Here is a 144,179-nt window from a genome sequence, read left to right on the forward strand (position 1 = left end):
CTGCTGCGGTGTGGCCTCAGCTTATTGTTGACCCTGAGGTGGAGGTATAAGGGGACCACATCCCCCTCCTTCACCCTCCTAGCTGAGAGCATGAGACAGAAACAATGAGTAAGGGTGACGAAAGTGTACATCGAGAAAAAAATCGCGTTATTACATTTTATGCCTGGACAATGGACCAACCCTTCAAAAGACAGAATGTAATTGCAAATGAGGGGTGAAAAAAAAAAACTTGAATTCCACTTTCCGTGGTCCGATGTGTCAGGTTCAAGTTACTTACCAGACAAAGACCGGGGGTGAATAGAGTGACTCGAGAGACCAGGGGATTGAGGGGAGTTGCTTGGCACACAAACAATTAGCACTCGTCCCTGCATAGCTCGCCGTGGCCCCAAATCCCCACATTTGTCCAGACAAATTGACTGGACCCCGGGTCTTGTTTGTCTAGCTCTGCTGGCCTGCTGGAGAGGGTTTGAGGGCAGCGGGGAATGCCCCCTCCAAAGAGCACAACCCATGGGAACAGAACAAATAATGTGTTCTGATCAGAAAATGAGACCCTCCAACACTTTTTAAGACACATTGGTAAAAAGAATATTATTTCATTCTGTGCTGTGTCAAGCATCTGACCACTGGTCACACTGAGGTTTGGCTGTGCAATAACACCAGAAACTTACTTATTGTTTCTAAGAGAAGAGTCTCTGTTTAACCCTACATCATTTCTTCCCTCCTATGCTGGAATCTTATATGACACCAGGTGGGATGTGTGTGTGTAATTTCATTAAACACAAAATAAATTCATTTGAAAAGTATTTTGTAGTATTAGTATTATATATAATTTGTGTATCATCCATCCATGTTCATCAGCTCATCCGGGGCCGGGTCGTAGGAGCAGCAGGCTGAGCAAAGCACCCCAGACATCCCTCTCCTCCAGTGTGTTCTGGGTCTGCCCCGGGGCCTCCTACCAGTGGGACGTGCTCCGAACACCTCTAACAGGAGGCGCTCAGGACGCATCCTGATCAGATGCCCGAATCACCTCAACTGACCCATTTCAACACGAAGGAGCAGCAGCTCTACTCCGAGCTCCCTCCGGATGTTCGAGCTCCTTACCCTATCTCTAAGGCTGAGCCCAGACACCCCACAGAGGAAACTCATTTGTGGCCGCTTGTATCTGCAACCTCATTCTTTTGATCACTACCCAGAGCTCATGACTATAGGTGAGGGTTGGGATATAGATGGACCAGCTTTGCCTTCCGACTCAGCTCCCTCTTCACCACGATGGTCCGACACAGTGCCCACATCACTGCAGAAGCCGCACCAAAATGGCAATCCATCTCAGCTCCATTTTACCCTCACATGAACAAGACCCTGAGATAGTTTAACTCCCTCGCATGGGGCTGTAACTCTCTCCTAACCCAGAGGGCGCAATCCATTGGTTTCCAGCAGAGAACCACGGCCTCAGACACACGGCTGCAAACTGCTCCTCTATGCTGGAGGGCACAGTGTGATGAAGCCAGTAGAACCACATCACCTTCCAAGAGCAGAGATGCAATTATGAGGACCACAAACTGGACCCCTTTTTCCCACCGACTGCGCCTTGAGATCCTGTCCATGAATATCACAAATTTATGTATCAGCAGCTTTTAAATAACCAGATTTTAACTGGCTGTTGGGAGTGATGTCCCCTAAGAGCAGGTTTCACAAAGATCTTTTAGACTGGTCTGTAGTGTTAGGCCACTCTTAATTTTGCTCTTAGATTAGTCTAATGTAGTAGATCCCAAAGTAGGTTCCATGGCACAGTGGGGTGCCTTGAGGGTGGGCCAAGCATGCTGCAAGATTCATAGTATCATCAGGTTTTGGCTGCTTATGGAACATGGATGTCCATTCACTGTGGTAGTCTATTAAAGTTGTCATCAGTAACTTTAATAAAAAAAAAAATACCCTTTGTCATATTTGCTGAAACTGTCACCTTATCTGCACAACATGTACATGTTTACATGTCCAGATACAACATGAAAGGTACCCTGTGTGTGTTGGTTGTTAGTGTTCTGTGGCGCCATATCAAGTTCTGCCTGTTACATGCATTGTCTTCTATCAAAATACACTTCTGTTTTCACAGGAAATTCCCCGTTTACATACTGTTTCTTTCAAAATAAAAGCACTACATCAGTACAACAACGCAAATTGATGTCTTTTTTTTCTCTCCAACAACAAATGCACATGGTTGTCTTTAAGCAATAAAAAAAAAAGCTAGGTTTATGAAAAAAGAACAGGGTTTGGCTTTATAATCTTACAGGACACAAACACCTCTATCTCAGGTGAAAGTCGGGTTTTTTTGGACCCATCCACCACCCCTCCCACCTGCCCTACTTGGACTTTTGCCACCTTAACTTGTGTTCTTGTCCTGCTGTGTTTCCCCCCTGACGCTGCTGAGCCATGCCGACGTTAAAGGAAGGCTTCAGAGTGATACTAGGTTGATCCAGATCCTGTTACTGTGTTGCCTGTCTCTGGCTTCAAATATTTTCAGCATCATATTTCAGTGTACTGTTTAGCTGTAAAATGAGAAAGTTTGAGACCTGGCAGCCATGTTGGAAACAGTCGAGCCAAAACAAAGCACTCCCTATCAGCCAGAGCAAAACTCAGTGAATACAGGTAAAAACCTAGCTGGTAATAACCTAAAAAAAAAAGAGGGTTTACTAGTTTCCATTCTGAAGGTTCTGTCATGCTGGAGTCTTTTTCTGCTGTTGCCCCTACGTGGGAGAATAGAATAGTAAAGGGACACTTATCTTGCTTTGACCAAGGGATTACACTTGCAAAATGACAGGGGGCAATTAATAAACAAACATTAATTAGCCCAGAGTTCTGTCGGGGGGTCTGTGGGATCCTCCACTGGGCCTTGTTTAGATAGACAAGCTCTATTTTGATGCTCTGGTACTTTAATTGTATTCAAAGTACCAAAAATTCCCATTGTAAATCAATATATTGTTACTGTGACTTAGAAAATGGTTGGCAGCAGGGGTGCAAATATAGACAGTACAGGCAGTGTGGTTGCACAGGGGCCCATGGGATGGTTTGGCCCATAGAGAGAGCAGGCTCTTGTAATTCATTCATTCATTCATTCATTCATTCATTCAGATTGCCAGCTCAGAAATACATCCATTACATCCAAAGATGAACTCATGTTCAGTTAAAAAAGAGGGGCCAACTGCCAGATATGCCGTCATGGAGGCAAACCCATCTCCACCATGGTTTCTTTTTTTTTTTTTTTTTGTAAAATTCTATGTGTGCTTTGCATAAACTATAAAAAAACAAATGAACTATAAAAAAATTACAGATTTGCGCTGATGATTGCTGGGTAATATCAATGTTGATGTCCAGTGTCAAGTCGTAGATAGCATAGATGCAAAATCTTGCACCAGGGCCCGTCTTGATAATGTACACTGGGGCCCGTCCTAATAACCATACACCACTGGTTGGTGGACCGCTTGACACCCTGCCACAGACCAGATTTGGCTCGAGAGACGTGAGTTGAGTATCACTGGTATCTGGATGGGGTCACATATTAAAAGGAGTAACATGATGCTGATGAACTGGAGCTTGTTGATGCCTTTGCCATGAGACGAGGAGCAGGGCATTGGACTCTTCCTGTGAGAGGAGACGATGCAGACGTACTGTGCTTTTGATCACAAAATTGTCAGTGATGTGCACTTTCCCCACACCGCCCGGTGCATTTCTTATTTTAAAGCACTGAGTGCAATTCAAGTACATCAGAATTAAACAGCTCTTCACATGACACTTCAGTGTTTTCATAGTTTCCAGTTGCTTTATATCCATTAATCAGCCACATGACTTGAGGCAACTGTTGCAATACCACAACAATTCTTTTAAATATTCAATATTAGATATTACCCAATGCAAAGGATGTATTGATGGAATTATTAATTCATAAGGACAAATTAAATTCAACATTTTTTGTGTGTAAATATTCGAGAAACTCAGGTACTCCACAATAATCCCAGCATGTGCCTCCAGCTACTCTTGTTAAACGCCAGGCCTTGAAAAACAGGTGCATTCACTGTCTAGTGTCCCTGGATGGCTCCTTTCAAACGTTATCAGTCAGTGCTTATATTAGACTGCCATCTAGTGGGCACTGTGGGGACTGTTTCATTTGGAAAATAGACCTGGTGAGCGCAGTATCCTCTGGCAGGCCTTTAAAGCTTCAAGAGCAACAAAGACACAATCGTCTCGTCCTCATTGTCCACTGTGGGACAACAAAGAGATCCCTGCTGGACAGTGTCAGGCTGCCATTTATCTCAAGAAGTGTCTGTAGTTCAGAAATACAGAGGCCATGCCTGGAAACTCCTCATGTCGAATTCACTGAGACACACAGGTGACAGGTGCAGAGATGCTTAAACCTGGAATCCATCCCTATTTGAGGGCCATATAAAATTAAGTTGCAACTTTATTAGAAGACTCAGCGGGTTACCACCAGCAACTACAATATGGCCAACAGGTCTTACAGGTACTATGAGCTCAGGTCAGGTACAGTCCAACAATGTAAACCTCGACTCAATAAGTGATTCATGTCTTGATACTTAAACCAAACGAAGCAGCAGCGCCCTCTGCTGATGAGACATGGGAATAAAAAGCTCACAGCACCAGGTATTCTCGGGAGGTCTCCCATCCAAATACTGACTGGGCCGTCTCCACTATGCTTACAGGAGATCGCTTTGTTTTTTTATCTTTTATTATCAAAAATACAAAAAAAAAAAAAAATTGTACAGTAAATAACAAACCTATCAGAAGATCACAAACAAAGATATAGAAAATACAAAAATGATCAACATATTAGAGGGTCACAAACAAGAATACAGAGAAAACATAAAATAAATATATAAAAAGAGAACCCCAGGAAAAAAAAATCAAAGTACAGCACAGATTTTTTTTTTACAATTAACAAATTGGAAATTGAGAACTAAAACAACACACCCGACGCTGCATAGTCTGGTTTTGTCTACAAATTCTGTCAGACAAAATTCTTTATCTGTGTTAAATAACAGTCTTATAGTACTGAATGGATGTCTAAACAAAGTCTGTACTTTAATATTTTTTCATTCAAAAAAAGCAAAGTTCCTGGATAAGAAAAGTGCATGTCTTGCAAAGGCAGGAATTAAGTTTAAGACAAAACCAACACTGATTACTGTTGAAAGTTTTGTTGCATTAATTGCTCATCAAGTGTTTAATTTTTGAATGAAATAACTGTGCATTAGCTCAAAACAAAAACAAGTGTTCCATGGTTTCATCATTTACAGACAGTGCAGGGTTATTGAATGAACATTTATTCTAATCTGATGCAAGATGACACCAGTGAAACCCCCCTGTGCCTAATTTTGAAAACACTTGTGAAGATTGATGGTGGTAATGTTGGAATGTCAGTGTTATGCCTGATTGTGCTTATGCTGTGGCCTGGAAGGAGTTTTTTCCCAGGCCTTCTCAGATGCTGGAGATAGAAAATAGTCAATGCAAAGAGCTTATACCAGGTGACAGTTCTGGTGTCTGAGAATGAAACCGATTTAGTGGGAAGGCAGAGGAGGAAATTCAGGCTCGTCATGCCCAAAGAAGAGATTTTTCTGCAGACAGTAGCATGATTTATAAAGGAAGTCTCCCTGAGTTATTCAGGGTGGCATGGCCATAAGTAATCACAGCATACTGTTTCTTTACATGTTGTGACACTGACTGTAGATAAGACCTCCAACTGCTGTGTGATGTCTATCTCATTTGTCTTCTGAAGTGCCTGGCTGACTCTATTCTATAGCCTGTTTAAACTTATTAGAGAGCCATAGAGTTGCACTGGGTGACACAAGCATGGACCTTCCCACCGCCTGAAATCACTTCCACGTGACAACGCACCTGTGCAGCTTTTGAATTGATTTAACGGTGCAGGTGTGCAGGGCCGTACACAGGATTTTTGAAATACCGAGGTCATTTAGTCGTGGTGCACGTGGGGGGGTCAGGAATTTTTGTCAATTATATATCAAAAGCCTTCAATCTGGTGTACTTTGACAGCCAAATTAAGAGGCTACATCTATAAAGAACTACACACATCATATTAGATTAATCCCGTTTTATCATGTTTCTCTTTCCACTTCATACTATAGCGTAATTGCCTTTCACCAAACTTTGGTTGTGGGTATTTATAATTATGTTTGAACCACTTATTCTTTAGCAGGAAGTACTTCTCTTCATCTGTCAGTTGTCAGTTATATTAATTTTTATGTCAGTGAAAAAACAAATCTGTGTTACTAAATTCTTACATTTTTACATGTATCTCACCATAGCAGGTTGGAAGTTGACATATTCTGCCATATATGAAGAGGGGAGACTCTCTGGAATCTGGCAATATAAGAACCATGATGGTGGGACATTCTGTCACTTCACAGCTGTCCAAAACATGTGGTTTGTGCCAGGTGGACATGATTGCCAGTATTTTTTCATTATTGGAAGAAATTCCATTGACTCAGTCACAAGTCAAAAATGTGTTTCATTTGAAATAAACATGCAATATTTACATCTAAGATCATAGAAAAATAGTCAACCAAGTGCGATGATCTCCTCCAAGATAATATTTGCCACTTTGCAGTAAAAAAACAATTCTGGACGTTTTCTTGTCGACATGATCTTGACTTACTTCTCTGTGCTCTGTGCTGCTCTTTGGCCTGACCTGAACGTTTTTTGTTGTCGTTTTCAATTTCAGTTATATATTGGGGAGACATTTTGGGCATTGGTGGGGGGGGGGGCCTCAATGTATATGGTGACTACGGCCCTGTCATGCATGCATAATTAGGCTGCAGTTGTCTGGGTGTGCAAAGGTAAAGTGGCTGGTCTTGTCATACAAAGTTTGATGGAGTGACAACTGGACAATATGGAGATATTTGCATCTTGAAAGCCGGACTACAAATGTGGATAGACAGGAAGAAACACACGCAAGCCTAAGACATGGTAAGATACGATATTCCTCACTATATGAAGTGACTGATAACAAGATCTGTATAATGGATTGTAAAGAAATTCGTCAGGTTTTTATTTGGTAGACAATTGATCTGGATTTATAGCATGATGGGATGACAGCACAGTGATGTGTGTGGTATCACTGGAAAGCTCTGCTCCTGCACTTTCATATGATATGTGTGGCATTTCTGTGCGACCCTGCATTCGTGAGTAATCCATCTAAGAATAATGTGTGTGCAAAGCTGTATGAAAGCTGCGTCGATCAAACAAGAGTACCAGAATTTTCTTTTTTAAATAATTGTTATTATAGAGAAGAGAGAGCCACTCAATCACCTTCCATCGGTCCTCCCATGTACTTTCACTGCACAAATGAAATGGTTTATTTTTATTTTCATTTTATTCATTCATTTAGGTCGGGAAAAGGTCATGACCTCGGTGTCCTCAATGGTAGTTACGGCCTTGCAGGTGTGCCATGGCTCCAGTTGAGCATTCGGCACCTTTGGTGTGGTGAAGTGTGGAGTGGTGAGTTGTGATTGCAGAGAGAGGCTTCGGTCCCGGGTGCTACCATGGCATCTGCACTGATGGCTTGGGTTTGGATCTGTTTGACACTAGCCCAGCTCAACAACGCAGAAAGACAGCGGTACACACACGGGCGTTTGGCCGGCCAGGACGCGCAGCAGTTTGAGGCTGCTCCAGAAGACAGGACCGAGCGCAGTTTCCTAGCGACGGTTTGGCACTCTCTCCAAGGTGAAAACCTGCTGCTCACACGTGTTGTCTTTGTCTAACTGGTCCAAAAAAAGGTCTTCAAAAAGTTTTAATCAGTGAGCCTATAGCTTACCACAGCTTAAAGGTCCAGGGTGAGGATTTATGGGGCATTATTGGCACAAGTGGTTTTTAATAATCATGAGTATAAATTACAAACACCTGAAATTAGAATAGTTTTGTTTTTGTTCCCTTACAGTGAGCAGTAGGCTAATGGTACGGCAGCTTATTACATTCACTTGACAAATAAAAAAAGCCCCGTTTTTCTGAGTCATTTTTTCTGTTTTTCAGAGTAATTTATTTAGTTTTCTGTTTTTTGGTGTAATTTTTTCGGTTTTTCTGAGCTGAACTGCTGCTCACTGGATATTTTCTCTTTTTCGGACCATCCTCTGTAAACCCTAGAGATGGCTATGTGTGAAAATCCCAGTAGATCAGCAGTTTCTGAAATACTCAGACCAGTTTGTCTGGCACCAACAACCATACCACGTTCAAAGTTACTTAAAGGGATAGTGCACCCAAAAATTATAATTCAGCCATTATTTACTCACCCATATGGAGGCCCTGGTGAAGTTTTAGAGTCCTCACATCCCTTGCAGAGATCGGCGGGGGGAGCGGCTAGCACACCTAATGGCAGACGGCGCCCCAGACGAACATCCAAGAACACAAAATTGAAACCACAGATTATCTCCAACATGCTCATCCGTAGTGATCCAAGTGTGCTGAAGCCGCGACATAAAAAGTTGTTTCAAAAAACTTCATTTGAGCTCTGTTTTTAGCCTCACTGTAGCCTGTAGCTCTGACTGCTTCTCTGTGCTCCGCGCTCACGTGTGCACGCTCAGGGTGATCGGTGATGCACGGTCTCTGAAGAGCAGCAGTGTCGTCAGTGCTGATGTCCAGATTCTCAAGTGCAGGCATCGCCAATTCCCAGTCTGAGCAGCAAAGACTTTCCTCACCCGTTGGCATTGCTTTGCATTTGAAAGAACTACACCACCAGGTTTCCAGTGCTCGACTCTGGTATTCTGTGGCTGGCTGAGGGTTAGGCTCATGAGCTGCGGCAGCTGCTTCGTCCAGTAGCCTGAGTTCCTCGTCCGTATACTCGGGCTCAGACAAATCCGGCTCAACAAAGAAATGCTGTTCCTCCTCAGTTTCAAAGTCTTCAGACATGTTGGGCTGTCCTTTGCTAAAAGTCCGTAGTGCAAATTATGTTTTAGCTATTGTGGTTACTGTTGTCTCTCCCTGCGGTGCACGTGTCACGTGATGTAAACATGGGTAAGCAAAGCTCATGCTTTCGCTGGTCTCGCGCGGAGCACAGAGAAGCAGTCAGAGCTACAGGCTACAGTGAGCCTAAAAGCAGAGTTCATATAACGTTTTTCAAAACTTTTTATGTCGGGGCTTCAGCACACTTGGATCACTACGGATGAGCATGTTGGAGATATTTTGTGGATTCAATTTTGTGTTCTTGGACGTTAGTCTGGGGCGCTGTCAGCCATGTGCTAGCTGCTCCCCCTGCCGATCTCCGCAAGGGATGTGAGGATAATGGCTGAATTTTCATTTTTGGGTGCACTATCCCTTTAAGTTACTTACTCTGATGCTTGGGTTGAACTTCAGCAGGTTGTCGTCACCATGTCTACATGCCTAAATGTGTTGAGTTGCTGCCATGTGATTGGCTGATCAGCTATTTGTGTTAACAAGCAGTAGAACAGATGTACCTAATAAAGTGGCCAGTGAGTGTATAGTAGAGATTATCAATCATCAGTCAATTTTATGTATAAAGCCCAATATCACAAATCAGAATTTGCCTCACAGGGCTTTACAGCATACGACATCCCTCTGTCCCTCGCATCGGATAAGAGAAAAAACATTACCCAAAAAAACCCTTTAACGGGGGAAAAATGATAGAAACCTCAGGAAGAGCAGCTGGGGAGGGATCCCTCTTCCAGGATGGACAGACGTGCAATAGATGATGTACGGAACAGATCAACATAATAAATTAACAGTAATCCGTATGACACAATGAGACAGAGAAAGAGAGAAAGAGAGAGAGAGAGAGAGAGAGAGAGAGAGAGAGATGCAGGACAGACAATAATGTTATACAACAACATTAATGAAAGTTATAATATTATAAGTATAATTCTGGCTACTGTGGTACAATGTTGGAAGTATATATTAATATTTGATAGTGTACATATGTGACAATAACCATATGTGTATAATAACAGTAGAAGTATGACTGATGACTAATGATGGCAGCAGCACAACCACGTACGTCACGCTGTCCAGGCACCGCTGCGATATGAGTTAATCTGAGAGACAGTGGAGCACAAAGGCTCCGGAGAAGAAGCCGAGTTAGTGACATCCAGAATGGCCGAGTTAGCAAGATGCAGTAATAGGATACGAGAGAGAGAAGGAGAGAAGGTGCCCGGTGTATTATAGGGGGGTCCTCCTGCAGACTAGGCCTAAGTCAGCCTAACTAGGGGCTGGTACAGGGCAAGCCTGAGCCAGCCCTAACTATAAGCTTTATCAAAGAGGAAAGTCTTAAGTCTAGTCTTAAATGTGGAGACGGTGTCTGCCTCCTGGACCGTAACAGGAAGATGATTCCACAGGAGAGGAGCCTGATAGCTGAAGGCTCTGGCTCCTGATCTACTTTTGGAGACTTTAGGGACCACGAGTAACCCTGCGTTCTCAGAGCGCAGTGTTCTGGTGGCATAATATGGCACTATGAGCTCTCTAAGATATGACAGAGCTTGACCATTTAGAGCTTTATAAGTTAACAGTAGGATTTTAAATTCAATTCTGGATTTTACAGGGAGCCAGTGCAGAGAAGCTAAAACAGGAGAAATATGATCTTGTTTCTTAGTTCCTGTTAGTACACGTGCTGCTGCATTCTGAATTAGCTGGAGAGTTTTTAAAGACTTATTAGAACTACCTGATAACAGAGAGTTACAGTAATCCAGCCTAGAGGTAACAAAAGCGTGGACCGATTTTTCTGCATCTTTTCGGGTCAGGATAGGCCTAATTTTCGCAATGTTACGCAGATGAAAAATTGCAGTCCAATTAATAACAAGTTCTTAAGAATTTCAGGTGGTTTTCTTGGGAACTTACCAAAACGTGTCCCAAATTACCTGACTCTTCCCAAACACCAACTATTAGGCCTACGTGTTGTGCAAGGTGTCTTTTATTTCTTTCCCTAAAAGGACCGTGCTGACTGTTCCTACATCCAAAGGTATCAAGGAGTCATACAGTTACACTGGGTGACACAACATTCCTTGATTATGAAAAACATGGACTGTCCCCGTCACTTCCACGTGAACGCGCACCTGTGTCGATTTTGCATTAATTAAGGCGATTTAACGGCGCAGGTGTGCGGCGGCTCCAGGCTCCCGGTCGGCGTCTCTGGTGTGGTGTGGTGTGGTGGCAGAAGGAAGCAGATCGGTCCCGGGCGCTACCATGGTGTCTGCACTGATGGCTTGGGTTTGGATCTTTCTGACACTAGCCCAGCACAACAACGCAGAAAGCCACCGGTGCGCACGCGGATGCTGGGCCGGCCAGGACGAGGTTTATCACGGCAACCAGCAGCAAGTTGTGGCGGCTGCAGCGGACGGGACCGAGCGCAGTTTCCTGGCACCGGTTTGGCACTTTCTCCAAGGTAAAAACCTGCAGTTAGGCCAAGACTGCAACAAAGACAATACTTTACTTGTATTTTTCAGCACCACATTGCCTACTTCAATTGAAAACTGACAAGTTTGAAGTCATCTAATTATAGTTTGGAAACCTAATTGTTCAAAAATGGGCCATATCGGGTTTTTTTTAACTGCCATGTCAGTTGCAATTCATAGCATATTGTCCTAAAACTCTTAATTTATTAGTGCCCCTTTCTAAAGCTGAATATTTATGCGCCATTTTTAAATTAAGTGTACTCCAATTTGCTTTTTACATCACAAATTAAAATCTAATCTTTTGCATTTAATTCTTAAATTTCAGCATTTATTCTCTGCTGCTGTCCATGTTCATGTTTTTTAATGTTCCCTGAGATTTTTAAAGGACCATTGCACAATGCCAGTGTCACTTCATGTGTTACTCAGGTTTATTTTACTGAACATTTTTGTTTTGGCCTCAACAAAAAGTGCAGGATACTGTATTTAAGAAGAGTCTCTTCATGTTCTGTTTTTCCTTTTTAATTTGGCCTCTGGGTAGATTTAAATTGAAATAATTTTAATTTAAGTTTAGATAAGGTAGATTTATTCTGTCTTAATGTTCCTCAGTTACTTAACCTCTCTTTCACAACCAGTTAATGGGTTAATGAGCTTCCATTTGAGAGGTGGTGGATCATTTCAGTCAAGAATCATTGCATCATGAACCAAAACACAAATTTTATATATATACTTATTTATTTTTGTAACATAACCATGTCATTTTTTTGATGACTGTGTAAAGCAGATGTGTGGTGCAATGGGCAGCATGCAGTTTGTTGGCTGATGGCAGTCTGTGCATGTGCTGTAGGTCCAAGACCAATTTCCTTCAGGACAAAAAGTCTATCTTATCTTTTCTCAAAGTAAATGATTTAAAAAGAAACACCAAACATGTAAGAAAAAGAATACAGCACTGACTGTCTACCCGCTGCAAGAAAGCTAATCAATGCATTTCCAAAAAGGCCAAACTTGTCTTTTGAACCTCTGGCATCATTTCCCATTTAAAATTAATTTTCTTACTTCATTCCAGGAAGTGAAAAAACTCCAGAGACGAAAGATTTCAACCAGCCACTGTATCGCTGCAGTGATGGAACACTTTACCTGCGCTTTTCACTCATCCGATACTCAAATCTGCGTCTGGAAGGTGTTGATTCTTACATTTATTCCCATGTTTTTGCCTTTTTATAAGAAAAGTCAATGATGGCTGTCCTCAGAAATCTAATGTTTTATCTTTGTCCACAGATGGGGTGCAGTTGGTGTCTCTGCCTGACGGGTGTCACAGCTCCGTTCATATTTACAAGTGGTGGCTGCTGGTGAAGCTTCCATATGCTGGCTGCTACACAGCAACACAGGTAAAACGACTAACTCTCAGGCTCCATCACTGATGAACTGGTTGCGCTGCATCCACTTTCATAATGTCTGTGATTTGTAGCCCTTTTTCTGATAAAGTGAGATCAAATTAGATTGTAGCAAATTTAACCACATTACCCACAGCCTTATCTGAAATTCTCTGCTGAAAATAGTGCTCAATAAAACCAGAATTTATTTTCTTTAACGAAACATTTGCTCAAAATAAAGTGCTGAGGTGTTTTTAAGAAATTATCCAGCTTTTTTAAAAGTTGAAACTGCACATTTGTGAATTTAAAAAAAAAAAAAAAAAAGATTTACAGCCCCAAATTCCCCAAAAGTTGGCATGATATGTAAAACGTAAAACAAACGGAATGCAATGATTTGATCAATGATCTTTTTTTTTTTAACCCATAAGGAATTGAATACAGTTCAAGGACAAGATTTTATTTTGATGCCTGCAACCTATTTCAGAAACATTGGGACAGGGGCACGTATAGCACTGTTACATCACCTTTTTAACAACACTCAGTAAGAGAGCTGCGGACCCTAATTAAAGTTCTGAAAGTTTAAAGAAAGGTATTTGCATCTCCAGCTGTCTGGTGCACAGGCTGTCAATTATGAGAAATGCACCCACAGCTGATTAATTGCTTCACACCTGTGAAATGGGTGGGGCAGTTTTTATTTAAGCTCAGTGCTGGAAATAATGGTGTTGAACACTCTTGGTGAAGATCCAGGAGGACCTAAACGTTGGTGTTACTGATAAATCATGAAGCTGAGCGAGAGCAGTGTGCAGGATTTTCTTTTCAAAGACTCAAGTGAAGTTTTGAAAGTGAAATTCGTGACTGTCCTTGCTTGTTATATGACTTAAGTTCCTCAACAGTCCATTGCTGTATTTTGTGTGTCATAATGTGCCACACATTTTCAGTGGGAGAGGATGTGCACTGCAGGCAAGCCAGTCTAGTACACACACTTTTACTATCAGTTTGAACATTAAATATCTTGTCTTTGTAGTGTGATAAAGGAGGAAATACAGTAAGTGGTGGACGGAGCAGTGAGTGACAACAACCTTGCCCACATTTAAGAGCACTGTTTGTAGTGGAAACACTGGTCTAGGTACCATGTCTGAAGGGTTACTTTTTCAGGTACCATAAGTTTTTGGTGGAAGCGGGGCTATAGATATTTCCAAGTCTGCCCGAGTGAGAGTGCCCTTGTTACTTTAAGTAAAAGTGACTTTGGCACTCATTCTGGCATGAAACTAATGTAAAATTACAGACAGAATTTTTTAATAAGGTGTGTCTGAAAGGGGGTTATGTGACAGGATAGGTCACCTCATTTGGAGCTGAAGGCGCTTCTGCTCCTGACCAGTCATGTTCAAGTAAAACTAAAATTTGCACCACATATTGTTGGTTTTTTTCTGCCCAATACACTGACCACAAAGAAAATCATTGCTCTGAAAGTAAATACTGTATGAATTAAAATGCTGCTTTTGCTGCCTCTTACAATTAATGACTGTTGTGTCTTTCCCCAGACTGGAGATGGAAATGACCTCCGTCCGGTGAAACTGCATTACTTCGACCATCTGCTTCAGGAGAACATGATGGGCATGGCTGTCTGCGAGGATCCAGCGATGTCACCACTGGTGACTTGTAGAGCAACACATGTCACTGTGAAGCTGCCTCGTGAAACAAAACTGAAGAAGGTGAAAGGGCTTGGTAAGGACCACATGGCTGTGAGCATGCACGCTTATTTTAATCCACCTTTAATTTCACTGATTCAATTGATTAATCAGTTTCCAGACAGGTTGCCAGACACACAGCCTGGATACGTTGTTGCCTCATTGAAATTATGATGGATAATATAGTAGCAAATAATTGCATCCTTGTACAGCCGGCGGTCATGGACCAACATTTTCCAGTTGGTTTTCATTCAGCACATGAATTTAAGTAAATATCAAACCTGTGAAAGCTCAAAACTATTGAAACCATGCTGACTTCAGTAGACCAGGCAGATGAAATTTTGATTGCAAGAATTCTAAAGTTGACCAGCAGAAGCTTTTAATTGCTTGAATCACAAACTTCTGTGTGACAGATCTGAGTTTGTTTTTTGGCAGATTTTGAAGGATACCCAGTGAGACAATGGGAGACCCCCAATGCTTTGTTTGTACAGATATCAAAGTTACCGGACAAGGTAAGTCAGATGCAAAATATCTTAAAACGTATTATTAAAACACATTGTTAATGTTTATTTCTACACTAAAATATTTAACAATGTTCACAGGATTCTGGCGTTGAACTGGTTTATGTTGACTCTACTGGGAAACTGTGCATGATGTTGGCAGCTTGTTCTCCTACGATGCCAAAAGTTGGAAGGCATCATGTGAGGAGGTCTCTGGAGGAACCAGATCCATTCGACCTGTGGGGCTTCCCTGACATTCCTGATGATATATTTGATCCAGAATCAATACAGATGACAACACAGACAACGGCACAGACAACAACACAGTCGATGGCCAGTTCAGCAACTGATGAGGTCACAGCAGAAACAGAGGAATCTGAATCAGAGTTTGAGCTGTGGGGATTTGCAGAAATTCCTGACGGGCCGTTCAATGGAGTAGATGTCGAGATTCCAGCACCTGTTCCTTCTACAACAACAGCAGCCTCAGCTGCTATTCCAACTACAGCCACAAGGATGACTGCGAGCACCGGCTCAACAACCACCACTGAAACTTCCTCCACAACGAGCGCTGTCTCATCGACCACAACAGGAGCCTCCTCAACAACGAGCGCCGGCTCGACAACCACAACTGGAGCCTCCTCAACAACGAGCGCTGGCTCGACAACCACAACCGGAGCCTCTTCAACAACGAGCGCTGGCTCAACAACCACAACCGGAGCCTCCTCAACAACGAGCGCTGGCTCGACAACCACAACCGGAGCCTCCTCAACAACGAGCGCTGGCTCGACAACCACAACCGGAGCCTCCTCTACAACAACTGCCGGCTCAACAACCACCACTGGTGCCTCCTCTACTACAACTGCTGGCTCAACGACCACAACTGGAGCCTCCTCTACTACAACTGCTGGCTCAACAACCACAACCGGAGCCTCCTCTACAACAACTGCCGGCTCAACAACCACCACTGGTGCCTCCTCTACTACAACTGCTGGCTCAACGACCACAACTGGAGCCTCCTCTACTACAACTGCTGGCTCAACGACCACAACTGGAGCCTCCTCTACTACAACTGCTGGCTCAACGACCACCACTGGTGCCTCCTCTACTACAACTGCTGGCTCAACGACCACAACTGGAGCCTCCTCTACTACAACTGCTGGCTCAACGACCACAACTGGAGCCTCCTCTACTACAACTGCTGGCTCAACGACCACAACTGGAGCCTCCTCTACAACAACTGCTGGCTCAACGACCACAACTGGAGCCTCCTCTACTACAACTGCTGGCTCAACAACCACCACTGGAGCCTCCTCTACTACAACTGCTGGCTCAACGACCACAACTGGAGCCTCCTCTACAACAACTGCCGGCTCAACAACCACCACTGGTGCCTCCTCTACTACAACTGCTGGCTCAACGACCACAACTGGAGCCTCCTCAACAACGAGCGCTGGCTCGACAACCACCACAGGAGCCTCCTCAACAACGAGTGCTGGCTCGACAACCACCACAGGAGCCTCCTCTACAACAACTGCTGGCTCAACAACCACCACAGGAGCCTCCTCTACAACGAGTGCCGGCTCAACAACCACCACAGGAGCCTCCTCTACTACAACTGCTGGCTCAACAACCACCACTGGAGCCTCCTCTACTACAACTGCTGGCTCAACGACCACAACTGGAGCCTCCTCTACTACAACTGCTGGCTCAACAACCACCACTGGAGCCTCCTCTACTACAACTGCTGGCTCAACGACCACAACTGGAGCCTCCTCTACAACAACTGCTGGCTCAACAACCACAACCGGAGCCTCCTCAACAACGAGCGCTGGCTCGACAACCACAACTGGAGCCTCCTCTACAACAACTGCTGGCTCAACAACCACCACTGGAGCCTCCTCTACTACAACTGCTGGCTCAACAACCACCACAGGAGCCTCCTCTACTACAACTGCTGGCTCAACAACCACCACAGGAGCCTCCTCTACTACAACTGCTGGCTCAACAACCACCACAGGAGCCTCCTCTACAACGAGTGCCGGCTCAACAACCACCACAGGAGCCTCCTCTACAACGAGTGCCGGCTCAACAACCACCACAGGAGCCTCCTCTACTACAACTGCTGGCTCAACAACCACCACTGGTGCCTCCTCAACAACTGCTGGCTCAACAACCACCACGCCTCCTCTACTGCAACTGCTGGCTCAACAACCACCACAGGAGCCTCCTCTACTACAACTGCTGGCTCAACAACCACCACAGGAGCCTCCTATACAACGAGTGCCGGCTCAACAACCACAACTGGTGCCTCCTCAACAACGAGCGCTGGCTCGACAACCACCACCACAGGAGCCTCCTCAACAACGAGCGCTGGCTCGACAACCACAACTGGTGCCTCCTCAACAACGAGCGCCGGCTCGACAACCACAACTGGAGCCTCCTCTACAACGAGCGCTGGCTCAACAACCACCACTGGAGCCTCCTCAACGAGCGCTGGCTCGACAACCACCACAGGAGCCTCCTCAACAACGAGTGCCGGCTCAACAACCACAACTGGTGCCTCCTCAACAACGAGCGCTGGCTCGACAACCACAACCGGAGCCTCCTCTACTACAACTGCTGGCTCAACAACCACAACCGGAGCCTCCTCTACAACGAGCGCTGGCTCGACAACCACAACCGGAGCCTCCTCTACAACAACTGCTGGCTCGACAACCACCACTGGTGCCTCCTCAACAACGAGCGCCGGCTCGACAACCACAACTGGAGCCTCCTCTACAACGAGCGCTGGCTCAACAACCACCACTGGTGCCTCCTCAACAACGAGCGCTGGCTCGGCAACCACCACAGGAGCCTCCTCTACAACGAGTGCCGGCTCAACAACCACAACTGGTGCCTCCTCAACAACGAGCGCTGGCTCAACAACCACAACTGGAGCCTCCTCTACTACAACTGCTGGCTCAACAACCACCACAGGAGCCTCCTCTACAACGAGTGCCGGCTCAACAACCACAACTGGTGCCTCCTCAACAACGAGCGCTGGCTCGACAACCACAACTGGAGCCTCCTCTACAACAACTGCTGGCTCGACGACCACAACCGGAGCCTCCTCTACAACAACTGCTGGCTCGACGACCACAACCGGAGCCTCCTCTACAACAACTGCTGGCTCGACAACCACCACAGGAGCCTCCTCTACAACGAGCGCTGGCTCGACAACCACCACAGGAGCCTCCTCTACAACGAGCGCTGGCTCGACAACCACAACCGGAGCCTCCTCTACAACGAGCGCCGGCTCGACAACCACAACCGGAGCCTCCTCTACAACGAGCGCCGGCTCGACAACCACAACCGGAGCCTCCTCTACAACGAGCGCCGGCTCAACAACCACAACTGGTGCCTCCTCAACAACGAGCGCTGGCTCGACAACCACAACTGGAGCCTCCTCTACAACAACTGCTGGCTCGACGACCACAACCGGAGCCTCCTCTACAACGAGTGCCGGCTCAACAACCACAACTGGTGCCTCCTCAACAACGAGCGCTGGCTCGACAACCACAACTGGAGCCTCCTCTACAACAACTGCTGGCTCGACGACCACAACCGGAGCCTCCTCTACAACAACTGCTGGCTCGACGACCACAACCGGAGCCTCCTCTACAACAACTGCTGGCTCGACAACCACCACTGGTGCCTCCTCAACAACGAGCGCCGGCTCGACAACCACAACTGGAGCCTCCTCTACAACGAGCGCCGGCTCGACAACCACAACCGGAGCCTCCTCTACAACGAGCGCCGGCTCGACAACCACAACCGGAGCCTCCTCTACAACGAGCGCCGGCTCGACAACCACAACCGGAGCCTCCTCTACAACGAGCGCCGGCTCGACAACCACAACCGGAGCCTCCTCTACAACGAGCGCCGGCTCGACAACCACAACTGGAGCCTCCTCTACTACAACTGCTGGCTCAACAACCACCACTGGAGCTTCCTCAACAACGAGCGCTGGCTCAACAACCACAACCGGAGCCTCCTCTACTACAACTGCTGGCTAAACAACCACCACTGCAGCTTCCTCAACGAGCGCTGGCTCGACAACCACAACTGGTGCCTCCTCTACAACGAGTGCCGTCTCAACAACCACAACCGGAGCCTCCTCTACAACAACTGCTGGCTCAACAACCACCACAGGAGCCTCCTACAACGAGCGCTGGCTCGACAACCACAACTGGAGCCTCCTCAACAACGGGCGTCAGCTGAACGACCACCACTGTCCAACACCCCCCCACCCCCACCCCCCCTTAAAAATGACAGGATTGTTAATGTGCAGCTGCAGAATGGAAGACAAGTAATGCCCTAATGTGTGTATTTAAAAAAAATAAATAAAAAATTTACTGAATGCATATTAAAGTTATATTTCTATTATTTGAAATTGATTTCTTGTATCCATAAATCTGTTACATTTCTGCTTTGCAATATACACTTAAACAATGTCCCTTTTTTTTTTTTTTTTTTTTTTTTTAAGCTCAGTCAGCTGCCTTTGCCAGAAACTTGATTGCTACCAGAGTTCTGTTTTGGATATTTGATCACTCCTCTTCGCACTATCTTGGAGTACAATTTCCACTGGTAGAAAATTAGGCACCAAAACAATATTTTTAGTCTTAGGCTTGGATTCTTTACCATTTTTATCTTCCAAACCACCTCGTAATTTTAGCCAAATAACTCTGTTGCATCATACTGCAAAACCTACCTCCAGAGGGTTTGTTTTTCTTTCATTTGTCAATTCGTTCTTTAACCATTGAACCTATTAAGAGTCATGAGGGTCCATGGGCTATTTAAAAATGGCGGGTTGAGCCCTTCTCAGGCAAGCTCAGGTGTTTAGTGTTGCTGTAGCTCACAAGAACAGTGCATCACGGCACTTTTTTTCTTCTGAGTAAGGATTAGAATATATAGTTAACATAAGCAGGTTGAAATTAATATAAATGCTTGAAGATCCACTCATTACTAAAAGTGTCATAAAAACTAAAGTAATGGTCAAAGTTTAAGGTGTGTTTGATTCACGTCAGCTCACACATTGAGTAACATTACAAGTTAATGTTCCACCTAAAAGTTACCAGCAGTCGGCCCAGTGAATTAAGTTATTTTTTCTCAGACTCCAGCTGCTGTGAGAGGCAGCAAAACATCCTTTCATTTTATAGTTACAGTTTACTAATAAAACTCTCCACAGTATGAACAGTGGTTACATGAGCCTCAAAACCAGACACAACTCAGCCCTGAGCAGAGTGACTGTCCTCTATTGACCAATCAGACTGCAGTGTTCACAGCTCCACCTTTTAGTACCAGATCTGTGTGCTGGGGACCAAAAATGGGGACGGTACGGAACGGTTCCATTGGTACCATCCACAACTTTTCACAGTATACGTGGGAAAACCGCAACTGAACTGAACCGTACTGCTCGGTTGAAACAGGGCTTTACTGATGTTTGTAAATCTACTGTGCACGCTCTCAAATCTGAGCTCACTGGACTTTTCCCATTGTGATGTTTGTAGCTCAATCTGATATGTGCAATAAAGCAAGCTCTACAGTATTTACACAGACACAAAGTCACCTTGCTGAATCATAACCACTGACAGAAAGATAAGGGACAATCTCACGAAGTTAAATGACATATTAGAACTTTCCGTGCCACCAATATTTATGATATACAGTACTGTTAGATGTATGTATTTTTGACCTGTCAGATTTTCACATATTTTCAGAGGAGGTTCTTGTGCACATTCCCAATAATCAGGTCACAGCAGTTGCAGAAATAAACGCTTTGTTAACAACTCAGAACACTTGACTCATATAGATATTTTATTTTTTATTGTATTATTTAATGTCGGTCATTGGTGCTTTTTGTATTTGTTTATATATTAGTTGTGTACATAAGAGTTTTGTCTATTTATGTGACAGTACAGGGGAAATATGCAAAAGGAAAAACAAACTCAAATTCCTTGTTTGTCTGTACATACAGTTGAAACCAGAAGTTTACATACACTATATAAAAAGGCACATAACCTTTTTTTTCTCACCGTCTAACATTAAATCAGACTAAACTTTTCCTGTTTTTGGTCAATTAGGATTACCAAAATTATTTCTATTTGCTAAATACCAGAATAATGAGACAGATCATTTTTTAGACAATTTTTTATTACTTTCTTGAGAGTCAGAAGTTTACATACACTAAGATTAGTATGCCTTTAAACAATTTGGGAAAGCCCACATGATGATGTCATGTCTTTGGAAGCCTCTGATAGGTTTATTGACAACATGTGGGTTAATTAGAGGCACACCTGTGGATGTATTTTAAGGCACACCTGAAACACACTGCTTCTTTGTGTAACATCATGGGAAAATCAAAAGAAATCAGCCAAGACATCAGGAAGAGAATTGTGGACTTGCACAAGTCTGGTTCATCCTTGGGTGCAATTTCCAGATGCCTGAAGGTGCCACGTTCATCTGTTCAAACAATTATACGCAAGTATAAACACCATGGGAATGTCCAGCCATCATACCGCTCAGGAAGGAGACGGGTTCTGTGTCCCAGAGATGAACGTGCTTTGGTCCGAAATGTGCACATCAACCCAAGAACAAAAGCAAAAGACCTTGTGAAGATGCTGGCTGAAGCTGGTAAGAGTGTGTCATTATCAACAGTGAAACGAGTCCTGTACCGACATGGGCTGAAAGGCCACTCTCCCAGGAAGAAGCCATTACTCCAAAAGAAACATAAAAAAGCCAGATTACAGTTTGCAAATGCACACAGGGACAAAGACCTTAATTTTTGGAGACATGTCCTGTGGTCTGACGAAACTAAAATTGAACTTTTGGCCATAATGACAATCGTTACATTTGGAGGAAGAAGGGGAAGCTTGCAAGCCTAAGAACACCATCCCAACTGTGAAACATGGGGTGGCAGCATCATGTTGTGGGGTTGTTTTGCTGCAGGAGGGACTGGTGCACTTCACAAAATAGATGGCATCATGAGGAAAGAACATTATGTGGACATACTGAAGCAACATCTCAAGACATCAGCCAGGAAGTTAAAGCTTGGGCGCAAATGGGTTTTCCAAATGGACAATGACCCTAAGCATACTACCAAACTGGTTAGAAAGTGGCTTAAGGATAGCAAAGTCAATGTTTTGGAGTGGCCATCACAAAGCCCTGATCTCAATCCTATTGAAAATTTATGGGCAGAGCTGAAAAGGCATGTGCGAGCAAGGCGGCCTACAAACTCGGTTCAGTTACACCAGTTCTGCCAGGAGGAATGGGCCAAAATTCCTGCAAACTATTGTGAGAAGCTTGTGAAAGCATATCCAGAACGTTTGACCCAAGTCATACAGTTTAAAGGCAATGCTACCAAATACTAATGAAATGTATGTAAACTTCTGACTCTCAAGAAAGTAATAAAAAATTGTCTAAAAAATGATCTGTCTCATTATTCTGGTATTTAGCAAATAGAAATAATTTTGGTAATCCTAATTGACCAAAAAACAGGAAAAGTTTAATCTGATTTAATGTTAGATGGTGAGGAAAAAAAGGTTATGTGCCTTTTTATATGGTGTATGTAAACTTCTGGTTTCAACTGTATATGTAGCTCAATAAATTTTGATTCTGCTCCCAGGACTGGCCAATTCTTGATACCCTGTGACTTAATACTGAACATGAGAAAACTTTCAAGTCCACCGCATTAAATTATGAATGAACTTAAAAATGCATTAAAACTTGATGGATGAGACTACCTAAATAAAGTTATGATAATAATAACAAATATAAAACCACATATTGGGTCACGTTTGAGCAACAGGGTATTTTAAATAATACTTTATTGTACATTGATTTGAATATTTTGCCAATCAATCATGCTTTACAGTAAAGTTAGAACCTTACCCTACATAGATAGATAACAACCATAAATGAATAACTAGTAAAGGCGTATTTATGTGCTAATATATTTATTCATTTATGTATCCATGCATGCGCAACCTGAGATCCTCAGGCGGGAACCTGCTGCCTGTTCCCACCTCTTTAGAGAATAAAGGGCGCGAGCGTTTGCTGTTCGGGCCTATCGGGTGTGGAATGACCTGCCTGAGGAACTCCTGCTCCTGCTGATCAGTATCTCATTTTAAATCACCTTTGAAGACTTATATTTACTAAAAGGCTTTTCTATAATTTTGCTTTCAAGAATAAAATATAATTTTAAAAAAGGTAAAATTTTATAATAATAACATTTTTTTAATTTATAGTTTGTACCCTACTCCTGACATTGCACTTAAATCTTGCACTGCTCTTATTTAGTCTTAAATTCACCCATTGCTTTTAAATTTGGTGTGTTATGTAATAACAGTTTTTCTAATTATCCATTTTTCATATAAGCGTATACCTGCGTGTGTGTTTTGATGTGATTTTATATGTAAAGCACTTTGTAATGTTGGTTTTGATCAGTGCTGTACATATAAATGTTATTATTATTATTATTATTATGACTACTATGCCTTATTAAATGCATACGTGCATCACATTTTTTATGTGTTATTTTTTTATTTTTTTATTCAACATTTATTTAGGCTATTTATGTGTTGATTTGCAGATCTTTAATTTAATTCAATTCAATTCAATTTAATTTAATTTGATTTGATTTAAATGTATTCTATTCTATTTTATTTTGTTTATTTTAATTTTATTCTTTTTTTGTTTTGTTTTGTTTTGTTACTAGGTCATTTTGCAGCCTCCATATTCTACTGCGTCTCGTCAGCTCTTGTCTGCACTAAAAAAGGGAAGAGCACTCTCTGGTGGTGAAAGATGAGAATTCAAAAAGCTTACAGCACCGGGTATTCCCAGGCGGTCTCCCATCCAAGTACTGACCCGGCCCGACCCTGCTTAGCTTCCGAAATCGGACGAGATCGGGCGTATTCAGGGTGGTATGGCCGTAAGCGAGAACTTCACGTTTATTGAAGCCTTTTATAGTTACTGTGATACAGATGTCAAAACCGTGAGCTCGGTGATCATACACAGTCTTTATTTTCATTTAAATTGTTAACAAATCCCATTATAAGACTGAATCCAACCTGTTACGTCATGACTGTAACCAAGAGCTTTTTAGACGTCTTGTTGGGCTCGTAGTGAAACTCCACGGTGACAGTCTGCTTCAGTTAAAGTGACACATCTGACATCATGTTAAACCACATGAGCGCTTTTACTAAACTGACACCTTCAGCAGCGGTCTGACATCATGCGGCGCTAATTCACATGAGCTCAAAAAGCTGAGAGACTTTTTACCTCCGTGTTTATGTGACAGTAAACACGACTGAGCAGCAGTCAAACAGGCTACTTACCGCCGACAGAGCACAATTGTCAGGATGGCCGAGCGGTCTAAGGCGCCAGACTCAAGGTGTGAAACCTTCCTAGCTGATGGGACTTCTGGTCTCCGAATGGAGGCGTGGGTTCGAATCCCACTTCTGACAATACTTTTTTCTTTGCCTTACAGGTGACACAACGAGAGTCTGAATGACAGCTTTGGATCAAATGAAAAGAGCCAATCACAATCCACTTCGTCCTGAGTTATACTGTTTTAATTTTGTATTTTTCCACACTGAACCACACTGGATCAAACAAGATTTTTCTTAATTCCTAAAGTAAACACAGGGCAAGAAGGGTGAAGATACCCCCTTAAGAACAAAGTCAATTTACTATAAAGCTAAAAATATCCTCCTGGGACCCAGATGAAAAAAGTTTTGATATCAAGATTTGTTTTATGTAATTTAAGTATTAGACTTGAAAGAAACATTTTGCATAAAAAAAAAAAAAATCAAAAATATTATTTATTTATTTTTTATCACATGTCCTCTGTAGAGGACATCGGGACTTAGTCGGGTCTTAAATTTCCAGAGTTAGTCAATGAGTTTCAATTGAGTTACAATGGGGTATTTTATGCTTTATCTCTAAATAAATGAGCTACAAAGGACTTTTACTCCCCTGGAATTATTATGTGTCCATCTTCAATGCTTAACACTATGATGGATAGCTGTGGCAAGGTAGAGTGTATTCTTAATAGCTATACCAATGGGCCTGACGTTGCAGTCAGGGTGCAGGATTGGTGCCCTGTACCACTGGGTTTAAGGGCCTAATGGTCCAACTGCACTCACCCCTCACTATCTATGATTTGATGAGGTGTAATGCTTGCTATGTAGTCATTTAACACTCGCCCAGGCAGTAAGAAGTAATGGGGAGCCCCATAGTTTGACCCATGACCCCTATGTGACAGACCCCAAAGACCAGGTAAACTTTATTGTGTGTGGTGGCCTAGGAAGGGTAAAGAACAGTGGAGTGAAGCTTTATAGATACTATTGTATGTATGAATACACTCTCAGCAAGAATTGTCATTGTTTAAAGGAAATAGAACAAGAAGTTTCTCGAAATCCTCCTTTTAGGTAGTATCCTACCATAGATGCACGGGAATGTACGTTCACCTAAGGTGTTCTTATTTTCCAATAAACCTCCAAATTCTTGCATGCATATTACTTCAGAGTCTCACTCCAAGCCAAATTTCTGCTTTCACACTGACTAACCTTTAAAATGTATTAGAAATTATGAGAAAAAAAACATCATTCCCCTTAATGGCCTTCTGCCTGCTGAATCATGGAAACTGGTTAAAAGACAGGGGGTACTAAGTCCTGATGTCCTCTACAAAGGACACTGAATAAAAGGTGTATTTTGAAAAGGTTAAAATTACTCTGGATTTCTGAAATCTCTCTAAATTAAAGTTAAGACCCTTATATTCAGGAAACAAATTAAATATTAACAAAATAATCATAACTTTTGCCAGAAAATGATCAATTACCACTCTGGCAGCAAAAAACGAGAAAAACGTAATGGCAGCCATTTTGAAAAGGGTGTGTGTTTGCCCTGTTAACCCCACCCACATAATGTCTACATCATTAGAAAGCCCTGGATGTCCTCTTCAGAACACAATTTGACCCAGATGGATAGCATAAAGAATACTTGAGTTACACTAGTTAGACCAATGTCCTCCACAGAGGACAAAGATGAAAGGTCAGGACCCAGGAGGATGGCTCCAGCATGTGCAGGATGATGATGCACAACCCAGCACATTGTTGGGAGAGATAAAATTGGTAGAGTAGCCAGTTTTGTTGTAATGACACAAAAATGACAATCTTGTAAAGATTCAACTGACTCAACCGAACCATCCAAAGTGTACACTCAGTGGCAAGGTAACAACACAAGAATAGATCCACCGAGGGCTGAAACTGAACAATACTGGAGGAGCATATGGGAGAAGGAGGCATCACATAACACCGATGTGGATCAAAGACAGCAATCTCCCACAGCGAGAGCCAGTTACCATTACAACAGGAGACATCCAAGAGTATCAGGTATGAAGAGGTGGACAGCACTGGGCCCTGACACGATCCACACCTACTGGCTAAAGAAGCTATCGGCACTCCATGAACGCCTGGCAGCACATATGAACCAGCTGCTGATGGATGGGACCCATCCAGGGTGGATGACCAAGGGACGGACAGTCTAGATCATGAAGGATCCCCAGACAGGCGCGGCCCCATCCAACTGCCAGCTAATAGCCTGCCTCTGTACAACATGGAAGCTCCTGTCAGGCATCATAGCGGCGAAGGTGAATCGTCACATGGCCCAATATTGCAGTCCTTGGAACAGCTAAGGTACCACGCAGAACCCTCAACCTCCCAGGCCTGAGGTGGGGGACTTGAGCTTGAGCTTATACATACACAATTCAGATGAAATCTCACAATTCACTAAAGAAAAAACAATCAATACCTGTGTTGAGAGTAGACTAAGTCTGAAGAAAGGTATTCGCACATCCAACTGTCTTGAGTCTTTGAACAGGACATTCGTCAAGAGTGTTCAACACCATTGTTTGCTACACTGAGCTTAAATAGAAAGGGCTTCACCCATTTCACAGGTGTGCACAGGTATGAGGGATTTTATCAGCTGCGGGTGTTTCACTCAATAACTAGAGCCTGTGCACCATATGTCACATACCCCACTAATGAAAGAACAAGGGAACATGAAAAACACTGGAAAACCCAGGAAACTCAAGTCCCCCTCACACCTGTGCACAAGTGTCGGAGTTGTCAGAGACACATCAGAGTTAAACCACATCCCTACAACTTGACATAAATTGACTGATAAATTAATTACCAATAAATGTAACTATATAATGTAAATTATTTAATACTGTATCAAATTAAAATAACACCTACATTAAAACTTAATCAACCCAAGGATGACAATATTAATGTAATATCTAATTAATACATCGGTTCATAAAGTTGAGATGACAGGAGACAACAGAATACAGTAAAATATTAAAATGGCTGCCATGAACCAGAGAGGAGTTTATATCCCAGAGGAGGCCTATGATAGTTGCAATTCACTTGCTGTGCCTATAAAAGTATTTCACTGCATTTCATGTCTGCCAAAGAAAAGAACAAGCTTTTATTTCAGAACACTTTTCAAATATTAATAGTGTGTTACCGTCTATAAAAGGCTTGTGTGCAAGGTGTTTGTTCGCTTACGGCCATACCACCCTGAATACGCCCGATCTCGTCCGATCTCGGAAGCTAAGCAGGGTCGGGCCGGGTCAGTACTTGGATGGGAGACCGCCTGGGAATACCCGGTGCTGTAAGCTTTTTGAATTCTCATCTTTCACCACCAGAGAGTGCTCTTCCCTTTTTTAGTGCAGACAAGAGCTGACGAGACGCAGTAGAATATGAAAAATGACCTATTGATAAAAATAAATACCTTAAATTCACTTAAATATCTACAAATAAACATATAAATAGCCTAAATAATTATTTTTGATAATTTTATAAATGTTAATGTTAAATGAATAAATAAATGTTTAAGCATAACACATTTTAAAACATGAAACAAATACATATATACACATTATACATGTATGCATTTAATACAGGCATAATAATGATAATAATAACAATAATATTACACATTTATACGTACAACACTTATCAAAACCAACATTGCAAAGTGCTTTACAAATAAAATCACATCAATAAAACACACACACACACACACACACACACACATGAATAGACTTATAAGAACAATGGCTAGTTAAAAACTGTAATTACAATACACACAAAAATTAAAAAGCAATGTGTGAATTTAAAACTAAGTGCAATATCAGGAGTGGGGTGATGTAACTCACTGATTAAGAATAAAAATAAAACTCCAAATAAAAATTAAATTATAGGAAAGCCTTTTGATAAAGATAAGTCGTCAAAAGTGATATAAAGTAAGAGTCTGATGTCGCAAGCAGGAGTTCCTCGGGCAGGTCATTCCACAGCCGAGGGCCGGAACAGCAAACACTCGTGCCCTTTAGTCTCTGTGTGAGAGGTGGGAACAGTCAGCAGGTTCCAGAGCTTTCACCAGTGGAGGGTGCTGCTGCGTTTTTGAGTGGAGACAGAGCTGACAGGAAGCAGGAGGGTATGTGGGATGCAAAATGACAAAAAATTATTAATTTAATTTAATTTAATTTAATTTAATTAAAAAAAAAAAAACAAAATCAACATTGCAAAGTATTCACAAAGCTTCGTAGTACCAAGAGTTGCTCCTAGTGACAAAATTCTAAGAAAATTCTTAAAATTGTGACTTGTTTTAGAATTTAGTTTGTAAAGATAGTGATTTATGGTTTTTTTTTTATTTATTAAACATTAGAAGAACATACACAAGCATAAACGTACAACATCTCATAGAGGATGTGCTCAAAATAAAAAATAAAAAAATAACAAAATGGAGCAAATATCATCAAGATCCAAAACAAGGGCCGTCATTCAAAATAACCAAAATTTTAAGATCTTTTTTTCAGTGACAAGAAAAACAGTTTTAAGTCATTTATAACCCAGTAAAGGAGGGAAAGATAAAAGTTATTCAGAGTATCATTGATCTTAAAAGAGCTCCTAAGGTGAAAAGCTGTTAGAAGCAGGGAGGAGGACTTTTATGAGGCTCAAGAGTTTCTTAAGCAGAGGAGAAAATGGCAGAAACACAAAGAGGCCAAAGAAATATTCTCCCATAAATGGTGTAATTTTTGCAATTAAAAAAATGTAATAAAATTGAACAACTGGCAGTAAAATAAATGCAAAATACAAACATTTCATTGTGTAAGCACGTAAGTAAGTAAGTAAATAAAAAAAAAATAAGTTGAGTGCTTACATGCTTCCTCGTTTTCGCACTATCCCCTCACCCCTCATAAGTAATGAACAGTCCCTAAATTAGGTTGACCATAAAGTGCAACTGTGCATCTACCTTACTCTTCTGATACCAAGTATAAATCGACATTTATTTACTTACCAGGTAACAACAACTCTTCCCAGGGTCCACACTAGCAAACACTACATCATAGAGTAAAACAAATCTATAATTTAAACATCCTAGGCAAAAAGGAAACAAAATACAATCAAAAAGCAGGAAAACTACAAAACAATAATCAAAAACAAGCAACCACAAAACAGAACATTCAGAGTGTTGACTGTTTTAAACATGGTTGACTCACCATAAGGTCACCCAGTTCTTTGTGTTGTCACAGCTGTTACTGAAACCACGGAAATACGGAGTTCAGTTTATTTCTTAAGGTTATTTATTGCACGCTGGTGACAAATGAAGCTTTATGATGGCACCAAAAGTTATTGTCAGAAGTGGGATTCGAACCCACGCCTCCATTCGGAGACCAGAAGTCCCGCTCACAGGAAGGTACTACCTTGAGTCTGGCGCCTTAGACCACTCGGCCATCCTGACAACATGTCTAGCCTCATCGGAACAAAGAGTTATATATTTATCATCTGATATGTAACATTCAAACTGTCAGATATTGATCTGTATGTCATGTCTTCCATTTCTCCCTTTGATATATTTCTATTTGAGCTCATATTCGTCTGTTGAACTCCAGACCGCCCCGTGTACTGCTGTGAATCAGTGCTGACGCTCACAGGTCATGGCTGCAGATGTCCACCAGGGGCGCTACAAAGCCGTTTCAAATCTACTTCCGGTGGTCACCCACGTGACTCCCCTCCTCTCAGACTACATAACCAGCGCCAGTCACTCTTACGAAACGTAAACATTGGACTGTGTTCACAAAGAGCAGCCTGTGGACAGATTTAGACTCATTTGTGTTAAAGGAAATAAAATGTCGATTTACAGGAACGCCGTGTGGTTTGTGAAAGGACTGCAGGAGTACACAAAGTAAGTGTTTATTATTATTTCTACTGAGACTTTACTCAGGGTGAAGTTACTCAGGTGTGTTGCAGTTTTTATGTAACATGTTTCTAATCCTCCTGAGGTGGTACTCACCTTGAAGTGTCTCCAGGTAGGATAGTCATGCTTGAAGCACATAGTTATAATACTCAGGTATTTATGGTTGTGCAGGGTGACATGTTAACTGCAGTGGTTGCACAGTGCTGCAGTTTATTTAGACTAGTCTGTAAACTGTCAAAAAATAGTCCGCAGTGGAAAAAGTACGTAGGAGTGAAACCACAGTGTGAAAATGCTTTGTAATAAGTAAATGTCCTGCATTCACCATCGTGCTGAGGTGAAAATAGAAGCATAAAATAAACCTGAAATATACTCACGCTGAAAATCAGAATCAGAAATACTTTATCGATCACCAAGGGGAAATTATGTGCGCTACAGGTGTTCCTAGCAAGAGTGGAAAGATAAGTGAAAATATAAGAAATTTAACAAGAGTAATTAAAAATATATAGTTCAAATAAACAGGATTATTAACAAAAAATAAAAGTAAGTCCATATCAGATAGCAGGGATGGGCAGTATTTCTATTACTTGTATTTAAAATACAGTTACATTTGAGTACTTTGTCATTTGTATTTGTACCAAATGTAATTTGTAACAAAATTCTTTTGAGTGGACTAATTTTGTATTTAAAATACTCAAAAAACTTTCTCCACGAATCAAAAAAACAAAAATAATAGGCTACACATTCCTATAATACTGGATGTAACAATATTTTTTACTTATCTCTGTGTTTTTTAAACTTGGGCCATTCTTCAGTGACCTAGTGGTCAGTTTTACTGGACTGTGCATAACATAGGACATTGTATGTTGTTGTGGTTGATGCTTGGGATGAGTACGCTACAAATGAATTGCCTTACGTAGGATCAATAAAGTTGTCTGAATCTTAATCTGAATCAATAAATAATATTTTATGGTAGCCTACATGTCCCTAGCTTTTTTATATCTCTTTTTCATTTGAAAAAAGTTGAAATTCATTCATATGTTATTATCACAGTGTCTGTGAATATTTTATTTGTTGATACAAAAAGTGTATGGGCTGTTAAGCCTGGTTTATACATATATATATATATATATATATATATATATATATATATATATATATATATATATATATATATATATATACATAATCAAGTTGTTGTCTTTTAATGGCATTGCTCAATTACACTTAGTTCTGTGACTGTTCTGCCTTTCTGTGGGGTTCACAGAGCTTTGTGTATATCCTACAGCCCAAACCTGAATACTCCGCTATACCAAATTGTGAGAAAACAAGCGCAAATTTGCTACTATCACGACATTAATGGATGAATCATGGTTGTTCTTTGTGGCATAGTTACTCATGGTCTCAGGTTGCAGCATGTAAATTTTTAGCATTTTTGGTCAAAGACTTTTTGAGTTATTAACAAAAAGATTTAAATCGGTTAGTATAGCTCCACCTATGGATGAATCGTGGGCATTCTTTCTGGTATAGTCACTCATGGTCTCTAGTTGCAGTGTGCAAATTTTGAGCATTTTTGGTCAAGGACTTTTTGAGTTATTCACGAAAAGCTTTGTGGACCGACCAACCAACAGAGTGACCTATAGAGCTGCGGGTCACTGCTGAAAAGAAAAAGAAAAAGAAAAAAGTATTTTCTGTATTTGAAAATACAAAATACATGTATTTTATTTTGTTACATTTATTTGAGGGGTATTTTGTATTTTGTATCAAAATACATTTTGATGTATTTTTGCCCATCTCTGTCAGATAGGACCTCAAACATTTCATTCAGTCATACAATAGGTCAGGGGTGTCAAACATACGGCCTGGGGGCCAGAACCGGCTCACCACAGGGTCCAGTCTGGCCCACTGGATGAATTTGCACACCTGATATTGATGCCCATGTGAAGGCTGAGAGGTTTCAGGTATTTCAGATATTTAAATACTGCCTTAGAGGCTTTTTACTATGTGCTTGCTATGGTCATATTTAAGATATTGAACATTGTGTAAAATTTTGTCAACAAGCAGCTTCAGCACAAAAGAATCTGTATCAGACTTATAGCTTAAATCAATATTAGTGGAACCCTGCTGCTGAGACACTGGCATAACTTCAGATTTGAAAGTGGTTTGCAAGGCAGGGGACGACTTGAGCTGCTTCTTCAATAGCTTCTACTTCAGTGGGAAATTAGGAAAAAAGTCACATGTAATGCAAGTGAGTAGCAGACCGACTGAATTTGGAAAAACTGAGACATACTTTTGAAATTGCACTTATTTGTTTTAGGATATCGCGGGGTGTTCATCATCTGTTTTGTAAATAGATGCATGTTGTCAGAATGTACTTCTTAAAAGTAAAAAAGGGAAAAATCTGAAGGGGTTGTTATTTCTAGGTTATTATGTAATGGTTTCACTGGTCTGGTCCACTGGAGATCAAACTGGGCTGTGTGTGGCCCCTGGCACAAATATGTATTGTAGCTCCAGACACATTTTTAACAATAAATTTGGCCTAAAATGTCTCTTTTGATAGCAAAGGTTGCCGACCCCTGGCTTGAATAATTACTCAGTTAGAAAAAAATATTGTCCCTTTTGTTTCTGTGGATGATTAATTGATTATTAGAACTAACTGTTCCAGCACTGTCCATTTGTCCTTCAGTGGTGCAGCCTTCAGGAGGAAATAGCAGGCAGCACACCAGAGTGTCTCCACCTCAGTATTACATCAGATGTGTGTGTGTGGTAATATCGGCGTCAGTGTTTGTGTCAGTGTATTAACACGCTCCTCTTTTAACAGGAACGGTTACGAAGCTGCAGCGAAGCATTTTGCTCCAGCAGACCTGGATGTGAACCTGAATGGGAGGTCCTTCATGGTAACAGGGGCCAACAGTGGGATAGGGAAAGCCACAGCGCAGGAAATAGCCAACAGAGGTGAGTGTTTAGCAACGTACTTGTCTTAAATGCCCTTAGTGTGTGAGCCAGGAAGCCCCACCACCACCTCTGTCACAACCCCTAAAGTCACGGGTGTCAAAACTCATTTCAGTGCAAGGGCCACACACAGCCCAGTTGGATCTCCAGTGGGCCAGACCAGTAAAACCATTACATAATAACCTTTAAATAACAACCCCTTAAAAGGTTTCCTGTTTTAAGTGTAAAGAAGTCTATTCTGAAAACATTTATCCATTTGCAAAACAAATGACAAACAGCCCGCAATATCCTGAGACAAGTGTGTGCAAATTCAACAGTATGTCTCAGTTTTTCTACGACTCACTTTCATTACATTGGCATTTTTTTTCAGCTGATGTGTTAAAAGGGTTGGACATAATCACAAGGGGAGGGCAAATCTTTAAAGGGACAGTTCACCCTAAAATCACACATTTTTCCTCTTACCTGTAGTGCTATTTATCAGTCTAGATTGTTTTGGTGTGAGTTGCAGAGTATTGGAGATATCAGCTGTAGAGATGTCTGCCTTCTCTCCAATATAATGGAACTAGATGGCACTCAGCTTGCAATCTGGAAATTCATCGGTGAAAACAAAACAAAAACAAATTTTTTTTTTTCTCTTTCCTTTACCTCTGGAGGCACAGCCCGGAGTTTTTCGACTAATGGAAGTGCAGGGGCCTCGGCGATTGCTCACACCCTTCACTTCCGGCGGTGCCCCCAGGGAATTGCTGTGTTGTTTACAAATACTTCGGGTAGAAAACCAGCAGAGTTTAGCTATATATCACATTTTTCATGTCACTATATCACCGTGTAGACTAATCTGATGTTTGTTAAGTCTATAAACACAATGATTGAACAAACGTTACTATTTCTGTGTGCACGTTTTGTAATTAACATGGTTATCGTAGATTAGCTGGGCTAACCGTTAGCTGTTAACATTAGCCGTTAGCAGTGTCTGTAATAACCATAGACTGTATAAAAATAAGGTAATAACTCTTAGTTACAACATGATTGAGCTAGCAAAGCAGTTTTGTGTTGCTATGTGTGGTATTTATTCAGTTTTGGGAAATCACGATGTCTAGAAAGCATCAGTGGCTGCAGCTGACAGGGACAGTTAGCAAAGCTAACATCAGGACGTCATCTGTTAAAAGCCTCCCGTTGTCGGATACGACATGAAACTACTCCAGTTAGCTCAATCATGTTGGAACTAAGACATCCGCTGGGAAAAAAATATATATATATATATTCACTTTGACGAGACGGCGTTTTGTGTGGAGCGGTCGCTATGGACACGGAGCTTGCAGTTTCTGTAGGTACACATTTCCTGGAGACACCTGCACGTCTTGGCCACACCCCCTCTATTGTGATTGGCTAAAGTGCAGCATGTTCAAACTCAAAGTTTGCTGGCGTATTCCCTGACATGTGTTTACTTCTGTTTCTGCAGGAGGAACCGTTCACATGGTGTGTCGAAACAAGGGGCGAGCCGACGCAGCCAAAGATGAAATAGTGGAAAAAAGTAAAAATCAGGTAAGAAACATGTCCCAGAGGAGGGAAGGAGGGGAAACTTTCTATGTCAAAATCAAAGGTCAAACGATAGAGGGTTTCATATGTTGGAAAATTTGTGATTTTGGGTTAAATGAATAAACTTCATTGAGCTGTAACACATTACGTTACATCCAGTTGCAGCTTTTTTGATGCTTTTGTCAGCAGTGTGACGGTAGCAAAAGTTCTACAAGTGTGTATATTACATATGGAAAAATCATCTTCTTATATCCCTTCTTTTTAACATAAAGTTAAATTATTAAATGATTACGTTTCCTGTTTGTTCCCAGAACATTCACGTCCACATTGTTGACATGTCCAGTGCAAAACAAGTGTGGGAGTTCGCCCAGACCTTCTCACAAAGCAACATCCTACATGTACTGGTAGGTGCTCTGTAGATCCCTGTTGGTTCACCTGTTACACACACTGGTTTGTGAGGTAGTTTAAGCTCTTGTTGTGTTCACAGATTAACAATGCTGGCTGTATGGTGAACCAGAGGGAGCCGACTGAGGAGGGCTTGGAGAAGAACTTTGCCACAAATACGCTCGGTAGGAAAAGTATTTCTAAATTCTAGTTTCAACGTAATATCTGAGTCTAAGCACCGAATCAAAAGCAATACTTTATGGATACTTGTCTATTGCAGACAAGTGTTTCTGAACTCCCCTCCGTGCTTGTCTTTATTTTCAGGTACGTACATCCTCACTACAGCGCTGATACCCGCACTGAAGAAGGCTGAAGACCCCAGAGTGGTGGGTTGAATGTCAATCATCATGTCAAAAATTATGACGCACAAACACGTTTAAAAAAGTCAAAGATGCTCTTATTGTCAGACCTCATCATAGACAGGCACACTGTGTAAATCTCCTGCTTTATTAAAAGTAGACATTAATATCTGCAACTCTCCTCGCAGGTCACCGTGTCGTCAGGCGGCATGCTCACACAGAAGCTGAACGTGGACGACCTCCAGTTTGAGAAGGGGGCGTTTGACGGCACCATGGCCTACGCTCAGAATAAAGTAAAGCAGACTGATTTACAACAGCATAGTGTGATTGAAGCCTGCGTCGGTGTTTTGCTGACGTGTTTTTGTGTTGTCGTTTGAACAGAGACAGCAGGTGATTCTGACAGAGAGGTGGGCGACGCAGCACAAAGAGATCCATTTCTCCTCCATGCACCCTGGCTGGGCTGACACACCAGGTACACAGAAGAGAAGTCATTATATCATATGTAACTGTCAGAAAAATAGTGAAAAAATGGCCACTGTAAGAGTCCAGAGATTGAGGTGGAATCTTCAGATTGCTTGTTTTGTCTGAGCGGTTGCAGTTTAGCCGTAGTAGGGCCCCTCACTAAGGTTTTTCCTAGTCGACCAATAGACGTCATTTAGGGCCATTAGTCGACTAGTCGTCTGCATGTTTACGATATTAATGTAATGATTAAATGATATATTTTGGTGGTTTGAGTTGAAGGTGTGAGAAAGAATAGTATCAGTAACATTGTTAACACTGTGCTACATTACAGAGAAACACAAAACCGTACTAATGAACCTTCATTAATATAGGCCTATATTTTATCTACAAGTGCACGTCACACACTGAGCGAGCCGCCTGTTAATGACGCTGTGGGCTAATGGGCATGTAGCCACTTCCATGTTTCAGATGATACGTCATGTTTGTAGTCGACCAATGAAGATGAGTTTACATATCACCTTGGGTTCGTCCTTCACCTTCTCAAAATGATCCCACACTTTGGATTTCCTGCCCGACATGTTATTAACTAGCCTGTGGAGGTCAGGCTCTGAGTGCTACTGTTGTGCCTTTTTTGTGCCACCTATCAAGAGTGCGACGGCAGGTTGCATCTGAGATTGCTAAGCAACCTTAGCCAGCAGCGTATAACCACTACCTTATCTGTAGTGCTCACAGTATTGAAAGGTTATCTTAAGAATAAAACCACAGCATCTCCCCGCAGAAACAGTGTTGTAGTTAATCCGTGGGCAGTTTTCGTTTTAACTCTATACTTGCTTGGATGAGCCTGTTCTAAACACATCTGCATACACTTTAATATTACTGATAATAACCTGTCAGACTAAGCAGAGCCTCTTTGTTTTCATTTGACACTAAATAATGTAAATAGCACCTACATGTGACAGAAAACGACGCCTCTTTGATGTTTTTCTTCCTGCAGCCGTCCAGACGTCCATGCCTTCTTTCCACGCTAAGATGCAGTCCAAACTGAGGACCGAGGCCATGGGGGCCGACACCGTGGTGTGGCTCGCTGTGTCTGCAGCCGCCACAAAGCAACCCAGCGGACTCTTCTTCCAGGGTCAGAAATCACACTCACTCTCTCTGGAACTTGAATAATAATAGACGAGGGGGAGGTCAAAGCAAATTGTGTTTTAGATAGCGTTTTGTTGGAGACTTCAGAAGCAGACTCTAACTGATATTAAACCAAATGAAGGCCTCTTGTAAAGGAAGGAGAGTGACTGTGACATTATTATGATAAGTGATTCACTAATCAAGGCCGTTCCTCATCAACGTTCATGTTTTTATGACACTGCAACAGTTTTAAATGTTAATTGATCCTGATGTCTGTCATCAGCTCCTCACATATTAGTATCATGTGCAGCACTTTTGTGTAGTTCAGCATCTCTCCTGCTGCTGTCTCATTTTTCCATAAAATATCTTCTAGATCGCAAAGCCGTGGCGACACACCTGCCGCTGGCCTTCTCCCGGCCCACGCTGCAGGAGGAAGAGAAGCTTCTGGCTGCGCTGGAGGAATTCGCCCTCAAGTTCAAACCTTAATACCTCTGGAAGATGCACTTAAAGCCAAACACTCCTAGATAATTATTACAAATGTTTACATGATTACCAACCATGTACAGGATGCTTTTTTACAAAGAACAAACTCTCACAGTGTGCTGAGGCCATCTTAAGAAAAGAAGAGTTTTGTGCAGTTGTTGTGGGTTTTATCTGATGAAAAATTACGCTGAAGGAAAATCAAAATTAGCTTTTTCAAACGCACTTAATAGAAAATACTGTGTACCTCATTCATCAAGCTTACTGTGGGAAATATATCGATCAGGGCCTAAATACACTGATCAGCCAAAACATTAAAGCCAGTGACAGATGATGTGAATAACGTTGATCATCTCCCACTCCACAGAAACTGCTCAGGAATGACCGGAGGAACGTCACAAAGAGCTATGGGTGTTAATCTGGCCTCCAAATTCCAAATTTGTAAGAAAATGATGTAGTTATTCACTTCACCTGTCACAGGTTTTAATGTTTTGGCTGATGGGTGTAAATGTAACACAGTTATGCATGTTTGTATATTAATTTCTGTAAAATATATTGTTTAATTGCAGGCCATTATGTTTGGTAACACATTGTCTAATTCATGTTCATTATTGTCAAATAAAATGTATTTATACACTTTTCTTTATTGTCTGCGTCCATGTGTGTCCTGACTTCTAAGTCGTAGGCCTGCTGTGAAACTGCGCCTACTTAGGGCAACAAAAAAGTTTATCTTGGGTGCATGAGTTCAACGGACAACCAAGAAAGGACGGCTGAGAGGATACAACACACTATAGTGGGGCGGCATAGCTAAACTATCGTTCATTTTGTGATGAAAGCACCAAATTTGGTACACTCATTGCTGAATATTGAATGAAATGTGGATATTGGGGCATTGCAAATTTTAATTCTGAGGACTGTGGCAGCCATTTTCAAAAAATGGCTGCCATCAAAATCCATGTCAGTGAGCAATTTTTCTTTTCTTTTCTAAGAATCCATCCATCTGACAGGTGTGGCATATCAACATGCTGATTAAGCTGCATCATTACATTACATTATCGGCACTTCAATCCTGAGGGAAAAGAATGTTTATGTACATGCAAACAGAATTTTGAGAAATGTGAAAAAGTGCTCCCTAACTTATTTTGACACACGCGTGACCAAACCTTGAAAAAATGAATCTATTAAGTGCATAAAAAGTCTCAGATCTCTAACTCAAACCTGTGAAATGTGGGGGGAAAATATTGTATTTTTGTTCAGTGTAGATTTGCAGTAGAGTTCTCCAAGGATGATGTTTTTAAAGGGCCAGTGTGTAATATTTGGCATGGTTTATTGTCAATCTGAATCTGAATATTCTACCCATTAATATGTTTATACAAGTGTAAAATCGCTATAAAATAAAATTGCTTATTTTAATAATTATATATATATATATATATATATATATATATATATATATATATATATATATATATATATATATATATATAGCTTTGCTTTAGAGAGGTCACCATCTTGCGCCGCCATGTATGTACGGCAGACCGAGTGGACAATCCAGCCAGCCAGAGAACGTGTTTCGCGTGTATAAATGAACCAACGAAGACAGCGGAAGGAAGGAAGGAAGGAGGAGGAGGAAACAGCAGAGTGTTAGTAGCTCGTCGATAGAGAGTAGTGAAAAGTTTTTTAGTTATAAAGTTTGCGAATGGACCACACTTACCACGCAACAGGAGAGAATGAACCCAAACCGTCATCTGCGAGGAAAAGAAGACGCAGCTTCACTCCTTGTGATGCACTCTCTGCGGCGCTTTCCCTCCTGGTGATATATCTCCCCAGCGATGGCAGCAGTAGCACCGAATCCCATTCTGTGCATTCAGCCTCTCTTCTCGCCCGCTCAGCATCAAACACATGGAGTTCCTCATCTGTGTGCTCCGGCTCAAACAGGTATGGCTCTGGGTCTGTGTCCGCTACAAGAAATTCTTCAAAATTGCGTTCAAAGTCGTCCATTGCAGCTACTATAGTCTGGAGATATTGCTAGGCTAAATAAACAGCTGAGCTCTGTTTACCGGCTACGCTGTCAGTCAGTGTGCGGGCTGGAGTTTGGTGGAGCAGAGAGGGGAGGGGGGGTCCCCACTCGGTATGGTAAACGAGTATGTGTGCATGAAGTGTGTCTGTTACGCCAGAAGAGTCAGAGTTTGGGACAGAGTCTTTTACCCCCTGGAGTGTTACCAGAGTTTTTGGAGTGCTCAAATAAACGGGCCTTTTTCCCGAACGCTCCTCTGGTCTCCTGCTCGTGAGGGATTCATTACAATATCGTAACATGGTTTAGATTTCTAAATAAATATTCACCTCGTCACTAGATAGACCTACTCCTGAAAAACTCTTGTCTGCGCAAGGCTTTTTGTCCCTATGAGGCCACCGTCATTTACCCGACGGGAGGGGTGAGCGAGTGAGCCCTGCAATCTAGAATTTGACCACTGATTCACTGTTTTCAACCCATTTTACACACTGGCCCTTTAAGTACACCAACACAAAAGTTAGCTTCTCTCTGGTGCCCTCTTCAAGAAGCCAATGGGATTTTTCCATTGGGTTTTGGATTACTGCAGAAAAAAAGCTCTGTGGCGAACAAGTGTTTATAATACTTAAAAGTTTTGCTCAGCAAGATAATCTTCACAAACCGTGTTCGGCGTGACGTTCTGTTGTCTCACTTGGCCTGTTGTTAGTAATTGCCTTTTTAAAGACACATAAAAGATTAAAAAATCATTAACAGGGTCATGTTTTATGTGGTGGAACAAAATGTGAAAGTCGCCTAAGCAGAATTTATTTCAGGCATCTAACTAAAATCCCATTCCAAAAACCCACTGACTTCGAGACGAGAGAACCAGGAGGCGAATTTGCAAATCCTAGGATAGCAATGAAATGGCCACCTTATTCTGCCTCTGATTGGCTTACTAGATATTCTTACCCTAACTGGTAGCTAATCCCACTCCTCTTGCCTAAATCTAACCAACCAACAAAGAAAACAAGTAGTAGTCAGTCAGGGAGCGAAGGGCGGGTCATTCCTTCGCTAACTTATGATTTGCAAAATGTTAACTCATTTCCTTGGCCCTGCGCTGGAGTCATCTGTACCCTGTTTCTGACAGTTCACTGAGAAAACCACAAGTTAAATGATGTAAATGATACATAATAATACAATAATACAAAATAATTATTAGTTACTGACTGTTCTTAATGTATTGTGCCACAGACTGTGACTCAAAAGATTAATTTGTATTTTAGGTGGAAAAACACACACTCAGTGCATTCTGATCCTTCCTCAACTCAAGGTAGACCACGTCAGCAAATATTGGCAACCAGAAACTCAACTTAAGGCCCCTTTGACACATTTTTGCTGTGCTGTTTGAGGGTGATTTTGTGCACTCCTAAACCTACATGTAGGGAACATAAAAGAACCTTTCCACCAGGTTACCTGCATCAGGGCAGGTCTTTGTGGTTTTTGGGCAAGAGTTTTGCTCGCCTAACGGTCACCATATACCTGCAGGCATTTTGTTTTGTTTACTTAATAATTTTCATTGAAACCAAATGTAATCGCCAATTCCCTTAAGGGCCCCCTCATCTCATGGGCCCCAGTGCAACCACACTGCCTGCACTATCTACTGTATATTTACGTCTCTAATTAAATTTAATCCTCAAGGCAGTGTATGTTTTGAAAATTACCTCTCTGGCAGACAGCAGAGTGTAAAAGTGGGTAATGTTAGATCAGAGTTTTTACAAATAATAAACGGTGTCCCACAAGGTTCAATCTTAGGACCAGTCTTGTTCACTATTTATATAAATAATTGAGTCTTTACAACGCTGTAGTGTCCACTTTTATGCAGATGGCATTATTTTACACAGTTGACCTGAACAACCTGCAGCTTTCTTTCAGTGTTTTGCAAGACGCTCTTATAGATCTCAAACTTGTGTTAGATGCAGATAAAATAAAAATGTAAGCTGTTCTTCAGAGCCAAAAACATTGACTACAGTACTATAGTACAAATATGCATTTTAAATGGTTGTAAGATTTGTTTCTCCAAGTAAATATCGTTTATACTGTGGCTGGGAATTGGTTCTCAGGCTTCTTCCCAACCAGCTGAAATCTGGGGAATCAGTACGGCCAAAGAATCACGTGTAAGCTCTTTGGATGCCAATTCGAGCAATCTTGAATAAATTCACAGTTACCTACTTGCAGCTGAAGGAGGCTGCAGTCCAAACAATCAGTAACATCACTTAGATTTAATTTTAGAGTGTGAATTCTGACTGTGATTGAACATTTTACTAAATGAGCCTTGGGAAATGTGGGATTTGTGGCACAAAGACGCACAGCGGGAAACTGACTGCAGAGCTGCAGAGGAAGATGAACAGAACAGAAGTAAAACAGGGAAAAATTACCTATACTTCAGTTTTGTTTCTGTAAAAATCTACTGTATGTTCACAAGTACAATCTGATTAAACACACACACACACACACACACACACACACACACACAAAATAGGTGGAGAAGGTGAACCTGCTCTTTTAATAAGTCATTTATACATACATGGTTACAGTAATGGACACACTGAGACACACAACAATGTCTGTTATCTTTCCTGCAACAGAAAAATAGACCACTGGCCTCAGATGAATTGACGTTGACTGCAATTGAAGTTAGGGTACTGTGATATATCAAATCAAATTTTTGCTCATTTAAAGCTCATATACTTTACAAGATCACGGGCACTTATTTTGCAGAGCTGTGTTTTAGGGGGAGTTTAGGTGTTTTTAGTATTATTCCAAGCAGCCGCCGTTTCACATGAATTTCAGCAGTGACGATCAATGAGCTGGAAACAGACAGCGTATTTGAAAGATTTGCAAAACACATCCTCAAAACCTGAAACTGTACACCATGCAGTTAAAACTGGTCTAAAAAACCATTAAATATACCGCACATGATTTGTACTGTAGCTAAGAAGCTAAAAAACTGAGGAAAACACTGGCAGGGTCCTATAAAGAGACAGTCCAGATCTTTTCAAGTGGGTTGTATGAGGTACTGATGCATAGTTAGTGTAATATGGACAGTAGATCAGTTTGTGCACCCTCAGTTTGGAGAAACAGGCAGACGTACTGTCATGGAAGCTAAGCAATGTGCTGCCGTGGACAGGGGCAGCAGCAGAATATATTTTAGAGAGAGTTAGGTAGTTTGTTATTGTGTGACTTCAGCGTTTAAAGTGGTTGGTTCGGATTCACCGAAGTCACACAATGACACAAACGAACTAAGTAATCGAGGCAGCAGTAGACGAGCAGCTCCCACTTTGAGCGAGCCTAAATTACTGGTTTTGTTAAAGAAGTTTGGTGGTTTCGATGAGAGCATACATGGCGAACTGAAAGAGTTGATCGCTCCTCCAGCGGAACGGGTTCTCAGTGTCAAGATAAAGCTGTGAAAATATTCTCAATAAAGCGAACATTTAGACAGATACAGATTTTTTTCTGTGGCTATAACGTTTTGTTACTCCCCCCGCTTCCACAGCAGTACATTGCTTAGTTTCCATGGCAGCACTCCTGCATACTTCTGCAAAGTGGGAGTGTGCCGACCGCTATCTACTGCAGGTACACCAACTACCTCATACGACATCACTTAAAAAAATCAGAACTGTCCCTTTAAGATCTACGTACCCACAGGCTCACATTCATGAGTAAACAGCTGCTATAAATGTACCTTTATGGGCAGATGTGAAAGTGCAGACAATTTTTTTTCATGAACAGTCAAGCCTACAAGTTTTAAAAAAACCTTGTTTTCAATCTAAATATCAAACATCTTTGGGAAATATTCAGTGGGCTTTGAACATGAGAAGATCAACCATCTGATCATTAAAGCAAAATCTTGATAATCACAAAAAACAAAATCATATTCTCTCTTCACAGCAGCGATTTGTGACGTATTTTTGCTTTTTGATTCCAGTGCATTGACATAAACGTCCGTATACAGTATTGTGACAGTAACAATGACGACAAAATCAAATGTTCATTAGTTTCCTTTCAGTCCCGATACACGATATGTGAACGTGCTGCCACTGATTAACTCGAAGACATGTGCGTTTGCATGTCAGAAACATTAAGACCACACTTAGAATAATAAATAATCTCATAAAACAGCCGACAGTAGAAAACATACAAGGATCAGCAAGCAGTCTGATTGGTTAATTAACAGATTACAAAATCCGACAGGTGTACTTAGCACTTGAGTGGATTTAGGCAAAAACTGTGCGTTCTTACGGTATCATGACAAGAGTTTAAAATAAAACCAGTGTCCTCTGTATTAACCTAACCTCTGGAAATTTAAGCCAAACATCCACACATATTTAAACTGCAAAAAACTATGTGGATATTCAGATACTGTGCAGTTTGGAGGCCTCTCTGAGCACATATCCAGCCCACTGAGTAGAAACAAAAGTCAGAATCGCATGACCTGTACTCCTTTTTGTTTTTACCTCTGATACAAATTCAGATAATCAGATTGGAGTAGATTGACTTGTCTCAACTCTCCCCCTACTGTAATGGTTGATGTGACGAACAGCTGCCTCAACAGAAACTTATGATACTGATACCAGTTTGCTGCGTTCAGAGAGTAGCGCATGATTTCTTTCCTCTCTTGAACATGATACCAAGAACACGCAGTGACGGTGATGTGAAGCACCTGAAACCAGGATCAGCCGGTGTACTACAACAGTTTCAGTCCGACCTGTGCCACCGTTGGCAGGGAAAGAAACAGCATTAGAGCAGCAGATAGACTAGGTATGCTCATGAGCACCATCTGAATCAAAAAATTCTAGTGTTGACACAAGTGCAGGAAATGAGTTACAGCTCCAGTTTTTTAGCTGCTGTTGTTCATAACAGGTTTTATACATATTACATTTTAAAGGAATGCTTCCCATCCTAAAGATCCTTTGTGTATCAGTTACTCACCACATTATGTTTTATGTTATGAATTTGTGAAGGTAACTGATCTCAAATGCCTCCACAGTGAACGAAGAATCCAAAAACGGAAAATTTCTGATGGCGTCCAAGGTGACCACGTTTATTAACAACAAAACTATATCCTCTGTTTGGTTTGCATTTTTAGTTTCTCCTAGCTATTTAGGAACAGTAGGACTTGGTAAGTATAAAGAACTAAGAAGTCCCACTGTCCTCAAACTAGATGATAAAAACTTTCAGTTCAGTTTTAAATAGTAAGATTTTAATGAAAATGCATGTGTTTAGGAAGTAAACAGATGATTTGATATAGTTTTGCTGTTGTTATATCATAAATGAGGTCCCTGATGACTTTAATTCATCAAGAACTTCATCTGTTTTTGGATTCTTCGTTTACCGTGGAGGCTTGTGAGAAGAACAAAACACTTCCTCACAAATTCAACATGACACAGGGTAAATAACTGATATATAAATGATCATTTGGGGGGTGAAGTATTCCTTTAAACATGTCCAAAATGTAACACTCCTCTCTTCTAAGTGTCCTCTGGTAGAAAGAGGAGGTCCTGACCAGATTTGTTGAGTCTGAAACTTAATTTCTGACCTTAAACAGCAGCTGACGAATCCTCTTTGTGAGATGTAGAGTACAAAAAATAAAGACAAGCAAAAACTGCTGCTGCTGCTGTTACTTTGTGCTCCTGCAGGTGGTGCAGGTTGGCAGGTGCAGAACTGGTCAAACAGCCTCCTCTTGTGGAGAATCTGCAACCTGCTGAATAAATGTGAGTGAGCGTTACTCTGTGAATGAGTGTTCCAGTTTCATGTTGTGCTTCACATCTAAAGAAAAGTACCAAGTTTGGGTTTGGTGGTACCCTCTGCCAGCGCAGAAATGTTTCTCTCACTGTTTCCAGTATGAAATCGGCAGGAATGCATGAACGTTAAGTAAATAAGGTGTTTCAATTCCTTATAAAGTCAAAGTCCTCAAACCCTCCCACACACACACACACACACACACACAGATCCGCCACCCTTCACACAAACAAACACCCACAACTGTCTGTAACCTTGTGTCATCCAGGGCCTGTCCTGTTCCCAGGCTTCACCGGCCTGCAGTGTGTCTCACTGTGAACGTGCAACAGCCACCGCTACTTGTTGAATAACTGTCAAATATTATCCAGATGACATCTATAGTGTTGGATATGCTTCTGTCTTTCTCTTCCAAGTGCGACTGCCGCCGTGAAATCACCACAGTTTGGAGAACAGAGCCTCCTGCTGACTGCTGGACGCCCACAGATCTCAGGACACCACAGGAGTCATGTCCCATAGCTGTGGACAAAATCAGTTTGTCAGTTTGAAGCAGCTTCCACAGAGACTGCAGACTGTTTCTAAAAGTTCAGAGATTAAAAATTAATCCATCATGATCTATGTCTGCAAAAATGAAGACATATTTATACGTTTCCGAATCTGTGACTCACAACTTTTCATTTAATATAAAATTCATTTTTACCTATTATTTGCAGTCTTGTACACTGTCAAAATTTTGTGTCAATGCAATTAATTTTTAGTAGATATATTGCTGGGATATACTCTTATATTAATTTATATTTCAGCAAAATACCACAAACTGCTGGACACACTGTAAACCAGGAGCAAGTGGTGATCCAGCTGATTAGACAGGACCTTAAAAGGGACCTACTATGCTCAATTCAGGTTCATACTTGCATTTAAACCCCAGTTCAGACCAAAGATTCGCGACAAGATGAGCTGAAGCTTGCAACTACGTACAAATGTGCCGTTGTGCAACGTTTTAAAAACCTGCTGGTTCACACCAAAACAACTAGATGAGCTGGTGTATCATCTCTATGCAACAACTCTCTGTACTTCTGTTCTGATTTGACAAACTGAGATGCAGGTGACACCATCAGCCGGCTTGAGTCAAGCTCAGACTGGCCAGTTCACACTGCTGCAACTGCAAGTTTTGTCTTGTTACAAATCATTGGTCTGAACTGGGCTAAAGGTTTCTACTAGAACATGTTTTCATGTTGAAAGAACACTTTGTTTTCCTCATACTGTCTGTGCTGAAACACCTGTATTCATCCTCCCCCTGAGAAGCCTCTTTTTTAGCGCCTGTCTCTTTAAGCTCCCCTCATTGGAAAAAGTCCAGTCTGCTCTGATTGGTCAGCGTTTGTAGGTCCTCTGCACTGTTAGTATGTACATGCAGTAGTGTGTACTGTCAACACTAGCAGTAGCTGATGTCAGCGTGTTTTGAAAGTAGCCTGACGTTTTTGTTCACAGTTTATCTTATCATTTGAAACTTTGGCCACGTTTAATATCAACATCCAATGTTGTTATATTAAATATATGACCGATTAAAAAGGAAAAGCATAACAAGTCCCCTTTAAACAGAACAGGATACATGCATAATGCACATATGGGGGTAGTAGGGGTCCCTTAGCAGCTTAATCTGGCTTTAATCGAGCTGCACAAAACCTAACCTTCTCAGCACAGTTAAAACTCACCCTGCTCAGGACTGACCCTGCTACATGTTACTGTGTGTGCTTACATGTCTTATCTGAGACTCATGAATACAACAGATACTGTTCGTTCCCATGCAGACCTTGATAACCTTGTCGGTGCCAGAGGTGAGCAGATTCCCAGTGGTGGGCTCATAGTGCATGTAAACAATGCTGTGCTTGCTGTCGTGGAAGGTGGCTGTGGGCGCTCGACTGCAAGACACAAAGGGAAACCGTTACTTTTTCTGTGGGAGCGCTCAGAACGCCGAGAGCACAAAGGTTCAGTATGTGCCAGCAACAGAGGCTAATTGTTACTCACTCCTCGTCAGTGATGGACTCGTGGCAGCTGTCACACACGCGCACCTCGAACTCGAAGCCCATGAGGGGGATGGTGGAGCGCTTGGACGAACATTTGCCGCACACTGCCTGGCCGCACTTCCTGCAGTGGTGCTGAGGAACACAGGGGGACATGAACATGACAGCTTTATCAGCAACAGTCTGTTTTCTTACTAGGAGTTTTTAAAACAAAAAATAAAAGGTAGTATCCTAACTACCAGAGGTGGGCAAACATCATTGTTACGCACGTCAAAAGTAAGTCTTCAGTCTTGGCTGAAGTCCTGAGTCAAGACCAACAAGTATAAATCGATCAAGTCCAAGTCCTGAACTTTGTATTTCGAGTCCTAAGTTGTTATGCACTCTCAAACAAATGTTTAAAAAAAAAAAAATTAAAACTGTAATAGCAGAGTAAATCTTTTGAGCAAAGTTTAAAACTTTGATGTACTGAATGTCATTTTTTACATTTGAAATCTGTTTTGAGGTTTTTGAATGAAGCTTCAAATGTCTGTTAAGTTTTTTTTAACTTTTCTTAAGATATAATACAAACCACTGTTTAAAGATATGTTACATGGATAAATGCCTTAGCTCTAATTATCTAGTTTGTGAGCATTATGCTGTATTTCAAAAATGAATGTCTGTCATCACAAAAAAAAAAGAAAAGAAAATTAAAATCAATATTCTTTAATGAATAAATGTAATTTACGGAGTTGTTAGACTGCTGCTAGTCTGCCCCATTAATACAGGTGCATGCCTCCCTTTGTGTGCTGCAAGTAGGGGAGCAAAATGTTTTTTGACTGCAGTGAAAGTTATATTTTTGAAAGCCTGAACACCAACAAATATGGACTGAATCAGAATATTTTGTGGGATAAAAACATGGTTTGAATTTTGGAAATGATTACATCTGTCTTTTTTCAAAAATAAGGTTTGACTTTTGGACTTTACAACGCTATCGAGTTATTGGAAATGTTTGGATCACAATCAGAAACAATCCTGTGAAGCCACCACTGGAATTCTACACATAGTTCATTTGTTCATTTATTTTTCGTAAATAAAATAATCAATTCATCTAATTCAAATCGATCTTTGTTTGAATGACCCAATATCGATTCGAAATCGATGTTTTGATATAGGTTTTTCCCCCGGATGTGTGACGCTTTAATCCTGTCGATATAGTCGGTAATAACAGGCTGCCAGCACTAAATTATTAACGACCATAGTATTGAGAAGCTCTGATGTTAGCACTCTTTTATCTGTAGCTGTTAGCTTACTGCTTTTCTGTTTTGGTGTCATTTATCATCACGGTGCAGCAGCCTCTCCTCCTGCTGTCTGTGCGTCCTGGCTGCTGCGCCACTTTTACTCATGCACACAGACACACACACACAAACACCAAGCAGAGATGCTGCGGTGGAGACAGAGAAGTGAAGATAACTTGAGCTGACGACAGCTACGCTTGTTACTGTCAGTGCAATGAAACCTCCACAAGGAGAAAGTCAGTATTTTTTTAATACACCCATTCAGCAACAGTTCTCTGAGAAACAGTTTCACATGCTAGCAAAAATTGGTATTATAACCGAAATATCCCTGATTAAATCAATATCGAATCAAACTCAATTGAATCAGGACCTTGTGAATTGAAACTGAATTGATTCAGGATCAGTGGCGAAACCCAGCCCTGGAAAACATACCTGTTTAATCAGAATGTACATGCAAAAAAGGCGCACAGCATTCAAATGTTGATTTAGAATTTGAATGTCAACATTATGAGTGAAGCTTCGAAGCTCCAAACTATTTGGTACAGACACAGATCAGGGTCACCTTCAGGTGTGTTATTCATGTGATACATGAATGAATGTTTTGCACGTTGCCATCTGTTTTCTGCTGACCACAGTGTAGTGTTTACATATAAATGTGAACGTCTGAAGTGTCAGCTGTTACCTGTGTCACTGTGATCCAACAAATAGCTCTGGTTTGTGCAACATCAGTCGGTTGTCAAGAGTTGATTCGTTGCACAATCGTGTTGCCCCCCTCATGAAGTCACTCTAAGTCAAAAAACTGAAGTCTGTGTGGAGTCACGACTCATTTTGGATTCTGTTAAGTGTTAAACAGCACTGCAACAAAACACCGGACTGATCTTAACACTTGTATTTTTATGATTATGTTTGTTTCTGTTTCTTTTCATATTTTCAGCTTTAAAAAAGACGTTCTCACCCTCCTCCACCTTCACAGCTTCTCTGTCGACTGTACGCTGTTGTATACTGCTCACAGTGCTGCTTTATTGGTCCCACATTCGGTTGTATTTGGCTTTTTTGTGCCTTTGAGATTGCTTTTTAGAGCATATGAAACAGAAACGTCATCCCCCCAAAACACCAACACCAACATCACAGTGAGTTGTGTTTGGTTCTTGCTAAAGAATGTCCCTGAAGACTGCTGGGCTGTCGAAAAATGGCTATTACTGTATTCATGAACTCACACAAACACACACACACACACACACACACACACACTTGAAATGGGTGAAGCTGTTTGTGAGATTGAGACAATAAAACAGTCACAGTGTAGGAAGAGTTGTGTGTGTTGTTGGAAAAGTCGTGAGGGTGGAATTCAGGGTTTAGTAGAGCTACTGATGACTGAGTTAGTTTGTATCTGATGATTTATAATATGGAACTTTTCATACAAAAGTGAAATGAACAAAAGAACATTAAGAATAGGACTGAACAGTACCTGTCGCAGGCCAATCTTCTTACTGTCCCACATTTGTTTGAAGTTCCAGAAGAAAGGCTGCTCACACTTCTGACAGGAGTCGCTGTCCAGCCACTCTGGGGTCTGTGCAAACACACAGTTGTTTCATGTGATCAAATCATCATCAAAAATGCAATTAAAGCACAAATAAAAATAAGTTATTTTTCATTTTTAAAGATCCGGACAAATGTAAAATAATTTTGATCTAAACTACTGTAGAGCAAACTTTCGTAGAACACAGACGTTGATATTTTTATTAGTTTGGGGGCTACAAATAACGTTTATCTTCATTATCGATCAATCTGCCCGGTATTTTCTTGATTGATCGATTAATTGTTTTGCAAATAAATTTTAAAACCCTGAACCCAAGGTGACGTCTTCAATTCATATGTTTTATCCAATCAACCTTGGTTTGGTTCACATTCTTGTAGTACCTGGAGTTTGGTACTGGCACCCAACAGTTTCTTTTGTCGATACATTCGTTGTAATGAGAAAAATGTGAAATTTGAATAAGCTGCAGCAGTGACGTAGTCGACTAGACTAAAGAGAATAGTGCTTCTCTGTTCACAGACTCAGGTTTTGAGAGAGAGAAGAAAAATGTTTTGAGAGAAACAATTTTTTTTTTTAGAGAAAATGTTTTCACACTGATAGCAAAAAAATAATATTTGAGAAATTCGGAAATCATTTTTTAAATCTCAAATTATTTTTTTATATTCTATGACAAAATACTTTCTCTCAAAACTTTAGTCTCAAATATTATTATTTTTTGCAGTGTGAAAACTTTTTCTCTCAAATATTTTTTTTCCTCTCATATCATTTATTTTCTCGAATGTAATAAAGACACAAATCTAACTCCATACCTGTCCTGTCTTGGCCAGGACACGCTTGACATTTTTAATCTAGAGGTTTTTCTGGTACCAACATGTGGCACTGATGGATTTAACATGAATTGTTGTACTTGGTAATACTGACGTATTTCAGTTGGTATCCTTAAAAATACAAAGTTCGGTACGCAACAGTCCAAAAATCCAAAGCTACTCATTTTATTATCATGAATGACAAAGATAAGCATCACATTGTCACATTTAAGAAGCATGAAACCAGCTAATATTTGGCTTTTTTGCTTAAAAAATTACTTTGACAATTATTTGATTAGTAGAATAGTTCCTGAAGAATTTTCTGGTAATCAATTAATCAACTAACTGTTGCAGCTTGCCTTTGTTTCACAGCTTCTTTGGGGGGAAAACGCAATTTAAGGAATACTTCAACATTTTGGGAAACATGCTTTTTGAGCGGGAGATTAATATTAATCTCATGTCCATGTGTTCAGTTCGCAGGCCTAGCTTTAGCTGTCTTATTTATACAGTGTATCTTATTTGTTTAATTCCTACACAAAGAGAAATGACTAATCCTAGTTAAAGGGGGAGTATGTGCTGGAACTATTTCTTGACAAACAGTTTCTTCATCCTTCCAGTCCCTCTGTGTCTCCTGTAAATTAGGGCCTAACAACAGAGACTGAGGCTCATCAGAGTGACGCTGAGGCAGAATAAAAGTGACTCTGTGTAAATGAAGAAGCAACAAAGTCCTAACTAACAGTGTGGACACTGGCAGAGCACAGAGTACAGAGGAGAGGACAGATGGCTGGAACCACACTGTGTGTGTTTTGTAAGAGAGAAAATCAAAGATCATTCTGCTGCTCAGGTGACTTTTCGTGGATCTCTTAAGAGAGTTTATTCTAGAGTAGGAGGGAGAGCAAACATCTGCACTTAATCTGACACACTCCTGTCCCACTCTTTCTCTCTCTCACCTCTTGTCGTGTTACGTCCATGTTCCAGATAACTATGCCTCCATCTGAGCTGCAGGAGATGAGCTGACGAGTGTGTGAGGCGTAGCACAAGCCCTGAACCTTGTCACTGTAGACACACAAACACACAGAAACACACAAACGTTGGATAACAAATGAAGCAAATGGCTGCACTAAAAAATAAGTGGCGAATGTCCCAGTGTGAACATTAGTAGTTTATGAGACATGCTTCTTAAAACTTTACACTCACATCTCACACTGCAACAAAACAGCTGAAAATACAACTTCATCTTTTTTCTATTGAGACAATCTGAAAGACAGGCCCTTTTCAGTCATAGTTACAAAACCGTACTAATGAACCTTCATTAATATAGGCCTATATTTTATCTCCAAGTGCACGTCACACACTGAGCGAGCCGCCTGTTAATGACGCTGTGGGCTAATGGGCATGTAGCTACTTCCATGTTTCAGATGATACGTCATGTTTGTAGTCGACCAATGAAGATGAGTTTACATATCACCTTGGGTTCGTCCTTCACCTTCTCAAAATGATCCCACACTTTGGATTTCCTGCCCGACATGTTATTAACTAGCCTGGGGAATAACTGCAGGTACCAGCCCTGGAGATTAACCTGACTCCTGTCTGACTGCTGAGCGTGGACACTTCCTGTGTCTGTCCTTTCAAATTAAATTCCCACATGGTCCAGTTATATAGGTTTTGATTTATTTTGACATGGTGCAGCTCCGAATAGAGTTTCAGGTTGTTTTTTGCCCCTGTGACTAAGCAACCAATGAAATCTTGCCAACTAATGACCTCTCTGGTCGACTAATGTTTGGTCAACTATATAAAATGTCGTAAATCAGAAGTGCAGAAAATAAAATAACATTTAAAAAGTTGGAGCAACTCTTTAGCAATGTTGCTTAAAGAAGACTTAAACAATAAATCAATTATCAGTGTTGTTGCCAAATATTTGTTTGTTGATCGACGACCCATTTCAGCACTTATCAGATAAACATAAAGGTTAAATGTGCAGATGGAGATCTTAAATACATGTCTTGTTTGTTTTCTTCAGATTATTAATTCTCCACACCACCTGCATGAATAAAAATATGACTATCCATATAAATATATCATATTTGTTTGTGCACTGTCTGACTTATTAAAGGATTCACTTTGTGCTGCTGTAGCATTTCCATAAATCTGACAGCATTCAGTTCAGAAGTGTGTCCTGTGGCAAATGTTTAAGAAATGCTGCTAGGTAGGTCTGACCTAGTAAGAGTGTCTTAGCAACTTTTACAGAAAGTTACTCTGCAGGTTCTTCAAACATAGTTATACGTGATATATTTACATAACATGGTGCAGGTCTAGAAGAGGTTATAGTTTACTGGATAGATACTTTAATATTCCTTTAGAGGCACTTTGGTTTGCAACAAAACAAGCATGACCTCCATACCAAATTTCCGCCTCCAAGTGCAAAAACTGTGGCTGCTAAAGGGCGGGGGAAATTTGTGTGGAAGGACTGACAGAGCAGGCTGTGGAGCCACTGGTTGCAGCTAAAGCACTAATTTAATACAGTATATCCAGTATAAATAGCTCAGTAATAACAGAGAAAAAGAACTCGAAGAGCATCTGTTTGTGATTCTTACTTGTGTCCTTGCAGTTCGATGGCGGTGCCTTTGCGCCCTCCGATGTCCCACATGATGATGGAGTGGTCTGAGCTGCCGGAGAACAACACCCTCTGGACCGGGTCCCAACACAGCGCCGTCACATTACCTGGAGCAAAGTACAGCACATCAGTGAAACACATCAGCAGCACAAAGTCACTCTGCCTCACAAAGGTCAGTCGACAAGGACAAACATCAGGCCAAGTCCGGCGCAGAGAATATAACCACAGCTCTGAGGATGAGGCAGAATTATTCATGATGCACTGATCAACAAACAGATAAACCTAAGAACCAGGTTGGTGTTCCAGGGCTGTCATGTCAGTTTAACCACTGTGTTTCCTCTGTGTTTGACTTTATGTGTTGAGCTTGAAGGCTAATTTATTGAGCTGAAACTGTTAACATACACAACTCCACGGAAATATCATCTGTTTGCATGTCGTCTCTTTTCTGATATTTCAAACAACCGTGAGTGTGACGAAAATCCTTTCACTAAATCTGTTCCCGGCCTTGAACTCATCTTTAAACTAATTAAAATGTCTCTTCATCCTTTTATCCTTGTTTCTACAGACTTTTAAGCTCAGTTAAGACACTTGAAAATACATTTTCACTGTCTCCTTTGTTAAAGCAGAATCCACAGTGACAGTTACAAAAGACTTTCTTGAACAGTCAAGACCATTCTGGCTCTTAAAATCACTTCTCAACTCGCTCAATAAATCTGCAATCTGCCTGAGAACAGAAGAAGCTGACGGAGTATTGTGTGATTTTAATGCAGCGACTGCATGAACCTGGTGGTTTATGTGAGGTTCATTAAAATGTAAGATATTAAATTTATGCATAAAGATTTAATTTCCCTCTTCCTTTATCCCTTTTCCCTCCTGACAAAAGCTGTTGTCCCCCGCTGATAGACTTCTGCACAAACCTGTAATTGTTTCATTAACATGTTCCAGTGATGAAGAGACAATTATATAGATATAAGCAATTATCAATAGTATTAGAAAAGTCATTTCTGTGATTTGCATTCAGGAGCAGCTTCCCTCATTTATATCAGCAGAGGAAACAAGCAGCCCACGAGGCAAACAAGGAAAAGATACTTGTTTGTTCTTGCTGTGAGTGTGTGAAAGCAAAGCAGGAGAAATTATCTGAGATGTAGCTGCGAGGCAGTTTAGGTAACCAATTATTTTTTTTTGTGCCAACAACATCTGGAAAAAAAGCCAAAACTGATGCCAGTTGTATTTACCATGTTGTAGCTCATTTACAGTTGTACAGGCTGCAAGAGTTCAAAGCTTCATTAATGCGTGTGCTGGGGCTGACACTGACGATAACCTTCATTGTGGACTGGATAAATCTGGTGATTATACTATTGATTAATAGGATGATTGATTAGTCTATGACATGCCAGGACTCAATATAACTCAACATCCATCCATTTTCATCCGCTTATCCGGGGCCGGGTCACAGGGGCAGCAGGCTGAACAAAGCACCCCAGACGTCCCTCTCCTCAGCAACACTTTCCAGCTCCTCCTAGGGGACCCCAGGGCCAGATGAAATATATAATCCCTCCAGTGTGTTCTGGGTCTGCCCCGGGTCCTCCTACCAGTGGGACGTGCTCCCAACACCTCTAACTGGAGGTGCCCAGGAGGATCCTGATCAGATGCCTGAACCACCTCAACTGACCCCTTTGGACATGAAGGAGCAGCCGCTCTACTCCGAGCTCCCTCCAAATGTCTGAGCTCCTCACCCTATCTTAACGGCTGAGCCCAGCCACCCCACGGAGGAAACTCATTTCTCCTCCAAGAATTGCCACCTTAACGTGGTGGTGGGGCTTGCGTGTCCCCGTGAACCTGGGAGCAGTGTTGTCCAGGATTAATAGCCCCTGGTACGGTGTACCAAGACAAAGTGATTCCAGGGGAGGGGCCAAACTAAAAACGATTCAAAAACACCTTGATGAAACGGACTATTTGGACTTCGAGTACCTCGTGGGGTCCCATGCAGGGACAGGAATCAGGGTTCAGTGTATTGTGTGCCAGGCGCCAAGCAGGGGTGGGGCCCTGGGCATGCTGATCCCTGGCGTCGCAGACTGGTTTGCGCATAACTTAACACGACATCTTGTAATGTTTTGTTTTGTCTAAACAACAGTCCAAAATCCAAAGATATTCAATTTTCACTGACAGGGAGAATCAGCAAATTGATTTAATGATTGATTAATCATGTCAGCTCTATTGTGTGCAGTGTGTGTGTGTGTGTGTGTGTGTGCGTGGTGTACCAGTGTGTCCCTTAAAGGTGGTGACCAGGCTGCAGCTGTCCTGCTCCAGCTTCAGGATGGTCACCTGACCAGACTGGTCCCCGACGAAGGCGTGTCTGGTCTCCACATCAAACCTGGGATAGAATTAAGGTCAAAGAAGAAGAAACTGTGTCCTGCTTAAAAACTCTTCATGCATTAACCTGGATCTTTATCTGTTACTGGACCAAAAGCGCAGACCAAGCAAGCAAAACCCCACTGCAGCGTCAACACAACAACTGATCCGTACTCTGAACCAAATGGTTTTGTCGGTGTGTAACTTTAACATGAAAGATTTGTGTCACAGCCCTTTGCAGTGGCAGCATAGTGGATGACTCTTCGCTCTTTCACTGGCCATTTAGTCAGAGTCCTCCTCTGACCTGGTTCAGTCACTACAGACCAAAATCATTACAACACTGTCTGTGTGGTGGAGATGAAAAACGACTGCGCAAGATACAATCTCATTACTCAGTCCTACTCTAAATTCTTCTGTCTTAAAGGTACACTGGGCAGGACTGGCTTTAACTTTCAGCAATGACATTGTTGGCATTTGAAGGTTTCATTAAAATAACAAAGACGTGTGGAAAGAGCTGGTTTCCTTTCACCTTTCAATGAACTACTGTTGAGCAAATAAAAAATACGTTCTTCTAGAATGTTGACACAAAAAAACACACACTGCTCTCTAAATACACTTAAAGTGAACCGACAGAGAGATAAGCTTTGTCATAGTTTCTCAACCTGCTTGCTTTTTGAGTGTCATTTGACTTTATATATCTAAACTTTACAAGTCATTTTGCTTTCTGAATTATTTTTCAGCATCTGTTGAATCCACATGAATGAGATTCATTCAAACTTTCTATAGTTGTGCCATTTATCCCAAAGTGTGTCCCACCTGCTATGGCTCAACACTCCACAGGGGGCCTGCCTCACAATTTGAGAACCACTGGTCTTGGGTGAAATCAGGCTTTGGTTTAAAAGATTTTCATACAAATGGATTACATATGACTGTTGCAGCAGTTCAACTACTGTACAGTCACTAATGTGCTTTTATCAATCAAGATTTTTTTGGTAAGAGCTGGGGGCAGCTGTGGCTCAGAGGTAGAGCAGGTCGTCCACTAATCGGTTCAATCTTCAGCTCCTCCAGTCTGCGTGTCGAAGTATCCTTGAGCAAAATACTGAATGCCAAATTGCTCCGATGGCTGTTTTGTCGGTGAGAGTGTGTGAATGGTTACTGAGTAGCAGGTGGCACCATGTATGGCAGCCTTGGCCACCAGTGTGACTATGTGTGTGAATGAGTGAATGTGAGAGATCTGAGTGGTCAGCAGACTAGAAAAGCACTATCCAAGTGGAGCCCATTTACCATTTTCCGAGTGTTGGAAATCTCGGCTGTAGAGATATCTGCCTTCTCTCTAATATAATGGAACTAGATGGTACTCAGCTTGTGGTGCTCAAAGAGCCAAAAAATACATTTGAAAAAGTCAACAGCAATGTCTCTTTCTAGAAATCATGACCCGGTTCTCATGATAATCCACAGACCTACTATTGTCTATCTACTGAATTGCATCCACACAACACAAGCTGACTGCCATCTAGTTCCATTATATTGGAGAGAAGACAGACATCTCTACGGCTGATATCTCCAACACTCTGCAACTTAAACCAGAACTATGTTAATTGATAAATGGCACTACAGGAAAGAGGAAGAAAGTGTATTTTTGATTTGGGGATAAACTGTACATTTAAAGTAGATGTATCAAACAAATTCAACTATCAACATGTTGGCTTTTCACATGCTCATTGCAAACACAACACTCCTCACACAACGTCATGATCAAGTCTAAAGTCATTCCAGTCACTGCCCAGCGTCTCTCCCACTGGTTTTCATGCCACAGGTTAGCATGTAGCACACGGCGGGCTCATTGGTATGGATCGGTGTCGCTGCTGAGCACTCACAGCCTTTCATCTGGCCATTACTGAAACCTACTCAGACTGTTTCCTTGACAACAGCATGACTGATGCCTATTGTTAGCCCTTCCCATTAGTACAAACTAACTGGGAGCTAATCTCGAATCTCAATTGCCCCATCTTATGTTGCCGTGGCCTTAAAATAGACTTGTGTTGTCATAATAAAAAGCCTGAGATTTTTCACAGTCCACAGCACCAAAGATGGCTCGTCACTTCCCGCTCCGTTACATCCACTGGCTCCATTTAGCAGGAAGCTTGGCTGTCAAGTTCATTGAGCGCACTCCAAGGGCCAAGTGGCCGACAAATCAAGACAACAAACGGGGCACGGAGGGGGGAGGAGGGGCATTAAAGGATACTGTAGTCCTGTAACCCAGGCGGCAGTGCGATACGTCCCCAGCTGCTGGCCGCTCTCTGAGCAGTGCCAGTTGAAGTTTTTGTCCTGGCCGGTGCTCAGGAGCCACTCCATCTCCAGCACAAACAGCACCACTGTCACTCGACCCTGATGGGCTGCAGGCACACGGAAACACAGAAATACAACACATGAAATTTCACAAGCACTTCGATCAGAGTGCAGGAGCCTACCCAGAAATCTCTGGTATGGTGTTGTCAGAAATACGCATTTAACACCATATTTTGAAAACAGAAAGTTGGTGCTACAGTAGGGTATAACAGTTTAAATGTAGACAAAGCTGCTTTCAAACTGCCACACATGATACAGGAACATGTGATACACATCTTCACATAACATCACACAAACACACACCATGAAAGGTCAACTACTTATATATATTACACCCCATTCATCCAAGAATCAATTTTCCCAAGACTGGTGTGTGCATTCATACAATAAAGAAAACATTTAATGTAGCCGAGGCTGAGAAGGAGACGTGTGGAGATCGATCAGTGGCGCTCTGGTCCAGTTGTTTCTGAGTGAGTTATACTCAAAGGAAAGAAATGAATTATGAAAACCGCCGGAGAACTAACATTCCTCAGGCTGCAGTTTTTAAAGCCTTCGGTTCACAGAGCTGAGCAGACTTTATTAGCAGTGAATTGTCCTGAACTGCCTGAGTAATAATACAAACATGGTGATAAAAAATAAGGTCCACAGATTTTAGAGAAATGAAGAATTTTAGCAGCTCTTAGAAATAAACTTTCAAAGCAAAAAGGAGTCAAGATGGGAAGTAAGAACCGTATCTTAATTTTCTGATCCGTCACAATCGTATGCATCCGTTGCAATCGTTTAAGAAATGGATGACTTGTAATTTTCTGCAGCTCAACTCAGACAAGACAGAAGTAATTATCTTTGGCTCTGATCACTTAGCAAGGAAATTACAGCCCTTTATTGGTCCTCTGGATACTAATATAAAATCGACAGCGAGAAATTTAAGCATCACTTTTGATTCTCAGTTGAGCTTTGAACCACATGTCAATCATCTCATTAAACCCTGCTGCTTCCACCTAAGAAACATTGTCAAAATCAAATCAGCTGTGTCTTTTTCTGACCTAGAAAAGCTTATTCATGCTTTTGTATTCTCGCGCCTCGACTACTGCAATGCACTGTTTACATGCCTCAGTAAAGCTTCAGTAGCTCGGCTTCAACTAGCACAGAATGCTGCAGGTTGTAGTTTAACTGGGACACATCAAAGGTCACATATCAACCCAACTCTCACCTCCCTCCACTGGTTGCCAGTTAACTTAAGAATTGATTTTAAGATTCTTTTAATGACTCTTAAAGCTCAACATGGTTTAGTGCCGAGTTATACAGCTGAGCTTCTGACCACCTACACTCCAAGTCGAGACCCGAGATCCTCAAGTCTGCCCTCACTAGCTCTGGAATTCTCTGTCTGAGGAGATTAGGCTACACATTACCCGTTTGTAAATCATTGCCTAAAACGCCTTTGTTTTGTATTGTTGTCCTTTTTCAATGCACTTTGTAACCTTGTTTAGATCAGTGCTATACAAATAAATATTATTAATATTATTATTATATTATATCATCATGCATCCGAGCTCATCAATTCCTTTTATCGCTGCTAGCATGTTTTTCTCACATTTTTGCTTTGTGAAACAATCACATCAAACTCATGCTTCAAGAAGTCATGGCAGAGAGAAAGAAAGTGTTTTAATGTAATATAATGTAAGAAAAGCGAAATGAAAACAAAAGCTGCAGAAATATTTGCTCATCCATTTTAGATGATGACAGACAGACTGTTGCCTGTGTACACCTGCTTTCCCCCCACACAGAAAGTTAATGAGTAATCAGTAAGGGAATCTATGAATAATCAGACCCATAAGCAGAATCAATAACGGCATTAAAGATACATTTGATGTAGCACATTTAGATATGACAAAACGGATGCACGTTGATCCATAACTAAGTGTCTGCCGGTACCAGAAATTCAGATTTTTGTCTTTTTAAGACCTTTTAAATCCAAATTTAAAAAAACAAAATATACATGATACATGTTCAATTCCAGGTTTTACTTTTCTCTTATATAGGGACAAAAGAAATGTTATTTTTTGTTGAAATTGGGCAACTTATAGCTCTTATGTCAAGATTTTTTCTAGCACCTTGTTAATTTTTCTATGAGATAATCCCAGTTTGTCACAGAACAACGGCAATCAAAAAAACAAAAAACAAAAACAATCCATAGGGAGTGATATTGTCCTGAGAGGGCAAAGTACACTGAATTTAGAGGTTATAGGCAGTGTTGAAAAGGTATTTTGAGGGTTTTCTTGAAGGTGGAGAGTGAGGGGGAGTCTCTGATGTCTTTAGGGGTGACCAGATTTACGTTGTAAAACCAGCCACCATTGATTTGACCACCAGCGGAGTTGCAGATGACACCACCAGCTGGTTTGAGTCGAGCTCAGACGGCCATTTCACACCACTGCAACTTTTCTCTGTAACGTCCTAAGGCGGTTTTGTCTTGTCGCAAATCATTGGTCTGAACTGGGCTTTAGGTAATGCACCTATCAGGCAACAGGAGGTCACAGTGGTGGCTGTGGTCAGAATGTGAATTCTTGAAATGTGGCTGGATTTTCAAAATAAAAGCCCTCTGATGGGACCAGGAGTTTACCAGGGGGGCCCTGGACAAGGTTGGATTTTCAAGATAAAAGCTCCAGATGGTAACATTATTTTACAGAGGGGGCAGTACAGTACATACAGGCTTAAAGACCTTACATATGTTCTTTACCTGGTACTTTCAGGTCAACAACTGCCACAATAATAACAACTTGATACTTGAGATGTGTGGTTCGACCACATGGGGAATCCAAAGTGTTTATACATGAGGCGAACACTTTGACACACAGGGTGGAGTGAAAAACTGGCCGTCACTGAGTGCGGGTTGACACGATTAAGTTTATATATAGGGATAACGATGCATGTTTCAGTTTAGCGCAACACTCAGCATATTGCAACAGGTTCAAAATCTCAATAATATTGTATCCTGACCTGTGTATCGTGACTTGGTGTGGCCAAAGGTGCCTGTGGAAAAGCCCTGTGATTCCCAAACACAGACCACTTCTGATAGAGTACTGGCTCCTTAAGGTTGGCTTTGGGTTTTACATGATGTCTAATTCTGCGACTTAAGTCATGAGACAAATTTAAAAACACACGAATTTAGCAAAGCTTTTATTATTTGTCAAACTGGGTGTTTGATATTTAACCACGGTTTCAGAGAAATTTCAAAACAAACCAACACTGGAATCTTTGGGCTTTCTTCCAGACATGTGTAACTGACTCACACACTTAACACACACACACACTTCCTGTCTCACCCTGGTAGGTGCTTGCTGGAGTCATCTTATTGTAGTCTTCTGACAGGATGAACTCCTAAAAGACAGGAAGGGGAGAGAAACGTTCACACTGACTGAAATCAGTGACTAAAGTTTCTAAAGAAATCTATAAATGGCAAACGACTTCTGGTAAATGATTAAATAAAAAGATAACAGCACTGTAATTTCAGTATGTTCGTAGCAACACTTGAAGATTACACAAGCCTTTAAAAAAGTCTAAATTATATTTGAAGTGTAGGCCTTCCTCCTGCAGTAAGATACTAAGATACACCTTTCTAAAAATGTAAATGCAAATTACTCTAGTAAAAAAACAGGCCTGTGTATCGGCCAGTGAAAAGAAGAACTGCTCTTTGTATGATGGTGTGATTTCCTCTTCAGCCAACACCCACAGTAAAACGCTTTACTTTAAGTTTTAAGTGTGTTCTGAGATAAAAATCCAAGGAAATGTGCTGTTGTGTTACTGTCTGACTCTGTTGCAGCCAATTTGTTCCAAAACAAACAACTCCCACTGAGAAATCCTGAAACAACCAAACAAAAACTGATACAAAAAAATGCTGCATCTCAGAATAGACTAGCCTGTGCTGTGTTGTAGGGAACAGGCCAGTCTGGTACATGACAGTACAAATCATGTCCGAGTTGTTTGTTATAGAATCAAACAACTTAAAACAAACAACCTCGCCACAGCTCAAAGACAAAACACAAAGTTTCAGAGTTCAGATGTTTTCCTGACAGCTCCCAGTGACCTGACATAGCTCTCATTCCAGTCGTGTAAACAGGAGAGCAGCTAAAAGCCAAAACACATACAATTAAAGCTGCTTTCTATTTTATGAGAAGGTAGTCGGCAAATATCACAAGATCTGCCTGCAAACATACGGACAAAAATACATCCTACAGGGATGACATGTGTCCTTCAAAGAAGAAAAGCAAACAGTCTTGAGTTAAGTGAGTGAAAAGGAAGAAAGGCCAGAGGGCTGGTGTTTGGACTTACACAGATACTTCCAGTATCCATCCCCACAGACAGCCTCCTGGTCTCTGGGTTAAAGGACATGCAGGAGCACTGCGCTGCGAGGCACAAACATAGACAAGAGTGACAGTGAGCGCTCGGCCAATATGAGTGTGTGTTATTGTCGTTGAGGGTAAAAGCTTCAGTCTAAGTTGCTATTTTTTGCAAATACCTGTTAGACAAAAGGTTCAGTTTGAGACGATACAAACCTGTAAAGAACCTCCTTTTGTTGAAACCCTGTCTGGCTGATTTCATGTGGCAAAAATAACCTCCAAAATCAATACACTGTAGATAAATTAGACATGTCTTTCAACCAGTTAAAGGAACAGTGTGTAACATTTAGGAGGGTTAGTAGTGTCTAGCGCTGAGGACTGCATACTGCAACAAGCTGAACTTTTCCTGGTAGGATCAGGAGGGTTTTACCAGGAGCTGAATTATCCACAGAGGCCTCCTCCTCTCCAAAACAAACAGACCATGTGATTAAAATTGGAAAAAAAAAACTGAATACAGCAGTTTAAGGCTGCAAATCAGTGTCTCTCCTACGCAGTCTGGCTCATCAGAGACAGGTCGCTAGCTTAGCTTTGTAAATTTAGGATCCAGACATTCAGGGCGGAGCTGATTTATCTGCAGGAGTCACCTCCTCTCCAAAACAAACCGATCAGGTGATTTAATCCGGTAAAAACACTGAATAAAATAGTTTCACGTTTAAAATCTGTTTATCCGACACTGCTTGTTGTGGAGGGCCTGCTAAAGGCTTTGCATACTGAGTCCGTTTTTTCTGTTAAATTGTTGAACATCTAAAAATAAATACGACTTCACATTTGCACCATGAGCATGAAACTTTCGTCCGTTTTCTGTTTGTTTGACCATGAATCAGTGAAGACAATGTGGCGGCAGGACACAGATGACACACACACATGATGCTAAGGAGGAGGATGTGGACCGCACACAGAACGTGGAGGACAGCTCCGCCCCTTCATGCAGCTGCGGTGCCAAATGAAAGACAAGGAGGGAGTCGTGATAGACAGATACGTAACTCCAGTGGAGAGAGGCAAAGGAAGAAATGTGTTTTTTCAATTTTGTCACCTTTCACGACAAATAGAACAAAAAAAAAAAAAGCATCGGAATTAGTGTGCAAGGTTTCTGTGTGTAACAATTGTTTTTCGGATGACGAATTTAAAAAATGCACCTGAAAAAAACAGACTCAGCACGCAAAGGCCAAAACGCGAATGGCCCTAACTAAAGCCAGTGTCCAATTTGTCCATTCTAGGCTACTGTAGGAACATGGCTAGGCAACATGGCTGACTCCGTAGATGAGGACCCGCTCCCTATGTAGATATAAACGGCTCATTTTCAGGTAACGAAAACATGACAATTCTTATTTTCAGGTCATTATACACTAAAGGAAACACACTAATTATATAACACTCCATTTCTGCCAATACATCTGCCTGAATCATACACACTGAACCTTTAACCACTTTAGATGACAGTGCGCTGTCACAATTTCCCAAATTCTGACTAAGGTTTGGGGGACAAAATTACTAAATGTTTCCAGAAAGTTTCCAGAGCGTACAACCAACATGAAATACTTGTGATGATATAAAAACAGAGAAAAGTGTAACTGCTATATCTGTTAATCCTTAAAGCAGTGATTACTGTGTCATCATTTGCAGTTTTAGTTTATCTATTAGTAAACTACAATGTCTGATATATGCAGCCTCTGGCACTGCTCGTGTAAGCTGCAGATCTTGCTGATGGCAGCATGGGATTTCCTTCAGTTGCACAACTGTTGGGAAACAAGGACACACAGTGTCACGGACGTGCAGCACTGCAGCACTGTAAAGAGGAGTGCGAACAATCCTACAGGAGCTCAGACGCCAACAAATCTCACTTCAGGAGCGCGTTAACTCCACGCTGTCATGTCAGTCTGACAAATAGAGTCTGTGTAATTCATTATGTTGTTTGTGACGAGGAGAGACGCTCACACAGAATGAAACCAAACACAGAGGAAGAGTAAATATAAACAGGGGTGAACAACAGGTTTGTGTTGTCGGGAAAACTTTGCTTACTAAGTTTACATACTCATACATATTCATGACTTATTTGATTACACTGAACAAGCTGACCATTTAGTTTATTCAAACACAGTCACTGCCCTTGTTTGAAGACATTTTAAGGCTATGAATCAAACAGTAGAAATGGACATATGCACATATACTTACTTGACATCGTGTGGTAGACACTGGGCCAGTACTGACCGCTGTCTCTCTTCAGCCATACCCGAATCGTCCTGTGGGGTGAAACCACGTTTTAGCATCTGCATCAACAAGAGCTCTCGTGGCATCTGAGGTGTAAAGCTAAATTTTGTGATGCATTCTTCACGCACTCTGGGCTGTGTGGGTAAAAGACAGACTACAGTTTCTCTTTGGAGAGTTTTTTTAATCAACACCAACAAGGGAAGAAGGTAGACACACCCAACTTCAATTTCTCTGAGTTCAAATCAGATGTGTCAAGACTTATTATTATTTTTCTGCATTAAAAACAGGCCAAATATTTTAAATATTCAAATATTGTTTATTCATTAAAACAAGATTTTTTTCCATTAATACTTTTCTCAGAATTCTGAGATAATACTCATAAAAACAGAGAATTATTTTCTCACGTGAATGCATTTTGCTTCCGTAGCTCCACATACAGGTGATAGGAAACACCTGAGGTAATAAGGCATTAATTGCCACCACAACAATTATATTTATGGTCCTGTTAGTGATAACAAAATGATAAAAATTAACCCCTCAACATTTACAGGATGTAATCTATCACTCAGATGTGCACCAGCCTAGTTGTGGGAGAGTTCAGGAGCAGTTCTGTTTGCTAAGATCTGAAGTTGACCGTTTTTGGAAAGGTCACTGAACCGAGCAAACTTGAGTGTCTGGCAGACCTCTCTTTCCCTCTCAGTTCCTCTCACTGGCCATCTGAAAAAAATCAACACAAGCTAGGGAGCAAGGAAAAAGACAGACTTGTGTTGAAGTTATGTGACATGAAGCTTCGACTTTTAGGGAGGCAAATCAGTGGTGCAAAGCATTACACTTCCCAACTCCTGCAGGAAATTATCTCCAGGTTCATAAAATGCCAACATTTCTGTGAACATATTTAACCAGTGCTTTCAAGAGTTCTCTTTCAAGATTATTTAAGTGGTAGCCTATTCCTTTAGCGATACTCTCCAAACTTAAAATTCTGTAGTAATGAAATAAAACTAAAAGGCTCATGGGTAAGGACGACATTATCTCTCCACGTGGCCCCTAACATGAAAAGTCTGGACAGTATTATCATGCATCCCTATAATAAACAGTTTAGTTCATGTTTTCAACATTTTTCCCTAAACAATTGTTTTCTGAGCGGAAATCTTCCAGGAAATACAATATTTATGATCTATTACTATATTTTTTTAATTGTAAATTTTTACATCATACTTATGATTGTTATCCTGCAGTTCTTGCTTCATTTTTGTCCCTCTTACTAGGGGTGGGCGATATGCCCTAAAATAATATCACAATATTTCAGGGTATTTTTGTGACAACGATATTCCTGAAGATAAAATAACAATAATAATTAATTTAAGAAAACAGAATTGCAGCAAAATAAGGGATATAGTTTCACAGTTTGCTTCAAATATTCAGTAAAAACTAAACAAAAATGTTTCTCATTTCTTTAGTTTGTGAATACCAACAGTAACTCAGAGTGAGATTCAGATTCTGTCACAATATTAACAGTTCAACAAAATAAAATCTACAACAAATTATACAATTAAACAGCTCCCAAATACAACAAATGTCCCCTGGGATCTATATATATAAATCAACAGGTGGACCTTTATGCTCTGCCATTTCTCCTCTAATCATCACGCTGTAACCTGTGACAGGCTGTTATGCTATGAATCACATTTATGTAGTTTTTTTAGTCGAGCTACAAGCTCATAATGTTGGTGTTGTTTGCTAATGTAGGCTGTGTGCACATGGTGAGAGAGGAGAGGAAGAAATGCTGTGCTGCTGCCAGAGGAGCCAAGTTCGCTCAGCTGTAAGTCACTAAAAGAGTCTGAGAAGTCCGGGGCTGTTCATAAAACATTCAGGACACCACAGTTTATTCCACACTACTGAAGCTGCTCCTCTTTTTGGAACCACCACAGAGTCTGTAATGATTTCGCATATAGCTATGCTTGTTGTTGCCGTGGGTAACAGTAAGAAGTCAATATGTCCACAAGTCGAAATATCGCAAGTATCAAGCTATGAATTTTTTCTTATGACATTAAAAATTACACCGGTTTTATCGTGAATGAGATGATATGGCACACCCCTACCTATTACTGTGCGAATTCCTAGTATGTGAAAACCCACTTGGCAACAAATCTACTTTTGATCCTGAGTGATTTAAGAAAATGCAAATGTAATGGTCGCAGTAACTGAGTAACACAGTAACAGGCATGACAAGACCTACAACCTTTGAACATGTGCAGGATCACACCCTCCCTCAAGCACTTGCAGATGTCAATAGACTGGATATACACACTCTGCAACCGACAGACACACACACAGCCTCAGGCAAGTGTAAAACTGGGAGACTGTGGGGAGGAATGTGGGTCCTGATGTTACAGCTAGTGACCCTGTTTGGGGGCCCGAGCCCTGGGTTGAGAAACTCTGGTTTGTGTGGCAAATCCATGTTTTCTTTGCTCTTAACATAACATGACATACATCAATACCTGAAGCTGCTTTTCCATGAATGGGTTCATGTTTGGTAGCTAGCAAGCGAACGTTAGCCGCTATTAAAACTGATAACCAGCCGTTTAATTTGATAAATTCTATATTTGTTTAATACGTTAAGTTGCTTGGTTAAAGATATTAGAATAACAAGGAGCATACTGTGGTTAACTAGCATGTAATGCGCTCAAATGACGGTGTCAGGTGACACGTTTATTGAAACGTTAGTGCATGTTTAAACCGTTGGACCATTTCAACACACCGCTTTGATATTATTATGCTCGTTATGCCACGAGCGGCACGAGCTTCATTACTGACCGACAGAAGCGGAGACGTTATAACGGTGGACACGAGCCAGGTAACGATTATAACCCGGGATTTGGAGGTTATTTCGTGCCCTGGCCGCTTACCTGTCCTCCGACACGCTGATAACACCGTCTTCTTTGGGAATGATGACCGCCGAGCTCACAACATCCTGGAAAGCCTCGATCTTGCTCAGCAGACATGGCTTCCGAGCCTGCGGCTGGGGCTGGATTTCGGCCGCCATGAGTCGGTGGTGCACGAGCCTCCGTGTACGGTGCTGGCTCCGGGAAACATAACCCACCCCTGGTGCAACAGCGGAGCCTCGGCTAGGAGCTGCTAGCTAGCTGTCAGCAGGCAGCACACGGTGTTGTGACGGCTGCCAGGGATGCTGCCTGTCAGCTGACAACACACACACACACACACACACACACACACACACGTATATACACACGCGCGCGAATACAGCCACATACTGAGCGTTTCCTGCCAACAAAATAAGACTTCCTGTCTAACTTTTGCTGTTATATTTTCAAAATAAAAGCGTCATCTCCTGTAAACATTTTTATTTTCAGTCTGTGACAATGAGGAAAAAAACAGGTTTTGTGTTAAATAATAAAAAATAACAAAACTTTATTATAAAATAAAAACGTTATTTTTAATTGGTATGTATTTTTTATTTCTCCTAGCTATTTGGGATCAGTAGGACCTGATAAATACAAAAAACTAAACATTGCCAACTATAACAAAGTCCCAGTGTCCTCAAATGAGACAATAAAAGAAGTCACAATGTCCTTAAACGAGACAATAAAGTCCCAATGTCCTCAAATGAGACATTAAAGTCCCATTGTCTTCGAACAAGGAGATTAAGTCTCATTGTCCTTAAACAAGACAATAATAAAGTCCCAGTGTCCTCAAATGAGATGACAATATAGTCCCAATGTCCTCAAACAAGACATAGTCCCAGTGTCCTCAAATGAGATGATAATAATAAAGTCCCAGTGTCCTCAAACAAGACAGTAAAGTCCCAGTGTCCTCAAATGAGATGGCATTGAAGTCCCAATGTCTTCAAACGAGACAATAATAAAGTCTCAATGTCCTTAATCGAGACAACAATATAGTCCCAATGTCCTCAAACAAGACAATATAGTCCCAATGTCCTCAAACGAGGCGATAATAATAAAGTCCCAATGTCAAACGAGTACTTGCTAATTAACAGTGTCTTAGCTTGTTACTGTTGCTAAAATTGGTCAAATGTGTTGCCGTATCACACTACAAACATTATTAATCACAAATAAACAAGTTTCAACTATAAAATGTGATCAGGTTTTGGACCTTGTCCACTTTTGTGTCGGGATCGGCTGCAGACTGACTTGGCAGAGATGGCTGCCATCTTGTTTTTACATGGATTAGTGTATTGTGCTCTTACTACCACTAGATGGCACAAGAAAGTGTCCACGGACGAGGACAACGAGTGTAAGTTAAGTAGAATGAAGTATAAGGTCAAGAGGTTATAGCACTTTTAACAAGATGTAATTTTAGATAAGACGTAGAATGAAGTGTTTCTGATGAAATATCACTATTTGAAGATCAGATTTGGTTCTGTTTTTTTCTGACAGAGGCGTTCATTGCACATGATGTGTCCAAGGATTGGCAGAAATGAGAAAAACTACTACTAATGCTACTACTACTAATTCCTGACTTTTTACAGCTATGAATAATTGTATAATTTTCATTTTCTTTCAAAATCAAAGGAGACATAAATACAAAAGACAATCATTTAAAGTTGTATGTCTCTCCCCTAAGCCAAAATAAAATAGTCCCTCACAAGTGCTTAAAAAAGTATCTGATATGCCTCCCCCTGTTCGCACCACCACTCCCCCTCATAAATAACAAACAGTCCCTTTTTAAATTACGAGATTAATGTAACTGTAATCAGTTACAGTTGCTGAGAAACAATATACAGTTAAATTACAATTACTAATCAAAATGTTGGTGATACTGAAGAAGTTAATTGTGAAATATTCCTTTTCTGTAAAAAAAAATTATATATGTAGAACTAAACACTCATTATGTTGCTCTGCATCTTTTGACACCGCCTATCTGGAAGTTTTTCAGCTTTATTGTCGGATTTTTAAACATGTGTCCAAAAAAACGAATCTTAAATGAACAAGGATTTAATAGCAGCTCATTACTAAAATTATCATAATGGTCCCATTTACTATTAAGAAAACCTTTATAAATGATTTATACGCAGCAATTAATGTCTTTATTAGAGAGGTCCAGACTTAAAAGAGATTCAGGGAACAACCATTGCAGCAAGAAGCCAAGATATCCTGACCCTTGTATGTGTAAAGTCACAAAAACACTGGATCCTACATTTCCCATAATGCAACTTCCCAGCTCTCATTTGCCCCTCCCTCATGTGAATTCCCACACACTCCAAACTTCACATCCCCTGTCTGTAACAGAGGCTTCCTGCAAGAAATTCCTAACCTCGAAACCAAAGCAGAGAAAACTGATGGCATCATCGCTTTGTTTCTTTTCCCACCACACTTAGAGAGCTCCCTCCAGAGCCGCCAGAGACATCATACAGCTACTCTGACACACTGAGCAGAACTAACCTTGACTAGTAGGCTACACCCAACCTGAAGTTTAAAATGGGCAGAGTGCTCTTTTAGTAGTTAATAAATAATTTCCTAATGCTTTATAGATATGTTAAGAGCCATGAAAGAAACATTTGGGCTGCTGGGTTGTGGAAAGTCCTCCCCCAGCATAATGCTTTGCATACTTTGGAAAAGGGCTGCATTGTTATCTTGACCAAAATCTATTTATGGACAACTTACCAACATTTACAACAGCAGACTTATACTGTGCAGGAAATGATTTATTAGATGAACCTGTGGGACCTTTGTTAATAACTTTATGAACAAAAACAACATAAAAATAAGCTCTGATTCTCATTCAATTCAATTCAATACAACTTTATTTATCCACAAGGAAAATCTTGTGCCAGAGAATGCTTCAAATTACAGTAACCCTTAATAGAGTAACCACAGTTTAAAGTTCACAACAGGTCAGGGTCACTCATTGGGCCCAGTTTTGGAACAGTAGAGTATTAAATATCTGGCAAAATATCCAAATATACAAGATAAGAAGTGTTTTTAAGGAGCAAAGGTAAAACACAGTGTCTAAAAGACTAATAATAGGAGTACAATAAGTACAAGAGTTACTAACTATGAACTAAAATGCGTCAGAAAACAGATTTGCCTGATAATCAATTATGTTATATTGTATTTAGCCTGAGATGCAGCCAGAAACAGCATGATCATAACACTATAATAAAATTTTAATATAATTAAATGAGAAACCCACATGGAGTACCAACATTTGTAATTATATTATTATATTAAACAGAAACAAACAGCTATAGGCTATTATTTCCAGTAGGCCTAAATGTTATCTAAACAGAGCACAAACGCATGAGAGTCAAACAACTTCATCACTTGAAGTGCTCATTGTTTATTTAAAGCTACAGAATAGCGGCAATAACTGATAAACTTTACACTTCCTTGTTTACTGTGTTCAATACAGTGAATACAACGTATGCAGCCTGCTTTTATGTTGAAGGTATAAAAAAACGGGAAGTCTTTTTTAGCTTATTTTTTGTGGCTTCACATGTTTTATAAGCGGACCATCGCAGTAGTCAAGTACCCATGGCTACAAAACACTTCACTTCCGGTTATTACTTTCACGGTAAAACCCTTCCTGGTAAATGTATGTTTTGGCGACGTTTTCGATCCAAGTAAAGAGTTATCGTAAAACAAATAGATATTACATATTATCTAGTGAGATGGTGCGTGTCAATGTCAGCAAACACAACAATGTGACACGTTATAGCCCTTAAAAACACTTCTAGTGTCTCTCGTAGGTTGTTTACTAAAAGTTGTGAAACATGGGTACAATCATTTCCGGTCACATTTTCTCGGGACTTCAAAATAAAGTTCTATAAAGGGAAAGTAAAAGTAGGCTATGCTGTATAAAAAGTTGTATTGGGGTGGGGGGTTATATTATATTATATTATATTATATTATATTATATTTTTGGAACCGCAACAGTAGTGAAAACTAGGGCAATAAACTAAAGATATTTTGACATGTTAGGACTAGATTTTTGCACAATATTATAAACACATTTGTAAATCACAATATATCATGTAAAACAAGTGTAAATTGAAAAGAAAAATCTGTATATTTTTGCAAATTTAGCAAACCAATTAATGGCACAAATATAAAGCAACTTAAAAACCATACAAAAAAAAAAGTAATATTTTTGGCAGATATATAGATGAGGAAAGGTTGTGATAGGGGAGTGCATATTTATTTTGTTACATCGGGTGGTACTTGGACTGTAAATGAAGTGGGTTTGTTACTTATTTCATTGGGTGGTAAATAGACTGGGGATAGCTGTAAATAAATTTGTCAATTTGTTTAAATAATATATGAGTTAAAAGAAGAAATTTAAGAAAGGGGTAGGGACATAAGTTATATGTCTACCTGCTCCTTTTTGGACACTGTTATCTTTGTCTTGTTTATTTTTTATTATGTCTTTTTTTTGTTTTCAAAATAAAGTTTCGTTCATTAAAGTAGCCTACTCATTATTATGAATGGCCCATTTCAGAGGGATAGCTATGTTGCTGTTTTTATGACTAGATCAGTATTACCAAAGCATTACATTATAAGCAAGATTTTAATGTAGCTGGTCAAGGCGCAAGTACAATCAGCTGACAATAAATATCAGTACAACAAGTGTACATTTTTGCCCCCATTACACCATCCCCATCAATCATTTTATTCTGGAAAGTGTGTCAGTGACACACCGGAAACTGAAGTGTTGCGTGCGTGTGTGTGTTGCTGTAGAGAACTCTGTCAAACAAGAGGCGATAGCAATAGACCTTCCTCCTCTCTGCTATCGCCAGCTACCGGATGGTTTCCCCTTATTTTTGCGGAAGTGATGATATTTTCCAAGGAGCTACATTATGTAAATTGTATTGCACAATCGCGCACGTCTGGCTGAGTGTCATGTGGCAATAAGAGTGGATCCTGTTATCATTCAGTATCATGCGTGGCCTTTTGGGGATCAATAGAAATAAGTGTGGTGGATTAGTTGAGACAGTTTGCGTGACATAAGTTAGATTGTGTAAAGAACTCTGACTTTTACTTGTATATATCTCTTTTCAGCATAGTTTTAATATGTGATTCTCATGTAGGCCCAGGTCATTGCACATATGGGGGAGAAAAACAAAGTATAGCCATCTTAGAGCTGCAGGGTGTGTGAGTGCGTGCGCGCGCGCATGTCAGTCCCTTGCAGCCAAACCTCTTCCTTCACATCGTTTCGCAGAAAAGGGCTGTCTTTATTTGGTCATCACATGAAGTGCCATGGTGTCAGCGAGTACTTTCAGTGTCCCCCGGGTGTATCCTGGCTCTGCTTTCTTAATACACTGTATATTGTCTATCCTCAGTTTTCAGTCTTTTAGGGGTTGTCTTTCTCAGTAGCCCACGCCCGTACATAAGATGAGGTAAATGTTGTTATGTAATCAGCTCTCAGGGACAGACACGGGCCCAGTCCTAAACAAAACGTCCTCACACAGCAGCGGCAAAGCTCCAGGAAAGCGTGCGTCGCCACATATGTTGTATTCTTCAACACATATTGCATGTACAGAATTTTTTCCTTGCATTCCTGCCTCTCAGACGAGCAAGCATGCGCACGAGACGCTCAGCTTTGGCCTTATTTGGATATGGTAATGAGCGGCGCGGGACGGCCAATGAGGAGCGAGCGTTTGCGCACGTGACGCTGAGAGACCGCTTGGGAGGCGGGGTCAAACGCGGAGCTTAGGTTAAAACCAGTGGACAAGACACAGCGCATTCAGTGTAGGGAGAAGCAGGGACACACTATGAGGGGGAACTTTGTTTCTATGAAACTTAGGAATATTTGCAAAATATTGTAAAAATTATCAAAATCCCTCGTGAATCAATAACCTGCCCCTAGGGTTTGAGGTTTTTAGGTTAGTTCGCCCGGAAAGGGCTTCTACACTCACTATTCTTACACTTTTTTTGAAAGAATGTGTGAGACAGACAGTTAGCCAGCTAGCTAGCTAGCTGAGAGGTGATACAGGCGGCAGGAGAACAAAAGATTTTTTTTGCGTTTTGGCCGGTTGTACTGACACCAAGTCCATGCAGAACGTGTCATTACCATCACAATGCCCGTTTTACTTTTTCTGATAGACACGTCCGCTTCAATGAACCAGCGCACCCATCTGGGCACTACCTATCTGGACATAGCAAAAGGCGCTGTTGAGACTTTTATGAAGGTACTGTAACCACGGGACACATTCATATTGGGAGATCCCGAGCGGGGATTGCGGTTCAGATCATCTTTGTACTGTTGCAAGCTCGCCTGTCACAGCCGATCTCTCGATAACCGTAAATAATTCTCTACTATTTCCACAGCTCAGAGGGAGAGATCCGGCGAGCCGAGGGGACCGGTATATGTTGGTAAATTTTGAAGACGTTCCGTTCGGGATAAAGGTAGAGTTTGTTTTCGGGTCATGTCCAGCTTTACATTGCGCAGATTTGACTGTCCCCCTCCATCGCTCCACCACGTTGTGATCACTACATCAATTGTGTAGAGGAAATCTTCAGGAGGAGCTTTCATACCCCTTTTAAAACATGGCCGACATTTTGTTTCAATGTGAGCAGCAAGGAACTCTGGGTGTTATTTATACAGCGAGGTGATATCTGGGGGGAGAGGGAGGAGGAGGTGGTGGTGGAGGGTGACAGACTAGCTTACTTTACTTGTTTAGACCAAATTGCCACTTTAGTCACGGCACACATTGTAATGTGTGATGTGTGTGCCGGTCGCAGCAGCCTGGCACATCTCAGCTGCGGTGCTGTCACATTATTGGCTTGGGCACATAAAGAGGAAGCGACCTATATATGTGTTTATCACTTTAAAGTCATAATAAAAAAGTTAACCCTTGACTTCTGCAGAAGTTGCCTGGTGCTCACAACAGTGGTGTAGTTATTTAACTTTGTGCTTGTTGCTAACCAAATATGTTTTGTTGTTGGTGTTTTCTTTCAAAGGCTGGATGGAAGGAGAGCCATGCCACCTTCATGACAGAGCTGAGGAACCTCCAAGCAACCGGGCTCACATCTATCGGCCAGTCCTTGAGGACCGCTTTTGATTTACTCAATCTCAATAGATTAGTGACTGGGATAGACAACTATGGACAGGTACGTAGCACTGGAGAGGCAGACAGGAAATCAGCTTGATAATACAAGTGTTATAATGACCTGGTGCAATGTGCCCCCCCTACAGACCTGACCCCTGCTCCCCTTCCCCTATCCCCAGTCTTACAAGCATCAACCACCTGCATACTGTGACCCCACACACTTTCAGTCATGTGCTCATGACACAAACATGCCAGCAACAAAGTAAAAACAGGAACTTATTTTTGCACTGCAGTAACCGTTATTGATTACGACATTGATTTGGAGACTCGAGATTGCGCTGCAAACTGCCACTTTGAGAAATCATGGACAGCTTGGTGCTAATATTGGGGATTTATTTAGATTTATAGAGATTAAAGTGTAGTCGTGCATGATGTAGTTAAAATCTGAGAATCTCCTACAACACATTTAAAATTCTAAGTTATTTTATAAGGTACACTTTACTAAAACTAATGCTCTCTAGTACAACAGACCTGCTTTAAATCCCAACTTTATACGGGTTGTAATATTTTAAATTTTTTGGAGCTGCTTCGGGGAGGCGTTACTTAAAGGGGAACACCACCAAAATTGAGAACTCCACTATGTTATTTCCACACCCTGGGAAATATAAATCAATATTTGCTAGCACATGCTACTCTCTAAAAAGCCAGAAACCAGAGAAGTTAGTCTCAAACTTGTGATGTCATAGGGTATAAAACGTCTGGAGCTGCTACATAGACGATTAATAGGAACCTGATGTCATGGCAGATGGCCTTTTTTATAGAGTGTCAGACAGGATGACACTGAGTTTACAGTAACTTCCAGGTAGAAAACCACCATATTTTCAACACCCAACCTCACTGTCACAGTGCTTTCAAATGGAGAACTGACGGCGTTATCTCAAAGCCAGCAGAGTACGGGTGCTGCTGGTTTACAGCTGCCTCGACTGGTTTAAGGTGTAAGGTGATGCAGAGGAAATAATCCAAATATAGTTCACACTTAAATTGATACTTTCTTTAGGTGGCTGAAATATGTTTTACTGCAGCCCTCCTCCACAGCGGTACATTTCCTTGAGTCCGTGTGGGTAGATTAGGTTCATCAGAGAGCTAATAAAGAAGCGTAGTACTTGAAAGAAGCACAGCAGAAACATCAGATAGGTCGGACCCTCATGTTTGGTTATATATCTTTATATGTTACAGTTATGGCTGTAAATTTCAACTGTCTTTGAACAGAAAATCCTGCACACTGCTCTTGCTCAGCTTTACAATTTATTGGTGACACTAACGTTTCAGTCCTACTGGAGTGTTCAACGCCGAAACGTTAGTGTTACTAATAAATTGTACAGCTGAGCAGTGTGTGGGATTTTCTGTTCAAAGACTTAAGTGATATTTTCCAATGCAGCTGCATCTGAGACAGCTGGATGCACGAATATCTCTTTTCAAACAAATAATAATAATTATAATAAAACATTGTATTTATAGGCGCCTCTAACGACACTCAAGGTCACCTGACAGGCAAAGAGAGAGAAAATGACAGCAGATTAAAAAGTCAGCGAGGTAAGGATTAAAGAAGCATAAAATAAATAATAAAGTAAAATAACAGAACACAAGATTAATAATCAGCAAAACAAGTTTTCAGTGAATAAAATGCAGAGAAAATAGTGGATGTGTGTGGCTAGATGGACGGAGTCAAACTGAATAGGCTAGAAAGAGGTGAGTTTTGAAAGTAGTGAGGGTTGATGTTGATGAGAGTTGAGGCGCAGGGCGGGGCAGCTGAAGACTCAGGTGGTCAGGTGGTCAGGTGGGCTGGCAGGACAGTGAGGTTGATGCAAGAGGAAGACCTGAGAGTGCAGGTGGGGGTGTGCAAGAGTTGGGAGAGGGACAGAGGAGCTTGGCTGTGGATGGCCTTAAAGGTGCGGAGTAAGATCATAAAGTCAGTGCGGTATTTAACTGGGAGCCGATGCAAAGTGATTTCAGGAGTCAGTAAAGATCAGTCGAAAAACTGAGGGCGATGCAGCAGGGGCCGGGGAGTAGCGGCCATTAATCACGGCAGCGTTCACTTCCCGGAAGTCAAATGAAAATTACAACAGAAACACTGGTAAACCAATTTGTCAATTTCACGTATCTCCACAAATAAAATCAAAGTTCTGTTTGTCACATTCCCCTGGGTGCTCTCCGTCTGTGGATTAGCTCCAGCCTTTATACCTGATGACATCACAAATTTGAGTTTCAGCACTCTGGTTTTTGGTTTTGGGAGAGCTGTTCATGTTGACTACAATTTTCGAGTATCTAGATCATAGGGATAACATGCATGAAGTTTGAAAATGGGCGTATTTCCCCTTTAAGGGTCAGGTAAGAGCTGCTGTTACACTGTTATCCTGAGAGTTGTTCCTAATATTTAGTCCACCCTCACTGACACAGATGAGTTGGACAAAGTATTTGGAGCAACTCTCAGCGCCTCTCTGAAGCGTTCTCAACAAAAACTGAACATTATAGCCATCATAAAGATGTGATTTACTGCTGGGTTGTTGTTGTTTTAGACTGCATAATGTTTTGCTTGGTAGCCCTAAAGAAAATAGGAACTGAGTGTAGTTCCCTGCTCGCCAGAGGACCTTTAAACTTTCCATGGAGTCCACTCTCAAGCTTTTTGGGAGGAGAAAATATTTTTATATTTTATTCTGTCACCTGTATCTATCTATGTCATATATTTGAATTATTTGAAGGTATGCTATGCAGGAATTGTTGATTCCTGTTTGCAAACGGTATCTCCAGCAAAAGTGAAAGTGAAAGGCAACCCCATACTCGCTCTTATTTCAAATGAGCTTTGCCAGTTTGGCGTTTCACCTCGCTATATTTGCATTTTTTTCAGCGCTGTGTTCACAATTTTTGCTGCCGCCTCTTGGATGCATGCTGCTCACCTTTTGGCACCTGGATGCTACCTTTTTAAAAAGTGTGACCTCACCTGAGCACCGTGGGCGTACACACAGAGGAACATCCTGAACATAGCACGAAAGTGGGTCATAGGTGATGAGCCTGTACATTGTTTTTTAGTAACATCCTGCATAGCATACCTTTTTAAATATCTGATAAACAAGGTTGTGAATGTCAGGATATTCAAGAAAAGGCTTCACAAGAAGAAATGCGCTTTAAATTAGACGCCATTGATGTTGTTTTCCATTGTTTTGCACAACTTGGTTTTAATTTGTGAACTTGAAACAAGGCTCTCCTCCAGCTGAACCGCAGAGTTGGTCTGATTCACAGCTGGTAGCCTTCGTTCACGTATAATTAATTGGGACTGAATATAGCAAAGAAATATTCCTTGAGCCCACAAAGTCTGGTACTAATTCAATATTACTGGCCCAGCTCCATAAATGCTGCCTAACAATGACATCACCAGTTTAAATCTCTGTGGTCAAACTTCCAGTTTAGGGAGGCAGCTGCTGAAAGTAGAACTGCATGAGAGAGAGCAAGTATGAAGGATAGAAGCTGTGGTGGTGTTCACAGTTTGAGTGCTGCTCTAATGTCGATGACAACCTCTCCTTTCATCGTGCCACTTCCCGTGCACCATAACACACAATGACCACAGTGGATCCATCCTGATTTAGTCTCATTAGAAGGCAACAGGAGATGCATCACACCAGCCTGTGAGGTTTTCTTGTCTCCTGTCCAGTCTGTTGAAATGCAGTTTTCTGCCAGAGTAGTCATTATTAATGTAAGCTCAAAAGTCTAGTCCATACCCAGTGTGACTGCTAAGTGAGTCCACACACTGGATGTAGAACCTGGACGTCTGTTTACCACTCTGGAGGTAAGTCAGCAGGAGCAGTCGTAAATGCTTAGCAAGCATTTCCTGAGTAACAAACGACTGATCCGCAACATGCAGGGTAACACATTGCAGGGTAACACATATGACATACATAATGTATGTCAGGCACTCTCGGGGAGTTTGAATGTCAAATGCCAACCAGGCTGGCAGAAGCGATATGGACACAGACACATGCCTGTGACCGCAAACAGCACATGCTGAGGTCAAGGTTACTGTGTCCCGCTCCGCTGACCTCTAACGACAGGTTGATTTAACAGTATTTATAATTTAATGACCTGTTCTCGCTGGCTTTTCACAACTGGAGGTCAGTTTCAGAAAGAATGGCACGCTCACCTCTTTGACATCATAGCCGCTGTTGTAATGAGCAGTAAATATTTTATTTAGCTTATTGTGTCCTTTCAAAAGAAGTTGTGTAATGAACTTTTTAATGGGCTGCAACTGACAATTATTTCATAAATGATTAATCTGTTATTTAAAAAGAATAATTAAAAAATATTAAAATGTAGTTATTATTAAATAAATACATATATTTAAAAATATAAAATTATTAAATTATTTTATACTTAATCCCTTATTTATTTATTTATTTATTTAAATTTAGTCATGATGATATTAAAAATAATGAGAAATACCTATCACAGTTTCCTATAGCTGGAGCTGCAATGATTAATCAACCAGTTTTCAGCTATTAAATGAATCCCCAACTAATTTGATAACTGCTTATTAAGTCTGAGTAAATAAATTAAAATAAAAAATCTCTGATTCCAGCTTCATAAATATGAATATTTTTATTTATTTATTTTTTTACTCCTATGACAAAACAAGACATTAGAGGACGTCATCTTGGGCGCTGGGAAACACTAATCAACATTTTTCACTATTTTCTGACATTTTATAGACAAAACAAGGATGATTAATTAAGAAAATAATCCACAATGAAAGTAACTGTCAGTTGTAGCCCCACCCAAAATGGCATCTTCATATTTATAATAATAAAAGCATATTAAAAAGACGACAGATGAAAATAAGAAATAAGGCTAAAAATTAAAAACGTATCACTTAAAGTAAATACAATAAAAAGAATAAAAGCAATAAACACACAATAATAATAATAATGAGGATCAAGATGGATTAAAAGTTAATTAAAAAGACGACAAGACACAAAGACGGGCTTTAATAAGTGATTTAAAACCTTTAGATTTAGGCTTCGACTTTGGAACGGCGAGAAGAATCCCACCTGAGGATCCAACGTGCTCATACAGGGTCAACACTTTTGCCATGTAGCTTGAGGCTGAACCCAGACGAGCTTTAAAAGTGATCAGTAAAATCTTTAAAATCAATATTTAACACACAGGCAGCCAGTGCAGAGAAACCAGGATTGGGGTCATGCAGTGTCGTCTGCTGCTGTAGTGCTTCTTGTGTCTGAGCAACAGTGGAAAACTTGAAGATGTTTACTTGACAGTCATCTAAAATTGAGAAAAGCAGCAATTCATTTTTAGTATATTGATTAATAGACTGTTTTGTAACTTGTTTTGTTTCCTTAAAGTGAAGCAGATTGCTTTAAAGGAAGTGGATCAAGTGTGTCTCTGCAGAGAGTTCATTTGTTTATGAGCAGATTATGCTGTTAACTGTTTCAAAGCGAGCGTCACATTCACACTAATAATGATACTCCTGCATGCACTTGTCTTTTTATCTGGTTAAAGCAGCACATGGGGTGCAGATGTTAGTGATAAACCGAATTTCCTCTGAATTTATCTGAAGGGTCTGTGTTGTTTCAAGTTTACGAGCAGAGAGGCTGTAAGGCTGAATCTTCTCAGGTGCAGTCAGAACTCTGAGAGGTTTCATCAGCGCTCTGATGACTACACACACTCACACACACTCTTTGTCTTTATGTTTTTCTGTCTCAATTTACCTCAGCAGCTGCAAATCAAAGCCGAACCAAAGTGATGCAGTGGCTCGTGCTCTGTTGACTTTGTATTCGAAAGGGCCCCGTGTAATGACTCAATATCGTACGCTTTGCTTTCCAATTTAATTAATGAAGAGAAGTCAACTTTGATTTTTCATCTTAAGCGCTCGAGGTGTAAGACGTTCAGTGGGGACAAGAGTTAGAGAGGCAGTGCGGGGGGAGACAAAGGGGGAGAGAGGCTGTGGGGGAGTTAATATTGCCCTGGAGTGCTTCTCGCTACTGTAACAAAGAGCCCTCCAGGTTGCCAGGCATCTGAGGTGACTCTCCCCAGGGAGATGAAGAGGAGTATGGAGGCAGGGAGGGAGGCAGCCAGCGGGTAATCCTGACACTGATCACAGTTTCATTAAGAGAGCAATGAAAGAGGGAGAGAAAGGGAGGACAGGAACGGTGGAGAGAGGAAGTAATATGATCGGAGATGTTTGGTCGGAAGTAAACACGTCAGCACCGGTGATGAACGCAACTTTAATGGATCTCCATCAGTCTGGTGTTGTGTTGGCAAACCAGCTGGTCCTGCTGTTTTAAGATGGATGAGCTGTCTATGGAGACAGCTACAGATGATTTGGGCTCCGATTACTGATTATTTTCATTATTGATTAGTGTTTTGATTATTTTGTCATTTAATCATTTGTCTGAAACTTCTTTATTGAATTGAATTGAATTTAATTTAATTTATTATTATTTTATTTTATCCCATTTTATTTTATTTTATTTTATCCCATTTTGTTTTGTTTTATTTTATCCCATTTTATTTTATTTTGTTTTATTTTATCCCATTTTATTTTGTTTTGTTTTTGTTTTATTTTATCCCATTTTATTTTATTTTGTTTTATTTTATCCCATTTTATTTTATTTTATTTTATCCCATTTTGTTTTGTTTTATTTTATCCCATTTTATTTTGTTTTGTTTTTGTTTTATTTTATCCCATTTTTTTTGTTTTATTTTATCCCATTTTATTTTGTTTTGTTTCATTTTATCCCATTTTATTTTATTTTATTGTTTTGTTTTATCCCATTTAGTTTTGTTTTATTTTATCCCATTTTATTTTATGTTACCCCATTTTGTTTTATTTTATTTTGTTTTGTTTTATTTTATCCCATTTTATTTTATTTTGTTTTATTTTATCCCATTTTATTTTATTTTGTTTTGTTTTGTTTTATCCCATTTAGTTTTGTTTTTATTATGTATTTTTCTATTAAAATAACAAAACAACATATAGCAACACACAGCACAGTACACATATACATATCTGGGAGTCATGTTACCATGGCTAAGCCTCCGTCTGGCAACCAGTTTAGACTTGCCATTAGTATGTTAATGATTCCCCCAAATAAGTACCATAACATATACACAATACATACACACTTCTCCACAAATGATGTTATACATAACACTCACAAACATACACATACACACAAACGTAGATTAAATAGGAGCATGTACAGAGGAGGGTGAGAGGGCAAAAGAAACGACAGCATAAAGTTAAGAAAAATAAAATTATAATATTAAAAAGTTAATAATTATATTGATTGCAATAGTAATAAAAGAAAAATCCATATAAACATATGATAAATAATTCTTCATCAGCATAATAATGTGGTCTTGAGTAGGCTGAATCTGATCCATCGTGCACAGCGCCAGTGGTTGGGGGCGAAAATGGGTCCTGGATATATCCAGTGTACTATTACATAATTACATTTCCACTTCTGATTCTTATCAAAACAGCAGGTAATTATTTTTTCTGTTGCTTAGTGTGTCAACAGATCAGTTTATTGGTCCATCTCAACCAGATATAGATAACCTATCGCTAAGAAACTCGGTCAACTGGTATTCTCTCGCTTAAAAATGTTTTCTCGGGATCTTGAACTATTAATTCACACTTTCATTCCCTGCTGTCTTGATTATTCAGGGAGTCTGCAGGTCCTTAAAAAGTCTTAAAATGCTTAAAATTCAATTTTATCAATAGGCCGTAAATGTAATTAAAAAGTCTTAAATTTGAATTTGGTAGGTCTTAATTACCACAGACATTTAATCTAATTTCATTTATCCATATTTTAATTTGTATATGTCAAAATGAGTCAAGCGCTTCTCATTTCTAATGTTACAGATCTTTAAACATACCACTGAACCCAGTACTGCCTTTACTTTATATTTCCACATACCTGTTGGCACAATAGTGATTAACCTAACTCTAATAACTATATTCCTACATAAAGCCTTCCTCTGCCCAGTACCACATGTATACTTTCTTCCTTTATACTTACCTGCAATGCTCGAATAGAAAAAGATGATTTGTCGAAAAATCAGTCTTAAATTTAGTAAAAAATGATCTTAAAAAGCATTAAATATAAGTGTCTGATACCTGTAGACACCCAGTTATTGAAATTCCCTATACCAGAGCTCAAAATCCTGAGTGAATATGAGCGGTAGTGCACATATAATTTGAGCTGAACGCTACATTCACCGTTGAACGTAACTTGATAGAAAACAGTAGTTGTTGGGCTGCTAACTCTTACGCAGTTGACACTTTTTACATGCGTTCACGCCACATGTCCATTTTCCTACATTATGAAAAAACAAATTTGCAACAGATAACGCTGCAGCGTAAGAAGAGGACATTGACAGTGCACGGACAGACAAGACAGAGCTGCACAGTGCGACAGCAGCAGCGTCAAACACTGCGGTCAGGCCAGCTGCCACTTGAGTTTGAGTCACATATGTTTGTGCCGGTATTGTACCGATACATGGAGTGGCCAGAAAGTACAAAGGATAATTCTCCTGAAAATATAACCATATTAAATTTGAACTAGCTTCACTGCACATTACCGTACAAGGGAGACTTTGAACTTTAAGTTTGCCAAAATGTCCGTGTTGTGAAAGACGACAGTTACACCAAACAGTGCAGTAAGAAAAACATTGGTGCAGCTAAAAATAATTTTTGTTGGATGTCATTTTAAAAGTTTCATGTCCCCATGCACGTACACAGGAAAGAGTATTTCAGGCTCTGCTTTGCATCTGCCTCAGTCAAGGTGCTCTAAATCGTTTACAGCTGCTTAAAAATGCAGCTGCCAGGCCATTAACTAGAGCTCACCATCGGTCACACATTACACCTGGTGTTGCATCCCTCTGTGGCCTTCCTGTAAAATTCAGAATAAACTACGCGATCCTGTTGACTACATATGAAGCACTGCATGACCTTGCCCTCAGTTACATTTCTGATTCGTTCCTACTTCTCCTATCCTTGAATCTCGGCCTGCTGTCCATCACCTGCTCCAGCTGCAAAACAAAAGCTGACTGTGCATTCGCTGTTTCAGCCCCGACCCTCTGGAATCAAACTCCCTGATCGATCAGATTCACTGAATCTTTGGACAGTTTGAAGCAGCTTCTAAAAACCCGTCTTTATAAGCAAGCCTTTTTTTCTCAAGGTCTTTTTATTGGCATTTGAAGTCACACACGATGTGGTGAATCAAAAATACAGCTGACAAGTTTCTGCTCCAGCAGAGCCCCATCCCTGTTGTACTGTTTAGTGATCAAACTGAATCAACTGCATTAGTAATTACAAGTACAGTGTGACAGAAATCATATGAGACACAAAAAATAAATAAATACATTAAATTTAAAAATGCAATGGACAAAAAAAAGTAGATAATAATGAGGCATAAGGAAAAACTAACAAAAAATAATTGAAAGCTACAAATAAGTAAATTATATTTGAATTATTTAAATTAAATTATTTAAATTAAATACAGTAAATTATTTTATAGTCAATTATTTAAATTGTATTAATTTAAATTATTTAAATTAAATACAGTAAATTATTATTTTATAGTAAATTATTAAATTATTTAAATTAAATATAGTAAATTATATTAAATATGGATAGTACAAAATGCAACATCAATGGTGTCCATTTTTTCTATACAGGTTAAAAATGGTTGCCATATTGCATACAATTTCTGAACACACCCTCTTATAGAATAACTAGTTTTCTTATGCCAAAGCTATCATATTTTTTGCTTAGCGACTAAGATGTATATCTTGTGTACCTACTCCAAATACTGCAGTAGTAGCAGACGGTTTCTCCGGCAACTTCCAAAAAAATGAAAGCGTTTTAAATATTGACTTCCAGAAACTATTTAGTTTTGGACAAAGCCAAAACATGTGTAAAGGTGGCTGGCGCCTGCCTGCATCAGTCACACATAGGGCTGGGCGATATGAACAAATATTCATATCTCAGTATTTTTAGGCTAGATGGCGATACACGATAAATATCTCAGTATTTTCTACGAAATGAGCCACATTTTTGTCACAAGCACTTTTTCCAAAAAACGACTGTGATCAAAATAAAATGCAAAGACAGGGTATTTTTGCCCTGTTTGAAAATATGCAGCTGCACAACATGTAAATGAAACATTAAACAGAATAAATAGCAGAGCTGTACATTACATTTTTGCACATAGTGCTGGAGCTACAGAGGTTTAAAGGTTTGCAGCACCGGACACAAAACTAACATGAGTATAAAGGTATCAAGTAGGTCTAAATCCACTGTAGTTTGAAACAATTAAAAAGCTTTGTGGGGGAAGTTAAAAAGTAGTTTTCCATCTGTTGGCCTTTCAAATGAATCTAGTGCTGGAAAATGATTTAAATATTCTTATTTATTTAAGCTATTGATCATATTTATGCATAGAGCACCAACAGAGAGGCCGAGGGAGGGAAGGAACGAGAGAGACGTTTTGTCTGCGTTATATGTCGTGTATTTGAAGCGTCTGTGTTGTCGCTGCATTTTTAAAACAGATCTGTCACATGCATCCAGGCGCTGTCTCATTGTCACACATCAGACTACAACTACCAAAAAGATCGGCGATGCTCTATGATCCACCACACACACAAACTAGCAAACAAATACTCATCTGACACGATCAAATAGCTCTGCCTGTGTGCTACTGTGCTAATTTCATTCATCTCACAGACTGATTTAGCGTAGCACATGCAACATATAAACTCATGTTGCACTGCAGACTAATGAACGGACAGATTGAACAGAGGAGCAGCTCTGTGTCTCTCTCTGTGTTGCTGGAGAACTTGAAAATGAGTAGGGCGGAGAGTGTGGGAGGGAGAGATGCCCACTGGTGTGGCTTTTCGGTAGGACAGCGTTAAGCAACTTGACCCTATATCGATGTAAACGGTGTTGTCTACATCTATATCTTGCTTGAAAATATATCAATATTTCGAACACAGACGTTGTATCGGCCAGCTGTAGTCACACATGGGATCGACACTAGGCGTGAGCTTAGCTAAGTTTACTTCTGACCAGACACAGACCAGATCATCCGTCTCCTGGACTACTGTGTGGACAAAGTGACCGTTTCAATTTTTGTTTTTATAAAAGTTACCAAATGTACCTTTAACTCTACATGTGATAACACACTGACCTGTCTGACTGTAGTGGACGAGACTACAGGAGCAGAGCTGCCTGCTGCTCTGTATCATCAGTACGGACTGATGTGATGCTCCCAAAATCTAATTTAAATAGCTACATTTGGCTTTTTTTAGCCCCCTTATGACCGACACCTAATTGCATAGCAACAGTAAAAGCTCTGATGTGACACGGATGAAATCATCACTCGTCTGGCAACTAAGCCTCATCGCCAACTCATTCGCATGCTAAGAAAGTGCTCGTATCATTTCGGGGTTGGGAGAAACAAAATTGCCAGGTTGTCATGGATACCTGGAGCACAGTGGATCTTGGTAGTATCCTGCTCTGTTTACTTTGGGCTGTTTGTGTAACCGGACAGATCCATCATTCAGCGGGAGCCACAGCCTACAGGTAGAGTCCAAACTGAGCGGCTCCACATCCATTAATAATCACAGCGCTGTCAGGACAGGATGGCCTTTGTGAAGCCTCTGTGCGGCTCCGCAGTGAGGTCCAGTCAGTGTGCTGACGGGTTTTTTTCGCTGACAGGACTGCGCTGAGGTTTTTACACTGTTAACTCGCCGAGTTATTCTGTGGCCTCTGTGGAGATCCCACAGGGCTGATGCATAGTGATAAATGCAGTGCTGCTCCAGTTTCATTTTATCAGTGTGTGGAGTGCTGGTGTCATGAAATATTGTGGGGTCTAGCAGAAAAGAGATCCTCAGGTAATGCACTGTGCTGTGGTGGAAGATAGAGCGAACATATACTGCAGATATACTCGTCTCATAGATGTAGTCGCTTTGCTAAAGACTGCACTCTTACTGTTCCCCTTGATGATTCCCCTGAGTTAATGCTCTGCCACTTAACGTAGATCCCCTCTAAGTTATCTATATAATGCCACATTATCTGAGCTCATTTATGCCTCAGTGCTATAAATACACACCTGCTAAATTATGATGTGAATTTGCTCCCGGCTTCTATAAATGCTTTTGCTTTTGTCTCCCCTTTTAGTTTAGTTTGAGAATTAATTGCGAATGTCTTTTTTTTGTCTCTTTGCAGGGAAGGAACCCCTTTTTCCTCGAGCCCGCCATCATAATCGCCATCACCGACGGCAACAAGTTGACAAGCGGCGGTGGAGTCCAAGACGAGGTCAGCCAACATCAGAAGGGCTCTGTGCTCGGTTGGATGAAAACTCGGGAGCCTGTCTGATCACACGCCAACGTTTCACTTTAACACAAGCATCTATTACCTCATCAAACACCTTCCCTGTTTTCTGTCACTGTGGAGGCTACAGTTAACTCAGTCAACATACGTTGACAGTGCACAAATGACCTAAGTGGTTACATTGCAGCCTTTATTGATTTCACTCAGTACTGAAACAGTTTCAGAAATAGTTGTTCCCATCAGATACTTAGACACAAAACATGAGGAGATAGGGTTCAGGTTGAAAGTTACTCTTCAGATATCGTCACATTAGAAGAAAGATTGAAATGTAGGTCAGTTTTTATTAAGTCACGTCATGATTAGGGTCACAAAAAAAGACATGAACATACAAACAAGCAGACAGACAGAAAGTAGTATTTATAAATAATTTAAAGCATAATGAAAAGTAGTTGGGAGGAAGTACAAACTTATTATATCTCACCCCTTCTCCATGAGTCATCCAATTAAATAACACACACAGCTTCTTTATATGTATATAAACCTATACCTAAGACTTTCTAAATATACCATTGTTATTGCTTTTTAACTTAACACAAAAATAACCCATGTATATCTATATAATATTAATTCCCAAATATCTGTCTTACGAAAACCTATCTTCGTATATAATATAAATTATCAATCATGCGTGACTTAAAAGTATAAACTAGTCAAAATGTATGGTGTGTATATATAATACCAGCTGTCTATGCCTTACAAAAAAATACATATATATATTGATATTACATATATATCTTCATCAACTTGTCCTGCTATCTTTTTATATTTAAATAAGTAAACAAATGAATTATACAAAGTATAAATATATGTTATTGTACCAATATATACTTGTGTGTACACCCACATATATTTTAATTGTTGATTAACGTGCTGATTATTGTCTCAATTAATTGCTTGATCTATAAAGTGACAGAAAATCATGAAGAAAATACCCCTCATGACTTCCCAAAGCCCGAGGTGATGAATTCAAGTGGATTGCTTTATGTGACCAACAGTCAAAAACCAAAAGGTCTTCAATATGATCTCATAAGCGACTACAAAATCCAGCAAAAAGTCACATTTGAGGTCTTTAAAATGTTGGTAAAAAGTGTCAAAAGTTCCATCATCATTCAGAGTCCATGGTGATGTTTTAATTTGATTGTTTTGTCAGACCAACAGTCCAAACCCAAACGATCTTCAATTCCAAGTCATAAAAGACTAAGAAAACCAGCAAATATTCACATTTGAGGTCTTTAAAATGTTTAAAAATTATAATGAAACTTTATACACTATTTTCTGAGACCAGTGTGATGTTTAAAATTGATTGTTTTTTTTCTGACCAAGAGTCCAAAAGCGAAAGTATCTTCAATTCAGTGTCATTAAAGACCAAGAAAACCAGCAAATATTCACATTTGAGGTCATAAAAATGTTAGAAAACAGCGCAAAAATTCCATCATAATTTGTAGAGTCCAGTGTGATGTTTGAAATCGATTGTTTTGTCAGACCAGCATTCCAAAAACTAAAAGATTTTTAATTTAACACCATAAAAGACTAAGAAAATCTGCAAAAATTCACATTTGAGTACCCTAATATGTTAGACAATAGAGTAAAAAGTTCCATGAATTTTTTTTTTTTTTAGTTCAGTGTGATGTTTACAATTGATTGTTTTGTTTGACCAACAGTCCAAAAACCAAAAGATTTGTAATTTAATGTCATTAAAGACTAAGAAAATTTGCAAAAATTCACATTTGAGGTCTTAAAGTGTTAGAAAATAGTATAAAAAGACCCATTAAAAATTTTCAGTCCACTGTGATGTTTAAAATTAATTGTTTTGTCTGACCTACAGTCCAAAAACCAAAAGATTTTTAATTTAACATCATAAAAGACTAAGAAAACCTGCAAAAAAAATCACATTTTATGCCTTTACAATGTTAGAAAATAGTGTCAAAAGTTCCATCATAACTTTTTAGAGTCCAGCACTATGTGTTAAATCGATTGTTTTGTCTGACCAACAGTCCAAAAACCAACGATATTCAATTTAACAGTAAGATTTAACAGAAAATCTGAAATTTACATTTGAGATGCTGGAACTGCCTGATGTGCTTTAAACTCAAACTAATAACTAATAACTAAAACTAATAACGACAGCAGAACTACAAATATCAGTAGTCTGTTGCCTTTGAAAAGCCGTAAACACGTTGATTCCTTTGTGGCGTGCTCGTCAGAGTAAATCTGCCTCCCAGTGACTCAGTAACTCGTTCTGCCTTCAATTATTAATTTATTTCTGGCTCTCCATCTGTAAGTTGCCATGTCTGTCATCCAGGTTGACTGTTAGTGCTGCTGCTCCCCGTGAGACGGAGAGGAATTTCAGTTTTGTAGCTTGGAGGTCAAACACATACAATTAAATCGTTGATTTTGCAGCCGCGGTCTAATTTATGGGCTCTGTGATAATTCCAGGTTTGTGCTTGTTCAGACTGGGCACAGAGTGACGTTTGGTGGGCAAGTTTTGACTTTAATTGCAGCTCTCCTGGCAGTTATTTAAAAGTCTGGGCTGCCTGAGGATTGTCTGAAAAGAGAGTTTCTAAGAAATCCTGTGTTTGAGGAGCAGAGATGGAGAGACGCTTGTTACTGTAAGAGGAGCTCAGTTTGTAGAAGGTGTCTGCTTGAACATTAGCATTAATTACGGTTGTTTAACTACCAACCTTAGATGTGCTCTTTTGTTCTTGGTGACAACCCAGACTAGTGGTGGGCAATATGAAGCACACTTTCTGTGACAGTCTATAGCACTGGATGTGGTACATTTACAGCAAGTTCAAGTTTAAAAACAAAAAAAAAAAAAAAGGGTCTGTAGATGAGAGCCACATAGGAATATGTGTTTTCGGATAATGCAGTGAATTAAATACCTGATAGATTTGTCATTAACACTCAATCCTCTGTTTCCTTCCTCCACCGTCCAGCTCCATCTGCCTCTGACCACCCCGCTGCCCGGCAGTGAGCTGACCAAGGAGCCCTTCCGCTGGGACCAGCGTCTGTTCGCTCTGGTGCTGCGCATCCCTGGCAACGCTTCGGTGGAGCCTGAGCCCCTGGGTGGCGTCCCGCCTGATGATTCTCCAATCACTCCCATGTGTGAGGTCACTGGAGGTAGGCGGACTGAGTGCAGGCTGGTGTTTGCTTAACGTATGGTGTGTAGTTAAAGGGGCAGTCCACCAATTTTACACACAAAAGAAAATTACTCGTCATTAGAATAATATAATGTCTAACGTCTGCAGCTGTGGAGGAGTTTTGTCAAGTCCAAGAAATATCTTTGGTTAGACCAGGGGTAGGTAACCTGTGGCTATTTAGACCCTCTCCAGTAAAGTAGCCACCTTGATTAGTACTTGCACTTACTTGTTGGCACAATAGTGATTAACCTAACGCACTCTAATAACTAGAATGGGGCGTGAGATGGATCGGAGGTTTGGCAGGTGAAGAAGGAGCTGAGCCAGAAGGCAAAGCTTTCGATTTACTGGTCCATCTACGTCCCAACCCTCACCTATGGTCATGAGCTCTGGGTAGTGACCGAAAGAATGAGATGGCAGATACAAGCGGCTGAAATAAGTTTCCTCTGTGGGGTGGCTGGGCTCAGCCTTAGAGATAGGGTAAGTAGCTCAGACATCCGGAGGGAGCTCGGAGTAGAGCCGCTGCTCCTTCGCGTCCAAAGGGGTCAGTTGAGTTGGTTCGGACATCTAATCAGGATCCTCCTGGTCACCTTAGAGGTGTTCTGGGCACGTCCCACTGGTAAGAGGCCTCAGGGCAGACCCAGAACACACTGGAGGGATTACATATCTCATCTAATATGAGAGCGCCTTGGGGTCCCCCAGGAGGAGCTGGAAAGCGTTGCTGGGCAGAGGGACGTCTGGAATACTTTGCTCAGCCTGCTGTCTTTGCGACTCGGCTTCAGATAAGCGGTTGAAAAGCAATGGATAGATGGACTCTAATAACTATTGTCCTACATAAAACCTACCTCTGCCCAAGACCACATATATACTACTTACCTTTGTAAGGGACAAAAAAGTAAAGACTACACAGTCATTCTCCACCTCTTCTTCAGGAGTCAGACAGCTGGCTAACATAAGGACATGACAGTTTTATTCTTTATTTATGTTCTTGATCATCTGCACACCAGAATATTTTAGTTACTTGTTATTGTTCACAGAGTAACAGCTGATTGTTTGCAAATGGATGTCATTATGACCTTTATCTGAGAAAAACATCATCAACATATTCCTCTTGGGAGTGACATTTCTACAGCAGAGCCCGTTGGAACAAGCCGGGACAAGCTCAAAGTATTTATAACATCAGATCAAAATGGCTATTTGTCGAATGCATTCCACAGCGCAGTGGATGAATCATCTCTATCAATACAAAGAAAGAGGAGAATAATGGGTGTGTTTTCTTGTATTTTTTGTTTTGGAGAGGGAAAAGAACTTGGTGACAGTGAGGAAGCGTGCCTTGGCAGCTGTTTCTCTCTCCAGTGGGGGACAGCCCAGAGCTCTGTCTCAGCACCGTCTTGCTCAACATTCAGAGTTACTTGTGTTTACAGGTTTGCCAGTGGGAGCCGAGTACAAACACAGTATGTGCTTGTTTTAACCACTGAGGCGGCCTGCTGGAGCTGTTGTGAAGCGGGTTAGCGCTTTGCTCAAGTGCACTTCAGGAGTCATTGTTGATTAAAGGAAAACTTTGTCCCCCAAATGACCATTTGTACATCAGTTACTCAGCCTGTCCTACGCTGAATTCTTTAAGAAAACTTTTCACGCATGCAAACAGTGAACAAAGAATCCAAAAAAAGAAAATTAGTGATGAAATAAAGTCATAGTAGTCCGCACGACAGCAAAACTGTATCAAAACATCAGCCTACAAACTCTTAACACAACTCATGCAGTATAATCTGGATCTCATTTATCCAGTCAACCAACAGCGCTCTGATGGGGCGCTAAACTAAGGGGCCGTACACATGCTGCGTTTTTTGCGCCCTCACATCAGTTGTTTTCACTGTAGACACGCAGCTGGCACGATCAAACACCAGAGCAACACTGCATGCACGCATTCCCGAGCCCCTATTTTTCAGGGCGCGATGGCTGCACCCTGAGATAACTGAGTCCAACTTTTGGAACGCAGCAGCATGCGATGTTGTGACGAAGAACAACCAGTCACAGCCGACAGATATCTTTCCCTTCTTCCATAAATATCAGTCTGTGGTAAATATGGAGAAGAAGGCGTACACACTTATAAACAGTTCCTGGAAGAAGATCAGCTCTGCACTCAGGATTTCAGGTAAATAGGCTATGATACGGTGCTTGTTAAGGTTGCTTAGCAACCTCAGACGCAACCTGCCACAACACTCTTGAAAGCTGGCACAGAAAAGGCACAAGGGTTGCACACAACGCCTGACCTCGCGTTCTACAGGTGGTTGAAGATGCCGCATTTGAAACTTTTATATTCTCTCTTTAAAGTAGTTTTTCCTGACTGAACACAGGAGCTGCTGGTCTACCACTGTCTCAATCAGTTAGTTACTGTGTGTTATTGTGAGACTTTGGTGAATTTGAAGTAACCGTCTAAAACACCAAAGTCACACATTAACACAAACTAACAAACTGATCCGAGCAGACGTAGACCAGCAGCTCCTGTGTTCAGCGAGGTAAAATTACTCAGCGGAGTCTGACTTTGAAAGGAGCATAGATGAGTTTAATTTTCAGTTGGTTTCCCCGTCGGAAACTTCTGTCTGTTTGGGATGTACAGAGCATACAACTGGATAAATGAGACTTAGATCAGTGGCTCCCAACTAGTGGGTCGCAGGTCCATTCTGAATAGACCACAGTTAACTTGCAAACGTGTCAGGTTTGTAAAAACCACACTTTATTTAAAGCACAGTGAATTTCCGGCACAAAGCTTTTATTTTGAAGTGTAATTGTCTGCCGTAGAGTGAGTGACTAACGGACGCCTACTTGACAGAGCCAGCAAACTAGCTTGAGGACATGGCGACAGGCAAATATGATGCAGATATTTAACTGTGTAGACCTTGAGCTAATGACTAAGAAGAAATCTGGACCCCGTGGCTGGACCAGTTGGGAACCACTGACTTAGATTTTACTGTGAGATAGGGCTGTCCCAAATGCTTCACAGCTTTGAAGCCTCTACCATTATCATGGCAGTTGACATCTAAATCAATATGTAAATGCTTCTGGGGGTTTTTGTTTTTCTTTTTTTACTATGTATGCATTACCCCAAAAATTTTAAATAGCCCATGAAATAAAGAATAGCAGCCTAATCCAACATTATTAAACAGTAACATAGGCTATAGTTGTATTTATTTATGCTGTTGTTTCAAAGCTCCAAAAATGGTGTTCGGGACAGCCCTACTGTGAGTTTGTAAACAGGAAATACACACAGACACCAATGGTTTCAATTTATCAAGAATCTTCTCAACTTTGGATTCTCAGTTGACAGTGGAGGCATGCAAGTTTCTTTACAAACTCAGTGTAACATGGGGGAGGTGGTAATTTGGGTGATATTCCTTTAAGACCCAAAAGCTCAGATTTTCCCACCTGGTCCAGGAGTGGCACCGTCTTTGTCCCACTTACAGGCCTGTCACGATACTTCCAGGCCTATGACTTTGATCGGCTGCCTACCTACCAGTTTTAAAGAACATCCTCTTATAGACGTGGACTTTTATCCCTCCTGTCTCCAGTCCTCACGCTGCCCGGCTGTGGAAGCAGCTGGCAGGAGGAACGCACTAGAACGATGCTGATGGCAGGTTATGATTAACACACACATAGAGAGATAGAGCCGAGCTCACCAAAGCCCTGTGTGGCAGTCGGTGGTGCTGAATGCAGAACATGACACAGCTCCATTGTCAGTGACAGTCTACAGTACATGCTGCCTGTCCATTACTGCTGATGGCAGACCTGACACAAAGCCGCGGCCTATTGAAACCAGGGAGTGAATGGGTGCATAACAAGGTCATTGGAGGTGAAGTTGGAGGCAGCAAATGGCCAGAAGGCTGAGTTAGACTAATCGGTTGCAGCTTCGCAAGACTTTCTGTCTGATTCATGGGCTTTACTCATGTGACCTTCACTGCCTTGTGACTGATGCTGTGACAAATAAACGAAGTAGATTCAGAGCTCTGGAGCTGCGTTTCATGCAAATGTACCTCTTTGCATGCCGGTGACATCTAGTGAGTGTAAAAGACTGATGCGGCCCCATGTAAAGTGGAGAGCGCTTGTAATAGTACTGTATCTATAGTCTGATACCATAGCGTTTGAGTTAATCAAAGCATGCTCTGTATTTAAATATGGGCTTTTATCCAGCATTATTTAATAGATAGATAAACTTTATTTCGGTGTCACTCCACAACACACGTTAAAAATACATGAGGGAATATGTTTATAAAATTACAATATTCAATACAATTTACCCACCTCCCCCTTGACAAAATTAAAAGTGTTGGGGACCACTCAAAAAGAGTTGTGAGACTACGGAAGCGTATTGCATTCACTTGACAAATAAAAAAATAATCTGTTTTATTGGGTATTTTTTTCTGTTTTTCTGAGTAATTTTTTTTATTTTTCTGTTTTTTTGTGGTATTTTTTCTGTTTTTTGATCATTTTTTTCTGTTTTTCGTGGTATTTTTTGTTTTGTTTTTCGGGGTAATTTTTTCTGTTTTTCGGAGTATTTTTTTCTGAGTTAAGAGAGCAATAGAACAGTTTAATCCAGTTTTACTTTGTTTTGGGTTTGAGACACTGGGAGATACTCTTGTCTTTAAGTCATATAGATGGTGTCATCATTAGTTTGTCGACTTTACGCAGGCACCTTAAGACTTTGGGGTTGTTCAGACGAAAAGCCCATTCAGATCTGCTGGACATTGCAGTGTTTCTCCAGAATCAGTTGGACACATATGGCAAAATACATCCATGGATGCAGGCAGGGTCCAAAATTAACACTAGCCACTAGCCAAATGCTAGTAAAATAAGCAAGTGGCCAGTAAACTTGCTTCACTCACCAGCCAAAAAAACAATGGTAATCTATTGAGTGGCTGGTAAAGTTTGAACATTCACTAGCCATTTGGCCGGTGAGTCAAAAAGTTAATTTTGGACACTGGATGCAGGGGTCACTTGCAGGTGCCAGGTGGGAGCTTCTCGCGAGATTTTGAAGTATCTCGTCTCCTCGTTCAGGAAAAAAAAAACATCACGAAAAACAGAAAAAAATTACCACTAAATACAGGGAAAAAATACTCAGAAAAACAGAAAAAATTACTCAGAACAACAGAAAAAAATACTCAGAAAACAGAAAAAAATACTCAGAAAAACAGAAAATATTACTCAGAAAAACAGAAAATATTACTTAGAAAAACAGGGAAAAAATTACTCAGAAAAACAGAAAAAAATTACTCAGAACAACAGAAAAAAATACTCAGAAAAACAGAAAAAAATACTCAGAAAAACAGAAAATATTACTTAGAAAAACAGGGAAAAAATTACTCAGAAAAACAGAAAAAAATTACTATGAAAAACAGAAAATATTACCATGAAATACAGGGAAAAAATACTCAGAAAAACAGAAAGTATTACTCAGAAAAACAGGGAAAAATTACTCAGAAAAACAGAAAAAAAATTACCATGAAATACAGGGAAAAAATACTCAGAAAAACAGAAAATATTACTCAGAAAAACAGGGAAAAATTACTCAGAAAAACAAAAAATATTACTTAGAAAAACAGAAAAAAATTACCACAAAAAAACAGAAAAAAATTACTATGAAATACAGGGAAAAAATTACTCAGAAAAACAGAAAAATAAATAAATTACTTTGAAAAACAGAAAGAATTACTCAGAAAAACAGGGCTTTTTTTTATTTGTCAAGTGAATACAATACGCTGCCGTAGTGAGACACCAACTAAAACATCATGAAAAACATTATAAAAAATGCTTTTATCCAGCATTATTTATAGTTATTTTAACAGGTGGTTGATACATCCATGGTCAGGTTTGTGCTCTAAAGGTGGCACCTTTTTTTAAAATCTTGTGTTGAGCTTTCAGCCTCAAATCTTTTGTGTCCCCATACAAGAAAAGCGACGTTGAAATCATTCTGGTAGTCATATATCTGAATAATAGAGGTGGATATGTTCACTTATCTTTCTCTGATTTGATTCATTTTGATTCAGTTTTATTCTTCATTCAAGATAAATGTCAAAGCACTTGTCAGATTTTATCCTTGAAACTTACATTTCTTTTTATTCCACAAGAAAGTAGCCATCACATTTTTTTTTCCCCTTGCGAAAATAACCTTCTTCTCTACACTGTGATAATATTCCCACAATATTGACATTGTACACATCATGACGCCTTCACTGCACAAAGTAACCACAGTGGACACATACCATTTTATGCAAATGCACATGTATTTATTTAGTTAATGAAGTGATGCAGATGCAAAGATCAATCTGGTAATGTTTTACCCAGAACTGCAAAATGAAAAATGTCATCTAAGTTTTAATTCTTCGAATGTTAAAGATATAGTTCAGATCTTTTGAAGTGGGGTTGTATGAGGTACTTATTCATCGCCATATTAAGCCCCGTTTCCACCAAATACTTTCAGTATGGTACCTTTGGAACCAACAGTAACCCTTCAGACATGGTACCTAGACTCTAGCGTTTTCACTGCAAACCGTACCCTTAAATGTGGGCGGGGTTGCTGTCACTCACTGCTCCGTCCAGCACTCACTGTATTTCCTCATCCCTTAAAAATTTTTTACCCAGAACTGCAAAATGAAAATTAATCTGTCAACGTGCCGATCAACATTTACAGTAGGCGACACACTGACTATAGATAAGTACCTCATACAACCCAACTGTAAAAACTCCAAACTATCCTTTAATCTTAGAGTTTTAGTTAAATTTTGTTACTTACAGCTGCACTTATCAGCGCTGTCTATATTAACTATGAGTCAAACTACATGTAGCTACTCTGACAACATGTTATGATAATGTAGTCACTCGTTCTAACAAATCCACAGATAATTATCACCCGTCTCCCAGTAGTTCCTCTCAGCTCCTTGGAGCCTTCCAGCCTCTCATAGCTCCGTACTTTGTTTTTTACGGCTCATTTACTGTGTGAACAGCCTTAACCCTGCTCCTGCAGCAGCAGGTAGCTGTTTCCTGTTAACAAGCTCAGATAAAGCCACTGAACAGGAGTTCAGCACCAGATAGCAGACAAAGGTAGAGACTAGCTGGTGAAGAAAGAGGAGCAAGAGACAGATATTGTTCTCAGGTGTTGGTGGAGCTGAAGAGGGAGACAAGATATGAGATAATAAATTAATGAAAATGTTTCTGCAGGTCTGACGGATGTGTCCTAATGGCAGTGTTAATACTAGAACAAATTTTACTCTGATGACATGTAAAATATTAGTCTGTCAGCTTGTTTCAGTGCTCCCTATTGTCCCCAAAAATGATCCACGCAGCCTTAAAAGGTTACTTTGGTATTTTTAACCTGAACTTTATTTTCCCATGTTTTTGTGAAAAACAGTGCAAAAGACACACACATCCCAGCGTCCAGAGGAGTGGGTGCTGGACCAAAGAAACATCTGGCAAAGCAAAAAAAAAAAAAAAAAAAAGTCTGCACACCAAGTAGCTCCTGTTTAGAAGGATTTTAATGAAGAGTGACGTTTCGAGCCACACGGCTCTTCCTCAGATGTCTGATACATGACAGAAAGTCGCCATCTTAAATACCCTCATGTGACATGCCACACCTGTAGCCCATATTCATAATAAAAATAAATCAAGAATATGTACCTGTGTATCCCAATATGGTACCAAAGCTACTTTTGAACAATAAATAAGGGCATATACCAGCTTGTACACATTTTATATACATACGTCAAAAAACACATCTTGATATGTTACTGCTGTGACAGACTTTTTTTTATTGTGTAATCAGAAAAGGCTTGGAAATCTTTATTGCCAAAGCCACCACATTCCATTTAAATAAACAGCAATTGTAGCGGGTATTAAGCCAACATGTTTTCACATCTAACTGGGTGAATTAAAGGTTTTATTTCAACCAAACGGGTAATTGTTGGAACAGTGGAAAGAAAAACAAAGACAGTTTTTATGAGTTTTATTACCTTCGCCAAGGAGGTTATGTTTTCGCTGGCGTTGGTCTGTTTGTCTGTTTGTTTGTCTGCAAAATAACTCAAAAAGTTATGAACGGATTTTGATGAAATTTTCAGGAAAGGTGGATAATGGGACAAGGAACACATGATAAAATTTTGGTGGTGATCGGTTGAAGCAAAGTGGATAAAATAATAAATAAAGTCTATCGTCTGTCAGCCTCAGCAGCAATTCCAATTTCTAAAGACGGTGAAAATAGCACCATCTGGTAGCCGGAAAGCCCGTCTTGTCCTACTTGCTAAATATTGTTGTAATTCTAAAGTTATGTTCTGTGTTGGAAAAAAAGAAAGTGAAAAATACAAAAAACATATTATATTCTGTGTTGGTACAAAATAAAAACGAAATAAATACACCACAGTGTCTCCATGGTGAAGGCATATATAACCTAATAATTATAGTGATGCAAATAACTTAATTGTGATGCAGGCTGCAAAATCTGATGCAGAGGGGGAGGGAATATCACCTACTTGGTGGAGGTCTTTTACAATGATAAAAATACAGTTTCTTTAAATGGCGTCTAGTGGTTTTGGTGATGGTGATTTCGGTTACACAAAAAAAATCTTACTCTTAAGACGCTTAACACTTAAGGCCAAAACACACCATCACCGAACAGCGCGCATCAAGAAATACAGCCTTATTATTTTCAATGTACAACCCCACACCAATGGCAGCTAGACGCATGTTGGTGCTCCTGTATGCCCTCACACCACTGTCCTATTTCCAGCCTCGCCGCCCCTGGAATAACTTTATTTTCCCCCGGACTCGCTCTGTGTTTGTACATACCAGCTCTTGTAGCAGCTCTTTTTCTCTGCTCCTCTGGCAGCTCGATTCCTCTCCTCACCATAAAGCAAACTCTGTAACTGTCACTGTGTCTTGTGTGTAAAGAAGCCTGGATGAGATGAGACTCATTGTTAAGGTCGAGAAATATCTTGAGCTAAACGACCCACAATCCTGTTATTATACAGACCATGGCCAAAATGATATTGCCTGCTGAGTCATGGCTCTTAAGGTGATGTATTAACTTTTAAGGGTGTCCACGCATCGTTTTAAGCTAATGCAGAAGTGGAGGAAGTACAGATCTTTCGATAAAAGTAGTAATACGTTTGTGTGGTCGTCTGTTGACGAGCTGCAGCGCAATGCATCTGCTGTGTGCTAGGGGCGGCAGTTGAATCGAGTCAGTGGGGTCGATGTGTCTTCAGATTTAGGATAACAATCTGAGCCTGTCAGTGGCAAAAACAAGCACTTTAAATGGACGTAAATGGCCTCTTCTGTGGCTGCTCTGTCAATACTGCACCAGTTTCAAAACTTGTTGTTCCCATTTGTCACTTAGACTCACAAAAAATGTGAAAACAGTCTCCAAATTTAAAATACCAGGTACCCCTTTAGACTGCCAAAAACAAAACCAGAACATATTTTAAAGGGTTCAGCTTTAATAAGTGGATTCGATACTTTATTCATATTCATTTAAAAACCATTGAACTGTTTAATGTCTTCACATTTTCAGGTCTTTTCATGATGCATGTCTCTGTGTTGCAGGACGTTCCTACAGCGTGTTCTCTCAGCGTATGTTGAATCAGTGTCTGGAGTCCCTGGTGCAGAAAATTCAGAGTGGAGTGGTGATAAACTTTGAGAAGACCGGACCTGACCCGCCTCCTTTAGAGGGTAAGAGACACCTCTGTCTGTCTTAATGACATTTTATTCCCGGCTCTATTTCTGAAAAGACCTTTTTGACAACTGCTGCACTGCATCTGTTTGATTAGTGGAGAATCTCTTTTGCTCTCTCTCCCACTCACAGTTTTTTTTAATCCTCTCTGAGCTTTTCTTTGCCGTGGCTGCTGGTGGATGTCACTGTTTAAACCCCCACCTTCATATTTAAACTGCCCACACACTGTTATGGTTCATCCAGATCACTCTGTTGTGTTTCGTACCTCACAAACACCTTCTTGTCTTTAACTGCTTACGGCTGGTTTCCCCGTGATGTCAGCTTCCTCTGTTACTGTCTGTGTCTGCTCAGATGCTCCAGCTGAGGCGGTGAAGTCCGGTCCACAGGCCTGGCATTGTTGTCACAAGCTGATCTACGTACGACCCAACCCTAAAACCGGTGTTCCCATTGGTCACTGGCCAATCCCTGAGGCCTTCTGGCCGGACCAGAACTCCCCCACACTGGTAAGGAACTTGTGGAGGAATTAACGACATGAAATCAACCCGGACCATTTATTCCCATGGGTTTTTTTTTTCTAAGTAACTAATGAGAACAACAGATTTCTAAAGTTGTCCATTGTTGAGAAAGAGCACAGCAGTCAGCAGCAATGAAACAAGCTGCAATGTAACCATTCAGGACCTTTGTGTTCTGTCAGTTTCAGGACCTGTTTTTGGGTCACAAGGGTCAAGCTGTGCCTTAAAAACCATCCTTTCTTAGTCGTCTTCTCCAGTGCAGTAGTCACGAAGACGCGCACACAGAAAACAAAAGAGATTCAGACTGTTGTTTGGATTTTCAAATTCTTCTGTTTGCATCTTGTGGCTGTACAGACAGTGAAAAAATGTGCAAAAGTGCAAATGTTGCAGTCCACGTTTGACTTTCCTCACGGCATGCATGATGAGTCACCCTGTATGTGGGTTATGCTACAGGTGTCATTACAAACATACCAGAACAACTCTATAGCACTGATGTATTTGCATACACAAGAATGTACAAGTGCACAAGCCGAAATTTGTATGAATATTCTTCAGTATGTGTATGAGAATGTGTCAGGGCTAGTTGTTAGGGTGTGTTTGTAATGACTTAACCTGCTGGCAGCTGGCTTCATGTTTGTTCTGTCAAGCCCCAGTGACTGACTAGGTGCACCTGAAGAGTCACCCACATATAGGGTGACTCATCATGCATGCCTCATTTTGCACGGAGGACAGTCAAACATGGACTGAAATGTTTGCACTACGTGCACTTTTGCACATTTTTTTTCTCTGTCTGTAAAGTACTAAAGGTGCTTTCACACCTGCCCTGTTCGGTTCGGTTCAGTCGAACTCAAGTTTGTTTGCCCCCTGAGTGCGGTTCATTTGGGCAAGTGTGAACACAACAATCACACTCAGGTGCGCACCAAAACAACCTGACCGAGACCTTCTTCAAGAGGTGGTCTCAGTCCGGTTACAAATGAACTCTGGTGCGGTTCGTTTGTGGTGAGAACGTGTTCCAACCTGGATCTGAACCAACTGCAGTCACATGACACATTGTTTGGGTTAAACATGAGCATGTTACAGTCCTGGAGGATTATTAATGTGCACCTCCTCCTGTACTGCCTGAATATGCACATTCAGCACATCCAATGCATCAAAACATTGTTTTCTAGTTGGAGCCGCGCCTCGTTTTCAAACTGTATGCTTTGACTAAAATGAACAATGACAGCAATATAGTCCACGATGAGCAGCGCTAAAATCAACCTGCGTAGTTGTCCCTCCATTGTGACATTAGAAAGTGTCACATTTATCTTGCAAGTGTACTCTTCTTCAACGTTTGCTTTACTTCCTGGATTTTTCCCACATGGAAATTCTGACCAATCAAGAGCAGCTTTCTCACACAAGGCATTTGATCTGGTCCGCTTGTAAATGCTGCCGTGAGAACACGAACCAACTCTAGACTTCGTGACAAAATTAGTCCCTGATTCAGACCAAAGGAGACGACTCTAGGTCTGAAAGCACCCTCAGGCACAAATCTTCTATACTTCTAATGTTTTTCAAAGAATGGACACAAGTGTTTTTGTTCCAAAGAAAGTCCATATATAATACAGATGAAACAGTGAGAAAGAGAAAGACATGAAAAGTATGTTTGTTTGCACAGACGCTCAACAAAAAGGTCACACGGTACCTGCAATAACAATGGAGCAAATAGAGAAGTAGAGAAGGTAATAAAACAGAATTACACGGCCCAGATATATTGCACAATATAACAAGGAAAAGTACAGCACAGGAAGCTGAGAGCAGAAGGAACTCAGTGTTTCCATTTTATCAGATTAAGAACAATACAGGATTTCAGTGCCAGTTACTGACAATTTTATATCTGATATATAATCAGGATATGTAATAGGCAATATATTTAATGTGTATATTTCATATTGTTAACAGACACAACAAGCACAACATGTACAGTACAGCTGGTATGTTGTAGTGAAGCTATGTTAAATATCAGCTGGAAGATATTGACAAATCCTGAGCTCGAATGAGAGATCAAATCATATAAACAGTATTTTGTGTCCATTATTATACCTACATGATGATTTTTTACAGTGCAGAATGTTAATGTGATGTAGCGTGGACTCTTAACAGTATGTACCTCTCCCTCTGTGACCCACACAGCCCCCCCGCTCAGCCCACCCCCACGTTCGTTTCTCCTGTCTGGACGCTGAGCCCATGGTGATCGACAAGGTGCCCTTTGACAAATATGAGCTGGAGCCGTCGCCTCTCACACAGTACATTTTGGAGAGGAAGTCCCCGCACACCTGCTGGCAGGTAAAGCACCATCGCAAACACAACAATTATTGAGAAAGGACTTCAACATTAAAGCTGAAATCTATAATGCTTTTACACTTTGCATGTGGAGGTTCGATGATAATTTAATTCCATCACACAGCTGGATACTGATGTTTGATGTTCCGCAGTATTTGTGGTGACTTGATGGAGACTTTAGAGATTTTATCCTTGATTCAAATGATTATTCATCAAAGTAATACTTTGCCGATTTTCAGTCGACACAATATCATCATAACAGTGTAGGTAGTATGTTTCAGTGAACTATAGTAAACGTCCCTCCATCTCACCAGTGCCTAGATCTCCCTGCACAGATCTGAGGTGGCTCTTGGGCTGTTGCTCAAACTATAGACTGTACTTCCACATTAAGACAGAGAGTATAGAGACGGATTGAGAGAGACCCAACTCTCTGTGTCTCAAACTGAGACCAAACTTCGATCAAACTGTCAAACAAGGCAGCGCTGATCAAATATAAACCGAGATCCTGTCACTGTATTGCCTAATTCTCGCCCCAAATGTTCTTAGAAACATATTTTAGTGTACTCTTTAGCTGTATCAGGAGAGTTTGCAAACAGGAAGTGAGCTCCATACAGTCTCCTATGTTCTAAAAACAGAGGCTGATCACATGTGAACCAAGATTTGGTATCTGAGTTGCCTATTTCCCGCCTAAAATGTCTTCAGAAACATACTTAGCTTTCGTAGGCTATGGTTAAATGTCCGACAAAAAATATGAAGAAGCAGCAGGTGTGACAGGTGAAGCTGAAGGTGAGGAGTGAGGCAGAGTCAATTTCAGACACAGGTATCATATTAAACTAGACGACCTAAGGCATCCATCGGTATTAACCATGTACGGCTATCTTGTTGGAAAGGAGGACAAATAATGCTCCAAATTTACACTAAATTTTGGTCGGGGGAAAAAGGAATATTGCCATAATGTAAATAAGTAAACAGGGCTCCGTCTGCGCAGTCTGTCTCAAGATCAGGTGCTGGTCGGCCACAGGAACATCTCAGATGAAATCATAAACATAAACCACCGCACACTGAACTGAGTTACTGTGATTTTTTTGGGGGCACAGGCTGGAGTCGAACCCAGGCCGCTGTGGCAACAGCCTTGTATCCACTAAGCCACCGACGCCCCAAATTACTGTGATTTTATTGAGAGCGAACAACGCGTTTTGCCCTTGCCTTCTTCAGGTTTGCTCATAAGCACTCACAGGTGTGCTAAATATACCTGGGTCATGTGATGAATTATCACAGTTATTTCACTTTTTCTTTTTCAGTATTTTTTCTGTCACGTTCTTCAAAAACATTTTTCAAAAGATAATTCACATTTTATCCAAAAACACATGATAAATTTATGCAAATTACATACATAAAAAAAAAAAATCTTAAAGATTACAAGAGTTACAAGAATAATATGTGGTTGGGGCGTCGGTGGCTTAGTGGTAGAGCAGGCGCCCCATGTACAAGGCTGTTGCTGCAGCGGCCCGGGTTCGACTCCAGCCTGTGGCCCTTTGCTGCATGTCACTCCCTCTCTCTCCTCCCTTCACGCTTGACTGTCCTATCCATTAAAGGCTAAAAATGCCCTTAAAAATATCTTTAAAAAAAAAAAAAGAATAATATGTGGTTTAAGGTTGTTCACTCTCAATAAAATCACACAATCACTTCAGTGTGCGGTGGTTTGGTTTAGGATTTTACTTGGTGTACATAAATATTTCTGCACACTGAGGTCCCTTAACAGTCTTGGAACTGCATAAATTGGGTTTGACTGGAAAACTGTGACTTGGCAACCAAATACTCTTACACTATTTCAGTTCTGCACACAATCTGACCACTATTTGATGAAAGTAGCCTCAAGTTTGAATTAATAAATGAAGAAAAATATTAGGTTTACTTGTTCACTCCTGATTTGATCTTACGATTCAATAACTTGCAGTAATTTCCTTTTTATCAAAGTTTGATTTTACTTTTCTGTAATCATTCACTGGAGGGCATTTTCTCAGCCCAAGACACACGTGACTGCCTCTGCTTTTCAGAATAAGAAAACAAGGTCTTAACAGTAGATACAAAGTACACATGGAAATATGGATTATATTTGCAAAATGTATAGGGGTTCCCTCCCACCACTTTTGAGAATGTTGTCCCCCATCTCTATTTCCTGACAGCTGGCCTGTCATGTGGTACCAATTTCAAAAGTATTTGTGTCCTTCTGCTGCATAGACAGCCCAGATTTATGAGAACACCATTACATTCCAGCAGTCAGATACTTCTTTGCACCGTATAGAGGAAATAACTGAGTGTCTGTGATGTGGTGAATAATGAACGAGTGAGCAAAGGGCTGATTTCTGACACTGTGACTGTGATAAACCGTTCAATAAATGATGCAAACTAAATATCGTGGCACTCACTTTAATGTTAGTGTGTGACCATTTCAGGTTACGCTAACATGCTAATGTTAGCACTACAGTAGCTCAAAGGAGAGCTGGGTTTAAATACGAAGCTGAAGACAGATGAAAGAGGATAAAACATGATTTAGACATCATGATCTTTCCTCTGTTGCCTCCCTCAGGTCAAACTTTACATTTTCTGGCCCCTCTAATAAAAACATATTTTCCATTTTTCATTTATCCCACATTTTTGTGTTCTCAGGAGGCAGCCAGCCCGACTGTAAACTCCGACTTGTTTTTGTCTGCCCTTTACAAAAGCAGGTGGTTAAAAACTCAAGTGGAAACATTAACTTAATATCACAGTAATAAATGCAGAGCTATCATAAGCTGTGTCCTACTTAGCCAGAGGTTAGTTGAGGTGAAAACATTAGCTTAAAATTCACAGAGGGAGTGTTTAAAGTGCAGTCTTCTTTTTAAAGAGACAGTTTCAGCGTCGGGTGTATAAACACAGCTCAGGCTACACATCCTGTTGGTGCTCACATCCTAGTGAACCTGCGGCTTGTTGAGTCACTTAACAAACTTTCTGCACGTCATGTGTTTGTGTTTGCAGAATGACGACACACATTCATTGATTTTTTTTTTTTTTTTTGTGTATCTGTCTGTTCTAGGTGTTTGTGTGTAACAGTGCCAAGTACAGTGACCTGGGCCAACCCTTCGGCTACTTAAAGGCCAGCACGGCTCTAAACTGTGTCAACCTGTTTGTGATGCCCTACAATTACCCAGTGCTTCTGCCACTTCTGGGTAAGACTGATGGATCTGTGTCACGTTTGGTAATCTCACCTCATTTTTAGTGGCACTGTTTTTGCTCCGGTGACATCACTACTTCCTGGTAACCTGTCATTACTGTTTATTCAATGAGACGTCGAGCCTTAGCACCTGTATTTGTTCTTGAGATTAGTGTCATGTCATGTCTTGTGTGTGTGTGTGTGTGTGTGTGTGTGTGTGTGTGTGTGTGTGTGTGTGTGTGCGCGCGCATTTCCTCCATATTCCTCAGCACCTGTAAATGAACGTGAACATATGTGCTATCAATAGTAAGAGGATCGTTATCGTTAAGTCATTAAATTCATTCTGATTTTGGACAGGCTTTAGGAAATGGAATTAATCCCTGAAACAGCGCAACATAACTTTGAGGCTTTAATACAGAACATGTTGCATATGAACGTCATTTTTTCAATCTGTACTTATTTGCTTTGATTGTTTTCTTGCAGACGACTTAATCAAAGTGCACAAGTTCAAGCCCACCATCAAATGGCGGCAGTCCTTTGAGAACTACCTGAAGACCATGCCTCCGTATTATATCGGGGTCAGTGAACTTTATCTCCTTTAGCTCTTTTCTAAAATTTGATTGAGAGTCAAGGACCATGAAAGACGCTGCAGTGGTCTTATCGCTTCCTTTCTTTCCACAGTCCCTGAGGAAGGCTCTGAGAATCATGGGAGCACCGAACCTGTTGGCCGACAACATGGAGTACGGCCTGAGCTACAGCGTGGTCTCCTACCTGAAGAAGCTCAGCCAACAGGTGAGAAGTTGGGATGTTGTCGGCCGAGTGAATTGCATTATTTTTCTCCGACTCCAGCTGCTGTGAGAGGCAGCAAAACATCCTTTCATTTTATAGTTACAGTTTACTAATAAAACTCTCCACAGTATGAACAGTGGTTACATGAGCCTCAAAACCAGACACAACTCAGCCCTGAGCAGTGTGACCGTCCGCTACTGACCAATCAGACTGCAGTGTTCACAGCTCCACCTTTTAGTACCAGATCTGTGTGCTAGGTACCCCAACAGAGGGGGGACCAAACATGGGGACGGTACGGAACGGTTCCACTGGTACCATCCACAACTTTTTACAGTGGAAATGGAAAAAAGTACCGTACGCTACTGCTCAGTGGAAACAGGGAGACAAGCTCATATCTGAAAGCACCCTGAATGTAACTGCACCCAGTCATTTTACTTATTTGCTCACATTTCCAGTCAAAAATCGAGTATGACCGCCTGATCGCCTTGATCGGTAAGAAGCAGCCACCAGAGGCCGGCATCAAGGTGCGTTGGCGAGGCGGAGGCATATCTCTGGCCCAGCGCAGGGACTTCATCCAGCAGCTGCAGAGTCTCTCAGGAGAGGCTCCGACTCTGCCCATGGAGCTCAACCCCAAAGAGTTCCAGGGCTTTCAGCTGGCACTGCTCAACAAGGTAATTTTTCTGAGGATAAACAGCTTTAATAAGAGAGAGTTATTCAGTCAAAATTGTCTTTTACTCGTGTCTACTGAGCTACATTTACTGGGGCAGTGGTGATATTCAATGTTCAACTACACTGTGACCTCACTGTTACTCATTCGCTTCCTGCTCACACTTTCCCTGCCCTCCTGGCTCTCCACACAACATCCTCCTGAGGTGTTTATTGAGATGTTTTATACAGTTTGTTTGGGTGCTTGAGGGCTTTGGCTTGTGAAAAATGGCCATCTCTCTCCGACTGTATCAGCTGTAAATCCACCCTGTTACAGCCAAAGTTCGACAGTATTTCACCAGAAAACGACCGTCTTTATTGACTTGAAGGAAGGCTGGCTTTAAAGTCGTATTCCTACTGTTACAATCCCGTCTGTCTCGTGTCTTCATCAGGGCCTGAAGCCACAGAGCTTTAGGAATCCCTACGACATCCCCCGCAGCCACCTGCTGGACCAGCTCAGCCGAATGAGGAGGAACCTGCTCAACACCAGCGTCTGTACTCTCAGAGGGCAGGACTCAGGTAAGTCACCGTGCAAGTGTGGTTCTCACACATTCCTGGAACCACATCTCAAACTGATGTCAGCATTTAAAAAATGTAACCGCTAAGTGAACTGAAGGTCATCAGAAAGAACAATATTCAGCTGGTGTTAAGTTCCAGTGAGGTGAAAACAGATGTTCTGCAGTTTTAATCCAGTGTCTCTACGTTAATTCTTCATGTATCTCTTGTTATATGCCAAATATATGTCAGAAAAATCAGTGTAAGAGTATTACAGCGTAGGGCTGCACAATTAATTGTATATTAATCACATGATTTTGGCTTCCCACATTTAAATGAACATGATTGACTGCAGTATCGACAATTAAAATACATGCTCTGCTCATAGAAATCTGCGCTGCATATCAATTCAAATGCTTCCTAAACTAACAGCCGATGCATGAAGGCCAAGAAGAGTCACGTTGCTAACATTACCTCACTGGATCCCCGTCCTGTGCTGCATCAACTCAGACATCCATAACAGATTTTATGAGCTAAAGCCCGTCTAAATACCGATACCATTACAGTGGTGAATACGTAGTAGTATGCAAGTTTATTTATTTAGCTTTATTTTGAGATTTATTTTGATATGATTTAACTTGATTAAAGCTATGGTCTATGTTTAGAAATACGATGAGAAAGATTTGAAAAAAGCATTCCCCCCAAACACACACCCCTCCCTCTGTGCTGCATGATCCCTCCCCTCCGAGCTTGTGTCCCCCTCCTCTCAGAGCCTCCTAACGACACCCCCCTCCCACACAGCAACATACAGTTACATACAGCATACAGTTATCTGTGTCACAACATCCACAATAAAAACAAAATATTACCGATTCAACAAAAACTCTGCTGTATCAGCATCACTTTTCAGGCTCAGATCTTGGCGGAGCTTTCTCCATCGGTCAAAGGATGACCCGATGTTAACTCTGCTTTGAGCCCTCAATTTGTTGCATTTCCTCTTTGTTTCTGCCTTTTCAGAGGCAGACTTGCGCTTCCTTTCGGCCTTTGCCGGTGGGGCAAGCAGAGGCCGCTTGCTGCTGTCGCTCTCTTTATTTTCCATATCGAAACTCGTGAAGCTGAATCGCTCAGGGCCTTACAAACCACTCGTACTTTCAAAGGGGGGTTGGGACGAGGCGGGACGAGGAGCAGAGGAGTGTCAAAATGGAGAGTGCAAATTTGAGCAAGGAGTAACTCCCATGCGGACCAGATGGCTGTGGTTGGACAAATTCTTTGCAGGCCTGCAGCCGCCAGAGAGAATGGATTTTTTTTTGGTTCCTTTTGCTCTTCACATTGTGTAGCTAGCACTACTGGGCCATAACCACCATCTAAATGATGTTAATAATAATGATCGATCTTTCTAAACGTAGCCCATAGCTTTAACAAAGAAAAGTCTTAGAATTTGTCCTGGTTCCCAGATTGTAATCTGTTTCATAAAAATACAAAAATACAAAACAAAGTTTAACCAAACAACAAAACCATACTACAACTAGGGATGAGCGAATACGCTGTTATCTGTATCTGTTCAACCAACTAAATTATCTTTATCTGTGTCTGTATTCTGGACTGGTGGGGTTTAAGCCAGAAGTGGTCGGGACCTAACTGGAAGTTGTTATTTTAAGCCTCATTGGATGAAAATCTCAAAACACAGTGGAAAAACCAAGCAGGGTTTCCAAGGGCAAAATCATAACAAGAAAAAATGTGAAGCAAAGAACACACCCTGAGCCATTAAAGGATGCGTTCTTTGCTTCACAGTGGGTTCCCTCATTTTTTCTTGTTGTTTTGAGCCTGAAATTGATATGGAAAAATCTCTGAAAACAGCTACCCAAATGAGGATTTTCCTTCCTCATGAGCACAGATATTGACACATTTTATTTGTATGATACGCACAGTCGTAAAGTACATTATCTGTACCGTACCTGGTTTTAATCGAGTAATCGGCTCAACCCTCCTGCAGTCTCTAGAAATCCCATTACCAAAAGTGGATGCAACAAATTAATCCTTCCTGCTACATTCAGTTTTCGACCCAGGTAAACTGAGGCTACTCAGAAGCCACACTATGATTTTAAGTGGTTGACAAACTCAGCAACGAAAGTCCCTATGTCTGCTCGGTCGAGCAAATGCAAAGATTTGTTAACTAGCAGGAATGTAGCACAGTGTGGAAGTGAAAGCACTGCTCTGTTTATTTAAATATTTAAGTACAATAAAAATAATTTTCCTTTTTATAATCAGTGACTAATAATGATGTCAATATTGAGCAAAACAATCTTGATTATCATTTTGGCCCTAATCTTCCTGCAGCCCTAACAGAAAGAGATAGGAAAAGATATGCGTGTTTGGATATCAGTGGGCAAAACCTTTGTTTTTATTTTCAAAACAATGAAACAGACGTCCAATTTCCTCATCTCTCCCTCGTCCTCCTCCTGATTTAACAAGGGAGGTGTGTGTGGAGCCAACAGTCTGTTCCGTCAATATCTCTGTACCCTGTTAAACTCTAAGCTCTAATGATTCGATTTAAATCCATCTCGTTCTCGTAACTGTACACAACTGTTTTCTCTTTCATGTTCCAGTAGAGAAGCTAAAGACGCTCTAACTTCTGTCTAACTGAGACTTTAAGAGCGAAACCTGTAAAATTCATGTTGAATCTTCCTGTCTCCTGTCCAGACCAGCTCCACAGCGTGCCAATAGCCCAGATGGGCAACTACCAAGACTTCCTCAAAGCTGCTCCTCAGCCTCTTCGAGACGCCGACCCTGAGCAGCCCAAACGCCTCCACACATTCGGCAACCCCTTCAAACTGGACAAGAAGGTAACATATCAACCCTGATCATCTTTCATGAGCAACACACTGCTGTGTAACAGGTAAACTGACCGTCTTCCTCACTCTCTCAGGGCATGATGATCGACGAGGCGGACGAGTTCGTGACCGGCCCTCAGAACAAGGGGAAGAGACCGGGAGACAGCAGCAACATGACGGGCGGAGGGCCCAAGAGACGGCGCTGCATGTCGCCTCTGCTGCGGCTGGGCAGAGCCTACACGCCTCCAGTAACGCCCCCTGCCAGCCCTCGACCCACAGGTATGATTATACACGTCTGTCCAACTCAGATGACAAGTGTTAGAAACAGTTTCACACACTGATCAGTTTTCAGTCCTCGTTTTTGACTGCTTGAAGCCAGTTGTGCTGAAACAATTCTTTTATTCAGTATTAACTGGCATTATTCGAAGTCTGTGATAATTTTGACTGAGCACAAATCTTAAAATACCTGAATAAGCAAACAAACATGGCCGCTGTCAGCTGAAGTGTCGTTCAAAGCCATTCAGTGCAGATGTGATGATTTAGCGCTCAACAAAATAAATCTTGTTAAATCTCCGATCCTGCAGACATGGACATGAGCGACGGAGCACCTGAACCGGACCTGATCATCAACCACCTGAATCAGAACCACTACGGCTCAGATGGGAGCTCGGACTCAGAGGCAGACCATCCCTCGGGGCCTGCCGACCACCAGGAGAACCACACAGCAGCAGACCCCGAGGACCTCCGACACGGGGACGACGACGAGGAGAACGGGCAACCCCGGGCGGGAGAGCTTTCGCCGGGCAGCGAGGAAGGAGTGGAGATGGTGATGATGGACGACCAAACGCCTCGCTACCTGTCACCTGCAGCTCTGAAGAAACACATTCACATGGAGACGACGAAGGTCAACAACGAGCTGAGGACGCTCATCACCAAGGAGATCAGGAAACCTGGCAGACGTACGTAGTCGAACACACACTGAGGGTTTTTTTTTTTTTTTAAATTTTACAAAATAAGACTTAATCACAAATTAATAGTTTAAATCTTTAACCCAATGGGCCCGAACGACGCATTGTGCGTCCAAATTCACACCTGTTCTTCTCTATTGATTTTCTCCGCGACCGTGCGTCATAGCGAGAAGCCACGCATATCATGTGAAACAGCGAAATTGTAGCTTTCCGACAAGACCAAGCACTTGTTGGTAGTCTAGTGTTTTCATAGCGAAAAAAAATGATAAAGTTACACTAAAATCATGAATAACAGAGCTTTCATTCAGCTCTGCACACACATTACTGTTGGATGGATTACTCGCGAATGCAGACTCGCACAGAAATGCCACACATATCACGTGAAAGCGCAGGAGCAGAGCTTTCCAGTGATACCACACACATCGTTGTGCTGTCATCCCGTCATGCTATAAATAAAAACCTGACGAATTTCTTCAAAATCCATTATACAGATCTTGTAGTCAGTCACTTCATATAGTGAGGAATATCGTATCTTACCACGTCTTAGGCTTGCGTGTGTTTCTTCCTGTCTATCCACGTTTGTAGTCCGGCTTTCAAGATTCTTATATTGCCAGATTCCAGAGAGTCTCCCCTCTTCAGATATGGCAGAATATGTCAACTTTCGACTTGCTATGTTGAGATACATGTAAAAATGTAAGCAGACTATCACAGGGCTGACACATAGAGACAAACAACCATTCACGCTCACATTCACACCTATGGACAATTTAGAGTCACCAATTAACCTGCATGTCTTTGGACTGTGGGAGGAAGCTGGAGTACCTGGAGAGAAGGATTTGTTTTTTTCATTGATATAAAAATTAATATAAAATACAGGCACATAGAAGGACATGAAATGATGGCAAATCTGGTTAGCCCAGATTGACCTGAAAAAAGAAGATATAGCATGTGTACGTAGCCTTTATAGTGACTGTGATATGAGCTTAGAAGTAAAGGCAGTAAAAATACCCCAAAAACGCCTAGGGCCCAAAGGGTTAAATATCTGACGAAAGAATAAGTTGAGAAAACTTTCCTCACAGTTTTTGATGCGACCAAAAAGGCACTGAGGTTTAACACCAGCCTGACATATTATTACAGGAACCACTGCGCCTCGAAAACTGTGATTGATTCGAATCATCACTTTTCTCAAAAAGAAAAACTGAATTGCTGTATTGAATGGCTATCACCAGGTGCCATTGTTATTTTCCTCACACTGTGCTTTTCTGTTTCATAAAAGAAGAAACAGACAGAAACAAACTGGCCGATTCTCCCTCAAAGCTTTTTCATTCTGTGCCTTTTTCATGGCAATCAAGATTTGACCTCAAACAAAGTTGATTTTTTTTTTTTTTTTAACAAAAGCAGCAAGCTCTGGATTTAATTTGGCCCAAATCAGTGATGTAGTCCACATAATAATAATTTTTTCATCTTTTAGTTGAGGCACATATATTCATGCTTCAAATCATGACAAACAGACCGAGACCTTCTTGAAGAGGTGGTCTCAGTCTGGTTACAAATGAACTCTGGTGCGGTTCGTTTGTGGTGAGAACATGTTCTGACCTGGATGTGAACCAACTGCAGTCACATGACACATTGTTTGGGTTAAACATGAGCATGTCACAGTCCTGGAGGATTATTAATGTGCACCTCCTCCTGTACTGCCTTAATATGCACATTCAGCACATCCAATGCATCAAAACATTGTTTTCTAGTTGGAGCCGCGCCTCGTTTTCAAACTGTATGGTTTGACTAAAATGAACAATGACAGCAATATAGTCCACGATGAGCAGCGCTAAAATCAACCTGCGTAGTTGTCCCTCCATTGTGACATTAGAAAGTGTCACATTTATCTTGCAAGTGTACTCTTCTTCAACGTTTGCTTTACTTCCTGGAATTTTCCCACATGGAAATTCTGACCAATCAAGAGCAGCTTTCTCACACAAGGCATTTGATCTGGTCCGCTTGTAAATGCTGCCGTGAGAACACGAACCAACTCTAGGCAATTATACAACTTTGTAACTAAATAAGTCCCTGATCCGGACTAAGTGACTAATGGGAAAAACAATATTTGAAACTGGTTCTGTATTGAGAGAGAGGTCTGCAGCCAGCAACAGCATAACAAGCTGCAACATAACTATTTGCGGCAGGTGTTTGCTTTCATGACATTAACAAATGTTATCCTTAATTAGATTAAAGACTTCACCTGTTTTAGTGAGAAAAACACCAACAATCGAGCAATTAATCCTCATTCTCTTGCTCTTTCTCTTTCAGACTATGAGAAGATCTTCCTTCTCCTGAAGCAGATCCAGGGCACTCTGGACACCCGACTCATCTTCCTCCAAAACATCATCAAAGAGGCTGCCAGGTACAGAGTTTAACCCTCCTCTGATGTTTCAGCATTACTGTTACTACCTTGCTGTCTCAAATAAGCCGTAAACAGAACTGATTTGATTTGTAGTTAAGAAACAAATCACCTGTGTTTCACTGAAAGATATTGTATTGCTCAACTGTTTGCTCAGACTTTCCCTTCACAACTTTCTTTAGATGAGGAGCAGTTCTCTGTCAGGATGTGATTATCAGGAGTGTCTTGTTCCTGATATAAGAAAATATGACTATTAGGCCCTGATCACGCAGAAAGCACTACTAGCACACTAACCTTCCTGAGCAATCAATCTGTTTTTTCCCCAGTAATCAGTATCTAGTTCCTAAAATGTTGAGGCAGAGGGTACTGTCTGTAGCTCTGGTTGAGGGTGAGAGGCTGTCAGCAGATAAACGGAGATCTGTGTGGGTACATGAGACCCTAAAAAAGAGGGTGGATCATGGGGAGTACCACCAGTTGGTCCAGGAGCTTCTCCTCCATGATGGCTGTTTCCGGGCGTATTTTAGGATGACTCAGGGGCAGTTTGACAACCTGCTGTCTATCATTGGGCCGTATAGCTCTGGGTATCCAGCAACCGCTACCACCAGTTTCTCCTCCATTGTTTACCAACTGTAAACTTGTTGTCGTGACCACCACAGAAGGCCCGACTCTCAAATCAACCAATTGGACAATGGGGCAATAAGTGGAGATCTTTTAATTAGCCTGACATCACCACACCAGTTTAAAAATGTGAGTTAGACTGGAATCTCTTGTTCATTTTTGATTTCCAAGGGCCAATATGAAATTTAAAAGACCTACAACTAGTGAGAGCAACAAAATGTGATGTAGCGCTCACTGACAGACAAATGTAAACAGACTACAGCGAGCAGATGAGCTGTGACGCTTTAGCATCAGCGTGTGTGAATAAGTGCTGCCGTTTTGGCCTTCAGAATTTGAAAATAATTTGAACATCAGCTGCAGCCATCTCGGTACCTTGGTATCTTGGCACTCCTGTTACTAAGGTAGGTTTATGCTTGCTGCTGCGCTTCCAGTGCAAGATTGTGTGAGCCAGCGATGACATCACGTATTTTGCATAAAGCACAAAGGCTCTAAAGTTGTCAGTCATTGTCTGAAACACACCTCACAGTAGATGAACGGCTGTAATTGGCCCAAGTCAGCTAGAAATGAGCTTATGATTTTATTGACTGAATTGCTCCAGAAAACAAACCTTAACATCTGTTTTTATCGCTTCAGGTTCAAGAAGCGCGTTCTCATCGAGCAGCTGGAGAACTTCCTGGAAGAAATCCACAACAGATCTAATAACATGAACCACGTGGACACGCTCTGAGACCGGCTCATTCCCAAACTGAACTTAATGATAATAAACCTGACAAACACTTTCATCCTTCTGAGTCCCACCCTCTTTCCCCTTCTTTACTGGGGCCCCTGCGGAGACGAGATGAGACGAGACAGCACCCAGCTCTCAAACTATCACCTCTTCAGCGGACTCTCAAGGTTATTGATGGTCGCGTTGGTTTGCACACAGTTTAAAGTCAGTGTTGACCCTGGATGATGCGAGCACATTTTTCAGATATCCAAAAGGGGGAGTGAGGAAGCACACAGGTAAAGTGTTTGTCTATGTTGGACATTTGGCTGTTGTCATCCTGAAGCATTCCCTTCGATTATTCCCCTCCCAGATTAGATTTTCTTCTTCTTAAAAAGACAAGGAAAATCTCTCAAACGAGGAGGCGGAGTAAACGAGGGGAGCGCAGGATGTGTCTGGTGAGGAACAGGTGGCAGCCTGCGCCTGGATGTCATGTTCAGTCATGTTTAATGTGTGACGATGTGACAAACCGACGGTGTAGGAAGGGTGCAGGTTGAGTTTTGGTAACTCAGGGTCAAACGGGATCCAGTGGAGATGCTCATGGAATACTTCTCTCCCCATTTTTGTTCATTCACTTTCCCCCTTCATGTTAGTTCTACTTTTTGTTTCGTGGGAGGACGAGAGTCTGTCACTCTGCTTTCACTGTTGAAATTAACTTTCAACACTCCACTAACTGAAGCACTCCAAAGCTGTGCTCTTAAACTTTGCTCAAGTATTAGATTTGATCAACTTGTGGTTTACCTGCCAGACTGATGATTAATATCATTGAGGATAAATGAATTGATAATTTCGCTAAAACCGATTCGTAGTTTTGATGACGTCTGTAAACTGTTAACTGTAAACTGTAGTTTTCTGAGAGATCAACACAAAATCCACTGAAATGATGCGACATCATTGGTTACAAATGTTGAAACACAGGGACGAAAAGCTCAGGAACTAATGCATCATAATCAGCAATAACATCGGAGCTACTTTAACCCCACATTTCTATCTTATTTTACCCTGAAACAGCTGATATGCAACACAAACTGTCGTCTCCTGGAGTGTTGATGAGCCGAGGTCTCGGATGCCAGCTTGTCCCAACATGCTGGTCGCTGCCAAATAACTTAACCCGCCCCTGGAAACTCCTCCCCCCCGCCATGAATCTCAAACCAACTTCTTGTCACTTAACCGTGAATGCACTTGTGTAAATTTGAGAATTTATTTAATGTAATTTAAAAGAAAAACTACATTTTTGTTGCAGTTTTTCCCAGCAATCCTTTATCTTTTTTTGTCAGGCCTGTTTGATTTTCTCAAATATACACAAAGAATCTGAATTGAGGTCTAGAGGTCAAGAGTTGATTTCTGATTCAGAGGGCAGCCCTCTTCTGTTCCCTCCCTCCTCGGACAGGGACCAAAATCTGCCATACTTGTCTTTGTTTGTGAAGAGGCCGCTACCAAAAGAGTATTTTGAATACACTGTAAAGATGTAAATAACCCTAGAGTACTATTTAAAGAGAATGTTCAGTGGAAAATGGCCTTTTTGTAAGTATTTCCATGAATAAAGTTTCTATTTTACACTGTGAAGGGCCATGTAAATAAAGTGTTCTGTAAAGATGTGACTCTTTGTGTTTTTGTCCACGTTTGTTGGAAGTTTTATGCCTACCATACACTACAAGACTTTTAAAAGACTAAAGTCTGATACCAATGGGTGGTTTACTGAATGCACTTACTGGGCACAGGTCCAGGGGCCCAAAATGTCACTGAAATAAAACAACCAGGAAGAGACTTAAAATGACAACAACAGACATGCAGAAGTTTAAATAAAATTACTACAAAATAACTAAAAAAAAAAAAAGGTGCAATACAACAACAAAGAAACACAGAACGACCTTAAAGTGACACAAAACAACCCAAAAAAGACGTAAAATGACCTAAAAGACACAAATCAACCAAAAAAGATGAGCATTACCTTGAAGAGACACAAAATTACTTTGAGAAGACGCGAAACAACCAGAAATACACAGAATGAGCTCAAAGAGACACAAAACCACCAAACTAGACACAAAATGAAACAAAAAAGACACTAAATTTCCTTGGAGAGATGCAAAATGAACCAAAAGAGACACTTAATTACCTTGAAGTGATGCAAAACGACAAAAAGACACAAAATGACTTCAAAGAGACACAAAACAACCAAAAGAGATGCAAAACGAAACAAAAAAAGACACTAAATTACCTTGAAGAGATGCAAGATGGCAAAAAAGACACTAAACTACCTTGAAGAGATGCAAAATGAACCAAAAGAGACCCTAAATTTCCTTGGAGAGAGACAAAACGACCAAAAACAAAAAATAAGTACACTGAAGACACACACACAAAAAGAGACCCATCTCCATATCTGTACCCAGGGGCCCACTCGCCCATGCTGACAGTCACATCTGAAGACAAGGTGAGTTTTCAGTCACACTACAAGAGTTTGCACATAAGACTGGGGATCTTGCAGGGTCACTATTTGCAAGACTAAAAAACAGATTCCTTTTAAGATTATTTCCCACCTCAACTACCAGCCTGCGCTTGTTAGCCGCACCATTTTAGTGGGAGGAGACTGAGAATGAGAGCCGAACTGTCAAAAATTAAGATTTCTAACTCAAATAAGTTGGTGGATCAGATACACACCGAATAAACACAGACTCTGGTTCGCTCCAGAACTCCACCCGTTTCTCCTGCTTTTCCACAGAACAGCCTCCTTAATTGGAAATTTGTCTGTGACAGTGAAATCACTTAAAGTCGTTAAAAATTCCCATTAATGGAAGAAAGGGCCAAAACACACTGAGCGTAAAAACATGTATTAAAATTTTATTTACAGACATGTACAAAAATATTGTCCCTCTTCCTGAAGTGTCCGTGGGCCCTCCCGTTGGTCCACAAATAAATACCAGTAGTGAAATAAGGGGGTCGGGGGAGTGTGTGTGTGTGTGTGTGTGTGTGTGTGTGTGTGTGTGTGTGTGTGTGTGTGTGTGTGTGTGTGTGTGTGTGTGTGTGTGTGTGAGTGTGTGTGAGAGGTGTTTGGGTATCTTAGGGTGCTTGGTCCGCTGGATTCATCACTCGGCCCATGAACAAGATGGATCCTGGAATGGAAAACACAGTAAAGATAAGTTTCAGTTTCTTCTTTGCTTTAAAGGATCATACCAGTGTTTTTGTGAGTTTGAAATACTAAAAGACACAGTGTGAAGATTTTGAGTGAATATTAGCGCACCCTGTTGCATTCAGGCCGGTCATTGAACTGTTCCTGTGGCGGTGTGTTTTTTGATACTAACACCAGGGGTCGCCAAATCTGAAATATTCAAATCCTGCATGTTGGGCGTTTAACTGCAAATCATGCAGACTTAGGGTGCCTTCAGACCTAGAGTTGTCTTGCTTTGGTCCGAATCTGGGACTAATTTTGTCACAAAGTTGTATACTCAATCTCAGTCTAATCACTGGCTCTGTGCAATACTCCTGTATGCAACCCTGTTGGTAGGAGCTCCACCCTCTGGGAGTCTGGATTGGTTGTAGAGTCAAAACATGGAGACTACTGGCATGTTCCTTTAAGCGGCACAGCTGGATTTGGAGTGGGAAACATGTGTAATGTATTTACAGTGTAAAAGAATACCTGTGTTAATCTGTCGTAGAAGAAATAAGAACGGCCGGTCCGCTTTGAAAACAGGAGCACGGGATCGTTTGAGGAGCACCATCGCTGCAAGGTCAAAAAATACTGGTTTATTATCCCATAATCTGTTATTCTGTTAAATAAATTATTACAGGCAGGCAGAATCATGTTTAAATGTATAATAATCTGTTTAATTTCATTATTCTGCAGAGCATCTCTCACCTGTAGCAGCAGTTGCTTTTGTCCCATCTTCTGTGACTTCTATTCTCACTTCATGGAAAGCATCTGACACGTAAAGACTCTCCTCCACTGCAGGAGGAAACAAACTGTGAGCTGCCAGCAGAGCCACAGGCATCAGTGTGTCACCTGCAGCTTATGGTACGCTACGCTGTTTGTGATCTGCTTGTTCTAACAAGTTGATGTACTGACCTGATATTCCAGTGAAATCAGCTGCCGTCGGGTTGAAGGCGTCGCTGATGCCCATGGCGGGAAGCACTGACCTCAGGTTGAACTTGTTCTGCATTCTGAACCTGTGAACGCCAGACACAACAATGTTTGTACATCATCTCAAAGATGTTGAGTCTTAGAATCATCTTGAAACAGAATGCATGATCTTGACCTGGGTAGGAATATGTCCATCTTGATTCTGCGCAGGCCGGTGTCCCAGGAGGCCAGCTGGCGAGCGGTGAGTTGGGACTCGAGGGAGGACAGCGGCGTCTTCCTCTCGCTGGGCAGGACCACCTGCAGGCTGAGAGAGCGGCCCAGGTATGGCAGCTCCAACACGGTGTAACGCTGATCTGATGCTGTCCTGAACTGACCTACGAGGGAGGGCGACAAGTTCAGGTATGCAACCTCTGACTTGTAAGATGTCAAAAACAGTGTTATCAGTGACTTCAAGGGTAGCTTTGTATTTTCCAACCTGGACACTATGTTTACATTTTTGCATTGAAGTGACTGGGAACAAATAAAATTGGTCTTATATTGAGCGAGAGTACTGCATCCAACAGCCCTGAGACAGATTTCTGACACCATTATGGAAAGGATCCCAACAGAGATAGACCTCATTGTTGAAGAGTGAGATCCTTCTTTTTGTACACAAAATGTAAAACACACTTCATTCAGAATCACCTCCAAATCAGAGGCCATGGTTCTCTGCCAGAAACCGGTGGACTGGCCCGTCCTGGTTGGGAGAGACTTACTGCCTCAAGTGGGGAAATTCAACCATCTCACGGTCTTGTTCATAAGTGAGGTAAGAATGGAGTGCCATATGGATTGGCAGTTTGGTGTGGCATCTGCAGTGATGTGGGCGCTGCGCCGGACCATCGTGGTGAAGAGGGAGCTGAGCCAGAAGGCAAAGCTTTCGATTCACTGGTCCATCTACGTCCCAACCCTCACCCATGGTCATGAGCTCTGGGTAGTGACCGAAAGAATGAGATCGCGAATACAAGCGGCCGAAATGAGTTTCCTCCCCTTAGAGATAGGGTAAAGAGCTCGGACATCTGGAGGGAGCTCGGAGTAGAGCCGCTGCTTCTGCGTATAGAAAGGAGTCAGTTTAGGTGGTCCGGGCATCTGATCAGGATCCTCCTGGGCGCCCTGTTAGAGGCTGGAGGGATTACATATCTCATCTGGCCTGGGAATGCCTCGGGTATCCCAGGAGGAACTGGAAAGTGTTTCTGGGGAGAGGGACGTCTGGGGTGCTTTGCTTGGCCTGCTGGCCCCATGACCCGGCTTTGGAGAAATGAATGAAAATGGATGGATGGATTTCATTCAGAGTGGAAACCAACTCAGGTTTGGTTAAAATAAACCCTTCATTTACCCAGTTAGATGTGAAAACATGCTGGGTCTATACACAATATGTGTGTAATGTAATGGGCTGTTTCTAGTGAAATGAAAGGATCTACTCTTTAACACAAAGGTCTGTCTCTGTAGGGATCCTTTCCATAGTGTTGTCAGATGCTTAGAATCAGTCTGAGCCTGTCAGTGGCAAAACAGGCACTATTTGTGGACGTACACTGACGGTGCGAACATGTCCCGAGTGGTTACATTGCAGCCTGTCTTCCTCACTACTGAACCTCTTTCAAAAATGGTTGTTCCCATGAGTCACTTAAACAGGAAAATAAGGTCCAGGGTGAAACATACCGAAGTTACATCTTTAAGTGAAGTTTTGAGGTTGCGTATTTTACCTGATCAATAGCTAAAAAAACAAAGATGGGATATTTGGAATGAGATAAAACTTAAAGAAACCAGCAACAGTATGAGTTATATATAACTATATAGTGGGCAGTTACTTTTCAGTATGATGGGTTTGTTACAACAGCTGTGTTGATGGGAAAATGAATTGTTTTTTAGAGTGAAAGGAAGGATGGATGATGGATGATGGATGGCGTCTCTTACCAAAGCTGACCTCTGTAGCCTGATACATCATGGGCACCTTAACCACACTCCCATCAGACAGCATGAAGGGCAGGTTCTGGGTGTTGGTGAACAGGAACTGTTTCTGCCAGACGCCCCTGAAGGCCACCGTGTTGACCAGCGCCATCTGCAGCCGGTGGCCCCACCACAGGGCCTCTGCCTGGGCCTCGCCCGAGCCCGACAGCTCCCCACTGCTGCTTCCTGCCTGGAGGGGCCACGACTCATCTGGGAGGTAACAAGGGAGGGGCAGAGGTCAATGTGAAGGTATGTTATCTGCAGCTGAGCTCTTTGCAGTGTCTGGACTGTTGGCTAATGTGGTCTGATGTAACGGACAGAGGCATTTGTAAATACATCCAGTGAAGGTTTGGTGGGATGGAGGAAGCACTGACTGTGAAGTGTCATTAGAGAAAACTGTAACTGACACCATGACATTGCGGTTGTGAGTCTACATTAAAAACATTACTCAAAAACCTTTGACACTGGTTCACAACGTGGAGATCGACATCCTCTAGTCGTTCAGTTTGTAATAAAACCACCAAATTTGGGCATTGCAGACTGGCATTCTGCTGACCATGGTGGCAAAATCCAATATGGCCGCCACCTAAAACAGTTTTGGCTATAACTTTTGAACCAGATGTGCTACAAATGCAAACTTGGTGTCTATATTACGGTTTATGGCCACAAGAAACACATGGGAATGGTTATTTTTATGATTGGATGCATCAAGACATCTAATTTGCATATTTCCACGATGGCGGCAACATAAAATATATATATTTTTTAACTCTTACGGAAAACTTGGAGTCTATTTCACATTTTTAAGAATTAGAAACACATTGGAACACTCAGATTTATGATTTATTTTTAAATCATATTGTATTTTCTTTATGCTCTCTAATTTGCATATTACCAATATGGCTGCCGTCCCAAAAATTTAACTTATACACCCATTTTCACCCAGATTGAGTTGTAATGTTTCCATGTTGAGATTTCATAAACATAGCCAGCCAATCAGGACATGCCTACCCAAATATGTGCGAATATATATTATCAAGGCTCTGACTGTTTTACGAAGCTGTCCTGCTCACCGTGGTTGTTCCCCACTCGCTCCAGCTGCCCGCGGGTGTGGTTGGGCTGGCTGAAGTTGGCTCGGACCACGCTGGTGTAGGCCCAGGCTGCTGCGTGCTGTGTGAAGTCAGTCAGGAGCTGGATGCCGCACTGTATGAATAACGTGCAGGTCTGCTGCAGCTGCATCCCCTGGCTGGTGTTGCTTGTGTCGCTGTGTGAATGCAGCAGGAAGTCTTGTACCTGGGCATCTGGAGGACACAGAGGACAGGTCAGACATGATGGTGCGTTACGAGATGCAGGAAGCTGATGAAAAGCAGTTTCAGCATCTATGTCTCTTCTACTCTGCTACACATCTGATCCTCAGCTCTGTCAGAGACGTATAATTCACACCACTTTAAAAAAAAACAAAACAGGTGGAATATGGCTCATAAACGTCTCTACAACACAAGAATCATCACTGAAATGCATTCAGCACAACAGCCTCTGGCTTGTTTCATCAGCAACTTAACTGAGTTTGCACCATGTCCCCGCAGGACTGTGCGCAAACAAATGCTCATTTGACTTAATTTTGGCTTTGCTTAACACAAATTTCATCAAGTCTGCTGAGCGGCACAAACCACAGGGATCTTATCATCTGATAAACTCCAGACAGTCTCGGATAAAATGATCCAAATTGAAGCCAAACACAGATTCTCTCACGACGGCAGCATTTCATTAGTGCACAGCATTTATTAAAACGCAGTAAATCGTAGGTGCCTCCTCTCAGTCTTGTGATTTGTTTTCTTTTATTTAATTTTTGGTGTTGCTCTTGTTGTTGGATGTTGTCTTTTTTTTTACAGGAATACACTGATTTATCATCAGGGTTCAAACACATGTTCCCTTTTTAAAGTTCCATACTTTTCCAGACTCAGATTTCAAGACTTCTTGCTAGATTTTTTAGACCATATTTGACATCTGAGTACAAAGAGCTGCATGTTTATGTTATATAATCTCTATTATATTCGAGATTGTCAAGCCAGCCCTCAGAAAACTTGCATTTACCTGAAGTGGCCCTTCAGTTCACACTCCCTGACAGAGCATTGGACAATGTTCCACTGTCAGACATCTCTTCCTACAGAAGGAGTAACCTAACCGCTTCTACCTATATTCTTATTATGTGCCCTAATCTATGCACCAGCCCTCACCCATGGTCATAAGCTCTGGGTAGTGACCGAAAGAATGAGATTGCAGACACAAGCAGCTGAAATAAGTTTCCTCTGTGGGCGTCTGGGCTCAGCCTTAGAGATAGGGTGAGGAGCTTGGACATCTGGAGGGAGCTCGGAGTAGAGCTGCTGCTCCTGTGTGTCGAAAGGGGTCATTTGAGGTGGTTCGGGCATCTGATCAGGATCCTCGTGGGCACCTCCTGTTAAGAGGTGTTCCAGGCACGTCCAACTAGTAGGAGGCCCCAGGGCAGACCCAGAACACACTGGAGGGATTATATATCTTATCTAGCCTGGGAACGCCTTAGGGTCCTCCAGGAGGAGCTGGAAAACGTTGCTGAGGAAAGGGATGTCTGGAATACTTTGCTCAGCCTGCTGCCTCTGCAACCCGGCTTTGGGTAAGCGGTTGAAAATGGTTGGATGGATGGATAATAGACAAAAGAACTGATAATTTATGTAACTTATACGTTCAGCCCGACTTTATCCTCATGTTTTAGCTCAGGTTAGTTTAGAATCATGCCAGACCTTCTTTTGGTGCTGATGGAAATAATCTTTAGATCACAGCTGAGGTATTCGGCTAAATTAAAGCCCAGTATCATCAGTTTCCATCCCTGACTGACATGTGAGATCACATCATGGAGGTAAAAGAAACAGCAGCTCCAGCTCTCGTTTTGTTTGTGATTAAACACAGTGACCCCTCGACCCCGGGGCCGAGCTGCAGGAGTGGTTAATGAGATTAGAGTTGGTGTGGAGGCAGGTATTATGGCTCCAGACACCACTGTGCTCTGCAGGGCCAGCAGCAGCAGCAGCACTGCTCCACGCCACCTGGTACCAACAGCACTGAGAGCCACCGACAACCTCTCCAACCTCACTCCCACAGCATGAGGAGCAGCTAATATCAAACACCTGAGATGACTCCTACCCTTCACGCTGTATCCGAGCGTTCCCTCCAGCTGAGCCAGTGTGTTGCCCCTGGCGCCGAGCTGCAGCAGCCCCAGAGACAAGGAGACGCTCGCTGGTGACACGATCAGGTTGGAGTTGTTCTCTGTCTCGGTGAGTGTCTGGTAGAGGCTGACAGTGAACCTGGTGTGCAGCTCTGCCATGCTGTCCTGAAGGCTGCCGTTACAGTGGCTTCGCTCCACCAACCAGAGGCAAATGAAGAGTGAAGCCAGTGGCAGGCGACACATGTCCTCAGTGCTGCAGGAGGGGGAAGTGTCCACAGGTTGCAACGGGTGGCCCAAAAAACTAAATCCTGTGAGATCAAGAGAGAGAAATTAAATAACCTACTGAGGTCAGTGAGGTCAACCAGCAGGCAGAGACTCAACAGTGGGATCAGTAGCAACACTGTGATGATGATATCGTTTTACCAAAATCTGAGAAAGTTCTCAACTTATACTGCACGTGTGCTGATTTACAACCACTTTGTCTCATGTAATGCATAAATACTGAACACAATTTGTTGCATTACATCTGACTGTCATTACTCTGTAAGCACATAGGCGTAGCTTTCAGGTGGGAAGCAGGGGACACCTCCCCCTCAGTATTTGGACCATGCATTTGCCCACCCAAATAAAAAAGGAATGTAGCAGAGGACTTTTAATTTGTCAAAATTTAACACATTTACTGCATAAATTGATGCAGAAAAGCCACAAATTGGTGCATATGCATTCACAAGAATGCAGGAAATTAAGTGTTTGACGCTCCAAATTTTCTGGCAGAGGACCCCAAAGCCCCTGTTTCATGTCTGTCTGTCTCCCCAAATGTTAAAACAAAACTTACACCTTTGCATATGTTGTTTTGCGTGCATTTATCGTAATGTGTCAACCTGAAGTCATAAAAAATGGGCGCTTGGTCAGTGACTTCTGCCGTCAGGGTTGGGGGGGAGACGCAGCAGGACAAGAACGCAAGTTATTTTGGTGAAAGTCCAAGTGGGGCGGCTGGGAGAGGTGGTGGATAGGTCCAACAAATGTTGCCTTTTACTTGGGAGAGCGGTGTTCACGTCCCTTAAGATTATAAAGCTAAACCCTGATGAGTGAGCTCGAATGAATTGAATTTCTTAAATTGCAAAATAAAGTTTAGTTGACATATTAAAACTAAAAGTCTCACAAATTTTTATTTTTTTTATGTTAAAATATATAACAGGCAAAAAATGATAAAATGAATTTAATAATTTGATATTTAATCTGATTTTTAATTTAAACTAAATTCAGTCAAAAACATTATTTTTTTTTTTTTTTATGTATTTATTTATTTATTTTTCTTGGAGGTCTTCAAGTTCAAGTGGTTCAACTGGAATTACAAAAAAATATAAATAAAAAATTAATAAATTAGCTTCACTTTGACCAGCTGCAGCATTAAACTGTTGCTTGCCCATTAATGCATAACATTATGATAATATAATTTACACATCATAGTAATTATAGTAATTTAGCACTCTGCATAGGTCTGTAGGCACTTTTTATTTCTACTAGACCACTTTTACATTGTTGCACTGCTACTTCAACTAAATGATCTCCTTACTCTGCACTAGCCAACATAAAATGTAGAAATATAAATATAAGCCTACTGAACTGTTTTGTCCCCTTAGATAAAATATCACTGATGATTTTCCGCTGATGTCTCAGCTCAGGTGAGATGATGACAGGTGCGGGTCCTACCTGCGGACAGGTGAGGGACAGGTGAGGTAGTATCCTGTAACTCCAGCTGTTCTCTCAGACTGCCTCCAACCATTCAGCCTCTGCAGGGGAGCTTGTGTCCTATCTGTCTGTCCCCGGCTCTCAGTCACTGTCTCGGTCCTGTCTGTCCCCCGGCTGGCTGGCTGGCTGGCTGGCTGTCTGTCTGTGGGTCTCTGGTCCGGTCCTCCGGTCGTGTCTCACTGAGGCAGTCTGTAGTCATAAGACCGTGTTTAAAGGGGAACGCTCCGCGCCGGGTTGGCGGTCTCCGTCGGCGATGTCCGTACCACTCGTCCGGGATTCCTGCCGCTCCGGGGCTATAAGGAGCCAGGCGGAGGGAGGCATGTCACTGACCAGCAAATCCCAAACCGGGCAGAGGGAAGGAGAGGGGAAAAAAAACACAAACAAAAAAACATCCACACACGCGCACAACAGGACACAGGCACGCGTGCATAAAAGTTTTCTGACATTAATAATTGTTGGCAGCTAGTGTGGACAGTTTGGGGACTGTTGGTACAGTAGGAAATGTTCCCATGAACATTATCAGTTCATTCTGTGGATCGTTTAGTCAGTTCCACTGATTTTACAAAGATATTTTCAATGTTTTATTTAAATGCTGTGAGCACTATCCACTCATAAATCCTGGATTAAGAAATAGCCTAACTGAATTAATGGTAGCAGGCTAATTCCTGTCCATGTGTAATAATGGTTCATCTAAGTAACTTATTGCAGGCTGCAAGAACATCTGCACATATTACTGTGAACAGTTTTTGGGATTATTTCTTCAGTAGAAAAATTCTACACACAAATAAAAAATTGTAATTATGCAACAGTAGGGAGTTATGTAGGATTTATACTTCTGCTCAAAATCAATGCCTTACCCTACACTGCAGCCTGATGTGCATCTCCCCAGAAATGTAGCCTAACTACACTTCATGGCGACGCAGAGACCATGAAACCATTTCCCTCAGTGGAAACAAAGCTTTTATTTACTTTAATTTCACAGATAAAAAACAATAAACTGTGAAGACAATAAAGCCTCCACAAAAATAGCATTTTAAGTCTTGTGTGTGATTTATCCTGGCTTCATATGAGCAGAGGAAAAGTTTGCTAGCTGCTAGGCTAATTTATACAATGTAAAATGCCATAGGCTTTTGCTAATAATGTTAGCATGTTGTATTAGTTTGGAGAATGTCTTTAGTATAAGACAGTTGTTTTGTCTGGGAACTTTGTGAGCTATAATGGAGCTGAATGTTGTAATGTTACCTTTGTTAAATGTTGCTGTTGTCCCTGTGTCCCTGTCATGTGAGTAGAGGAAAAGTCCGCTAGCTGCTAGGCTAAATTATACAATGTAAAATGCCATAGGCTTTTGCTAATAACATTAGTATGTTGTATTTGTGGGGGAAATGTGTCCAGATGAAGACAAGTGCTTTGTCTGTGAATGCTGCGAGTTATAGTGAAGCTGATTTGTGTACTTGTGTTTGAAATTGTCCCCACTGCAGCACAGTGCGTCATGTGACGCATATCAAGTGCCACCCCTAGCACACACTTGACATGTCACGGTGCAGCTCATCAACTGATGACCATGTTAAGTTGTCACTACTTTTACTGAAAGATCTATACTTCCTCCACCTCTGCATTAGCCTAAAATCATGTGTGGATACAACCTAATTAAACTAAATTTCTCACCTGAACTGCCAAATCTCCAGAGCTATGACTCACCAGGCAATATTTTTTTGGCCATTGTCTTTATAAGACAGGATTGTGGGTCATGCACATTGGTTATTACCTCAGCCAAGGAGGTTATGTTTTCACCGGCGTTGGTCTTTGTCTGTTTGTCTGCAAAATAACTCAAAATGTTATGAACGGATTTTGATGGAATTTTCAGGAAAGGTGGATAATGGGACAAGGAACAGATGACAACATTTTGGTGGTGATTGGTTGAAGCAAAATAATATAATAAAATAAATTAAAATAAATATAATAAATAATTAAAATAATAAAATAGCACTTAATAGCACTGTGTATTCACCGAGTTTTAGAATAGACTCATTCCATGACCAGACGTGCACCACCGGTTTGCAGTGGCGAGTAGGCCTACTTGGGCTCGTCAGGAATACATAAAGTCTATCGTCTGACTGAATGGGGGTTTTCCTGACTCAGTGACACGGTATGTACAAGACGCTGCTGTTGATTAAAACTGCCTCCCAACTTGATGTTTTGGTCATGCACATAAGGTTAGCGATTGACAAACGTTAGCGGAGGGGGAGGGAATATCACCTACTTGGCTGAGGTCTGCACTCTCTGAGTGCTTTTCTAGTTTAGTAATATTAACTGTAAGATAAGATACCAAAGTACATCAGTATGTGATTCCTTAACTCTTCATATTGACATAATTTTCAACAAGCCAACAGCATCAAGAAATTTAGCTCTGACTTTTGGTGTTGGTGTGACACCCCAAGATTTTCCAGTAGCCCCATTTTGCTGCCCAGAAAGATTTCTGGGGTCACCACTGCTATCACTGTAGGACATCACATTTAGCTGAGATAATTTTAGGGCAAAAGTTTGGGTCCTTTTAAAATGTTGGGAAAAAAATGAAAGGAGTTATTTTCAGGGCTACACACACACACACACACACACAGACGAAGACATCCTTTTTGTAATACACGTCATTATGCCTTTTGTCTGTGATGATCAAAAGACATTCCTGCTCTGAGTGTCCCACTGCTGCGTCAGCATTTCTAATTGGTATCAGTCTGGGGAATGTCGACTCACTCATCATGGACTTGTCTCTGCTCCATGTAATGAACAACAGCATCTCAGCCATCAGGAAGCATTTTGTCAGTGGGATGTACAGACATGAGCTGCAGCATGAAAACAGGCATTTAGACAATTTGATTTTAGTAGAATTATAAAAAAGATTATATACAATAATCAACAAAATTTAGGATAACATTTTGTCACAAAGTGACACCTGAAATAAAATATCTAATCAGTGGATGGCTTTACCTAAATAAAAAGCTTTTTAAAAAATATGTTCATTGGGATTTGTTACTTTAGAAACAAGTCGACAGTCACGCTAACACAATAGCAAGACCTACTAAAAGTAAAAAGAAAAAGTATGTGATCCGGAACGCACCCAGTGTTTACCATGTTCACCATCTTGGTTTAGCGTGTTAGCATGCTAACATTTGCTAATTAGCAAAAGAAAAAAAAAACAGCTGAGGCTCATGGGATTGTTGTTAGTGTCACGTATATGTAATGATAAACCAAAGTACTGGACTAAATAAAAGTTTGACCTGCAACCAAATCCCCAGAACAAAATGTTGACGCTGAACGTTTCTCCATACGTTACATTTACATGTTAGTGTGTAGTGGAAATGACAACACTGTGGTCAACACGCGGTCAGGTTTAGGCCCCAAAATTACGTGGTTATGATAAGGAAAAGATTGTAAATGGTATAACTCCGATCACTACGAGTCACATTCACCCATTCACACACACATTCATACACTGGTGGCCAAGGCTACCATACAAGGTGCCACCTGCTACTCCGTTTTTAACACACTCACACATCGATGGAACAGCCACTGGGAGCAATTTGGGGTTCAGTATCTTGCTCAAGGATACTTCAGCATGCACTCTCGCTGATCTTCCAATTAGTGGATGACCTGCTCTACCTTTTGAGCCACAGCCACCTCAAAAGATTCAGCAGGGACAGACTCGGTAAAAAACTTTTCATGCCTCAAAAGTTGCTGGAAAAACAGCAACAGGTTGCTACAAAACGCTGACGTTTGGTGCCTAAAAACCGCCAGAAAAAAAGCAGAAACTTGATAAATCATGACCGGATCTGTTGTTTGTTGGTCTCAAACAGTGGTCTGCAGCGGTTACACCTTCCACCTTCTCCTCCACCTCCCAAACACACTTGAGGAACTTTAATGTGATACATAGAAAACATGCAAATGAAACATATTTGTGGTTTGAATAAACAATGCCAACATTTTCCTTAGAGTGAAAATAAGCAGCAGCAGTAACAATCTACTATAGGAAAAACTGCTGCTCCTCAATCTGTTCGTTCTTTAAATGTAATTACATTTTAAAGCAGTTACACAGATAAAGCTTTATAGAGTGTGCCACAGGATCAGCCATTATCTGCTCTTTACACCTCCTTTAATGTAGTTACTTTGCAGTGAGAGAGGGCAGAGTATACTAGGAACTTTTAACTCACTTTTTATTTTAGGTAAAGAAGGACAGATTGCTTATATATAGTATCTTTATCTTTGTATTGTCACTGGCTGCATGTACACCCATGTGAATGTATATGAAGACAAGAAAATGGAGAATCATTTGAATCAATCTGCTGTGGAGCGATCTCCCCTCAGCTGTCCCTCCTAATTGGGGACATGACAGTCAGCGAAATAAATTGTGAGCATTTTTTCCCATGAAGGAGAGAACATGATTGGTAGCCATCAGGTATTTGGCTGCTTTGTCTAACAGGGGATTCCGGCCATTACTGGCCTTGACTAATTAGTGGAGCCATGGCTTGGCTTCATTAAACGGCACATTCTTTAAAACCCAACGCGCCGACTCTGGGCACAGGAATTTGGATTTTCAAGGACCGGGATGGAGGAGATGCGATGTCACGGGAACTGACCAGAGACAATTGTTTGAAAAGATGCCACCACAAACAGCAGCTTTCATCTTGGCGGCTGTGAGGCCTTCAGAGGAAGAGTATGATAGAGGTTCATACTTGTCTGATCCCTGGACCGATTCCAAAGCGAGCTGCCGCTGCTCAGAGGGGTTGAGATGGAGGGCAGCAGTGTCACGCTGCAGTGTGGAGTAGAGCTCAGGACGCCTCTGCACACTAAAAATAATCATTCTTCACTTATCTGTGCAGGTAATTACGTGCACCTGGCACTGTTTCATTGCAGCATGCTAATATTAACCACACAGTCACTCTCACTGCTTCTCGAGCTGCCAGTTCACCCCTGGTTTGGTGAGCTGCCACTCGGTTACAGCCAGGCCAAGCTGAAGTGGCGATCTGGCATGCCAACCAGTTTGTACCAGGCTGCTCAGCCAAATAGCACAGGACAGAGCTGATCTACCCTTCTGGGGTCAAAGTCAAGTCTCAAGTCTCTGAAAGTAGGCTAAACGGAAAGTCAAGAGGAAAGTCCATTTAGTTCTAATGTTGCAAATGCTGCCGTGCTACCATGCTAATCTGAGAAGATGGTAAATATTACCTGCTGAACACCACCATGTTTCCTCGTTGCCATGCTAGTGTTAGCATTTAGCTCAAGCCCCACTGTGTCTAAGCCTCACACAGCTGCTAGTATCTTGTTAATTGAATTTTGACCAGTATAACTTGAATGTTTCAACAACAAGGCATCCTTTAGCATCTATATGAGATGCACTGACATTTTGTCAAACGCACCCTGAGGTATTGTTTTTTTTAGGTGTTTATATTGAATTTGTTGCATTTTAATCAATGCAAAAAGGTCAGTCCCAAAATATGGGTCTGCCAACAACTTATTGTTTAGACTCCATGAGGGTGGCATGAGGGCCCAACGTCCTCTAGAGGGACGTGTGCTCACAGCCCAGCACCGTGCAGCTCGATAGGCATTCACCAAAATTGGCAGGACCGCCACTGGCACCCCGTTCTCTTCACAATTGAGAGCAGGTTCACACTGAGCACATGTGATAGGCATGAAAGAGTCTAGAGACACCGTGTTGAACATTATGCTGCCTGTAGCATCATCCAGCATGACCGATTTGGTGGTGGGTCACTGATGTTCTGGGGAGGCATATCCTTGGAGGGTCGCACAGATCTCCATGTCACAGCCAACAGTACCCTGACTGCTGTTAGGTACTGAGATGAAATCCTCAGAGCGACTGTCAGACCTTACGCTGGTGCAGTGGGCCCTGGGTTCTTCCTATGGGACGTTATGTATTGGTGCATCTGACGCCACCAAGGAGCGTCACCGATGCCTGATCCAGGTCTGGAAGGAGATCCCCCAGGACACCATTCGTCGACTCACATTATGAGCTGTTGGAGCCTGTCATTTCAATTTTTTACTTTGATTTTTTACTGTGATTTTGACTCAAGCCCTCAGTGGGTTGATGATTTTGGGTTCCACTGACTGTTGTTACACCATATCCAACTTCTTTAGGCAGTGGCCAGGTGCATTCAGTAGGAACAGATCATTGTAATCCAATGAAGGAAAAAAAGTTGCTGAAATCAAGTGTTTCGTTGCCTTGATGGTGATGCACATACACTGAGAATGGATTATTCATAAAATTTGTGCTCTTGTCAACATCCTCAGCGTGTTTTCAGAGCACTGTAATCAGAGCACAACACCTTTGCAAATATATTGTTGCAGAAGTGTTCTTTGAAATTAGAAACATCCTTTTGGGAATATAATGAGTGGATGCATTTTGCTAACTGAGATAAATTAATCAGTACCTCCTGCAGCTCTGTATGTGGTTTGCAGATGTTTCAGTAGTTTCAAGATTAACCATCATTCACTGGTAAATTTAAACATTTTAGACACATCTCACGACAGAAAGTGGATATTTCAGAAATACATGTCAGTGAAAGGTTCTTAACAACAGTACTCATACCTTACGTGTGCACGTGGATGTCAGTCTGTTTCCAGGAGCTTATCATGACTCCATGGGAGTTTTTCTTTCCACGACGAAATATGTTCATCGATGAGTGTCTGTGTGACTCTGCGATGCCTCCGCCTTTCTCCACACGGCAGCAACTTAATCCCTAACGCACGGAGACTGTCCCCAGGCTCTCCATTCAGACCGCTCACCCCAGTCCCCTCTCCACCACCTGACCTTTGACCTTGCTGGGAAATGATAATGAACGGAGGAGGAGGAGGGATTTACAGAGTAGAATAACTGCAAACCAGAGGAACTCTCTATGGTTTGTTTTCTGTGTTTTAACAATGCTGTAGAGATGGTGTGGTTAGCTTTAGGCACAAAAACCACTTGGTTATGGTAAGGAAAAGGTCATATTTTGGCTTGAAACACCCATGTTTGGGGACACAAAAGGTGCTGGAAAAGCAGGGACAGGTCAGTAAAAAACACCCAGGTTCAGTGGATCAAATGCTGCTGGGAAATGCCACAATGTGGCGATGAAAAAAATTCTCAGGTTCGATGGCTCAAACACCACTGGGAAACCCTGCAATATGGTGGTCAAAAACACCCAGGTTCAGTGGCTGACATGCAGCTGGATATTGCCACGATTTGTTGATGAAAAACATCCAAGTTTGGTGGCTTAAACACTGCGGGGAAAGGCCACAATGTTGCAGGAAAACGACCCAGGTTCAGTGGCTCTGATACTGCTGGGAAACAACATGATGTGTCAGTGAAAAATGTCCAGGTTTGGTGCCACAAACACTGCTGGGAAACGCTGCGATATGTTGGTTAAAAACACCCAGGTTCAGTGTCTCAAACGCTGCTGGAAAATGCCATGTTGTGTCGATGAAAAACGCCCAAGTTTGGTGGCTCCAAACACCTCTGGGAAACGTCACAATATGTCTGCTAGGAAATGCTATGATGTGTTGATAAAAAAAAAAAAACAACAAAAAAAACCCCCCACCCAGCTTCAGTGGCTCTAACACTGCTGGGAATGCTGTTATGTGTTGGATAAAATACACTCAAGTTCAGTGGCTCAGACACCGCTGGGAAACGCCACAATGTGTAGATAAAAAAGCCCAGGTTCGGTGGCTCAAATGCTGCTGGGAAACGCTGTGATGTGTTGATGAAAAATGCCCATGTTCAGTGGCTTTAACGCTGCTGGGGAAACACTGCAATATGGCGGTTAAAAACACCCAAGTTTTGTGACTGAAACAGTGTCAGGAAACGCTGTGTTATGTCGGTGAAAAATGTTCAAGTTCAGCAGCTAACACCGCAGCGTATTACGTAAAATACCCAGGTTTGGTGCCACAAACGCCAGTTGAACTGTTGCGAAGGGTTACCAAAAAAACACCAGTGTTGTTGTTTGCTGGTCTTGAACAGTCGTCTGCAGCTTGGTAGTCGTCTTGCCTGGATATCACAACCATTTACTGTCCCCTCCGCCTCCTGATGACAAAATCAGCTGATATACTACAGCACTTTAAAATTTCTGATATGTTACATGTCTGCCTTTGCAGAAATGTACAATATGAACATTTTCTGTCTGGCAGCTGGGTTGCTTTGCTGATAAAGTGAGTGCCTGATGAGGTCTATGTGACTGAAATGTTGAATTTATAATCACTGGAGCTAATTAACAGCTTGTGGGTTATTTTTCTAAAAAAAAAAGACAACAGAAGCGATAGTTGTTTGTTTTTCACTTATCACAAAGTCGCCTCATGTTATTCTGAGCTACAGCGATGGAATAAGAGTATAAAAGCTTAAACATGGTCAGGGTTCACTTCTGGAATTTAAAAAAAAAAGTAATGACTCAATTTTTCCAGTGAGCTGATTGGTCAGTCGTCAGGTTGTTGTCTGGCTCTGATCTGGGGTCTCATCTATGAAACAGTGTGTAGGATCCAAACTAAAAATGGCATGCGCCAAAACATATTCGACAGTTTCTACAATCAGGCTTCCTCCTTACCATCTGCGTCGCCTATTTCCCGTCTTCAAAATGTTTGATAGCGTGGGTCAAAGTTTCTCCCATCAAGTCTGTTTTTATAGATCACAACTTTTCCATGGGAAGTGGCGTACACCTTTTTATAGGCCTCATTTTGTGCGTGCACAATGTTGACCTCTGATCCTTAATTGTGCAGCATCATAGGTTATCATGATGAGCCAGCTTCATGATACTTGGAAACCTTAGTTAAGCCTAAATATAGCTGGCTAACCCACTTTTCTTCTTCTGCTGTTCAACCTCCTCTTCATTATTGTTGTTCTTCTTCTTCCTCTGGGGCCTGTACCATTGAGCAAGAAGAAGAAGAAGAAGGAGGAGGATGAGGAGGAGGAGGAGGAGGAGGAGGAGAACAACCCTAACAAATACTTAGATAAACAACAGAAGGAGGAGCATAAAAGAAGAAAAAGAAGAAACAAACATCAGCTAAAAAAGCACACTACTGTCAGAGTAGCACAACATTGCAGTAGAAGTACATCAGCAGGCTCCTGTATTAAATAAAGTTGCATACATGAATACTGGAGTAGAGCTCAGTGCTGAGCAGAGATGCCCCGAGCGCTGTTCGCCTGTGATTGACTGACTCATTCTGCTTCACCTCCAGTGCCCTACTTCCCCTCAGGCTCCTGGGCCTGTGGGCAGCTGAGGCGGGGAGGGATTAGAGGGGACGCTGGTGTGCGGGGCCGGGCCAGGCTGCAACAACGCCAGCAGCGCTGTGAGCCGGTGTCGCCAGAGCGATCTGCCAGGTACGCCACGGCGGATTAAAGCCACTAGTGCTGGCACTGTGAGAGGGGCGACGTGAGGGGACGTGTCCCACGTAGCCTTCACCTCGCAGCAGCAGCAGCATGGCTGTGGAGAACCATGGGAAAAATGTTCTGTGGGTGTTGAGTGTCAAGATAGCAGCTTTAAAAACACATGGAGAAATACTCTCATGTGTTCTCTGCTGCAACAAAGAGGAAAAAACAGCCAGAACAAAGATCAGGTTGGGTCTGACAGTGTGTCAGTTAAACTAGATGTTTTTAAAGATCATGTTTGTGAATTGTTTGAGTACTTGTAGATGTAGTGACCTTTACAACCTGTCTCTGTTGCACTATAGCACCACCTGCTGCCTTCTGGCACTCAAGTGAAATGCAGTCTTTTGCATTCAAGGTTCAGTTATAATATGAGCAATACATTGGTGTTATATAGCGCTTTTCTGGATACTCAAAGACCCTTTACAAAGAACAAGAACGACAAAGAAAAAAGAAAAAACAAGAATGAATTAATCATTGTTCATCATAATCATTATTTCCCTTAATAGGAAGGGAAACAACGCAGAGAGGGAGAATCAGAACACAGTTTTTGTAGAGGTTGTGGGCAGTTTGGAAGAGGTGTGATTTGGGGAGCCTGGTCTAACTCCGAAGTCGTAGAAATCCAGCGCTTGGGCAGTGACTTGCTGCATCAGAAACCAACAAAGAAGGCGTCCTTTAACGTCGGCATGATACACAGCCGGTTGCCGTTATAGTTTAATGGCGCCTGGCAGCATCCGGGGGAAACGTGGTGGGACAAGGATGAAAGTTAAGCCAGCGAAAGTCCAACTGCGGCATGCAGGAGTGGTGGTGGATGGATCCAACAAACACTGACTTTCACCCAAGAGAGTGGTGTTAGCGTCCCGTGACATTATAAAGCCAAAACCTGTTCTAAACCCAACCACGTGTTGTACTGACATAGTGCTTTTATTTTGAAAGAGACCATTTGAAAGAGTCCATTTCCTGTTGAAACAGAAGTGTAATTTGAAAGAAGACAATGCATGTAACAGGCAGAACTTGACACGGTGTCCCAGAACATCAACAACCAACACACCCAGGGTACCTTGCATGTCGTACGTAGATGTGAAAAGTCAATGACCAAATGTCGATATGTGACGAGGTCGGAGTGAGAATGTGTTGGTGTTGAGGTATTTCTTTAAGGTCAAGAGTGAGGGTGAGTCTCTGATGTATTTAAGGAGTGAGTTCCAGAGGGTGGGAGCAGCAATGGAGAAGGCTCTGTCCCCCCAGGTGTGATGGGAGGACAGGTAGGGGGGAGCCAGGTTGTAAACGTTTTTTGGGGCGATGATGAGGAGTTTGAAGTGGATACGCTGGGGGATGGGGAGCCAGTGGAGGTTATGAAGGACAGAGGTGATTTTTTGCTGATTTATTCATTATTTTTTTGCCGTTTTTTCTTTGTATGTTTGCTTGTTTGTTTTCGGTTTGTTTTTTTAGTTTGTTTTTTGTGCTGTCGCGCCTGATTTGTCAGTTTTTATCTATCTTGTACGTACAGATATAGTTTAATACATACATGTTGTGTTGTTGCTGTTATTGTTGTATTTTTACATTTTTGCCAAACATTTTATAAATGCAATGATCCTGTAAATGTTTTTCTACTCGAAAATCCAATAAACAAATGGGGAAAAAATACGGAACATTACACATGTCACATGATCAACAGGAACAGGAAGTGGCATCACTGGAGTCTACTGAAGGCCAAGGGAAACCAAAGGTAAGTTCACTCTCTTTATTTTCTGTACTGATCATATTGTAACAATGACAGAGAATGTCAGTTTCAAAGTGTACTCCTATCGTTTTATTTATGTCTCAGATGTTATTAGGTATTGTAGATTTTTAAAGGTAGTTTTGGTGAACCACCTGAAAGTGAGTGTTGTCATGCTGTAACAGTGATGTCATGTGGCTCAGTCCTGTTACATATGAACCATCTTCCACTGAGAAATTTACTGAAAATGAAATAAATAAATAAATAATAGAAAATGGCCCGAGCTTGACCATTATATACTTTAAATAGGTAAACATGTGTAAACTGATCAGAATGTACACAGAATGTACAATGAAGCTGCTAATCAATGTTTCTGTTGTTGTTTCGAGTTAGCCAGTAATCATATAGACAGTGGTCCCCTGGGCACAGACATGCAGAAGGCCTCACCACTTCTTCTACACAGGTGCAAGAAACACAGACTTTATAGCTGTGGAGCTGCTTTTTGTTTTCTTCATCTGTTTTTGTAGTTTGTTTTTTGTGTCTGTGGTTGTTATCCTCCTTTTTTGAAGTAATTTTGAGTCTCTTTGTAGCTGGTTTCTGTCTCTCTGAAGTCATGTTGTGCCTCTGTGTGGTCATTTTGAATCTTTTTGAAGTTGCCCTGCATCTCTTTGTTGTCAGTTTCATGTCTCTTGTTTTTTTGCACCTTTTTGGAGTCATTTTGAGTCTCTTTGAAGTAATTTCGTGTCTGTTTGTAGCTGCTTTTGTCTCTTTGGGGTCATTTTGTGTCTATTGACAGTTGCTTTGTGTCTTGTTGGAGTCATTTTGAATCTTTTTGAAGTTGCCTTGCATTTTTTTGTCGTCATTTTCATGTCTCTCGTTGTTTTGCCCCTTTTACTGGTCATTGTGAGTCATTTTGCATCTTTGCAGCTGTTCTGGATCGTTCTGTAGTCGTTTTATATCTCTTTGTGGTAACTTTGGGTCTTTTCATGGTCTGTTCATGTTAATTTGAGTGACATTTCACAGGTGAAGGCCAGTGAGGCTCCTTGAACTGTTGGGCCCTGGGCCTTAAGGACCGATTTTTCTATCAAACAGTCTTCGGTTGTGACAGATACAAGTTACTTTTTGAAGAATTAAAGGTATGAATTTAAAGTTACAAAACCTCGTGAGGGACCTCTGGATCTCTATGAATTGATCTGTTTCCCATCCTTCCTCATGTGTAACCTTTGCACTGTGGAAGCAATACATTACACCACTCTCTGTGGTGATTGGTTGACGATGACATCACCTCTGCAGGGCTGCATGGAGGCTTCGCCATGACAACTGCTGTGCACTATTATTGGATTCCCCTCCTCGGGCTGTGTGGAGACCTCACTCACGCCTGTTTCAGTGCTCAGACTGTGGAGGTTTCACAGGCTGAGCTGAGACAGGAGGTCGTGAAAGATTTCCCAAAAGACACAGAGGAGAGTGAAACAGCTCTGACGTATAATGATGCTGCTGAAGAACTTTAGGATGGATTAAATTTATTCATTTAGAGATTTGTTTAAAATAATCAGACAGCTCTTTAATGATAATAAAGTCACTGGATGTGGAAATCCTGTATTCAAATTGAATCTGTAGTCTGAGAGTTCAACACAAGAGGGCAGCATTGTATGATAGAGATTCCATTAATGTTTACAGTAATGGTTGTTTTTTTTTCATTTCTGCTTTATTTTATGTCATTGCTTTATTTTTAAAGACTTATTTCATACACTTACTCCTTATAATTCTCTATTCTTTACCTTGGAGCAACTGTAATGAATCAGTAAAAATATTTCTGATTCTGATTAATCTGGATATCTTGTACCATTGTTCCCCAAAATCATTTTTATTATAATTATAAGCGCATTTCATTTCTGCTAAGTTACCGAAAAGCTCACCTGCTCGCATCATAAGCTTCTCTAGTGTGATACCAATCGTCGCCAGCAGATGGCAGCATCTACTCTGAATTATAACGTACAGAGACAGAGAGACTGGGAGTCCTGTTTAAAGTCATGCATGTGTCTGTGTTGTTGTGTTTAGAGATGCAACAGTGTCAAAGTCTAAGGAAATGTTGGATTTAAACCTTCGTTGTATCCTGAGCAAAATGTAATGATTCCAGGCTGATCGTAGACATCAGTGAGATAACAAACATCTTTGATAACTGCTAAGCAGTGGCGGCCCCAGCACGTTTGGTGCCCTAGGTGAGCCTTCCCTGAACCTCCCCTTATTCAAGTGTCTCACCTAAAGCCACGTTTTACAAGAAGAACTTTATAATTTACCTTCAACCAATACTTATTTTTACTGAATAGAGTTTAAATGGTTCACAATTGAAATCAATGCACCCTCTGTGAGCTGTTCCTTAAAGGGACATTGTGTAACATTTTCAGTTGTTTATTGGCAAAAATTGATGTCTGCATTCATAAATATGTCATCACTGGTGTACTATTACCTCCACCAATAATCTGACTTATTCTCGTAAAAGGAGAATTTCGGATTTGTTTGTACATTGTGCGGGTAAGTCGTCTGTGGGGTTCCCTTACGTTTCGCCATCTTGAGAATACACCCGCCAGCAAGGGTCATACAGCACCGCCTTCGGCGTTTTCGTTGAGAGCCAGGCCAGCACTGCGTGACTGAGAAGCCGAAGGAGAGGAGCAAGAGGCGCTTCGCTACTACCCTGGCAAATTTGAAACAAAGTCCCACTCTTTGAGCATAATGCAGGATCATGCATATGCAGCATCATGGGAGACGGAATCCTCGTCGCCAAGAAAGCGCAAAAGGGAATAGAAAAGGCAGCGTGACCGGCGAATTAAAATAACGAAGGCTCACATCGGGGTAGCCTTTCCCAAGTAGAGTTAGCTGCTGAGGGAGAATGGTAATGCAATCACAGGCCAGCGCTAACAGCGATGCAGTGATGCGAGGAGAGGGATAAGGCTGTTAGCGACTGGCCGCTAACAGCCTTATCCCTCTCCTCGCATCACTGCATCGCTGTTAGCGCTGGCCTGTGATTGCATTACCATTCTCCCTCAGCAGCTCTCTCTACCTGGGAAAGGCAACCCCGATGTGGGCCTTCATTTTTTTTAATTCGCCGGTCGCTAACAGCCTCATCCCTCTCCTCGCATCACTGCGCCGCTGTTAGCTGTTAGTCGCTGTTAGCGCTGGCCTGTGATTGTATTACCTTTCTCCTTCAGCAGCTCTCTCCACCTGGGAAAGGCAACCCCAATGCTGACCCTTGTTTTTTTAATTCGCCGGTCACGCTGCCTTTTTGATTCCCTTTTGCACTTTCTTGGTGACGAGGATTCCGTCTCCCGTGATGCTGCATAACACATGATCCTGCATTATGCTCAAAGAGTGGGACTTTGTTATGCGGCAGTAGTGCCGCTGGCCACTAACAGCTGTTAGCGGTGCAGTAATGCGAGGAGAGGGATGAGGTGTGTGAGGTTGAGCCACTCGTCAGTTGTCAAAGGACAAGACGTGATTGGTTTGTTTCAGTTTACACCCACCCCAACAGTCCTACATTGTAAACACAGCCAGCATGGTGAGGAGGGGGTTTGTCAACCCGTGTGTCTGAGTAGGAGCCTGAATGAATCCACAGTGAAGTATCGGATGACATGGCTTCATCAGTGTTATCATAGCTTTTTGGTACACAGCGGCTACAGCTGTTGCAATACGTGTTTGAAACAGTGAGGCGCTAGAGTGCGCCATCTGTTTGAATGCAATATATGATTTCAACGTTAGATGGGAGAAATTCCTACACACTGTGGCTTTAAGGCCACCGGCTGCTAGACGAAACTATAACTAGCTCTCCGTCTGCTGATTTCATTGTCTTTCTCTCCACATGCACTCCTCTTCATCCTCTTCAGAGAGCTTTTGTCATTTTGACATGATAAAGATACAGCGCATTTCAGGGTTCATGTGATGTCAGATAATTCCGCCTATCTCCCTCAGAGAGCAGGCTAAGTGTAAGGAGCAGTGGAAGGGGCCGGGGGAGTCCTCTCTATTATTTAGTAGGCTTTTCCTATAGCGCCCTTAGCATTCGCCCGTACTGGCCATGCCACAGGCCGGCACTGCCGCTAAATATTGTGGTACAGGGACTTTTGGAAAAAGGTTGCTTTTGTTCTCATGTCTAAGGATATCAACAGTATGGCCACTATCTTACACTTGGAGCAAAGTGGCGCACAGTGCAACACAACTGACATTGCTAATTTCAGATTGACACAGTTGTCATTTTCACAGCCAGCACCCACGCTGTGTAACTTGCACTCATCTGTGTGCCAGTTGGCATGTAGGTCTTAAAATGAGGTGTGGTCAGGCACATTGTTTGTGTATTGCTACTCTGACCAATAAAAAAACGTGGTCTAAAGTCAATGGCTCAGTATTTTCCTGCTGTTTAAAAGGCCCATTATTCAGATAAGATGTGTGAGCTGCGGTCACATAGGATTCAAAACGTATGTGCTCAGCTTGTTACACACACAGGGACACATGGATGGATTGTGGGTGAAATAATACATCGTTATTGGGGAAAGTATTAATTGCATTCTGTAAAATCTGAACATAGCAGAGAACAGAGGAGAGCTGCTGTATGACTCTTCATTGAGAGAGACGCCATGCACATTTATGCACAAGGAGCAGCATAACTTCATTGATTATTTCAGAAGCTAAAAGTTTAGTTCTGTTTCCTCTGTCAAATTTAAGCGTTGCTGCTTAAATGTCCCACAGTTTTTGCTGCAGTGACATTTAGGGCTGCAACGATTAGTTGACTAATCGATGACTAAGCGACTATTAAAATAATCGGTGACTATTTTAGTGGCTGACTAATCGGTTTGAGTCATTTTTCACAGAAAAAAGTACCCCAAAATACTCTTATTGCAGCTTCTTACGCTCAGATATTGGCAACTTTACACACTCCCCAATGACGGTGAACTAAAACCCTTTGGCATGAGTACAAAACAAGACATTTGATGACATAATTTTGGGGTTTGGGAGAGACAGACCGACATTTTTCAACATTTTAACACATTTTTCGATAAAATGATTAGTCGACTAATCGAAGAAATAATCGACAGATTAGTCGACAATGAAAATAATTGTTAGTTGCAGCCCTAGTGACATTACTCCTCTCTTCTTCAATTTGCTGAATCCACCATTGTTGGATTGTCCGAATACTTACTTACTTTGTGCCTAGATGATATGCCATATAACTGGCAGAGGTGAACATGCCATGCATTTTAGTCCAGTGGTTCCCAACTGGTTCAGCCACGGAGTCCAAAATTCTCCTTAGTCTTTAGTTGAAGTTCTACACATTTTAATATATATTCAGTGTCATACTTGTGTTTAGCCATGTCGTTGAGCTCATTTGCTGTCTCTGTCAAACAGCTGCGCGTTAGTCACTCACTCTACAGCAGGAAAGAGCACTTAAAAATAAAAGCTCTGCCGGAAATTCACTGTCCTTCAAAATAAAGTGTGTTTTTTTACAAATTTGACACATTTGCAAGTCACTTGCGGTCCATTCAGGATGGACAAGCGACCCACTTTTGGACCACAACCCACTGGTTGGGAACCACTGCTTTAGACCATACCCTATAGATCATTAAAGCTAAGTTGAAGGCCTCAGTAAGCTTTAAACCAGGTGTTTCTCAGGTCATCAAACAGTGCCCGAAACCAACTAACAGTTGCTGTAATGTTCTGAAACCAACAACCCAACACCCGACTTTGCACAGTCTTATTTGTATGATGTGCAACGGTATTACGATATTTTGACACTTGGGCAGAAGCCCTTTTGCGTTGAGATTAGATAGATTACCCTAGATTAGGGTTAGGAAAAGAAAGTGGTTGCCGTTGGTCTCAGCAGTCGACTTTTGTGACAAGTGACTCGGAAGGAAGGACCAATCAGCAACCCCCTATGAAGCCAATGCAGAAGTGCCAAAAACTACACTCCCTCGAACGGCTATTTGAACCTGAATCCATTTTTACAGCCACTGCAAAAAACGGATTTGGTCTCAACTGTTAATTTCCCCGTTCATGACAACTGTACCGGATGTGAATTTTTATATAACTCAGCCATTTAAATGTTATTATCCTTAAAACTTATGCATAGTTAAGGGCGTGGCTGCTTTGAGTGACAAGCTGTCTGCCGATAATGTCCTCGGGTTCTTTGTTAGATTCATCTCTTGCTCCTCCACATCTCCACCCTGTGGTCC

At 41.4% G+C, this 144,179-nt stretch overlaps 4 protein-coding genes and 4 non-coding genes across 8 annotated transcripts; 4 read left to right on the top strand and 4 right to left on the bottom strand.

The window, feature by feature from the left end:
• Nucleotides 1–23,830: 23,830 nt before the first annotated feature.
• Nucleotides 23,831–23,949, bottom strand: LOC125900296 (5S ribosomal RNA). Its single transcript, XR_007450842.1, has one exon. It is a non-coding gene; the product is annotated as a 5S ribosomal RNA (ribosomal RNA).
• Nucleotides 23,950–24,367: 418 nt separating this feature from the next.
• Nucleotides 24,368–24,478, top strand: trnal-caa (transfer RNA leucine (anticodon CAA)). The gene is made up of 2 exons: nt 24,368–24,405; nt 24,433–24,478. It is a non-coding gene; the product is annotated as a tRNA-Leu (tRNA).
• Nucleotides 24,479–27,580: 3,102 nt separating this feature from the next.
• LOC125900293 (5S ribosomal RNA) lies at nt 27,581–27,699 on the top strand. Its single transcript, XR_007450840.1, has one exon. It is a non-coding gene; the product is annotated as a 5S ribosomal RNA (ribosomal RNA).
• Nucleotides 27,700–29,717: 2,018 nt separating this feature from the next.
• Nucleotides 29,718–29,825, bottom strand: trnal-caa (transfer RNA leucine (anticodon CAA)). Its single transcript has 2 exons — nt 29,788–29,825; nt 29,718–29,763 (listed from the first exon to the last, which is right to left on the bottom strand). It is a non-coding gene; the product is annotated as a tRNA-Leu (tRNA).
• Nucleotides 29,826–30,095: 270 nt separating this feature from the next.
• Nucleotides 30,096–38,204, top strand: dhrs12 (dehydrogenase/reductase (SDR family) member 12). The gene is made up of 10 exons (XM_049593723.1): nt 30,096–30,269; nt 33,100–33,233; nt 34,690–34,772; nt 35,078–35,170; nt 35,254–35,335; nt 35,475–35,536; nt 35,698–35,802; nt 35,891–35,981; nt 36,966–37,103; nt 37,470–38,204. The coding sequence occupies exons 1-10, from the start codon at nt 30,214–30,216 to the stop codon at nt 37,580–37,582; spliced, it is 957 nt and encodes a 318-aa protein (XP_049449680.1). The 5' UTR covers nt 30,096–30,213; the 3' UTR covers nt 37,583–38,204.
• Nucleotides 38,205–42,110: 3,906 nt separating this feature from the next.
• On the bottom strand, nt 42,111–68,149 carry wdfy2 (WD repeat and FYVE domain containing 2). Its single transcript, XM_049593717.1, has 12 exons — nt 67,824–68,149; nt 64,882–64,949; nt 62,642–62,715; nt 61,636–61,690; nt 58,212–58,362; nt 55,876–55,988; nt 53,595–53,721; nt 51,951–52,056; nt 50,126–50,227; nt 47,388–47,518; nt 47,173–47,281; nt 42,111–45,881 (listed from the first exon to the last, which is right to left on the bottom strand). Exons 1-12 carry the CDS (start codon nt 67,958–67,960, stop codon nt 45,852–45,854), a joined length of 1,203 nt encoding a protein of 400 aa, XP_049449674.1. The 5' UTR covers nt 67,961–68,149; the 3' UTR covers nt 42,111–45,851.
• A 5,328-nt stretch (nt 68,150–73,477) lies between these two features.
• ints6 (integrator complex subunit 6) lies at nt 73,478–117,438 on the top strand. The gene is made up of 18 exons (XM_049594076.1): nt 73,478–74,083; nt 74,223–74,300; nt 74,856–75,005; nt 87,240–87,329; nt 90,341–90,524; nt 100,124–100,249; nt 100,602–100,753; nt 102,935–103,087; nt 106,161–106,293; nt 106,761–106,855; nt 106,959–107,069; nt 107,522–107,737; nt 108,164–108,290; nt 110,967–111,109; nt 111,193–111,376; nt 111,682–112,056; nt 114,373–114,466; nt 115,715–117,438. Exons 1-18 carry the CDS (start codon nt 73,973–73,975, stop codon nt 115,806–115,808), a joined length of 2,616 nt encoding a protein of 871 aa, XP_049450033.1. The 5' UTR covers nt 73,478–73,972; the 3' UTR covers nt 115,809–117,438.
• Nucleotides 117,439–118,871: 1,433 nt separating this feature from the next.
• On the bottom strand, nt 118,872–128,113 carry serpine3 (serpin peptidase inhibitor, clade E (nexin, plasminogen activator inhibitor type 1), member 3). The gene is made up of 10 exons (XM_049594077.1): nt 128,093–128,113; nt 126,812–127,143; nt 125,077–125,406; nt 122,976–123,203; nt 121,870–122,112; nt 120,095–120,293; nt 119,905–120,005; nt 119,698–119,784; nt 119,479–119,562; nt 118,872–118,954 (listed from the first exon to the last, which is right to left on the bottom strand). Exons 2-10 carry the CDS (start codon nt 126,882–126,884, stop codon nt 118,902–118,904), a joined length of 1,398 nt encoding a protein of 465 aa, XP_049450034.1. The 5' UTR covers nt 126,885–127,143; nt 128,093–128,113; the 3' UTR covers nt 118,872–118,901.
• Nucleotides 128,114–144,179: the final 16,066 nt, after the last annotated feature.

Source organism: Epinephelus fuscoguttatus, linkage group LG13 (assembly GCF_011397635.1).
Source record: "Epinephelus fuscoguttatus linkage group LG13, E.fuscoguttatus.final_Chr_v1".
In the NCBI taxonomy this organism is placed as follows: Eukaryota; Metazoa; Chordata; class Actinopteri; order Perciformes; family Serranidae; genus Epinephelus; species Epinephelus fuscoguttatus.

Coding starts and splice junctions, on each gene's coding strand:
- dhrs12 (XM_049593723.1), top strand. CDS start 30,214: ATGTCGATTTACAGGAACGCCGTGTGGTTTGTGAAAGGACTGCAGGAG. Junction 33,234..34,689: donor GCAGGAAATAGCCAACAGAG/GTGAGTGTTTAG, acceptor CTGTTTCTGCAG/GAGGAACCGTTCACATGGTG. Junction 37,104..37,469: donor CAGCGGACTCTTCTTCCAGG/GTCAGAAATCAC, acceptor AATATCTTCTAG/ATCGCAAAGCCGTGGCGACA.
- wdfy2 (XM_049593717.1), bottom strand. CDS start 67,960: ATGGCGGCCGAAATCCAGCCCCAGCCGCAGGCTCGGAAGCCATGTCTG. Junction 64,950..67,823: donor ATCAGCGTGTCGGAGGACAG/GTAAGCGGCCAG, acceptor TTCACCCCACAG/GACGATTCGGGTATGGCTGA. Junction 62,716..64,881: donor TGTCTACCACACGATGTCAA/GTAAGTATATGT, acceptor TGTGCCTCGCAG/CGCAGTGCTCCTGCATGTCC.
- ints6 (XM_049594076.1), top strand. CDS start 73,973: ATGCCCGTTTTACTTTTTCTGATAGACACGTCCGCTTCAATGAACCAG. Junction 75,006..87,239: donor GGATAGACAACTATGGACAG/GTACGTAGCACT, acceptor GTCTCTTTGCAG/GGAAGGAACCCCTTTTTCCT. Junction 107,738..108,163: donor AGCTGGCACTGCTCAACAAG/GTAATTTTTCTG, acceptor TGTCTTCATCAG/GGCCTGAAGCCACAGAGCTT.
- serpine3 (XM_049594077.1), bottom strand. CDS start 126,884: ATGGTTGGAGGCAGTCTGAGAGAACAGCTGGAGTTACAGGATACTACC. Junction 120,006..120,094: donor ATGGACATATTCCTACCCAG/GTCAAGATCATG, acceptor TGGCGTTCACAG/GTTCAGAATGCAGAACAAGT. Junction 119,563..119,697: donor AAAAGCAACTGCTGCTACAG/GTGAGAGATGCT, acceptor TTGACCTTGCAG/CGATGGTGCTCCTCAAACGA.